Raw genomic sequence first — 144179 nt, forward strand, 5'->3', positions numbered from 1 at the left:
AGTCCACTGTAGTCAGTAAACCAGTTTTTACTTATTTTTTTTGTGGTTCTCTGCACTGGGGTTCTCTGTCTTGCCTTTAAACTGTATAATTGGTTAAGTTTATTTACATTTAGTGTGGTAAATTTGAACATATTTGCCTAGTAGGGATCCTCTCAGTGCACCACTTCTAATGGCATTTTCCTCTGTTCAGCAGTGACAAGAAGTGGTTTACTGAGTGTTTTTAGCCCATGACGGTGTTTGCATTCTGAATCAATATTGGTCCCATTACTTGTTGAACAATTCCAGAGTTACACTTTAACCACAAATCGTAACTGTTTTCTTTCCCACTTTGAATATCTGTAAGAGTAATGTGCAGGCATGCCCCATATTTTCAGTTCCTGCGACACTATCAGTTTGCTCCAACCCATTCAACATGTCAAGCAGATCCCTGTGCACTCGTGGCAATACGTGAGGCCTGGAAGGCAAACCACAGACACATAACTATAAAACATCCAGATTGCTTCCTGGACAGCAGCATGAACAGACAGTATTACATTGGCATGTCCTTGTAGTTAAAAAAAAAAAAAAAAATCAGTTTTTACATTTTCATTTAGGACATGATTGTTTATGCCAAAGTGACAGCAACATTGTCCGTGCTCTTTTCCACGTTGCAGTCTTTGTCTGATGGTGCAGCACCCGTTGAGTCTCTGAGATTGTTTGGTCCACCGCTAGCCTGCCCTAAACCTTTGTTTGGAGGAACAGCTGGAGACTCTGCCTCAGGTTCTTGCTGTGGCGCTGTGGCTAGGAACAGAACAAAAACATATTACGTGTTTGTAAATGCATCTTACATTTGCACTCGTGTGCAGTAGCACATGTGGAGATATGGTTTTCAGTCACATTCGTCCATCCATTTAATCAGAACAAACTGGGTCAGTATTGTGGATTCTCATGTTCTTTCACTACGTTACATGCATTCTTTGACACTCTTGGGTTTGCTAATGTAGCTACATCACAAGTGTGTGTGGATCAGAGAGCTGGATGGCTAACTCAAACATGCATGTATAGTTCTAATTCAACTCTCTTTGTTGTCATTTAGATGTAACGAGTCTTTTTTGTCACTTTTACTCAGCAGTGTTTTCTTAATCTACAATGACTGAAGGAGGAGAACAAACAGTTTTGATGATGTATTTATTGAAAACTGAAGACTACTGTACCCGAAGAGTACTGTGTACTTCAATGACCGTGTAACTGAAGTGTTTGTGAAGAAAGACAGGTGGAAGGACTCTATCTTCAAGTAATGAGAAGCTTTGGTTTAACTGATTAGTTTTGTTAGTTTGTTTCTTTATATGCTATTACGTAATTATTGCTTGCTTTAGATTGTTGCTGCTGGTGTGAATGATGTTTGTAGCCTATCTGTGTCCACGCGCATGTGACGTGTACATGTTCAGCAGCTTGGCTGGAATCTTTTTTGCTAGAGTTATTTGTGTTTATGGAATTTTTGCTTGGCTGGTGGTGAATAACTGTGGCTGTTGTGAGTTTTCTCTTGCTTCTTTGGTAATGACAGTGATTAGGTATATATGTAATGTCTATTTGTGATGCTGCATCATGTGATATGGCATTTCATTGTGGAAAGAAAGCTCTGAAGGCCTAGGTATATAATACATGGTCTACCGCTGTATTTCATGTTGAACGTTTCTGTGTAGGCTCTCAGTTGTCCAGGTGGTTTCCATAGTAGAGAAGCTTGAATCTTCGACTGGACTGGGTTGCTTGACGTGAGGACGTTTCGCTTCAAATCACAGAAGCTTCCTCAGCTAAAATTCTTACTCTGGTAGTCTGACTTCTGTCTTGACTCTTGTAGAGAAGAATAAACCAGAAGCCAACAAAAGCTGGAGTTTTTAACCTAACCAGACCCCTCCTACCGAGAGGCAGACTGCTATAGGCTAGTGACTAAACAATAGCTCTAATTAGCACCTATTTTGCTCTAGTTAGCACTCTCATAATGATGGGATGGAAGCCTCCCCTGATGGCTCCCTTGACGACTCTCCTGATGACGTGAATGACTCATTACCGTGAACAAAAGACTGAAACTGCTTTGACCTGAGTACCCCATTGTAAACAGGGGACAAAGCGTGTCTGAGACCCGCCCCCCCCGGTTAAGGCTGGGTTTCAAATGTTTTATAGGTGTCAAGGAAGCAATCATTGTAAAACAGCTGATTAGGCTTCCATCCCATCATTAGGAGAGTGCTAACTAGAGCAAAATAGGTGCTAATTAGAGCTATTGTTTAGTCACTAGCCTATAGCAGTCGGCCTCTCGGTAGGAGGGGTCTGGTTAGGTTAAAAAACTCCAGCTTTTGTTGGCTTCTGGTTTATTCTTCTCTACAAGAGTCAAGACAGACGTCAGACTACCACAGCAAGAATTTTAGCTGAGGAAGCTTGTGTGATTTGAAGCGAAACGTCCTCATGTCAAGCAACCCAGTCCAGTTGAAGATTCAAGCTTCTCTACTTCATGTTGAACATTGAACATATATAATGTAGGACAACAGCACTGATCATCTAGGGCTTAAAGAATGGAAACAACACTATCAGGATTTAAAAAGGACAATGAGGAAGACCAAGAAGATTCTGTTCAGACAAGTGCGTCTGCGACTCCAACACTTTATGGTAAAGGTGAGTGCCATAAAATACTTTTAGCCCTGCCTGGCCGATTGCAAATTGGTGTTCCCATGTTTGTTATAAGTTATGGTAATATTTACTCCTGGTTCTGCACCATACTACTACATTTATCGACAATACTGGACCATGACAAGACCCAAGTGCAACCACTTGGAGAAATGTATTTCAAAAATTGTATGTGCTTGTAAACAAAATAACATTATTTCAGTGAGAGAAAAATGGGATACAATTCAAGGACTCAGGTCAAGGACAAAATTTTGGTTGAGTGCATATGTATTGTGCTGCTATGGGCAGACACTATGAAATCATGCCACCTTTCTATTTGTTATATGACCTTTTCTGGTTTTTGTAAACTTGAAAGGTCGAAATGAAAATTGTGATAGTAGAGTGTCAGACATGTAAGGCACAGGTTTTGCACTCATGGTCTCATCTTGTATTAATTGATTTGTTACTGTTTTATGTCATTTGATAGGAAAATGAGCACACAGTACTTTAAAACTAGTAAATAAAGGCCCCCTGACACGTGCACAACTTTGATCTGCGCACTTGCATGCACTTTGTTGTGATGATCCCACCTGCTGTGTTCCCAACTGGACGCCGTACTTTGTCCCGCTGGATGCCATGCTTGGTGTGCTGGACACTGTGTATATAAAATCATTATTTTCATTAATTTTCTCTCCGAGTTGGCTGTTGAAAACGCCTCTAATCGCTTCCAGAATCACAAAGGACTACTCCAGCTGCTGCTTTTCTCTCTCTCCTGCGCACACACACTTAATGAGGTGGAAAACGCATTGGAACCATCTAAAAACGTAAGTATTTGTAGTGTTTATATTGTAATAGTTTGGTAAAACAGTTGCATGAGTAGCTGTAAAAGTACATTTATATGATAGATTTAACATCTTGTTATAATCGTTCAGACGAGCTGCCCTGTGATGTGGTGCGCTGAAGCAATCACACGCAGTCACACGCAGGGTTTTTGAGTTGTTTGTGCAATGTTCAATTGAAGTACACGTAATTAACGTGTGTGTGTCATTTCAAAATTTTCTTTGCGCACATGCACAAAGAAGTTTGAGATGAGTTTACTGTCCTGCACGGCAGAGTGCGTGCAAGTGTGCATATCAAAGTCGTGCAAGTGTCAGGGGGCCTTTAGGAGTACGATGGCTGTCGACGAGTGGGCGCTTTCCTGACGACATTAGGACCCATTAGAAAACAAATCAAGGGCTTGCTTGTCTGAATGAGTATGCAGTCACGTGGTGTTACCTGACTGAGTGCAGGACTTCATGTGTTCTGGCCAGTGAGCTTGCTGACAAGGGTAATCGCAGTAGCTGGTGTTCCAGCAGCAGTAAAAGATGGCCTCTTTCCTGCAGCTGGCACACCATTGTTTCTTCTTTGTCTCATCTACTGCTTGTTGCTTTTCCAGCTCCATCTGTTTCTTCACCTCCGTTACCAGCCGCTCCCTCTCTTGCTCGAGACTTTGCCTCATCTCTGCCATTGTCAGCTCTACGGTGACGTGCACAAACAGCCAACTCGTTACACTATTGAGGGATCAGAACTTGAAATGCACAGAATTTTGTAGTACCACACTGTAAAAATCTCACCAAGATTGTGCTTCATTTCTGACAGCTCCTGTTGATGTAACCACTGTAATTTCTCTATTTCAATTCTCAGCCGTCTTATCTGGAAGAACATAAGTTTGCACAGATCACTGAAAGTGTCAGGCTCAACAGCGCTGAGTCTGTGAATGACTGACAATACGCATAGTACCTCTGCTATTGTGTTCCCTGAAGTACTTTTAGAAAAGTCATTGTAGAGTTCAGTCATGGTGCCTTTGATTGCATCCATTATCTGCAAAAAAAAAAAAAAAAAAAGTTCACCATGAATATTTAGATGTTTTCATTCATTTTCATCTGCATTTCCAGGTCTGGATCACTGTGGCAGCAGACCAAGCAGCTCAACCACACTTCCCTACCCAAGTCCTCTAATTCTTCCTGGGGGACCCCAAGGTGCTCCCAAATTTGTTCAAATGGGATTTATTGCCAATCTGATTCAAATCTGATTTTACTGATTGACTGTCCACATTATATATATATATATATATATATATATATATATATATATATATATATATATATATATATATATATATATATATATATATATATATATATATATAGCACGTGACCAGGTCTGATTTCTGAGTCCGTACTGTAGTTCTCATTTGCGGTGTAATCCACATTGGTTGCTATATGAAAGTCACACACGATGTAAAAAGTGACATGACTGCTGTTCAAACTAACAACAGAGCTCTGACTCAGGGGATATCGATTACAATCCAAGATGGTGTGTTTATACATATATACATACATAATTTCAATCTTCAATTTATTTTCATTTACATAGCACCAAATCACAACAGAGTTGCCTCAAAGCGCTTCACACAGGTAAGGTCTAACCTTACACACACACACACACACACACACACACACACACACACACACACACACACACACACACACACACACACACACACACACACACACACACACACACACACACACACACACACACACACAGTACCAGTCAAACTTTTGGACACACTTTCCATTTCAGTTGAATGGGAAAGTGTGTCTCAATGTACATCTGGAAAACACAATGTATCTCTAATTATATTTGACAATGCAAGTTACAAATCCTTCAAGAAAAATAAATCTATTTTTTCTAAAACTGCAGTGTTCACCTACAATCAAGGTTCTAATATTTGGACAGTGAGGCAACAATTGTAATTGTGCCCTTGCACAGTGAAGCTGAAATGTATCAATCAAGACGTCCATATAGTGTATACATTCTGCATTAAGGTGTTTAAAAAAGATCACATAAACCATTTCAGAATTACAGTGAATTTTAAAGATAATGGCTCCATTTTCAGAGACCATAAGTAATTGTAAAAATTAAATATTAGTATTATTTTGAATAAAAATCACCACTTTTACAGCCAGGTTAATTTAGAGAAGTCAGGGGGTGGGTGGACTTTAACACAAGAATATAGACTCAAGTCTCCCATGTTCCTTGTGGCTAATTGTTGCTGAAAAGTCACTTCTTTTTAAGAAAATCGTTCTCTGTGCTACTCCACGATGTAGCTGAATAACTGGCAATACAACAAGCCAAATTTGGTGGCTTACCTCACTTTTCTCTTTCTTGCACAGTTGCATGGATTTGTAGAACTACCTACTCCGTACAGATTTACTACACAGTATTTCTTAATGATTGATATAAATGAAGTCCAACATATATTCAGTGCCTCAGAGATGTTCATGTATCCATCCCCTGACAGGCCTCAAGAAAACTGCATGAAAAACAATCATTATATTTAGTTTTCCTGTTATCGTACTTATGGCCTCTGAAAATGGATGCATTGTGAATATAAATGTCACAATTTCTACATGGATAATGCAATATTTTTGGCAAACTGCTGAATTAAAGCTAAAAGTATGCACTATAGGCGCGTATTGATTGTTTCATTTCAACTCCAATGTGGTGTACAGAGGCAAAAATCACAAAAATGTTGTCACCATTCAATTACATATTGACCCAACTAATAATTCCTGGGGTCAAATATAGCTCATGAAGCAATGTTAAAAGGTTTAAAAAGGTCCTCCCTCACCACATCCATAAACATACTCTTTGGAATTTCTTTTGTACACCTGCCTGATGGCTCCATGCTGAGCATCCATCTCTCCTGTGCACACACCCAGACCAACTCAAACTATTTATGATCTGCATGTTTGTTTTGGTATTGTTTACACTGGGCCATTTATCCAGGCTTAGGACCAGCGTTCAGAGGCCACTGGCTTGTGCTCCCTGGTGACTGACAAGTGCTTTGTACACAAGAATTTGGACAGTGACAGTTTTTGTATTTTTGTCTCTCTACATTACAACAACAAAATTATTTGATTCACCTAATAATCTTTATTATTATTATTTATTTTATTATATTTTTATTTGTTTGTATTATTATAGGGGACAATGGAGCGTGAGATTGGCCAGAGATTGGGTGCAGTAGGGGCGGTGTTGCATTCACTCTACTGTACTGTTGTGACGAAAAAGGAGCAGAGTCAAAAGACAAAGCTCTTGATCTACTGGTCAATCCTCATTCCTACTCTCACCTATGGTCATGAGGGTTGGGTCATGACCAAAAGAACTAGATTGCGGGTACAAGCGACCGAAATGGGCTTCCTCAGGAAGGTGGCTGGTGTCTCCCTTAGAAATAGGGTGAGAAGCTCGGTCATTTGTGGGAAGCTCGGAGTAGAGCCACTGCTCCTTCACGTTGAAAGGAGCCAGCTGAGGTGGTTTGGGCATTTGGTAAGGATACCTCCTGGGTGCCTCCCTAGGGAGGTGTTCCAGGCATATCCGTCTGGGTGGAGCCTCCAGGGAAGACTCACTACTAGGTGGAGAGATTATACCTTCACACTGGCCTGGGAATGCCTAGGGATCCCCAATCAGAGGTGATCAATGTGGCCCAGGAAAGAGACGTTTGGGGTCCCCTGCTGGAGCGGTTGCCCCCGCAACCCAATTCCGAATAAGCAGTTGAAGATGAGTGAGTGAGTGAGCAAGTGTATTATTGTAGTCATTATCATCTTATTTATTTATTTGGTGGCAGCTGTTCCGCTCCTGTGCAAAGATAAAGCATTTTCTTTTTTAAGATAAATTAAAGTCCTCCCAGCAGATCACACTCTTGGACAGCAGTACTCTGAATTGGAGATCCCTGACATTTATATTGTGTTATCAGTGCTGTAATTCAAAAAAAGTTCAAGACAACATGACACCTACAAAGCCCTGTAAAGTAACACCATCATAACAGACAGCTAGTAATTTTACTAACTTTGTTTGTGTACTTAGCGATGTCCGCGGCAACATCTGCTGAGGCAGTGGGGATGTACAGGTCTGATGTCGCAGCTGAAGCTGCCGCTGTGCCTGAGCTTGACGTTGGTGTCACGGTAACAGAGGCTGGATTACTGGATACCAAGGTGACAACTGACGTGGCCGTGCTGACGGGAGTATCTTTTGTTGAACAGCTGGAGTTAAATGCAACAAAAAAATATAGACATTCATGGTAAAATGTTTAGCATGTGTTCTCCACTGTGGAGTATGAATTATAGATTTATCAGGCAAAAATACACCATAAATATCAAACATTTTCGTACGCTCACACTTCTTCATCACAACACCTGATTGTTTTGAATGAAAACCTTTTAAATTATGTAAACTTTTATGATATGGTTTAGAACGTGGGTGTAGGAATGATTTCAAAAATTCAGGGGCAACTTTAACTTAGTCCATAAAAACAAGGCTGTTAACAATCACTATTAATTATTATTATTATTATTATTATTATTATAAACCCATTTGTATTGTCATCATTATTTATTGACTAATGCTACATTTACACATAACGACGACAAGTCACGAATGCCACAAAGTACACATTCTTGGCCGCTGATCACGATTGTGATGATTCGGGGCAGAGGCGTCAGGTGTCCTCAGGAACTGCTGCAACCTGTTACCACACGTTAGGATTAATGGCACATGTTGCGGGAGAATTATCAGGAACCATTACGCACGGTCAAGAATACTGTTCCGCGTGGTCACGCGCTATCGCGCGTAACAGCGCATCGTTAAGTTCTGTCACATTGTGAACGAGGTGAATTGTCTACACACACACCCATATTCATCCAACCGAATTCAGATCGCTCCAGTTTTTCAGAAGAACTTTGTGACTGCATGCATATTTGGGCTCTGTGCCATGGAGTGGCGCAGAGAGGAGGAGGAGGAGGACAACACCAGATGTGTGGCTTCATGCGGCTCTCGTCTGGCGCATTTCCCCAAACATCAGGCACATGCAGCAGGTGGAACACCTGCAGGAGCGCGCTGAAGAGCACTGAAATTTGACTTTTAGCCGACTTGGTGTCAGCAATCAAACAATGTTGTGCAGCGCAGGGTTTAATTGTGCGCGCGCTTCTTCCTCTGCCGAACTGGAGGAGGTGCAGAGATGTCTGGCTGCACGTGAGTCTCCTCTCGCTCCTCTGGTTCAGACTCGTTCTCCCGCTCATCGGTTACAGCAGGTGGAACACCTGCAGGAGCATCCTGAGGAGCTTCAGCAGGAACTGTGGAACGACATTTGAAGCCGAGTTTAATTGTGCGCACATGACAGAAAACTGTTTCGTCGTGGCGCTCAGTGAAATGTGACTCCGCCAAGACGCACTATTAAGAAACCTATTCAGATGCGTTAAGTCACATTAAGAATGTCAGGAATGTGTCACGAATGACAGAAAAATGACATTCGTAACACGTCTTGCTTATGTGTAAACGCACCTTAATAACTGCATATATTATCACTTAAAAATAATTAGCTTTTCTAAAATTACTGATTAATAATTTGTGTGCGTATGTGTGCACAAGTGCATGCTTCCAAAGATACAGTTGTAAAAGGTAGTGCTGTAGTACTCAAGACCTTTTGTGTGTGTGTGTGTGTGTGTGTGTGTGTGTGTGTGTGTGTGTGTGTGTGTGTGTGTGTGTGTGTGTGTGTGTGTGTGTGTGTGTGTGTGTGTGTGTGTGTTTTTAAGATCTCGATCATGTCTTGGAACTGACCACATTTTAAATCGGCCTTGTCTCGATCTCAGACAGCAGACTCTGCGTTTTACTTTAAGACTGGTCAACAGTCAACAGGTCAACAGTAGGAATATCACATAATTAACTGTTGTTAGAGGCAGAGAACAAATTGGGTGGATTGTGACAGAACTGACCAATTTAAATAACAGTCAAACTAAACTATGCTTTTTGATGTGCATTTCAAAATAAAATACAGATCCTGAAAAGTGAGTGAAGTGAACTGATAAGTGGAGCTTGTCTGAAGGGTCGTTGGAAGTCCTGCCATGCATTACATGCACATGATTCATGTGCATACTGAAAATATGTTGAGGAGGACAAGAAGTGTAGGAGGAAAAAATCCGTAGCATTACGCCCGTGGTTGAGACACTGTATACAATGTGCAAGTACACCATATTTTCTACCTTTAGCAGCTTGTCTTGTCTGATAGCGTGTGCTTTGTGAAGACTGCAGCGCTGATGTTGAGCCGCCGTTTGTAGCCGCCTGTGTCTGGCCGTGTCGGGGGGATGACGCCTGGATTTGTGTGGTTGCCACCGGTTGTTGGTTTTGTTGCTGGCGCTGCACCTTCTGCATATGCCACTTCTGAGAGGAGGTCTGAAACTTGGCAGTGGGACTCCACACTACAGCATGCTGCACAACTGGCACTGTCTCTCTGGGCAGCAGAGGGCGCTGTTTCTTTAAAGCAGGCGTGGAGGTAGTGGGTGATGTGGTGGTGGTGCTAGACACACCTGCAAGGCTTATGGTGGCAGGAGAGGGAGCCGTGAAGGAAACCATGGTAACGGGAATGGTTACGGGGGACTGGGTGGAAGCGGTGGTGGGGGTGCTCGAGGCTGTGCTGTTTTGAGAGGGGACAGTCGATGACATCAGGCCTTTACCTACAAGAAAAAGGATAGAAATCACCAAATATACAAATGCCAACAATAGAGGAAATAATCCAAATTCTTTTATCTGTGAAAAGCTGAATAAGTCTCACCATCAGGTTTAGCAGCAGAAGCATCTTTAGCAGTTTTGTCTTTCCTGGTTCGCTTCCTCTCCTTGCCTCCTTGCTCCTCACCGAGGTCAATAACCAGCTCTCTATCTGAGTCAGAGTCATCAACCGACACAGACGGCTTTACCTCGTTTTTCACCTGAGCCTTTTTTCTGGGAGCAGGTGATTCAGGTGGTGCATTGGTCTTCTCTGAGGCCTCCTCTGAATCTGTGCTCAGTCTCTCTTTAGTTGGAGAGTCTGACACCGTTGCAGGTGCATCACCTGCTGAGGACTCTGGTGCTCCAGGTGTTTTAGGTGTGTTGGCTTCGTCTTGACTGGGGGAAGGCTGGTCCTTGTCTTTGGTCTTGGTAAGCTCCTTCTGAGCTTCTTCACTGGGTGCTGCACCCTGGTTCCCCTTGGTCTTTTGCTCGTCATCACTGGCATACTCACTGTCACTGGAGACAGATTTTTCAGAGTCTTCAGAGTCACTATGTTCCACACCTTTGTACACATCTACAGAGATCTCATCAATACCTGCAAAGTAAATGCATCCGTTTAGAAAATTTGTGGAGTCAATAATCACTGCATGCATGTACTGAAAGAAAGTTACTTCTAGTTTATTTGTTTGATCCCGGGTAAGGGATCAAGATTTTAACTAGCGTGTTGCCCGTGGGGATCCACGGGTTCTAGATTGGGTAGTATTTGTAAAACAGGTAGCTGACATTTTTCAAGGTTGATAATAATTTTTATTTATTTATATAGCGCCAAATCACAACAAAGTCGCCTCAAAGCCTTTCACACAAGTAAGTGTCTAACCTTACCAACCCCTAGAGCAAGCACATAGGCGACAGTGGTAAGGAAAAACTCCCTCTGCTGATTTGAGGAAGAAACCTCAAGCAGACCAGACTCAAAGGGATGACCCTCTGCTTGAGCCATGCTAGCGACACAACTGACAATACAAATATACAGGAAATTTTGGGAGTCTATGCCGGTGCACAGGACGGGAGGCCTGCAGAAGAAGACACACACTCCCACTTCTGGATGGAGCCACACCTCAAACAGAGAGAAAAAAACAGAATCAGGTGGCAGAAAGACAACAAATACAGTATAGGTTGTCAGCATTAAGCAACAAGAAAATCAGAAGAAATGCTAAAGTGATTGCCGGCCACTAGCCCTAAGCTTCACTAAAAGACCCAGATTTTAGATAAAGTTGAGGCCGCGGCACACTCTGTTTACGAATAAAATGAATTTAAAAGGGTAAAAAGCATAGTAACATACTATGCCAGTATGCTAGCCATACGAAAGGGAAAATAAGTGCGTCTTAAGTATGGACTTGAAAGTCTGAATCTGACTGTTTTATTGATGCAGGGAGATCATTCCACAGAACAGGGGCATGATAAGAGAAAGCTCTGTGACCTGCAGATTTTTTATTCACCCTAGGGACACAAAGTAGTCCGGCACCCTGAGAACGCAGAGCCCGGGTCGGTACATAGGGTTTAATTGGGTCAACTAAGTAGGGAGGTGCCAGTCCATGAACAATTTTATAGGTTAGTAACAGAACCTTAAAATCTGATCTCACAGGGACAGGAAGCTAGTGAAGGGATGCCAAAATGGGTGTAATGTGGTCAAACTTTCTGCTTCCTGCCAAACGTCTGGCAGCAGCATTTTAAACCAACTGGAGACCCCTAATGCTGGACTACTGTTATGCAAAGTTTCTATAATGAGTTGGAATGGTGTGTGAGTCCAGAATGTTTTCAGCCCCTTAGACCTCAAGAGTTTTTAGAGGAAGAACTCAACCTTCAATTACATAATTTTTTAATTTACTGTCGGTGTATTTATGTATTAGTTAGGTTCTTGGTTTCATATGCATATTATTATCATCATTATCTTATTTTATTATTACTTCTATTTTGTAATTTGTTTTTAAATGGACCACAATGGAAATACAGTTGTGTTTTCACTTTCTTGTGTCATCCATGTATTTTTAACGTATTTACACTTATATTATGTACTTACATTGAACTAACTAAATAAAATCACGCACGAATACACGTACACAGACAACACGTGGATTTTCATATATAGATGATTTACCGCCCTCTGCTTGAATGGTGTGTGAGTACAGAATGTAATCGTCAATGTCCATTGGTCAGTGTTGTTGGCTAATATCCATAGTTTCTCCAAAAATATTAGTCCCATCAACATTCCGTTTTGGTGGTGTTCATCCTGGACCCAAATTACATAAGCATACCAAACAGCAAATGTCAGCTCTCCCCAGTTTGTCCATGATTGAAGTTAAGCCCCTTTCACACTGGGCTTTCATACAGTTGCATTGTGATGTGCATGGAGTACGCTGGAAAATTGTGCAGTTTTGGCGTAGTACCAGTGTAGACTGTGGTGTGATTGCGTTCTTAATCTTGCTTTCATTTGCTTGCTGCCACGTATGTAGCCCTCGCCACCATTGTTCTGCCTCTCACAGTCCATTCCTGCCTACTTTTTTTTTTTTTTTTACACTGTGGAAATGCACTCCGTTCTCAAAACTGTACATAAACGGCACTCACGTTGCACGCAGGGAGAGACAGAGACCTTGCGCGCAGAGGGGAGAAGTTGCTCCATGATGCTACAGACTGAAAATGCAGATGGATTTGATACATTGGAAAAAGTCAGAAGACATTGTTTCCAGGAGTTAATGGACTTTATTAACGTGCCACAGTCATGAGAGAACTTAAGAAGGTGAAAGTGCAAAGGATTTCCAGCCGGTAATTGCGTGCGTGTTCCGTGCATGAGGAGTGAATGGTGGACATGTGCTCTTGCTGGCCATCCATCCGTGGGGAGTTAACTTGGACGTGGAAATGTCCTCTCGCCAGTGATCGGTCCATGAGTAAGAGTTAATGGACTTTAACTTTCCACAATCTTGAGAGTACTGGAGGAGGTGAAAGAAAGCTGTGCGGTGCGGCAGTGATGGCAAGTGCAATCCGTCCATGAGAAGTGGACGTGGACATGTTCTCTCACTGGCAATCTGTCTGAGAGCAGGAGTTAATGGACTTTATTAAACTTGCCACAATCTTGAGAGAACTGGAGGGTTTGAAAGCAAAACGGAGCTGCATCTGGCGGTCATATGCACGTTTGGTCCATGAAATGTGAACAGTGGACATGTCCTCTTGCTGGCGATCTGTCCATGAGGAGTGGGCATGGACATGTCTTCTGAACGTGGAAGGTTGGCTCGCCTCTTCTTCTTCCGTGGTTTAGAAGCTTCACTGCCAGCAAAGTCCAGCGGGATGAATAAAATCTCTCAATCCAGGTATGTAATGATAAAAGGATTTTTTGCCCTGGCCTGTAGACTTGCGGAGCTTGGTGTACAGTAGCGCAGTGTTGTGTAGATTTACATACAGTTGCGAAGTGTTGTGTAGACTTGCTTAAAATCTACATACTTTCTGCATCCAGTGCTCTAAACTCGGCATAGAGCTGCTTAACTCGGCCTAGTCAATACACCGCAATACGCAACTCTGCGTTGGCCCTGGAGTGAAAGGGACTTTATACACACGTACACATGCATACACCTACACAGACACCACTTCATTTTTAATATATTGTGTCGAGATCTGTAGAAGAACGAAAACCAAACCATAGTTTTTTTTTTGTTTGTTTTTTGTCTTTTCTATATTCTGCCCCAAGCAGGTGCTTTTATTTTTACACAACCACATACAGACACAGTGGTAGAAGACATCAAACGCACTACACTTCCCACTCATGCTAACGGCCACATGACACTTAACTAAACTGACTAAACCAATTTAACTACAAAAACACTAACTTTAAATCAATAACACAAACAACACTGTTAAACTAACATAACCACAATAACATTTAAAACCCCAAAACTTCAAACTCCCATGGTGCACAGCAGCACAACCTCCATTATTCACTGCTGTTAGCTAATATCCCTAATTTCTTTGACACAAAATATATAAGGAAACCGAATGGCAAATGTCAGCTCTCCCCAGTTTTTTCGTGATTGAAGCCATGCATGCAAAAACGCACACAGAGGCCACTTAGCTATTACAATATACATGATCATGGTGTTTAGTCCTGTTTTTTCCCTTGAATCTGGGGGGGAGGTCCTTGTTGGTTCCTTTATTTTCAATAGTGGTTCTTATTTGAATCCTTCTCTTTATTTCTTCATGTTAGTTTGTAGGTTTTAGAATAGTTATTTCTGTGTCATTTTTGTTAATAATTCTGTTCCTCAGAATGTCTTCTTTTGGTTCTGTTCTGTTTGTTTTCTTCAGGATGAGGAATTTTGGTTTAGCTATGTTTCATGTCTGTGTTTTTGGTTTGATTTCCTGTGTCAAGATTGTGGTTTGGTTATTTCTTCATGTCACCTTTTAATTGAACAATTCTGTTTTTTTCTTTGTATTATTTTTATTTTTATTATTCTTTTTCTTTGTATTATTTGAATTAGATTTTCTGGTTTATTTCTTTGTGTTAATGATTCTCTTTATAATTTGCTAGTATTTACAGTTTTCTAATGATTAAAATGTCCTTATTTAGTTTTTGGACTATTTCAGTTCTCTTGTCTTATTTCTGGTTACTCCCTGTTTTAGTAACTTCATGTTTTTTTTTCTCATGTTAGTAGTTCTCTGAGGTTATAATTCTTCTTGTGCTTAAATTCTGGTTTTGCTCTCCTGCGTTAAGTTGTGGTTGATTTTCTGTGGTGTTAATATTTCAAGAATCATTCTCTAGTGTTTCACTTCCCTGTGTCTTTTACCTCCTTTGGTTGATAGTTCTTGTTTTATTCTCCCATGTTTATCAGTTTGCTTGTGTTTATAGTACCAAAGTGTTATGTGTTCTGCTGTCTTGTGTCCCTTTCTTGTGTAAGCTTTATTTTGACATTACCTTCCCTTGTATCTTTTCATTTGCTTTTTCCTGTTTGTCCTCCCACCTGTGTCTCCTTGTCATCACCTCCAAGTCTATTTAAGCCCTGCTTTTGCATCTTCACTGTGCTGGAACACCTGTTGTTATTTATCATGTGTCCAAGATGTTTATATTCTTCAAGTTCATTGTCCTGTTGCCAGATGACACTGTCTCCTTGTGTTTTTGAGCCTTGCCTGCTGGTAATTGCCTGGTGTGATTGACCTCTGTGTTTTGAGCAAGCGGCAACCTGAGCCTACTGGAATTTAGGTCAACACGGAAGTGTAGTACATTGACTGGCCACTTGAGGCTGGCTCCAAAACAGAGCACTTTCCCGTAGGACTCTGTGTTAAAATGCCCAACTTTAGAGCAGAAATAAACATATTTACAGCCTGGTACAAAAACAGTTTTGTTCTCTTTCAACAGTTTCTGCCTCCATGACAACTGTACAGGTTTTTTTTTTTTTCTCTAACATCTTCGTTTAAATTGTTTTAAGCCTTAAAGTTTTCCATAATTGGGGAATGGGTCCTTTTATGACAGCTGGCAGCTGCTGAGCAGAGTGTCTCCGTGTCTCGTCTTTAGCTCAGAGTTCGCTGTCTGCTTCGTTGGAGTATTTTATTACAAACACCTGGAATAATAGGGCTTGTTGTGGTGAAATGTCCTAACGGATCAGATGTCTCTGTTGCTGTATTCGCGCTGACTGAAACTCTCGTCGGATTTGATGGCGTTTGCTTACAGTGTTAGCACTTTTAGCAGCTGTCGGTAGCTTCATCCTTTAGATCCACTTAATGATTACTGAGAAAATACGCGGGTCATAACTCTTAATGTCCACAACAAAGTAAATCGTTAGGAGACCTACCATGCAGTCCCAAAAATATGATTTAATAAACACCCGAACAGAGGTTAAGTGGTTTGTATTGTACGAGAGTGACGTGTTCAGGCGTCTTTCGTCACACATAGAGCCACCCACGCGCCAGCCCTTTATCTATTAATGAGTTCATCGTTTAGCTTCTATTAACATATGCCACACAGAACATAGCACAGACACTGGCTTCATTTTGGCTGTTCCGGGTCTCTATAGAAAACCAATGGGTGATGTCACACAGGCTCTGTCCATTATCTAAACAGGCTATGGTTTTGAGTCTTTGCTTGTTCAGTGGTTAACCCAACTGCTTGTTCCCTTCGCCTGTTTTGTGTTTTGCTTGTGTGTGACCTTGGACTGTCCCTGACTGTGATTAAAGTCCATCCGCACAAACAAGAAACAGCATTTCATTCTGTGGGGTGAGACTATGGAACAGTATGAATGAGGAGTTAAAGCAGTGACCAAACATTCAACAGCTTAAAACAAAATATAAAGAATGTGTTTTCATGGGATACAGGGATGAAGTGTGCGTGTGAGAGTCAATAGGTGTTCACGGGAAACTTATTGATTATTTATTTCTATATTTGTTTTATGGATTTATTTATGTTCATAGTTAGTTGGGTCTGTCTCTTCTGTTGTGTTTTGTTTTGTTGGGTTCCTTATGTCTGTCTTTTTTCTAAAATTGTATTGCATCATTGACAAAGAGTCAGAGCTCTATTGAGCCGAGTATTCCTTTAACTTTAACTAGTAATGACTTCATGACTTTCTTTGCTAATAAAATTTTAACTATTAGAGAAAAAATTACTCATAACCATCCCAAAGACATATCGTTCTCTTTGGCTGCTTTCAGTGATGCTCTCTCCGATTGTTCTGTCTGAGTTATTTTCATTAGTTACCATCAACATGTCTATTAGACCCCATTCCTACCAGGCTGCTCAAGGAAGCCCAACCATTAATTAATGCTTCGATCTTAAATATGATCAATCTACCTTTATTAGTTGGCTATGTACCACAGGCTTTTAAGGTGGCAGTAATTAAACCATTACTTAAAAAGCCATCACTTGACCCAGCTATCTTAGCTAATTATAGGCCAATCTCCAACCTTCCTTTTCTCTCAAAAATTCTTGAAAGGATAGTTGTAAAACAGCTAACTGATCATCTGCAGAGGAATGGTCTATTTGAAGAGTTTCAGTCAGGGTTTAGAATTCATCATAGTACAGAAACAGCATTAGTGAAGGTTACAAATGATCTTCTTATGGCCTCAGACAGTGGACTCATCTCTGTGCTTGTTCTGTTAGACCTCAGTGCTGCTTTTGATACTGTTGACCATAAAATTTTATTACAGAGATTAGAGCATGCCATAGGTATTAAAGGCACTGCGCTGCGGTGGTTTGAATCATATTTATCTGATTACAATTTGTTCATGTAAATGGGGAATCTTCTTCACAGACTAAGGTTAATTATGGAGTTCCACAAGGTTCTGTGCTAGGACCAATTTTATTCACTTTATACATGCTTCCCTTAGGCAGTATTATTAGACAGCATTGCTTAAATTTTCATTGTTACGCAGATGATACCCAGCTTTATCTATCCATGAAGCCAGAAGACACACACCAATTAGCTAAACTGCAGGATTGTCTTACAAACATAAAGACATGGATGACCTCTAATTTCCTGCTTTTAAACTCAGATAAAACTGAAGTTATTGTACTTGGCCCCACAAATCTTAGAAACATGGTGTCTAACCAGATCCTTACTCTGGATGGCATTACCCTGACCTCTAGTAATACTGTGAGAAATCTTGGAGTCATTTTTGATCAGGATATGTCATTCAATGCGCATATTAAACAAATATGTAGGACTGCTTTTTTGCATTTGCGCAATATCTCTAAAATTAGAAAGGTCTTGTCTCAGAGTGATGCTGAAAAACTAATTCATGCATTTATTTCCTCTAGGCTGGACTATTGTAATTCATTATTATCAGGTTGTCCTAAAAGTTCCCTGAAAAGCCTTCAGTTAATTCAAAATGCTGCAGCTAGAGTACTGACAGGGACCAGAAGGAGAGAGCATATCTCACCCATATTGGCCTCTCTTCATTGCCTTCCTGTTAATTCTAGAATAGAATTTAAAATTCTTCTTCTTACTTATAAGGTTTTGAATAATCAGGTCCCATCTTATCTTAGGGACCTCATAGTACCATATCACCCCAATAGAGTGCTTCGCTCTCAGACTGCGGGCTTACTTGTAGTTCCTAGGGTTTGTAAGAGTAGAATGGGAGGCAGAGCCTTCAGCTTTCAGGCTCCTCTCCTCTGGAACCAGCTCCCAATTCGGATCAGGGAGACAGACACCCTCTCTACTTTTAAGATTAGGCTTAAAACTTTCCTTTTTGCTAAAGCTTATAGTTAGGGCTGGATCAGGTGACCCTGAACCATCCCTTAGTTATGCTGCTATAGACTTAGACTGCTGGGGGGTTCCCATGATGCACTGAGTGTTTCTTTCTCTTTTTGCTCTGTATGCACCACTCTGCATTTAATCATTAGTGATTGATCTCTGCTCTCTTCCACAGCATGCCTTTTTCCTGATTCTCTCCCCTCAGCCCCAACCAGTCCCAGCAGAAGACTGCCCCTCCCTGAGCCTGGTTCTGCTGGAGGTTTCTTCCTGTTAAAAGGGAGTTTTTCCTTCCCACTGTCGCCAAGTGCTTGCTCACAGGGGGTCGTTTTGACCGTTGGGGTTTTTCCGTAATTATTGTATGGCTTTGCTTTACAATATAAAGCGCCTTGGGGCAACTGTTTGTTGTGATTTGGTGCTATATAAATAAAATTGATTTGATTTGATTCGATTATTGTTACTATTAGTATTATTGTTGTTGCTATTATTATTATTATTATCATGATTGTCAATAGTAGTATTTTTAAGGAAACAGGGATTGACATGTAAATCATTATACAGAGAGAAGGGGTGGGATTAGATACGATTCGACTTCTTCTCACTCCTTTTTGAGCTAACTTTAATTTTACGTTGTCTGTTGTTTTAGTTTTTCTTTTGTTATGCTCAAAATAAATCTTCTTCAAATCAAATCAAAGTGCTTTTAACTGACCTTCCTCTCTGTTCTCTGCACTGGGGTCATATCTGTACTCAACCAACAATGGTAGAGAGCTGACATTCATAAATGAGTTTTTGTACATAGAATTTCTGTAATCATTTCATCCACTAATATTATGGATCTAGTCTCTGAATTCATGTCATCAATTTCATATCACCACCACTGCACATCTTCAGTGGCACGGCACAGATTAATAAATAAAGTGCAACACAATTGTGTTGCACTATGAGAGAGACAGTTGTGCTTTCTCAGACTGCTTATCCTGTTGCATACAGAGCTAGGATGCACAAAGCACAGCACAAGGTGCAGAGTAGAACCAGCGAAACATAAGATTTAAAAACATTTAGTGCAGGACTGCATGCATTACTGTGGCAGGCATATTAAGAAGGCAGTGGGACCATGAAAGGGGCTATTGATGATGTTTTTTTCCCCCCCTATGGGTTTATTTACCTTCACAGCAGAATATGATTAGGAAAGGTGCTAAAAACACAGCTATCACTAGACAGAAGGGTGATGGTCTAGTAGTTAAGTGTTGGGCTTCAGACCAGAGGATCCTCGGTTTACAACCCAGCCAGACTGGAAAATCACTAAGGGCCCTTGGGCAAGGTCCTTAATCCCCCAGTTGCTCCCAGTGTGTAGTGAGTACCTTGCATGGCAGCACCCTAACATCGGTGTGTGAGTGTGTCTGTGTGAATGGGTGAATTTGAGGTATAATTGTCAAGTACTTTGAGCTTCTGATGCAGATGGAAAAGCGCTATACAAATGCAGTCCATTTACCATTTGTCTAGTTTAGATCCAGCATTTTTTTTTTTTTTTTTCATTTTTTCTCCCCACTTTGAAACTGTAATACAGTGGGCAGCGGGGGTGCCAAGTGGTGAGTGGACTTACTTTCAAAACTGAAATTTCCCAGTTCAAGACCACTTGTACCCATTCTCCATGCAATGTGGAGTTGCGACAGGAAGGGCATGTGGCTAAAACCTGTGCCAAATCCACATTATGGATCTACTGTATTGACCTCCAGCAAAAAGAGAGAAGGTGAAAGAACCTTTTATGACACTGTAATACAGTCGTGTGAAAACATGTCTGTAATTACTTTGCTAAACACTTTATATATAACTAAATCTTTTCGTCTTGGTATTTTCCATCTGCACAGAGTTGTGATCTTGTGACCAAATCTGACCACAACCCATTTTACCATTATTTGGATAAATAAATAACATATTGTGCATAATTCACATTTGATTTGCACATTTTGTCTGTTCAGCTTGCATTCCTGCCACAAGTGAACCAACTCAGTCTTCTTGGAACCAGACAGAATACAATAATTTCAGGTCTACATGTATGGTCTGTACCACAGTTCCAATCTGTGTCTACATGTCCACAAACAAATGCAACAAGTGGCAAAATAAAGAGATGAAGGTCTAATTGAAATTTCCCAAATAGGATAGCTGTAAAACACCTTAAATCAAAATGTTAAACAGAAAACATCATGACTTAAATCAGTCATGTTACTTCAAAAGTAGTTAGGTCTGTGGGATAGAAGTTGGGACTACCAGTATATAGACCTGTGTTTGATTACCAGGCTACTTGGACAAACTACAGCATCTGTAAATGGGTACCAACTTTGGCTGGGGAAGTAACTCATGATGGACTGGCAACTCGTACAGGTAGTGGTCTGCTTTACACCAAAGTGTCTGGGGATAAGTACTGGCCCGATGGGCCTCAGCGACAATATAAAACTCACTTTTGTTTTTTTGTCCCTAAAAATGTTTCATTAACTCTTTTCATGAATGCTTATATGGTTTCATCAGAAGTATTGTTGTGTACTCACCTAGCTGGGCCTTACAGCTCTCAATGGTTTTGTCCAAGTTCAGCTGAAAACGACTCTTGATCCGTCTCTTGGGAGAAGTAAAGACCGGAGTGGTTCCCTGCTTCTGCTGAACAGTTTCACTAAGCTCCTTTAAGTCCATTTCTGCTTTACTCCGATCTGAAAAAATGTAGTGTCAAAGCAATTTTAACAGAAACATCAACATTGGAAAAATACATTATAAAAGAAAACAACTTTTAGCATATTGATGTTGAGCTGTACAATGGATGATGGAAAATGGATGGATTTTAGAATTTTTGAAGATTACTGTATGTAGCAATCATGAAGATTTCACCTAGATTGAGGTTTAGAATGCTTCCTGTTGGCGGCGTCTTCTCCTGCTTGGGCACGCAAGGGATTTGACAATGTGTTGACTTTGGGCTATCCAGGGAACCAGGTCCAGGATGGGTAGTTGAAGCTGGACAGAGATATCAGTGATCAGAGGACAGGAAGCTTCTCTAGACTAGACATATTTGTTGCCACAATAAAATGCATCTTTTGGAATACCTGCACAGTCCATGGACTCTTCACCTGTGCTATTTGAGGCTTTTGTCTGGGACTTGTCTCCTGTGTCTTGTTCCCCATCAGAACCTGTGTGAGCCGAGGAGGTACTCAGTGGAGAACGAGGTACATCACTGAGAGGGAGCTGCCGCTTTGCTGTGCTCCCCACCACCCCAGTCCCAGACAACATGCTCCTAGCCAAATTTATCTTGGGGGATGTTGACATATCAAAGTTTAGCTTGATCTTCTCCTGTTTGTCAGATTTTATGGGGGTAGATAAAGGGTTAGAGGGATCCAGCAGCATCTGGAAGTTGTTGTCTGGAGTGTAGGCTGTCCTGAAGGGAGCATAGTTGAACACGCCAAACTTCTTTCTCATGTTCTCCACATAGACCTCCATCTCTTGCATGGCATTGTTGAAGATGCTTTTGGTCTTCTTAACAGAGAATGGAATCTCTTTGGACATGAGGTAGCAATTGTTTAAAGGGACCCAAGCTCTGAAGATGAAGATTGACATCGTGATGTGCCCTGCGTTACAACGAAACCTGACATGTGCTTCAAAGTCAAGACAACCAAAGAACAAAGTGCCCATACCTGTCATGTTGACCAAAGAATCGAGCATCCACCTGTCCATCTTTGTCCCTCAGAGCTTTAGCAGGCCAGAATGGAAATCCCTTCAGTTTGGCCCACACTAAAGGGTGGGGGTTACTCTGTCAATAAAAGAGACAACACTGGATAATGAATGACTGACTAGCACTGATACATGTTGAGATGGGTAAAAAAACAAAACAACTTGAAACTGTCTTACACATGGCTCACAGAACCAGTTGTCTCTCTTTTGGCAAGCAGACAGATAACACTCAGGACAAACTTCAATCTCATTCATCTGTCACAACAAAAGAAGGAAATCACTTGAACTTTAGTTTTACCCCAATTTTAAAACCTTTCTGACGCAAACAATGTACTTACCTCATGTTCACAGATTTTCACGATCACTTTCGCTGTTGCTGTAAGTTTGTGATTTGCTGAAACAAGGACATAAGTTTGTGTTTATAGATATATATATAAACACACACACAAATTGGAAAAATCTTAGCAATCACGTTGTCAAATAAGATCATATAATTTCACCAAAATATAGACCGATAAATGCATAACAAGGGATGCAAATACTTCTGCATGTACACACCCTACACTCATTGTTTTAAAATTGAAATACATCACTTGATATGAATGCATATTCATGAAGCAGGTGTCCAACAGGTGCCAGTTTCACCGACTGAACGGTCCCCTCTTCGCATGCGTCATTTCAGACCACAGCAGCACGTCTGAGTCTGACTCTCTACACCCAAACCGATCAAAGGGAATAATGTGATTATTAACCATCGGATGACAAAGTAAAATCTCTTAAATCATTCTAACATCAGGAACTAAAGTCTAAACTCAACATCAAGCAGAAACGAGGCGCTAATCGGTGAGTCGTGCTACTGACGCTCCGAGATGACGTAAGTGCTCTGATCGCTTCCCTCGTCTTTTGAGGTGAAATAATGCTGAATTTATGTGGCAATGATTGTTGTACAAAAGCTTCAGATATCTACCGCTGAGACAGATGATGACTGGAGTGCAGTTTTAAGCAGAAATGAGGTGATAATCCGTGAACCGCGGCTGATGTTCAGAAATGACGCATGCGCAGTGAAGGCAGGGCAGACTGATTTTTAAGGGGACCATTCAGTCTGCAACACCGGTTTTCAGCAGGTGGCAACACAGCAGGAAATGTGTTCCTTTTCAAGGGGAATCCTGAACAACGTTAGGGTGACATACCACCATAGGTTTTGCCGCCATCCCCAGCCACACATTCTATCTATTCTCTGATTGCTTGTATTGTGATGTCTTCCTTTTCCTGCAGACTCTGGAACAATGCTCATCAATGCTCAACATTGGAGCCTATACAGGATGTACTAATGTTAATGGGACACAGTGCGCTGCATTTGATCTCAGACTGTGTTACTGTGATGATATCATCTTGCCATATTATTATTATTACTTGGATTTCATTCATATGGATGATTCTATTTTTTTAAATACAACACCCAAGCCACACAACATACTGTACCTCCATTGTAAATAATACAATTGTGCAAATCCATTTAGCATCTGCCAAGAACGCCTCTGTGCAGCCATACATTTTCTTTTTGATATTCTGTAGTGCAAAACAACAACAACAAAAAAATGGTGCCTGTGTGAGACAAAATATTTAACACTCCACAATCTATATAATGAAAGACACGTGTTTATGTGTTACCTTCTCAAGTGTGCAAAGATCCATTGGGTGAAAAATATATTCTGCATAATCTGGATGTTGTTCAAGTGACACTGGCTTCTGGAAGGGTTCAGTCTAAAAAAAAAAAAAAAAAGAAGAAGCGGACAGAAAGAACAGTGGAGGTAAACACACTCTGAGACCAAACTCAATGCACCACCTTCCCCTTTATCCCACGAGCACTACACTCATACTAAAAACTCTAAAAGCCGCTAAAAACAAACAAAAAAAGAAAACCAATGGAGGCAACAATCATGACGGGTTCTTGTTAGTAGTGTAATTGTTTACCCAATTAAAAGTCTTTCTCTGCGTGGAAGCTGCATGGGGGGAGCGAGATGACAAGCGGGGATGATCCTGAAAGAGAGCGAGAGGGGCAGCTGTATCCTCACCAGCAGCTAGCATGTTTACCTTCACGGTTTCCAGCCATGACAGGCCCATTACAGAACACTGACTGGGACCGTTAGTTCTGTTATTACATATTATTTATACATGCAAACCAATGCTACGACACGTAGCACATCAGACAGCAAATCTTAACATCTGGCACGGCTGATGGGTTTATGAGAATGAACAGGCAAAGACATATATGGCGTTTGGCTGTGTATAATCAGTGGTGGGCACAGCTAACCAAAAGTTAGCTTTGATAGCCATTAATCCGATAACTGAAAAGTTGTCTTTTATGACGCTAAACCGATAAAATGCTAAAAACCTATCTTTATTACAGTTAACTGATAACTTTTATTCAGATGTGGCCACATCAGATTACACTGTTGGCTTCTGATAAACTAGTTTCACTTTAAGCACCGCAGGGGCTTCTGGGTAAATTCAAGGATCACAAACACAAAAAGAACGCAAACACTGTCATCATCTTTCAAAAGCAGTAAAACATAGTATTAGAAGTCACAGTTTATCTCTGTATTAGATACACCGTCATTTATGATCTAAAAAGCTGCTGCTTTTTCACACGGTTTAAACCCTGTGGCTTAAACAACCGAAATACGTCCATTGATGCATTGATTGGCAGAGTAAAAGACACGTAGTAAATATAAATTCTTACCCGTTAGTTTCAGTGGGATTCATTAAATTCTGAAGAAAATATTCCACATAAAGCATCCTGATTATCCAAAACGGTGTGTAAACGGTGAAGAGAAATCCTTGCAGCTGCGCCATGAGATCTCCTCTTTCTCACCGAGTCTTGCCGATTAAATTATCCCGTGCCACAAAGAAATAAAATAAAATAATGTTAAAATTAGTCAGTTTTGTGTTGAGCGGGCGGTAACAGTGTAACGTCCAAACTGAACCTGAACTGCACTACCCACAATGCTCGCTGCGTCGACCAGCCAATCACGTCTTGCGCTTAATGATGATGCCATCAACAAGCGACAGCCAGTCTGCCATAAACCACTGATGTACACATGATAGGGATTAAAATGTTTGATTTTAGGGTTTACAAATGTTTTTGACTGTTAAACTTTGGTCACTTTACCAGCAAAAAAAAAAAAATGTTATGCTGCGTTTACATATAACAACGACAAGTCACGAATGCCATGAAGTATATATTCTTGGCCGCTGATCATGAATGTGATCATTTGAGGCAGAGGCGTCAGGTGTCCTCAGGAACTGCTGCAACCTGTTACCACACGTTATGATTAATGGCACGTGTTGCTGGCAAATTATCAGGAACCATTACGCATGGTCAAGAATAATGTTCCGCGCTGTTGCGCATAACAGCGTATCGTTAACTTCTGTCACGTTGTGAATGAGGCAAATTATCTCCACGCACACCCACATTCATCCATCAGCTGCTGAACAATTCAGATCGCTCCAGTTTGCTCCTCAAAATCCACAGCAGAAGAACTTTGTGACTGCATGCTTAGTTGGGCTCTGTGCCATGGAGTGGCGCAGAGAGGAGGAGGAGACAGAGAGAGCCAGATGTGTGGCTCCACGTGGCTCTCGTGTCGTGCGTTTTCCCAAAAATCAGGAACAGCGGCAGCAGGTGGAACACCTGCAGGAGCGTGCTGATGAGCACTGGAATGAATCTTTTAGCCGACTTATCATCACTGTAGTTCTTCAGCATGATGCAGAAATGAAACTGAATGCGGTGCAGCAGGGTTTAATTGTACACACATCAGAGAAGAATGCTGTCATGCTCTATTAAGGACTGCCACTAATCAAGATGGATCAACACGCTCAGTTGTGATCTCCACAACATGAGGTGAAATGAGGGTGGTGCGTGACATTCGTGGAAGACTTTTTGACAGCCAATAACATGCTCCACGAAAATCACTAACATCACACACCAATATGCACTATTAAGAAACCTATTTAGATGCGTTAAATTATGTTAAGAATGTAAGGAATGTGCCAAGAATCACGCAAATATGATATTGGTAATGCGTCCTGTGTAAACGCAGCAGTAGCTTACTGAAAGTTACCGGAACTAATTTTACCAGAAGATAATTGGTCCGATGATGGTTTTAAAACTTATCTGAAAAGCTAATCCGAAAACAAAAACATTAGCTTTGCTAATTATCGGTTTAGCTGAACAGTGCCCACCACTGTGTATAATTATACAAATTAAGAAAGCCCAGAAAAAGGGTTAAATTTTATTGTATAATTAAGGCATGCAGAAACTGAAATGAGATGAATAGAAACACCTGTGTGACAATGCTGGCATGCGCTAGCTAGTCACAGGGTGTCAACTCTTAAGATCGACAGAGAGACCAGAATACTTACACCTGGTTGTTTCATCTTCTGAAGGGCAAACTTTAGTAGGTAAGACAGCTGCTCTATAGTTAGCATCATCATGGCTTTGCTCTGAGTCTCTATGCACTCTGCAACCGTTATTTTCTGAAAGACACCAAGAGGAGGGGAGTTTATACCCCGTTTATACCCATTACCCAGAGCCGTTATGAATGCTCACCAATGTGTTGTCAAGCCATGTCCAAAATTTGTATATCTGAGTGTTTTTCAACAGCTATACACACACACACACTCCAAGGTGAGTACCTCACATTCCGGACAGAACCAGTCGCCCTCGGGCTCGGCTGGTAGTTTGAGGCACTTGGCGTGGTACACCCTGGGGCAGAGCTCACAGCAGAGCACCTGGCCCTCGCGGTGGCACAGCCAGCAGTAGAAGTCGTTCCTGCCGTCCTGCAGTACAACATCAACAGGGTCTGTGGTGAGTGCTGGCTGCTTCACATAGTAAAAGGGACCATGTCTTAGTTCTGACTGGAATGCAGGCAAAAGAAACACAAAGTTGGGGGAAGTTCAAAATCAGGTCAGAATATGAAAGAAGCTAAACAGAATCGCACAGCATCAATAAAGTCATGTACACATAGTAAGAGTATTACACACTGTAAACTGGTTGAGAGCAACACCATGTACTTTAGTCATTTGTCTACATTTACTCAGATTAAACTGCTTTTAAAAATCTGTAGTTATGGTGTCTTGCAACACATCAGAAAGGCAAACGATGTCAAAAACCAAAAGTTCAAACAGTAACCGTGACTATCATAAAGCCAACCCTTTCTCCACTGCACATAATCACACAGATTTATCAGATTAAAACAAAACATTGGTGAGGACAGGATGAATATGGAAATCTCAGAGTACGAGTGGAATAAATGATAATTATCACTGGATAAATCATTGTGGCGGCTAATAGAGAAACAGAACAGTAGAAAACACAACTTTTTGCTTCCAAAAAAAAAAAAATCCTTGCAAGCACAAAGAACACAATCAATGAAGCACATGCAATCATTTTGTGTGGTAACATGTTTGCTGCAAATTCACACAATATACACAAAAATGGGGAAAAGTTCCACAACACAGCGAGTACTAGCAACACAAAAAGAGGAATCTACCTGGAGGACTTTTAGTGATGGCTGGTTCAGTACATCAGTGTAACATATATCTCTGTCTGCCTGAGATCTGAGTAATTTCATTTTATGATTTTACTCTTAAGATCATTAAATTTCCATGGATCGTTATATTATTTGCAGTGCACTGAACAGTCGAGGTCAGGTGAGGTCCTCAGGGCTGAAACCTCTTTTTGTTGTTAACATTCATGTTGTGGAGTTTTGCAATGCATCAGTGTGTTTAGGGTTTATTGTTGAATGTGCAGTAGACACTTTATCAAAGTAAATTGTTACATGTGCTGTAGGCTGCATTTATGCTCTTTGTGTTTGCAAGCATTTTCTCAATTTGCAAGATTTTTTTGTGCAATTACCTGCAGTTGAATAGATGCAGGTGTTTTCTGCTTTTGGTTGTGTTTTAATTTGGAAGTGTTGTGGCCTTTGTCAGCCACAACACTCAATGAATGAATTTTTGACAAAATAATGGTGAGTATGACACCATTTAATGAAAAAGGAATGCACAGACAAAAGCGCAAAATCATTTTCACAAAGAGATCAAAATGACACAAAATTTATTCACTTCACTGTGAAAAGCTTCTAGTTTCACATTTACAAACCTTTACAATAAGCAATGTTATTTAATCAACAAAAACTAAAATGAAAAAATGTCCACGGTCAACCATTTTCCCAATAAAGACAAGAACTCAGTACAAATAAGACATTGAAGCCTTGCTGAAATTTTTGTCACTGAATTTAAAAAAAACAAACACACACACACAACAACAACAACAACAACTAGTAAGTTATTTGGGCATGTCACATTTTTCTCTTGGTCACCTCAGCATAGGTTTGGCACTGGATGTCTGCCTTGATGCTTCTCCACATTACATAGAGAATGTGGCACAAATGGCCTTGAACCGGGAATTTTTTTTTTGCAAGAAAGTGCACTGACCATTTGGCTACCACTCTGCTCACCTGGATGAAAGAAGACGCCACAGTTTCGGCTAGAAAAGTGGTCATGGCTAAACTCCAAAGTATATATCTCATATCAAGGTCAAAATTACACTCAACAAAAATATAAACCCAACACTTTTGGTTTTGCTCCCATTTTGTATGAGATGAACTCAAAGATCTAAAACTTTTTCCACATACACAATATCACCATTTCCCTCAAATATTGTTCACAAACCAGTCTAAATCTGTGATAGTGAGCACTTCTCCTTTGCTGAGATAATCCATCCCACCTCACAGGTGTGCCATATCAAGATGCTGATTAGACACCATGATTAGTGCACAGGTGTGCCTTAGACCAGTGATTCTCAACCGGGGTGCCGCGGCACCCTAGGGTGCCGTGATCGATCGTCAGGGGTGCCGTGGGCAATTATCAAATATCACCATTATCGGGTGTATGTGCTGTAATAGTGTGGCAGATGGTGTAATGCTCTTTTATTCCAGTAGATGGCAGCAAAGCGCGCAGTAGCGCTGAGCCATGTGCCGACAAGGAGGCGTGATCGCCATTTTAATTCCGGGCAAGTTAGTGATTTGTGTGCATAGAAGTTCATTTAGTCTCGTCAAGAAACAGGTGGAATATGCCGGAAAGCTGCGCATGTTGGCAAAGTCACAAACGCAGGAACAAGGGAGACAATATTTCCTTCCATAAGTAAGTGGTTTTGGTTATTGTTGTCACTTTGACCGTGATATTTGGATGATAAACAGCTGTATGTCTCCTGCCGTACCTGTGTCGCCCGATGACACGGATCATTAATTTCACTTATGTCTAGTTGATATTTTCCACTGCTAGACCAATGTCTAGTTAAAATTCTTGTCGTTAGTGACTAAAAATTGTTCGACAAGACTGGGGAGTTTTTTTTTGTTTTTTGCACCTTAAAATAATGAGATTAATGACCCGCGCTGTGCTGCCACACACACAGAGATGTGCACACACACACCGCTGACTTCATGAATGAAACTCGGTCAATAAAGGATAATTGTGTAAAAATATAATATATATAAATGTATTGTAATGGTTTTAGGAGCCGCGCTGCGTTGAACACAGCAGCAGCTCAGCCGAGCAGCGTAGCTTATCAGCGCAGATCCGTGTAACTTTCAACACTAATATTTGTGAATGTGTGTGTGTCAGAGTAAGTTTAATACTTTCCTGACATAATTTAATGTAATTTAATTTTACTGGCTCGATATCCAGGACAAAATGGCATTTTAACACGTATTTTGCGAGCATTTTTCTGAGCGTGTTCAGTCGCGAATCTCCATTGAAAATGCATTAACATCCGGGTACTTCGTCAATATTTTGCCCGGTTAGGAGACGTCATGTCGCTGTCCATGAAGGGACGTTTTCGTTTAGTGTGCAGCAATGGGACTGCGCTCTCTAGTTCTTATATACAGCTCCATGACTATAGTATACTATGTTACATCATATCTGTACCGCACATGTTGCTAACGTGCTAACGCACCATGTAGAGACAGTCGAGTTAGTGGTGCGTGACACGTGACACATGACAGTGGTGTGCCGCAGGATTTTGTAAATATAAAAAGGGTGCCGCGGCTCAAAAAAGGTTGAAAATCACTGCCTTAGACTGTCCACAATAAAAGGCCACTCTGAAAGGTGCAGTTTTGTTTTACTGGGGGGGATACCAGTCAGTATCTGGTGTGACCACCATTTGCCTGATGCAGTAAAACACATCTCCTTCGCATAGAGTTGATCAGGTTGTCAATTATGGCCTGTGGAATGTTGGTCCACTCCTCTTCAATGGCTGTGCGAAGTTGCTGGATATTGGCAGGAACTGGTACACGCTGTCATATACGCCGGTCCAGAGCATCCCAAACATGCTCAATGGGTGACATGTCCGGTGAGTATGCCGGCCATGCAAGAACTGGGACATTTTCAGCTTCCAAGAATTGTGTACAGATCCTTGCAACATGGGGCTGTGCATTATCCTGCTGCAACATGAGGCGATGTTCTTGGATGTATGGCACAACAATGGGCCTCAGGATCTCGTCACTGTATCTCTGTGCATTCAAAATGCCATCAATAAAATGCACCTGTGTTCTTTGTCCATAACAGATGCCTGCCCATACCATAACCCCACCGCCACCATGGGCCACTCGATCCACAACATTGACATCAGAAAACCGCTCACCCACACAACGCCACACACGCTGTCTGCCATCTGCCCTGGACAGTGTGAACCGGGATTCATCCGTGAAGAGAACACCTCTCCAATGTGCCAAACGCCAGCGAATGTGAGCATTTACCCACTCAAGTCGGTTACGACGACGAACTGGAGTCAGGTCGAGACCCAGATGAGGACGACGAGCATGCAGATGAGCTTCCCTGAGACGGGTTCTGACAGTTTGTGCAGAAATTCTTTGGTTATGCAAACTGATTGTTTCAGCAGCTGTCCGAGTGGCTGGCCTCAGACGATCTTGGAGGTGAACATGCTGGATGTGGAGGTCCTGGGCTGGTGTGGTTACACGTGGTCTGCGGTAGTGAGGCTGGTTGGATGTACTGCCAAATTCTCTGAAACGCCTTTGGAGACGGCTTATGGTAGAGAAATGAACATTCAATACACGAGCAACAGCTCTGGTTGACATTCCTACTGTCAGCATGCCAATTGCACTGTTGTGTGGGCCGCCAGAAGAGGAGGTACTGCTGGCCCACCACCAGAGGGCGCCCTGCCTGAAGTGCGGGCTTCACTAACTGTGTCTTAGTCTGAACTCGTTTTACAGCTGTTTTCCTGTGGAGTGCTTTATCTGGGAGATTGGCGTAATCAGCGACAGCTTCGCTTCACACCCCAGCCAGATAAGTGTTTGAGACAGGAGCTGCACGAGTGTGTGTGAGAGGTGGAGGTGGACTCTCCACCATTGTTGCTACTGGGTGTGCACACGCCCACATCTTATTGTTTCTGCTCCTCGCCAGCATTACCAGATCCGACATTCGGAGATGGTGGCCACCTGGGGACTCGGGACTTGGCGGCTCCAGTATTCTCCAGGTTCGGTGGCGGAGGAAATCGTGTGGTTCCGGTTCTTCTCAGGACAGACGTCTTCTATCCTCGAGCCTGCCCACACGTCACCTTTGTGGATTGACTGTTTGCAAAATTCTGTATTCCTTTGTATTGTGGTTGCGCTCATTCACAACAGTAAAGTGTTCATATTCGACTCTTTCATTGTCCGTTCATTTACGCCCCCTGTTGTGGGTCCGTGTCACTACACTCTCCCAACAGGATATCTCGGCCAATGTCATGGATCCCGAGGGGCGTCACCCATCTGTTGAACAGCCAATGGAAGAGCAGGGTGCACAGACGTCTGCAGGAGGCGTGATTGGTGAGTTGCAGCAAATCCTCACCGCCTTTACCGTTCGGTTGGATCTGATGACCGAGCAAAACGTCATCCTTAATCGCAGGATGGAGGCTCTCACCACACAGGTGGAAGCACGCGCTCAGGGCGCTGCTGCAGCTCCTCCTCCTGCCGACCCAGTGCAGAATAAAGACGTTCCACTGGTCGTTCAACGACCCCCCCCCCCCCACCATCCCCTGAAGCATACATAAGTCCCCCAGAGCCGTACGGAGGTTGTGTGGAGACGTGCGTGGACTTCCTTATGCATTGTTCGCTCGTCTTTGCACAACGACCCGTAATGTACGCGTCTGATGCCAGTAAGGTGGCTTATGTAATTAACTTGCTTCGTGGTGAGGCACGCGCTTTGGGAGCAAAAGTCACGGCTCCTTACCACTTATACTGGGTTTGTGAGGGAGTTCAGAACAGTTTTTGATCACCCTAACAGGGGAGAGACTGCTTCAACAGTGCTGCTGTCAATGAGACAGGGGCGCCGGAGCGCAGCCAAATATGCAGTCGACTTCCGCATCGCGGCTGCGAGGTCCGGCTGGAATAACGTTGAGCTCCGCGCCGCCTTCATAAACGGACTGTTGTCGGTCCTGAAGGAGCACCTGGTAGCGAAGGAAGAACCGCGGGATTTAGATGGGCTTATTGATCTCGTTATACGGTTAGACAATCAGTTGGAGGAACGCCGTCGGGAGCGAGACGAAGGACGTGGCCGGGCACGTGCCGCCCCCTTCCCTTCTGGGTCCGAAAAGGTTCCGCCCTCCCCACGCTCCACAGCCTCAGCGCTCCGTGTGGCAACAGCTCCCCCTGCTGACAAAGCTATGGACACGAGCAGGGCCACATTTAACAGACAGAGGAGGCTGGGCCGCGGGGAGTGCTTTGTCTGCGGCTCGAGTGAGCACCAGCAGAGAGACTGCCCCAAGCGGTTTAGACACCAACGCCCGCCCCTAGAAACTGGGCTTAGGGTGGGCCAAGACATTCACGTGGGACACACACATATTTCCACACGACTCCCAGTTACAATCCTGAGCGGGGATTTAACCCTTCAAGCCCCAGCACTGGTGGACACGGGGTCAGAAGGGAATCTGCTAGACAGCAGATGGGCTAGGGAGGTAGGGCTCCCTCTGGTGGCGCTCCCTTCGCCATTGCAGGTGCGGGCACTAGATGGCACCCTTCTCCCTTTAATCATGCACAAGACACAACCTGTAACTCTGGTGGTGTCTGGAAGTCATCGGGAGGAGATCAAGTTTTTTGTGACTCCTTCTACCTCCCGAGTGATTTTGGGCTTCACGTGGATGTTGAAACACAATCCCCGGATTGATTGGCCGTCTGGGGTGGTGGTTCAGTGGAGCGAAACCTGCCATCGGATGTGTTTAGGTTCCTCGGTTCCTCCCGGTTTACAGGCTAAAGAGGAGGTCAAAGTCCCTCCCAATCTGACGGCGGTGCCGGTTGAGTACCATGATCTTGCTGACGTCTTCAGCAAGGATCTGGCACTCACCCTTCCCCCACACCGTCCGTACGATTGTGCCATTGATTTGATTCCAGGCATGGAGTTCCCATCCAGCAGGCTGTACAACCTCTCACGACCTGAGCGCGAATCAATGGAGACCTACATCCGGGACTCATTAGCTGCCGGGCTGATCCAGAATTCCACCTCCCCAATGGGTGCAGGTTTCTTTTTTGTGGGCAAGAAAGATGGCGGACTCCGTCCATGCATTGATTACAGGGGGCTGAATGAGATTACGGTTCGCAATCGATACCCATTGCCCTTGTTAGATTCCATGTTCACCCCCCTGCATGGAGCAAAAATCTTTACAAAGTTGGATCTTAGGAATGCGTATCACCTGGTTCGGGTCTGGAAGGGAGACGAGTGGAAGACGGCATTTAACACCCCATTAGGTCATTTTGAGTACCTGGTCATGCCGTTCGGCCTCACTAACGCCCCCGCGACGTTCCAAGCTTTGGTTAATGACGTCTTGCGGGACTTCCTGCACCGATTCATCTTCGTATATCTGGATGATATACTCATCTTTTCTCCGGACCCTGAGACTCATGTCCAGCATGTACGTCAGGTCCTGCAGCGGTTGTTGGAGAACAGGCCGTTTGTGAAGGGCGAGAAGTGCGAGTTCCACCGCACGTCTTTGTCTTTCCTGGGGTTTATCATCTCCTCCAACTCCGTCGCCCCTGATCCGGCCAAGGTTGCGGCGGTGAGAGATTGGCCCCAACCAACAAGCCGTAGGAAGCTGCAACAGTTGTTCGGCTTTGCAAATTTCTACAGGAGGTTCATTAAGGGCTACAGTCAGGTAGTTAGCCCCCTGACAGCCCTGACCTCTCCAAAAGTCCCCTTCACCTGGTCGGATCGGTGCGAAGCTGCGTTCAAGGAGTTGAAACGACGGTTCTCGACTGCACCAGTTCTGGTGCAGCCCGACCCTAGCCGCCAGTTTGTGGTTGAAGTGGACGCCTCTGACTCAGGGATAGGAGCCGTGCTATCCCAGAGCGGAGAGCCCGATAAGGTTCTTCACCCGTGTGCCTACTTTTCTCGCAGGTTGGCCCCGGCTGAACGGAACTATGACGTCGTCAACCGAGAACTCCTTGCGGTGAAAGAGGCTCTTGAGGAGTGGAGACACCTGTTGGAGGGAGCGTCTGTGCCGTTCACGATTTTCACTGACCATCGGAACCTGGAGTATATCAGGACCGCCAAGCGGCTGAACCCCAGGCAAACCCGCTGGTCACTGACTTCCGGATCACCTATCGCCCCGGGACCAAGAACCAGAGATCGGATGCCTTGTCCCGGGTACACGAAGACGAAGTCAAAACTGAGCTGTCGGATCCACCGGAGCCCATCATTCCGGAGTCCACTATCGTGGCCACCCTCACCTGGGACGTGGAGAAGACCGTCCGGGAGGCCCTGGCACGGAGCCCGGATCCCGGAACTGGGTCGAAGAACCGACTTTACGACTCACCAGAGGCCAGAGCTGCAGTCTTGGATTTCTGTCATGGTTCCAAGCTCTCCTGTTATCCAGGGGTGCGAAGGACCGTGGCAGTTGTCCGGCAGCGCTTCTGGTGGGCGTCTATGGAGGCCGACGTCTGGGAGTATATCCAGGCCTGCACCACCTGTGCCAGGGGCAAGGCAGACCACAAAAGGTCCCAAGGACTTCTCCAGCCGCTTCCTGTGCCTCATCGCCCCTGGTCCCATATCGGCCTGGATTTCATCACAGGCCTCCCGCCGTCCCAGGGCAACACCACCATCCTCACGATAGTGGACCGATTCTCCAAGGCGGCCCACTTTGTGGCCCTCCCGAAGCTCCCAACGGCCCAGGAGACAGCAGACCTCCTGGTCCACCACGTCGTCCATCTGCATGGGATACCAACTGACGTAGTCTCGGATCGTGGTCCCCAGTTTTCCTCTCAAGTCTGGAGGAGTTTCTGCAGAGAACTGGGGGCCACCGTGAGCCTCTCGTCCGGGTACCACCCACAGACGAACGGACAGGCAGAACAGGCCAACCAAGAGTTGGAACAGACCCTCCGCTGTGTGACATCCGCGCACCCAACGGCCTGGAGTAACCATCTGGCCTGGATCGAGTATGCACATAACAGCCAGGTGTCTTATGCCCCTGCATACCAGCCCGGGCAGGAGGTGTGGTTATCAACGAAGGACATCCCCCTCCAAGTGGACTCCCCTAAGTTGAAGGACAGGTACATCGGACCATTTAAAATCCTCAAGATCCTCAGCCCTGCCGCAGTGAAGCTCCAACTCCCAGCTTCACTGCGGATCCACCCTGTTTTCCATGTGTCCAGACTGAAACCACACCACACCTCACCCCTCTGTGCTCCCGGTCCGGCGCCGCCTCCTGCCCGGATCATTGACGGGGAGCCGGCTTGGACAGTGCGCCGGCTCCTGGACGTCCGTCGAATGGGCCGGGGGTTCCAGTATTTGGTGGACTGGGAGGGCTATGGACCCGAAGAACGCTCCTGGGTAAAGAGGAGCTTCATCCTGGACCCGGCCCTCCTGGCCGATTTCTACCGCCGTCACCCGGATAAACCTGGTCGGGCGCCAGGAGGCGCCCGTTGAGGGGGGGTTCCTGTTGTGTGGGCCGCAAGAAGAGGAGGTACTGCTGGCCCACCACCAGAGGGCGCCCTGCCTGAAGTGCGGGCTTCAGGCACGAGAGGGCGCTGCCGCCACGGACACAGCCGGGGTGACAGCTGTCACTCATTATCTCATGACAGCTGTCACCCATCTACACTTCATCATACCACTCCATAAAAACCGGACGTCATCTCGACCTCGTTGCCGAGATATCATCGACCTGTGAAGGTAATATTCTCAGCCTTAAAACTAACTGTGTCTTAGTCTGAACTCGTTTTACAGCTGTTTTCCTGTGGAGTGCCTTATCTGGGAGATTGGCGTAATCAGCGACGGCTTCGCTTCACACCCCAGCCAGATAAGTGTTTGAGACAGGAGCTGCACGAGTGTGTGTGAGAGGTGGAGGTGGACTCTCCACCATTGTTGCTACTGGGTGTGCACACACCCACATCTTATTGTTTCTGCTCCTCGCCAGCAGTACCAGATCCGACATTCGGAGACGGTGGCCACCTGGGGACTCGGGACTTGGCGGCTCCAGTATTCTCCAGGTTCGGTGGCAGAGGAAATCGTGTGGTTCCGGTTCTTCTCAGGACAGACGTCTTCTATCCTCGAGCCTGCCCACACGTCACCTTTGTGGATTGACTGTTTGCAAAATTCTGTATTCCTCTGTATTGTGGTTGTGCTCATTCACAACAGTAAAGTGTTCATATTTGACTCTTTCATTGTCCGTTCATTTACGCCCCCTGTTGTGGGTCCGTGTCACTACACTCTCCCAACATGCACGCTCCCTCAAATCTTGCGACATCTATGGCATTGTGCTGTGTGATAAAACTGCACCTTTCAGAGTGGCCTTTTATTGTGGGCAGTCTAAGGCACACCTGTGCACTAATCATGGTGTCTAATCAGCATCTTGATATGGCACACCTGTGAGGTGGGATGGATTATCTCAACAAAGGAGAAGTGGTCACTATCACAGATTTAGACTGGTTTGTGAACAATATTTGAGGGAAATGGTGATATTGTGTATGTGGAAAAAGTTTTAGATCTTTCATCTCATACAAAATGGGAGCAAAACCAAAAGTCTTGCGTTTATATTTTTGAGTGTAAAATACAGCCACAAGTGGCTATTGACGGGGTCCAAGCCCTGTTGGAGCATTTTGACCCGCGGCAGTAATGGTTGTGGCAAATCTCCCCGTCACTCAGATGACCTGTCTGTGTAGTCGAGAAAAATTCATGAGTAGTAGATGCCTTGGGGAAGCTATGTGACAAGTTTAGTTGGCATCACACTTACAGTGTCTCAGCAAAATAGGTATTGATGAAGAATAGGGAAAAATCAAAATGGCCAAAAACCACAATTCTAAGATGTAGGGTTCGGTAGTTATTGCCAAAAGTCTACTGTGGTGGATTTAACGCCACCATCGGCTCGCATAACATATCAGATTTGTAAAATGTTATACTGATCATGTCCTCTAATTGTGACTTCAATGAGTAATTCCTTCGTTAGCTAAACCACATTTAGTGAATTAGGCCACACCCACTCTTGTTTGATCAAAAATCCATGTGCTAGGTCTTGTGTGGCTAGGTCCAGACATGGTATGTGCCAAATTTTATGAAGATTAAACAAAAATTGTGGGAGGAGTAGCAAAATAATAATAATAACAATTAAAAAAACACTTTTACACACTATTCAAAATGGCGGAAATCTTCCAGACAAAAGTGGGCGTGGCCAATGCTGTTAACTGAAGGATAATATGCAACATAATTTATCTGTCCAAAATGTTTTATTCTGTGTGTTACGGGTCAGGCGCAATGATCCAAAAGGTACATGTTGTTATTAGAGTACCAATATGTGGTTTGTACTAAGTGTACTTGTTCTATGAGTAGTGGGTGCCTTGGGGAAGATACGTATGTGAGAAATTTCATTGCTGTCACACTTACAGTGTCTGAGCAATAAAAGGTTTTTGAAAAGAGTAGGAACAAATCAAAATGGGCACCAAGCTACAACATGGGCATGGGGGGGAAGCACACATGGATAGCTGTGCCTGAGCACAAAGAACACCAGAAAAAAAGAATTGTGATTCTAAGATGTAGGGTTCAATAGTTATTGCCAAAGGTCTAGTGCTGTGGTTGTAGCGCCCACATCAGGTCTTTTAATGTATCAGTTTTTGAAGAAAGTCATACTGATCATGTGCCCCAAGTTTGACTTCAAAAGAGTAATTCCTTCATGAGATGAATTTCATTTAGTGAATTAGGCCACACCCACTCACATTTAGCAGCCAATAGCAGCAAAACTGAAAGAAAGATAAAAAAAAAAAATCCATGTGATAACTTGGAATGTGCCAACATTTTATGATGACTGAAGAAAAATTGTAGTAGTAGTGAAAAAACAGATTAGCAAAAAATAAAAAATGGTCGACAAGTTAACAAGGTGCAAAGGGGCATGGCCTATCCAAACAGATTTGCAAAACCATCAGATTTAGTCTTTGGGCTTGCTGATTGCTACCCATGTAGCAAATTTCAGCTCAGTTGCTGAATAAATGGCTGACAAATAGATATAAGATTTTAAAGATGGCTGCCACAGAGGCCATCTTTAAAATCAGATCAGAATGCCTCAAACAAACTGTGGAGTCTTCATGGGTAGGAACATGCACGCTGTTTCAGCTTCATGGTCCAGCGGTTTCGGAGAAGACTATGTTGAAATGGGAAAGTCAGTGTGATCACAGTCCAGGGGTCATATCAAGGTCAAAATTTAAAATTTTGCAAAACCTGATGGATATGTTTTTAAGATTGCTGATTGCTACCCATGTAGCAAATCTCAGCTTAATTCCTGCATAAAATGGCTGGCAAATGGCTATATATGAGATTTTCAAGATGCATATTTGAGATTGGATTGGAACGCCTCGAACAAACGTTGGTGTCTTCGTGGGTAAGAACAGGCATACCAAGTTTCAGAGAAGAAGAGGTTTACACACACTTATGACGACAACGCCACTGAGCTGAAACATGAAAAGTCCATCCAACAGTGACGTGACTGAAATTTTGACATTATCCTTTGTGAAAACTTTGGGGGTGAAAAAGGAACAAATAAATGCAGCTTGGGTTGAGTGTGTGGTAATTTTCCTGCTTTGCTTTGTTTGTTAGTGAACCAGTGACCACCTCAGAGTGGGTCGCTTATCCTGCACTAAGTGTCACAAGGTGACCAGAACCTATCCCAAATTACACTGGGCGACCGACAGAGCACACCCTGAGAAGTCATCAGTCCTTCACAAGGCTGAAATACACAGATGAGCATTCACGTTCAGAACCCATTAATTAGACAGTAAAAACCAGCACAGAAACAGAGAGCCCCACAGATTGTGGGATTCAAACACAAACCTTCTTGCAGTGGTGAACTAAGCCACTGTGTCAGCATTATGTTGATAATATTCTGACCATCAGGACCTGATACTCCTCTTTAGGGTTCCCACTAACTCTGAAAACAAGATGCTTATTTGAAACAGTGTCACTTTGTATACAGTTTCTCTGACACATTGTCAAATACTGGAAAAAAAAAAAACATTTCTCTTTTCCCCTCAATTCATCCATGTTATTACATGTTCTCAGCTTGTTATTAGGTCAGGATTGGGCATAAATACAGATCAGCCTTTGCCAATCAGTCACTCTGGCATATGAACCAAGTGTGAAAGGTCTTTTTTTTTTTTTTACAGTGGGATTGTGCACTGCGTAAGACTGTTACCTGATCCTTGCTGCTGCTCACAGCACCTGGTTTCTTCTTCTTTTTCACTGGACATGGGGATGTGTCAGCAGACGAGTGGCTGTTGGATGAGTGAGACGGACTTGGCATCTTTCTTTTTTGGGCCATTTTTTCTGTCGACCCCGAGTCTGTAACTGAAGACAAAAGACCAAGCTCATCATAAAACAATTTTAAATTGTTGTATGGATGTCTGCCTTCTGGACGACGTATAATTCTATCGTAACTGCTGTGAAAGAGCCACTACGACATTTAAACACAACAATGCTGTGAAAAGCAGCAATGAGCCAACAATGGCAGAGTGATTACTGAATGACATCTGGTGTGTGTGTGTGTGTACAGAAGAAGTGAAGTCACATGCCCAATCATGTTCCACAAATGAGGGGGAAAAAAAGTAAATTCTCACTATTTTTATACAAAAACTAGTTAATACTATTTAATATAAAATATATACAGTGAAGCAAATAAGTATTTGATCCACTGTTGATTTTGCAAATTTTCCCACCAACAGACAATGGAGAGGTTTGTGGGTTTTATCGTAGGTACACTTCAACTGTGAGAGACAGAATCTAAAAAAAAAGGAATAAATCAGAAAATCACATTGAATGAGTTTTAAATAATTAATTTGCATTTTATTGCATGAAATAAGTATTTGATCCCCTACCAACCAGCAAGAATTCTGGCTTTCACAGACCTGTTAATTTTTCTTTAAGAAGCCCTCTTATTCTGCAATCATTACCTGTATTAATTGTACCTGTTTGAACTTGTTACCTGTATAAAAGACACCTGTTCACACACTCAATCAATCACACTCCAAGACCAAAGAGCTGTCTAAGGACACCAGGAACAAAACTGTAGACCTGCACAAGGCTGGGATGGACTACAGAACAACAGGCAAGCAGCTTGGTAGAAGACAACAACTACTAGAGTAATTCTTAGAAAATGGAAGAAACACAAGATGACTGCCAATCTTCCTCAGTCTGGGGCTCTGTGCAAGATCCCACCTTGTGGAGTAAGGATGATTCTGAGAAAGCCCAGAACTACACAGGAGGACCTGGTCAATGGTCTGAAGAGAGCTGGGACCACAGTCACAAAGATGACATTAGTAACACACTATGCCATCATGATTTAAAATCCTGCAGGCAGCAAGGCCCCCCTGGTCAAGCCAGTACATGTCCAGGTCCATTTAAAGTTTGCCAGTGACCATCTGGATGATCCAGAGGAGGCATGGGAGAAGGTCATGTGGTCAGATGAGACAAAAATAGAGCTTTTCTGTATCAACTCCACACGCCGTGTTTGGAGGATGAGAACAACCCCAAGAACACCATCCAAACCATAGAACATGGGGGTGCTTTTCTGCAAAGGGAACAGGACGACTGCACTGTATTGAAGGGAGGATGGATGGGGTCATGTATGAGGTCTATTAGATAAGAAACCGACACTTTTATTTTTTTAACTATATGGATTTGAATGACGTGCGATTACATCAATCATGCTTGAACCCTCGTGCGCACGTGTGAGTTTTTTCACACGTGTCGGTGACGTCATTTCCCTGTGGGCAGGCCTTGAGTGAGATGTGGTTCAGCCCTCTCAGCTGAATTCCTTTGTTTCACACGCTGCTCGAGACGGCGCGCGTTGCTTTATCAAACTTTTTTCTGGACCTGTGAGGGATATCCGAGTGGACACTATTCGAGAAATTTAGCTGGTCTTCGGTGAAAAGTTTAATGGCTGATGAGAGATTATGGAGTGTTTCTGTCGCTGTAAGGACTTCCCACGGAGCGGGACGTCGCGCAGCGCTTCCAGGCACCGTCGTCGGCCTGTTTCGACCTGAAAACATCCTAATTTAAGGCTTAATTCACCCAGGACATCGTGAGAGAACAGAGAAGATTCAGAAGAGGCCGGCATGAGGACTTTATGTGGACATTGCACTGTTTAAGGACATTTTTTAATGAAAGACATGCACGCAAATTCGCCGAGTCGTTTCCGTGACGACTCGGCGAATCTGTGTGCGCTGCGACAGGAAAAACACCTCCGTGTTGAAAACCATTTGTAAAATTCAGGTGGCTTTTGATGGCTTTCAACAAGTGAGTAACTGAGAAATTGTTTAACAGCTTGGGCATGTTCCAACTTGCCCGTTAAGGTTTCCAACGGAGATGTTTTTCCTGTCGCGACCCCCCGCGGTCGGGTCCGGCCCGACATGCGACTCTGCCCGCACGTTCTTTCATTACAAAATGTCCGTTAACAATGGAATGTCCGAATAAGCTCCTCATGCCGACTTCTTCTGAAAGTTCTCTGTTCTCTGACGACTTACTGGGTCAACAGAGCCTGAAATGTGGAAGTTTTCAACTTGAAACGGTGAGACGCTGCCGCCTCGAAGCGTAGATCGCCGTCAGGTGCCGTGGGCCGTCCTTAAAGCGACACTACCAGACCAAAATCTCTCATCAGCCGTTAAAATTTTTACTGAAAACCAGCTGAATTTATCAAATATCAGTTGTGCCTTACAGTTTTGAAAAAATTTTGATCAAACAAAGCAGCAGTCTCTGAGCCATTCCTAAACAATGAAAAAAAAAAATCGACGAGATGGTGGGCCACTCCTCACTCAAAGACTGCCCACAGGCGAATGACGTAACCGACAGGCGTGAAAAAACTCTCGCATGCCCACCAGGGTTCAAGCATGTCTGATGTAATCACACGTGATTCAAATCCATATGGTTTTTGAAAAAATAATAAGGTCGGATACTTTTCTAATAGACCGCGTATTGTGAGATTTTGGCAAACAACCTCCTTCCTTCAGTAAGAGCATTGAAGATGGGTCATGGCTGGGTCTTCCAGCATGACAATGGAGGACAACAAAGGAGGGGCTCCGTAAAGGTGCATTGACACTTGCATGCATTTTGGTTCAGCACTCTCGCGCACTTCATCGTGACAATCCCACCTGCTGTGTTCCCAGCTGAATACCACATTTCGTGCACTTGACGCTGGGTATAAAATAATTATTTCATAGCAGATGAATCATTTTCTCTCAGAGTTGGCTGTTGCAAACACCTCTACTCGCTTCCGGAATCACAGAGGACCGTTCCTCTCCCGCTCTCCCTCTCTCTCTCCTGCGCTTAATGAGGTGGAGAAGTTATTTGGAACAGTCTAAAAGGTAATTATTTGTAATATTTATATTGTAATAGCTTGGTAAAACAGTTACATGTTCATTCTTATGAGTAGCTGTAAAAGTATGTTTATGACAGATTTAACATGTCATTATAATCGTTCAGATGAGCTGCGCTGTGATGCAGTGTGCTAACGCAATCACTCGCACTCACACGCAGTGTTTTTGAATTGTTTGCGCAATGTTCACATAATTAATGTGTAACAAAGATTTTGAACATTTCAATATTTTCTTTGCACACTTGCACGAAGCCACGCACAGTTTACAACGGTTTACAACGAGTTTACTCTCCTGCACAGCAGATTGTGTGCAAGTACGTGGATCAAATGCGTGTAAGTGTCAAGGCACCTTAAGAAGGATTTCAAGGTCCTGGAGTGGCCTAGCCAGTCTCCAGACCTGAACTCAATAGAAAATCTTTGGAGGGCACTGAAACTCAAAACCTGAAAGATCTGGAGATGATCTGTATGGAGGAGTGAACCAAAATCCCTGCTGCAGTGTGCAAACTTGGTCAAGAACAACAGGAAACGTCTGATCTCTGTAATTGCAAACAAAGGTTTCTGTACCAAATATTAAGGTCTGTTTTTCCTATTGTATCAAATACTTATTTGATGCAATAAAATGTAAATGAATCATTTAAAAATCATACAATGTGATTTTCTGATTTTATTTTTATTTATTTATTTATTGTCTCTCACAGTTGAAGTGTACCTATGATAAAATTACAGACCTCTCCATTCTTTGTAGGTGGGAAAACATGCAAAATCTACAGTGGATCAAATACTTATTTGCCTCACTGTATAAGCTCATATTGATTTAACTGCATAGCAAAACCTATTAAATAATAATGATAACAGCTTTCTCGGCACCCCTCCCAAAGTGTCTGATGATGAGCCCTTCTAAAAACGGCGCAAGCAGTCTGATGTCGGGTTGTGATTAATTACGTGAATAACAAATCAAGAAAATGGCCCAAACTGTCTGGGGCCCTGGGGAGGAAAAAAGAAAAGAAGAGGAGGAAAAATGGGACCACGACAGAGGTACAGCAAATTAATATGATGAATGTGGTCGACATAGGCGGTAAAGCCAAGCATATTTCGTTCGACCACCTCAAGCCAGCCCACCTGGATCTGGACAGACCCAGGGGGTTACCCATCCTCCTCCATGGGGGCGCCCTCCTACTTGGCCCAGGACCCCCCCCAGGAAAGTCCTAGGGTTTCCTTACCGGGGCCTTACGCCATAGTGCCTCCGGTGTGGAGGAGTCATTGCAGCCGGGTTATTTGCCCACCCCTTTGATAACATTATCGTTATTTTTGTTTATGGTGAATTCTGGGGACGTAATTCATGGGTTGGCATTTGTGGTTAGTGTGTTCTGTGTTGTGCATTTGATGATACGCTGATGTGTGTGCAGCGCATATGTGTGTGTCGTTCAAAGCTACAGAGATGCGGTCTCTCTGATGTTTTTGCGCCGGGACTGATGTGTTTTTGATGGACCGTGGTGGCGAGCTGGTTTTAAAGCCAGTGAGCTTTTGAACCTGTGAGACAAAATAAACGACACGCCATTGTGTTGTCGACGTGAGATACTGTCTCGTCTTTTTCCATCCATCACAATTTCCACAGAACTGGAATGGGTATCCATTGAGCCAATTTATTTTTAACTTAAATTCGCAAAGAAATGGAATCATTAGATGATGTTTTTAGGACTCGCTGCCTCTGCCGAGCATCAGTATTCTGCAGAACACACCCCTCACACCACCTTTTTTCTTTGCTTCCATCCGGCAGGTGTTATCGGGCCTTTAAAGCCCACACCACAAGGCTGAAAAACAGCTTCTTTCCTAGAGCTGTTACAGAACTGAACAGACACGCCCAAGCTCCAGTTGGAACAATTGCATTATTCTAATCAGAACAAGGGCGGACATGTGCAATATTTGTTTTTAACTACACTCAACAAAATATAAATGCAACACTTTTGGTTTTGCTCCCATTTTGTATGAGATGAACTCAAAGATCTAAAACTTTTTCCACATACACAATATCACCATTTCCCTCAAATATTGTTCACAAACCAGTCTAAATCTGTGATAGTGAGCACTTCTCCTTTGCCGAGATAATCCATCCCACCTCACAGGTATGCCATATCAAGATGCTGATTAGACACCATGATTAGTGCACAGGTGTGCCTTAGACTGTCCACAATAAAAGGCCACTCTGAAAGGTGCAGTTTTGTTTTATTGGGGGGGGATACCAGTCAGTATCTGGTGTGACCACCATTTGCCTCATGCAGTGCAACACATCTCCTTCGCATAGAGTTGATCAGGTTGTCAATTGTGGCCTGTGGAATGTTGGTCCACTCCTCTTCAATGGCTGTGTGAAGTTGCTGGATATTGGCAGGAACTGGTACACGCTGTCGTATACACCGGTCCAGAGCATCCCAAACATGCTCAGTGGGTGACATGTCCGGTGAGTATGCCGGCCATGAAAGAACTGGGACATTTTCAGCTTCCAAGAATTGTGTACAGATCCTTGCAACATGGGGCCGTGCATTATCCTGCTGCAACATGAGGTGATGTTCTTGGATGTATGGCACAACAATGGGCCTCAGGATCTCGTCACGGTATCTCTGTGCATTCAAAATGCCATCAATAAAATGCACCTGTGTTCTTCGTCCATAACAGACACCTGCCCATACCATAACCCCACCGCCACCATGGGCCACTCGATCCACAACATTGACATCAGAAAACCGCTCACCCACACGACGCCACACACGCTGTCTGCCATCTGCCCTGGACAGTGTGAACCAGGATTCATCCGTGAAGAGAACACCTCTCCAACGTGCCAAATGCCAGCGAATGTGAGCATTTGCCCACTCAAGTTGGTTACGACGACGAACTGGAGTCAGGTCGAGACCCAGATGAGGACGACGAGCATGCAGATGAGCTTCCCTGAGACGGTTTCTGACAGTTTGTGCAGAAATTCTTTGGTTATGCAAACCGATTGTTTCAGCAGCTGTCCGAGTGGCTGGTCTCAGACGATCTTGGAGGTGAACATGCTGGATGTGGAGGTCCTGGGCTGGTGTGGTTACACGTGGTCTGCGGTTGTGAGGCTGGTTGGATGTACTGCCAGATTCTCTGAAACGCCTTTGGAGACGGCTTATGGTAGAGAAATGAACATTCAATACACGAGCAACAGCTCTGGTTGACATTCCTGCTGTCAGCATGCCAATTGCACGCTCCCTCAAATCTTGCGACATCTGTGGCATTGTGCTGTGTGATAAAACTGCACCTTTCAGAGTGGCCTTTTATTGTGGGCAGTCTAAGGCACACCTGTGCACTAATCATGGTGTCTAATCAGCATCTTGATATAGCACACCTGTGAGGTGGGATGGATTATCTCAGCAAAGGAGAAGTGCTCACTATCACAGATTTAGACTGGTTTGTGAACAATATTTGAGGGAAATGGTGATATTGTGTATGTGGAAAAAGTTTTAGATCTTTGAGTTCATCTCATACAAAATGGGAGCAAAACCAAAAGTGTTGCGTTTATATTTTTGTTGAGTGTATTTATAATTTTTAGGTATATTTATTACTGTTTTTAAGCTATTTAAGGGGTTTTATTAAGTTGGGTATTTTTAATGTTAATTGATGTTTTAGAGGGATATGTGCAATATGGGACGTGCAGCATGGGATAAGTGTAATATGGGACAATGACAATGTGGGATCAGTGCAATACGAGTTATGTTTGTCTCCGAGCTTGCCCCCCCTCCCAAATCTCCTGATGTTTTTTTTTATATTTATTGAAGTATGTGTATGGGTGAGTGTGTGTGAGGGTGGTCATTGTTTTTAAGGATGCACAAGCAAATTTTATTGTGTTGATTGCTGTGCAATGACAATAAAGGTGATTCTATTCTGAATCATCTGCAATAATGCTAAATGAAGTTAATAACTATTCAATCAGAAAACGTATTGGCGGAAAAAGGAAAAGGAGAAAGGAAAATTTTGAACCAATTGGAGAGCCCTAATGCTGGACTGGGGTAAACCAGAAAATAGAACATTACAGTAATCCAATCTAGAAGAGAAAAATGCATGAATCAGGGTCTCAGCATCAGCCATAGACAGGATGGGACAAATCTTCACTATATTTCGCAAGTGGAAGAAAGCAATCCTCGTACCATCTCTAATGTGGAGGTCAAAGCATGACATGGGATCAAAAATCACCCCAAGGTTCCTCACTTTGTCAGTGTGATGTATGACACACAAACCTAGGCTAAACATTAGCTGATCAACCTGATGCAGGAGCCTCCTTGAACCAAAGACCATCATTTCAGTCATGAGTTTAAAAGTAAGAAATTGCTGGACATCCAGCTTTTCGCTGATGCACGGCAAACCTCTAAGAATTTTATGTGGATGAGATTACCAGCAGTTATCGGCATGTATAACTGAGTGTCATCAACATAACAGTGAAAGGTAATACCAACACACCACAATATGTGTACAAGGAGTGCCCATGAAGCTTGTCTTTTTTTTTTTTTTTTTTTAAGGCTTGACTAACACAGCAAGTAAAATACTGTGCATCTGGAAAGTATTCACAGTGCTTTACTTTTTCCACATTTTGTCATGTTACAGCCTTTTTTCCAAATGGGTGAAATTCATTTTTTTCCTCAAAATTCTACACACAATACCCCATCATGAGAATGTGAAAACAGGTTTTTGAGATTTTTGCACATTTATTATAAATACAAAACTAAGAAATCACATGTACATAAGTATTCATAGCTTTTCCAATGAAGGTGCTTCCCATTTGCACATCCTTGAGATGATTGTACATCTTAACTGGAGTCCACCTGGGGTAAATTCAGTTGACTGAACATGTTGTGGAAAGGCGCACACACCTGTCTACATATAAGGTCCCCCACAGTTGACAGTGCATATCAGAGCACAAACCAAACATGAAGTCAAAGTTATAGTCTGTAAACCTCTGAGACAGGATTGTCTTGAGGCAAAAATATGGGGAAGGGTACAGAAACATTTCTGCTGCTTTGAAGGTCCCAATGAGCACACTGCCCTTCATCATCCATAAATGGAAGAACTTCGTATCCACCAGGACTCTTCCTAGAGCTGGCTGCCCGTCTAAACTGAGCAATCGGGTGAGAAGGGTCTTGTCAGGGAGGTGATCAAGAACTCTGTCAGAGCCCCAGCATTCCTCTCTGGAGAGAGGAGAACCTTCCAGAAGGACAACCATTTCTGCAGCAATCCACCAATCCGGCCTGTATGGTAGAGTGGCCAGAATGAAGACACTCCTTGGTAAAAGGCACATGGCAGCCCACCTGGAGTTTGCCAAAAGACACCTGAGGGACTCTCAGACCATACGTAACAAAATTACCTGAAAATGGTTGTACACCGGCGCTCCCCATCCAACCTGATGGAGATTGAGAGGTGCTGCAAAGAGGAATGGAAAAAAAAAAAAAAACTGTCCAAAAATAGGTGCACCAAGCTTGTGGCATCATATTCAAGAAGACTTGAAGCAGCAATTGCTACCAAAGGTGCATCAACAAAGTACTGAGAAAAGGGTGTGAATACTTACATACAGGTGATTTCTTAGTTTTTATTTCTAATAAATTATCCAACATCTAAAAAAAAATTCCATCTCACCATTATGGGTTTTTGTGAGTAGAACTTTGAGGGGAAAAATAATTTACTCTACTTTGGAATAAGGCTGCAACATGAAATGTGGAAAAAGTGAGGCACTGTAAAAAGTTGGATGCACTGTAAGTATTCAATATGTCACCATTTTTCTCAGTAAATATATTTTTAAAGGTGCTATTGAAATTAAATTTTCAGCAGATGTGGGTAAACACCCAAGTAATCAATTCAGTGGGGAAAAAGTATTTAGTCAGCCCAGCCCTGATTGTGCAAGTTCTCTTACTTAGAAAGATGACAGAGGTCTGTAATTTTCATCATAGGTACACTTCAACTATGAAAGACAAAATGAGAAAAAAAAAATCCAGGAAATCACATTGTAGGATTTTTAAAGAATTTATTTGTACATTCTGGTGGAAAATAAGTATTTGGTCACCCACAAACAAGCAAGATTTCTGGCTGTCATAGACCTGTAACTTCTTCTTTAAGAAGCTCTTCTGTCCTCCACTCGTTACCTGTATTAACGGCACCTGTTTGAACTTGTTATCTGTATAAAAGACACCTATCTACAGCCTTAAACAGTCAGACTCTAAACTCAACCATGGCCAAGACCAAAGAGCTGTTGAAGGACACCAGGAAGAACATTGTAGAGCTGCACAAGGCTGGGAAGAGTGAATATACAATAGTCAAGCAGGTTGGTGTGAATAAATCAACTGTGGAAGCAATTGTAAGAAAATTGAAGACATACAAGACCATTGATAATCTCCCTCGATTTGGGGATCCATGCAAGATCTCATCCCATGGGGTCAAAATAATCATGAGAACGGTGACCAAAAATCCCAGAACTACATGGAGGGACCTGATGAATGACCTGCAGAGACCAAAGTAACAAAGACTACACACTACACAGAGAGGGACTCAAATCCTGCAGTGCCAGGCGTGTCCCACTGCTTAAGCCAGTACATGTCTAGGCCCATCCGAAGTTTGCCAGAGAGCATATGGATGATCCAGAAGAGGACTGGGAGAATATCATGTGGTCAGATGAAACCAAAATAGAATTTTTTGGTAAAAACTCAACTTGTTGTATTTGGAGGAAGAAGAATACATTCCAAGAACATCTACTGTGTAGCATGGGGGGTGGAAACATGCTTTGTGGCTGTTTTTCTACAAAGGGGACAGGACGACTGATCTGTGTTAAGGAAAGAATGAACGGAGCCATGTATTGTGAGATTTTAAGACAAAACCTCATTCCATCAGTGAAAGCATTGAAGATGCAACGTGGCTGGGCCTTCCAGCATGACAATGATCCCAAACACACCGCTCGGGCAACGAAGGAGTGGCTCTGTAAAAAGCATTTCAAGGTCCTGGAGTGGCCGAACCAGTCTCCAGATCTCAAGCCCATAGAAAATTTGTTGAGAGAGTTGAAAGTCCGTGTTACCCAGCAATAGTCCCAAAACATCACTGCTCTAGAGGAGATCTGCATGGAGGAATGGGCCAAAATACCAGCTACAGTGTGTGCAAACCTGGTGAAGACTTACAGGAAACGTTTGACTTCTGTAATTGCCAACAAAGATTATGATACAAAGTATTGAGCTGAACTTTTGTTATTGAACAAATACTTATTTTCCATCACAATTTACAAATAAATTCTTTAAAAATCCTACAATGTTATTTCCTGGATTTTTTTTTCTCATTTTGTCTCATAGTTGAATAGTACCTATGATGAAAATTACAGACCTCTCTTATCTTTGTAAGTAGGGGAACTTGCACAATCAGGGGCTGACTAAATACTTTTTACCCCACTGTAGATACAAAGAAATCGATCCATAGATGTCTATAAATTATGTTATGTGCAATAACACAGGAAAAATATTGAATGCATGAAGAAAGGGAAGTGCAAAAAGACATGGAAAGCCAAGACACCAGCTGACCTCAATCAGAAATTAGAAAGTAATCCTGCCTCTTGTCAGTGCAAATTAATATCAGCTGGTTCAGTCCCAAATGTTGACCTATAAAAAGGTGTCTCACAACAAACATCTCATGATGGGTAAAAGCAAAGAGCTCTCTCAAGACCTTTGCAACCTTATTGTTGCAAAGCATACTGGTGGCATTGCTTATAGAATGATTTCTAAATTTCTGAACATTCCAGTGAGCACTGTTGGTGCCATAATCCAGATGTAGAAAGAACATCATTTCACTATATACTGGTTATGACCAGATGCTCCTCTTTTCAGTCCTCTGGCAGAGGACTGAAAAAATTTTTAGAAGAGTTGTCCAAGAGCCAAGGACCTCTTCAGAAAGACCTGGAATTAGCAGGTACAATTGTTTCAAAGAAAACAATGAGTAATGCACTCAAATGCCATGGCCTGTATGCACCCTCACCACACAACACTCCACTGGTGAAGAAAAGCACGTTAAAGCTCTTTTAAAGTTTGCTGCACAACGTTTAAACAAACCTGTGAAATACTGGGATAATATAGTCTGCTCAGATGAGACCAAAACTGAGCTCTTTGGATGCCATAAAACACACCATAAATGGCACTGCACATCAACCCTCAAACACCACACCAACAGTGAAGTTTGTAGGTGGGAACATTATGGTGTCAGGCTTCAAGTCACACAGACAGTCTTCAAGATTTGAAGACTGTTTGTGTGGAAGAATGGGCCAAAAATCACACCCGAGCAACGCATGAGACTGGTTTCTTCATACAGGAGGCATCTTGAAACTTCATGACCAGCAAAGCCTTTTTTAAATTTCAGTAAGCGTGTTCAATACTTTTCTCTGTGTCATTCCATTTTATTACATATAACTTAATTTCTGTATTTATTTGTTTTGGTGTCTTTGCATCTATGAATTACTTTGGTTTTTGTGGACATCTGGTGAAAATTTCCTGTCAATAACACCTTTAGAAATATATTTACTGAGAAAAATGGTGACATGTTCAATATTTATTTTACCTGCTGTATGTTCTTACCTTTGGACCGTGTTGATATTTCCATTTCCTCCTGTGGAGTCTCAGCCTTCCCCTGTTCCTCGGTCACACTAATACACACACAAAAAACGTGTTTAAAATTATTGTTCTGAGTAATTTGTTCTTTAGTGTATGCAACAAAACTGCTAAGAAAATTGTATAAAATGTAAAATATTCTTGAAAGGGCAGCAAGTTGTTACACAGTTTTACCCAGACAAAAAGCTATAAATACCAAGACGTTTCCCAATTTGAAATCATGTGGTAGCTTGGCATCACCAAACACAATCACTTTATTCAGAAAGAAACAACCAGCATTACTTAGTTTGACTTGATGCTGTCAAAGCAACATATATATGTACAACCCCTGGCAAAAATTATGGAATCACCGGCCTCGGAGGATGTTCATTCAGTTGTTTAATTTTGTAGAAAAAAAGCAGATCACAGACATGACACAAAACTAAAGTCATTTCAAATGGCAACTTTCTGGCTTTAAGAAATCAGGAGAAATAATTGTGGCAGTCAGTAACGGTTACTTTTTTAGACCACGCAGAGGGGAAAAAATATGGAATCACTCAATTCTGAGGAAAAAATTATGGAATCATGAAAGACAAAAGAACGCTCCAACACATCACTAGTATTTTGTTGCACCACCTCTGGCTTTTATAACAGCTTGCAGTCTCTGAGGCATGGACTTAATGAGTGACAAACAGTACTCTTCATCAATCTGGCTCCAACTTTCTCTGATTGCTGTTGCCAGATCAGCTTTGCAGGTTGGAGCCTTTTCATGGACCATTTTCTTCAACTTCCACCAAAGATTTTCAATTGGATTAAGATCCGGACTATTTGCAGGCCATGACATTGATCCTATGTGTCTTTTTGCATGGAATATTTTCACAGTTTTTGCTCTATGGCAAGATGCATTATCATCTTGAAAAATGATATCATCCCCAAACATCCTTTCAATTGATGGGATAAGAAAAGTGTCCAAATATCAATGTAAACTTGTGCATTTATTGATGATGTAATGACAGCCATCTCCCCAGTGCCTTTACCTGACATGCAGCCCCATATCATCAATAACTGTGGAAATTTACATGTTCTCTTCAGGCAGTCATCTTTATAAATCTCATTGGAACGGCACCAAACAAAAGTTCCAGCATCATCACCTTGTCCAATGCAGATTCGATATTCATCACTGAATATGACTTTCATCCAGTCATCCACAGTCCATGATTGCTTTTCCTTAGCCCATTGTAACCTTGTTTTTTTCTGTTTAGGTGTTAATGATGGCTTTTGTTTAGCTTTTCTGTATGTAAATCCCATTTCCTTTGGGCGGTTTCTTACAGTTCGGTCACAGACGTTGACTCCAGTTTCCTCCCATTCGTTCCTCATTTGTTTTGTTGTGCATTTTCAATTTTTGAGACATATTGCTTTAAGTTTTCTGTCTTGACACTTTGATGTCTTCCTTGGTCTACCAGTATGTTTGCCTTTAACAACCTTCCCATGTTGTTTGTATTTGGTCCAGAGTTTAGACACAGCTGACTGTGAACCACCAACATCTTTTGCAACATTGCGTGATGATTTACCCTCTTTTAAGAGTTTGATAATCCTCTCCTTTGTTTCAATTGACATCTCTCGTGTTGGAGCCATGATTCATGTCAGTCCACTTGGTGCAACAGCTCTCCAAGGTGTGATCACTCCTTTTTAGATGCAGACTAACGAGCAGATCTGATTTGATGCAGGTGTTAGTTTTGGGGATGAAAATTTACAGGGTGATTCCATAATTTATTCCTCAGAATTGAGTGAGTCCATATTTTTTTCCATATTTTTTTGACTTTAGTTTTGTGTCATGTCTGTGATCTGCTTTTTTTCTACAAAATTAAACAAATGAATGAACATCCTCCGAGGTCGGTGATTCCATAATTTTTGCCAGGGGTTGTAGAAGGTCATAGCTTAAACATGAAACATCTCATGTCAGCACAGTGGACTTTCTTTCACCTTAACACTCTGTTTTGTTAACTGGGTTTCTGAATAACAACAGAATTCTCAATCTGAAGTATCGCAAATCTCTTCCACCTCAAATAAAAACTTCAGATTACCGGTATGTTTCATCTTGAAAACCATTATTTCTAGGAAAGCTCCATATCAAATACAAACTTTTTAACATGGTTATAGCAATGACAAAGACAGGAAATGAAGTTACTTCTATAAATTAGTGCTTTCTAAATTACACCTCGAAATTGTTCAATTTCTCTTTGACCATCAGTGTCAACAATCCCCTCTGAAACTACTGAAACAAACAGATCATGTACGGTGCATCCAGAAAGTATTCACAGCGCTTTGCTTTTCCACATTTTGTTATGTTACAGCCTTATTCTAAAATGGATGAAATTCATTTTTTTTTCCCCTCATAATTTGACGCACAATACTCCAAAATGACTGTGACGTTTTTTGTTTTTGTTTTAGATTTTTGCAAATTTATTAAAAATAAAAAACTAAGAAATCACATGTACATAAGTATTCACAGCCTTTGCCATGAAGTTCAAAAAGGTGCATCCTGTTTCCACTGATCATCCTTGAGAGTTTAATTGGAGTCCACCTGGTGTTATTCACTTGAATGGACATGAGTTGAAAAGGCACACACGTGTCGACATATAAAAGGCCCCACAGTTGACAGTGCATGTCAGAGCACAAACCAAGCATGAAGTCAAAGGAATTGTCTGCAGACCTCTGAGACAGGACTGTCTCAAGGCACAGAAGGGCACAGAAACATTTCTGCTGCTTTGAAGGTCCCAATGAGCACAGTGGCCTCCATCATCTGTAAAAGGAAGAAGTTCAGATCCACCAGGACTCTTCCTAGAGCTGGCTGCTCATCTGAACTGAGCAATCGGGGCAGAAGTGCCTTAGTCAAGAAGGTGACCAAGAACCCGATGGTCTCTCTGTCATGGAGGAGAACCTTCCAGAAGGACAACCATCTCTGCACCAATTCACCAATCAGGCCTGTATGGTAGAGTGCCCAGACGGAAGCCACTCCTTAGTGAAAGGCACATGGCAGCCCGCCAAGAGTTTGCCAAACCTGAAGGACTCTCAGACCACGACAAACAAAATTCTCTGGTCTGATGAGGCAAAAATTCAACTCTTTGGTATGAATGCCAGGCATCATGTTTGGAGAAAATCAGGCACCATCCCTACAGTGAAGCATGGTGGTGGCAGCATCATGCTGTGGGGATGTTTTTCAGCGGCAGGAACTGGGAGACTAGTCAGGATTGAGGGAAAGATGAATGCAGCAATGTACAGAGACATCCTGGATGAAAACCTGCTCCAGAGAACTCTTGACCTCAGACTGGGGCAACGGTTCATCTTTCAGCAGGACAATGACCCTAAGCACACAACCAAGATATCAAAGGAGTGGCTTCAAGACAACTCTGTGAATGTCCTTGAATGGCCCAGCCAGAGCCCAGACCTGAATACGACTGAACATGTCTGGAGAGATCTGAAAATGTCTGTGCACCGATGCTCCCCATCCAAACTGATGGAGCTTGAGAGGTGCTGCAAAGAGGAATGGGCAAAACTGCCCAAAGATAAGTGTGACAAGGTTGTGGCATCATATTCAAGACTTGAGGGAAAGTATTGAGCAAAGGCTGTGAATACTTATGTACGTGTGATTTCTTAGTTTTTTATTTTTAAGAAATTTGAGAAAAAAAAATCAAGAAAACATTTTTCATGTTGTCATGGATGTTCTGAGTAGAAATTTGAGGGGCAAAAATTAATTTACTCCATTTTGGAATAATGCTGTAACATAACAAAATGTGGAAAAACGGAAGGGCTGTGAATACTTACCGGATGCACCGTAATTTGTTTATAATATTAGGTTGTGAGCAGCCCTCAATTATTATGCATATTTGTACCACCACCCAGGGAACTATTTTTTGGTGTTTGTCAATTGAAACGGTTTGATTTGATTTACACTGTTCAGCTACAGAATCTGGGGCATCACGGTGACTTAGTGGCTTGCACTGTTGCCTCACAGCAAAAGGGTCAAGGGATTGATTCCCGCCTGTGGCCTTTCTGTGTGGAGTTTGCATGTTCTTCCTGTGTCTGTGTGGGTTCCCTCCGGGTGCTCCGGCTTCCTCCCACATCCAAAGACATGTAGGTTAGGTGGACTGGAAATTTTAAATTGTCCGTAGGCGTGCCTGCTGTGTGAGTGTGTTTGTTTGTCTATATGTGACTGACACCTCTGAATTTTCACTACAGACTTAATAAATATGTTCAGAAAAAAATACAAATTAACAAAAGATGGTGGCGTAACTGGTGCTTGAGGTGGCCTCTCCGAGCAACACAGCAACTTCCTCATTTTCCTCATCTACGTCTATGTCTGCCTCTGCATTTTCATGTGGAAGCATCCCCTGCTTGCAAAGGAAGTAACAAGAGAACTTGGCCTTCGGGAGAGCTCCCAGGTTATAAACCCAACCCGGTTTAAGTTTAGAGTTGGGTTAGTGTTTGGTTTAGCCCCAGGCCCATTTCACACATGGAGTAGAGTTTGCATTGGGCCGACGTCTTATGTATCCACAAGGGAAATACGTCTATGACAGCAAGATACTTTCGGGCACTGGCAAAAAGAACCAATGCTTTGACAAACACCGGTGGGCAGAGATCAGTGTACTAACCCTACTTCGATCAATGGACAGTCCCATCAGTTTTGGTAGCCAATGTTCAATCATTGGACAATAAATTGGACCATATCAGACTTATGCGAGCTTCACAATGGCACATGAGAGACTGCTGTGTCTTTGTATTTATTGAGACATGGCTTAACGGCAACGCTCAAGCACTGTGATCCAGCTGGAGGGGCTACAACTACAAAGAGTGGACAATATAGCCTCACAATCTGGAAAGATTCATGGAGGTGGCTTGGCTGTACATGAAAACAGAGCCTGGTGCCAAAACACACAGGTTCTTTCCCAACATTGTTCCCCACATGTAGAGTTCATGATTGTGAAATGCCAACCGTTCTGCTTGCCCTGGGTCTTGGTGGTTACTGTTTAGGTTCCACCAACCGCCAATGTGAAAGAGGCCATGAGTGAACTTTATAGTGCAATCAGTGAGCAGCAGACAGCCCATCATGATGCATTTTGTTTTAATCATCATGGAAAATTTCAAAAAGGGATTTCTCAAGTCTGTTCCACTAAGATTCTACTAGCTTGTGAACTTCCCAGTGAGAGAAAACAACACTCTGGACTTGATTTACACAAACATGTGGAACCCCTACAAGCTAACACCCCTCCCCCATATTGGCAGCTGTGAACACCTTAATGTTACGCTAATTCCAGCATGCAGACCCAGGATGACTCAAGAAAAACTGGTTCTCAAGGAAGTCAGACTGTTGTCATAAAGCCTGCCACACAGTGCAGAGGTGATGACATCTAGCGTCTTTGATATTTTCTGCCTTGTGTGATCAGTGGAACAGTGTGTGTGGGGGGGGGGGTCGCGCATCCTCTGAGTTGCACTGTCTGTGTAACTGACTAATCACGGCAGTTCCCCCCTTCAACATGGCGTCGCACAGTGAAATGAGGGAAAAGAAAACGTCTGAAGAGGAAGCTCTGTTATTGATTTTGTTGCTGCGGTGTCAGCATCATCAATGAAGGAGAGTAATAGATTGGAGTGTATGGACAAGAGACTGGATCTACAACCAGTTATCAGATAAATTTGTTTTGTTTTCTGCCTGGAAAGGGAAGTCTGGGGTCCCCTGCTGGAGCTGTTGCCCCCGCGGCTCGATCCCGGATAAGCGGTTGAAGATGAATGAGCGATGAATGTTTTTTGCCTTTTGTTTGTATCTATACTTTTAGTATGAATCCTACCTAAGACAAAAAAAAAAAAAAAAAAAATAGATCAAGCAAACTGTTATCAGCAACAAATCCAAAAGCCAAGGTCTGTCATGGTATGGGGTTGTGTCAGTGCCCTTGGGAAAGGCTTCTGTGAAAGCAGCATTAATGCATTAAAGTACAATTTTTAAAGCAACACTTCCTGCCTCAACATGTCCAGGGACAGCCATGCATTTTTCAACAATACAATGCAAAACTTCATTCTGCACACATTAAAAAAGCATGGCTGTGGAACAAATGGGTACGGATACTGGACGAGCCTTCCTGCAATCTTGACCTGCCCCAATACAGAAATGCAACAAGGGCCCCGTAGTTTTACAAGACGTGTTTGCAGGAAGAACGGGACAGGATAACACCTGAACTGTTTTATCACTCAGTCTCCTCAATGCCAAAACCTCTTAAATGTTGTGAGAAGCAGTGACAACATTACAGTGTGGTAAATGCCTTAACATCCCAACATTTTTTGGAATGTGTTGCAGGCCTTAAATGCAGGAATGGATGGTTATGAACAAATGAAATGAAGGAGTTGTAAATTAGTGTCAAACCTCTATGTGGTAGCCACATTCTTCATGATAGCAGGACTATGAATAAATGGCACAGAAACACAGTAGTAAAATCCTGCAAAAAAAATTAATTTAGGAATTGGGATACTGACTAATATAATGTCCCAATAATATACAGCAATGTACAGTCACAACACTTGTACTGTTGAGAAACACAAGCAAAAATGTGTTGCCCAACAGGTTTTTCTTCAGTTATCAGCCCTTGCTCTGCCTCGCCTGCAGTCATCCTGTTGTTGATCCTGTTTATTGTTGCCATTTTGTCTGATCCTCCAGTGCTCGTACATGCTTCGCAATTCTGCCGGCTTTAATTCTGACACTTTTGTATTTCAGTCCGGAGGAGAACACCATGTTGTGTGAGAAAAAAACAGAGCGATGAACACAAATGCTGCCTCTATTTCAGCAGTCTGACACACCAACCCCCACAGCCACACTTCCTCCATCACTAAAGACAGATGAAATGACAGCACTGCAGACAGACAGCAGTGCAGCAAAACGGCTTCACCGGCCTCCTCCTATAAGACGTCTGAAAAGTCTTTAACAGTCAGGAGCACAGCAACACAAGACAAAGAGGGAGATGGGTACAAGGAAGAAAACCCATGCTGACCAGCATCTGAGCACAGAATAAATACATCCTACTCTAACCTACTGACATCACCTCCACACCCACCTCCATCACAACAACACATGGAAGAAATCAACATCATACCTGTTTCTTTACTCACATTGATTCTTCAGCTATTCTCTAATCTTTTTTCAGTTATTGAGGTCGTTGGGGGATGAGGGAAATGATGGGTCCAGGTTTCCCAAAAGGCCTTCTCTCCCTGCTGCTGTCTCCTGCAATTGTCAATCTTTAACCTCGGCTGCAGACTGCCAATTGGCTCGAGCACTGCACGGAGACGCCTGATTGGGCGCTATGATCAGTGTGCCACACAGACTCCCTTCTCCCCACTCTCCTCCGCCACAGTACTGCAATGCAGAGATGGCTGCTCCTCGCTGGAGCTGAAACCTCCTCAAAACCCCTCGATCCTCCAAATAACCCATACGAACTACACTGGCCCTGTGTCTTTTAGCAAAGGTGTTAGATGCAGCTCTAGAACATTGACAGTGTGCAGATCAGATTGGCTCTGTGTGGTTCGGTGTATGGCGACCATTTTGAAGACACATAGTCTGTCTGACTGCCATGCACACGAAGACGAGGTACCAGTCAACCACATGCAGTGTATTATGGAAACAAACATGCAGCAAGGACTGGACAGTGCTTGAAAAATGGTACCAGATTGAAGATTCTACATGGAACGATATATGTATAGGTTGCCATAAGGGAATTAACAGCCAATTGTGGAAGGAATTCGATTGGAAAGCGAAAACTAGATATTTTTATACCCCTCTTATCACCTCTTCATTTGCAAAGAAACCTACTACAGCACTCTGTTGGAGGAACTGTGGAAATATAGGAGATACAACACATATTTTTTGGGAATGTCCGGTAATAAAGGAATATTGGGACAACATTAAAAAAGAGATAGACACTATTCTAGGAATAAATATTACCCCAGAACCTATGTTGTTCCTACTGGGAGTTATTCCTAGAGATCTATATAATACTAATCAGCGATACATATTGAGGATCCTCTTGCTGATAGCAAAGAAAATGATTACGGTAAATTGGAAAGAGGTAAAACCGCCAACTATAGAACAATGGAAACAGAAACTGAAAAATGTTTACATAATGGAGCGGCTGACTGCAACTCTCCAGCTATCTATGGACATCTTTGAACAAAAATGGACATGCATCTCGAGATACGTGGAGGTTTGACGAGAAATGTAACAAAATATTATCCCCCCCATTAGATTGTGAAAAGTTTACCCTAGTCACCATGTATAGACTCTATCCACCATACCCCTAAATCATATATGTATGGAGTGTACCCTCTTACTTTAAGGGAAATGAGATGTCAAGAAATGTTCTGTTCAATGTTTTAAATGGCTAAATAAAAAGTTCAAAAAAAAAAAGAAAAATGGTACCAGCCTGTAGAAGGCATAACGCCGTAGACTGTCTGCATCTTTTTCTTCTGTCATGGAGGTTGAATTTTCATTGCCCTTTGTCTGCCTGACGTCTCAAAAGGACATTAACAGATTTCAAGAGAATTTTTTAGAGGAAGGCCTCAAGTCAAGGAAGAACTCATTAGATTTAGATTCGAATTCAAAACCTTTGAGTTTTATGCTTTGTTCTTTGATCCTGATCCTGCTCTTTGTCTTTGATTCTGATTAATTTGATTACAAGATGGAATGAATCACATTGATTCTAAGATCAAAATCAATCATCATAAGGTCAGTAATCACAATCCATGTTCAGTCTTTATTTGTCATTCAGCTGCTTCCACTTGTTCAGGGTCACCACAGTAGATCAAGTACATCGGCATTTGGATTAGGCACAAGTTTGATGGATAAAACCTGCGTCTCCCAGCCAAGTCTAATCAGGACCTACTCTGTGTCACTTCTGCGATCTGGAAGGATCAGGTGTCCGCAAGGCAGAATGGCTGCACTCAGGATCCAAGTTCACTGTACCCAATGTACTGCACAGTTTCCATTTGTCCCTGAACTAATCAGCTCAGATCAGGTGTGTTCAGCTAATCAACAGTTGATAGGTTCAGAGACAAAAGGAGAATCCCAAGACTAGGACTGGGAAAGACGGGAATTTTACGAAAATATCAAAAATGAGGGATGAGGATCACAGACCAGGATTAAATATAAGTGCTTAGAATCAAAGGTCAACAATAATGATCAAAGAAAGTTAGAGATGAAATCAAAAGAATAACCATCTTATGAAACCATCTAATGAAAGAGATAAAAGCAATTGTTTGTTTTTTTCAAGAGGCAATCAGCACTGCTGGACTGTACGAGTGCCCTTCCAGTTATATTTGTCTTCTGTGCAAAATGTTGGAATTTTGCTACTGTGCAAGACTTCCAGAAGCTGTGGTTCAAGTGTGGTTGAAGTACTGTTCAAATTTCCAGACTTTTTATACATTAAAAAAAAAAAACAGAACTCTAAACTACTGAAGAGAAATGTAATTTGCAAAGTTGCTTGGCAACTGAAACATCAGATTTAGAGCCTTGTTTTGAAACTAGAAGTGCACAGCACACTTCCAAAAATGGCAGTCAAATTCAGGAGTGTGTCCACCACTGCTTGCTGTGCAGACCATCTGCATGGACCTTTGAGTAACACCAACAGTGAGCATCATTTTCTGTGTCTGACTGTTTCTTTAGATGTCATATTTTTTGTGCTGAAAGCATGAGGGCGGTGTGGTGGCCAAGTGATCTGTGCAATTGCTTCAAAAACAAAAGGTTCTCAGGTCAAGACCACCTGTGTCCATTCTCCATGTAATGTGGAGTTACATCAGGAAGGGCATGCGAAGTAAAACTTATCCCAAATAAAAGTGTTAATCCACAGAACAGACTTGCTGTGGCAACCTCAAGCAAAAAAAAAAAAAAAAGTAAGGTGATCTGTTTAAATCATCACTGTAAACAAAGTAAGACAACATTCTAGTTTAAGCAATGTTTGACAGTGGATGTGTCTAAACCAGAATATCACAGCCAAATACGATTTCAACACAGGTCCGAAAAGGTCAGCTGTATATATTTTAAAGATGGGAGCCAAACTAAATAGGCTGCAGTGCAGGATTGTGTGCAAATGCCAACATGACCAAGCACCATCCACAAAACAATGATGGCAATATTCGCTCATGGAAAATCTGTGCGGTGTGGGTGTCCTTTTACTACAGCCACAGTTTTACATGACATGGTTAAAACAGATTTTTCATGCAGAATCACCAAGCACAAATGAGGAACAAAATAATGACCTCGGAACATATCACATACTCAAGTACAAATACTGTTAAACGTGCTGCAGTGGTGAAAAATGTTAAGAATGACAAACATTTTGACTTAAGTCATGCAGAAAACTAACACCAATGTCACTGCATTTGAGCAGAATTCATTCAAACCTGGTAGGCTTTCTGTGCGTGAGATTCCTGTGGCTCCTTCCCTTCTTCTTTCCTCACGTTCAACTACCCAGAGTGCTCAGAGCCAGAGCACAGAAAGGGGGAAGCTCTCTAAAATGGCTGACACTCAGCGGCAGGCAGCAAACAACTCCACTCCTCCAGTCCTGCCATAAATAAGACGCTACGGCGCCTACTGCTGTGGATTTACAAGAGTAGGCCTGCTGAGGTTAAAAAACAAATGAAGTTTGGGTTGAGGTGTAGAAAAAAAGGCACACAGTGTACCTTTAACCGCACTGTGGTTCTTTGCTCTCATGCCAGTTTGAGGCCTAAATTAAACATGCCGCCCTGTCAGTTGACTGTCTGTTAACTCCACTCAAGACTCCCCTTTGTTGTGTTGCCTGTCTTTTTCTCATTCTGCTTTTCGTGGGCCAGAAAAGAATGCAGCTTTTCTCTCTCGATGTAACGTGAACACGCTGTGACCTAATTGACCTGTGGCCGCCGGCCGACATCTGTACTGCACCATGCATGGCTCTCCTTCTCAGATCCTCTTCTGTGGCATGACAAATACTCCTCTCCCTCTCCCCCAGTCTGGTAAACAAACCTGTATTGTTACTTAGGCATACCGTGAGAGCAGTACACGTGAAAGAAGGAAAATAATGCTTACCTCTGTGGATGCATGGCTTAAAAAACTCTGTGTGATATATCAGTGCTTATTAAAACATGGAGGACGGCCCTGTCAGCCCTCAGCCTGCACACACTGCTCCCCCAGCTGTCCACTCACCGCTCCCATGCAAGGCGCGCAGAGAGTGGTTGAGCTGGTTGGGGAGATGTAAAGCGCCTGCTGATTGGCTCATGCATTTCCTGACTGCTGGTCTTTTGTTTCGCACATGCAGGATGCAGCAGTACTTAGCAAGAGTAGCTAAGTCCAGACCCTAAATAATGAGCTGCTGCACGTCTGCAAGCGTGCATGCAGCAGTCGTGGTCTCTCAGAGTCACTATGAAGGAGGGCGTAATAATTTCTGTCAATAAAAGACAGCGGACGTTTGTGTAAGAGGCAGACCCGAGGCTGTTTTCCTAAAGAGAGATACAACTCGTGGATTACCTATCCTTAATTGAACAAAAATGCTTTATTAATGCCAGCAGATACTCAATCCAGTGTCGGAATTATAGTCACATGATACAGCCAACAATGCTCTTTGAACTGTTGCAATCAGGTGTGAACTCCAAAACAACTAGGCCAACACACTTTTAAAGAAACAGTAAGGTGCATGTCATAAAGGACTAATGTGCAGCAACAATGTGTGTCTCAAACAAGTCTGTGTGAAATGCATAGAAAAATGAATGAGTCCATCTCCTCCAGTTTATTAATTTGATAACTCAAAAGCAGTAAAAGCATTCATCTTGTACCTCAACAGATTAAAAAATTGTGTAATGAGATTTGATGCCATAATGATGCATTCATGATGACACTAAATGTGGAGACCCCGAGTTTTGAAAAGCATAAGCTGACTTGATTAAATAAAACAAATAAAACAAATAAAACAATATGATGGATGCTAACAGGAATATATTTTCACTTTGTTGTTGTCTTCACAAGGAATACATGCGTACAGTTGCTTGCCGTGGGTGATGGAAAATATCTCAAATGACTGTATTTTCACTTGTACTCTCGGCTCGGTGAAAATATCAATTATTACAGACATCTTTTCAAAAACCATGATCCTGGCAATTTCATTAATTAATGCAAACATATCACATCCAAAAGTAAATTATTTAATATGAATTAAATAGCATTTGTAACATTTCTGTCTTAAAAGGTAAATGGACTGCTGTGGTGGACATTCAACACATAATGGACATAATTCACCATACCAAGTGTATGCAGCAACACACCCAGATGTGCAAAGTACATACCTAAGTGTTGCCACTGGTGATTAGAACATGAGTCTTCAACTCCAGTCCTCGAGGACACCGGTCCTCAAGGACTGGAGGTGTACTGTCAGTGAGGTGCACTGACACATACATGACTTTGATTCACACACTTGCACGCATGTCGTCGTTCTTTGTTCCACTGCATGCCACTTGCTCTACACTGAATGCTGCGCATATAAAATAATTATTTTATAGCAGATTAATCATTTTCTCTGCAAGCTGTCTGTTGAAAATGGCTCTAATCGCTTCCTGAATCAGAGAACCGCTCCAGCAAAGCCGTTTGAGTGCACACTGAATGAGCTGGAGAAAGCATTTGCAGACATCTAAAAAGATAATTATTTGTCATGTTTATTGTCATGGCTTGGTGAAACAGTTGCATTTTCTTACCTTCTTGTCTGCAACTGTTAAATTATGTTTATGATAGATTTAAAATCTTGTTATAATTCTTCAGACGAGCTGCACTCTGATGCGATCCACTGACGCAACCACTCGCTCTGATCACTTATTCTTTACTCCACTTGATGAGCTGCACGTCGTGTTGGCGAGCAGATTGCGCCACGTAACACGATACGTGAAGGATTTTTTGAACATTTCAAAATTCTCTTTGCGCAGTTGCACGCACCGGTGCCCCTCTCACGTTCAGTCTGCACCCATTAAAGACAAGATTACTCCCCTACGCGACACAGGTTGTGCAAGTGCGTGAATCAAAGTCATGCACGAGTCAGTGCACCATAGTGTGTCCTCTGCAGGGGTTAACACACAGAGGTGTGCAAACTGATGTTTCCTGTGTTGGCCCCTTCCCGGGTGATTTGCAATGTTTATTCATGCTGTTCATACGACAAGCTGTCTCGACCCCCTCTGGTGTTTTTCCTGTCAGACCTCCTTTGAGGTTAACGGGCGGGGCCGAGCTGTTATAAAAGGTCTGTGAATTATGTGAAAAAGGGAGAAATAAAGTGGCATGTCGATGTGTTTTCAAAGTGGGAAATTGTTGTTCCTTCTTTCAGCCATCGCAATTTCCACCCTGCATTTATATAGTGCTTTTCCATCTGCATCAGAAGCTCAAAGCGCTTTACAATTAAACCCTGCATTCACCCATTCACACTCACATGCTGTCAGGGTGCTGCCATGCAAGGCGCTCACTATACACTGGGAACAACTAGGGGGTTTAGGACCTTGCCCAAGGGCCCTTAGTGATTTTATGGTCCGGCTGGTTTTTGAACTGAGGATCCTCTGGTGAGAAGCTCAATGCTTAACCACTAGACCATCACCTCCCACTGTTTTGACTGCATAACAGTCATAACAAGGTCCACAGTGATTACAGTTGTGACATCAATTCGGGTAGATCAGAGCATCAAATTGCTACCCGTGTTTCAGAGCTCAAAGAAATAAATACTACCATAGATTAAAAACTTGTCTGAGTTGGAGCTTGTAATTTCCAACCTCATAATATGTCATGGAAGCTGCATCGATCCAGCTGAAAAGCGACTTTCCTTTGCCTATGTGACATCTTATTGCTGTGTCTGCCCCCTGCTGGTTGGTTAGTGGATGGTGTACTGATGGAGGATTAGAAGCAGTTGTGCTTGTCAGTGACAAAGATAGACATATACTCAAGAGAGTGCCCCTTCAACTTTGAACTTCTTCTCTTTCATTTGTTCATGCTTTAATTTTTAAGTCTTTGGTTGGTTGATTAATTGGTAAAATATTTGTCCTTGAAGGTACATTTTTTTATTTGGATCAGTGTAACTCTGAAGTCCTAAAAATATGCTGCCAAGCGCATTCTGGTTTTTGTCATTTAATGGGGTTCAATCAGGGTGGTTTCAGAAGACCAGTTTTTCATTGTCCCACTCTCACTCTCACACACTCCTGTTGTGGTGAGGTGCACAATTACTGAATTATATTGTACTCAGCTAATTACATTTATTTTCTCTTTTCTGCCAATAAACTTAAGAAAAACACCATGTGCGATACATGCCACTGAATTTGAGTTAAGTTTACTTTCCACCAGCCATATTAGCTGTAGGTCACATTTTTTTCCGATACACTTCACCTTTACTTGTTTCTACTTGCATCGATCAAGGAACCGCTGGACTCTGTGGGTGTAGCTATCTGTCTATGTGCACGTGTATCAGTGCAGTCAATGTAAATGCAATGCTTTGACAAAGATTTCCTGTACACAAGGCCACATGACTAAGGCTTTGGACAAGTTCAACACTGGGTAAGCATATTCTCAGAGACCTTGTGCACATGATATCTTGACAAAGATTTTATATATCAAGGTAAAACTTGTATGCAAGATCTTTTTGTGAAAACCTCAGATGAGTGTTGGGGAAAGTGAGGAACACGGACCCACAACAGGGGGCGCAAATGAACGGACAATGAAGAAAGTCAAATAACAAAGCTTTACTGTTGTGAACACGCACAACAAACACAACAAATTACAATTTCGGTCACAAGTCGAATTCCAACGGTGTCGTGTGGGCAGGCTCGACGATAGGAGACGTCTGTCCAAGTCGAACCGGAACCACCCGATTTCCTCCGCCACCGAACCCCGGGAATACTGGAGCCGCCAAGTCCCGAACTCCCAGGTGGTCACTGCCTCCGCTCGTCGGATCCGGTACTGCTGGCGAGGAACAGAAACAGTCAGATGTGGGTGCAGCTGCACCCAACAACACGTGGGGTGGAAAACACCACCTCCATCTCTAATCAGACACAACACTGTAAGGTAGGAATAAGAGTACTTATCCAAATACGTCCTTCTCAGTCTTCAGTTGTTTTACACACAAGCAATGAGGTAGTAATCCGTATGGCTGGCTGAGTTCGTTACCTCCGTGGTAGAGCGATATCTCGGCAATGAGGTGGAGATGCTGTCCTGCTGATATACCTCCCTGGTGATTGATATCAGCTGTCTCAGGTGATGGGTGACAGCTGTCACCCTGGCTGCTCCTGTGAGGCGGCAGCGCCCTCCGATGTCTGGAGCCCGCACTCCAGGCAGGGCGCCCTCTGGTGGTGGTGGGCCAGCAGTACCTCCTCTTCAGCGGCCCACACAACAATGAGTTTGTTGTTGGGCACATTTGAATTCTAATTGAGCATTTTGCATCATCTTTTCCTGCTTTGGTGTTATATACTAAACAGTAGAATTCTTTAAGTGAACATACTACACAGTAAAACAAACCACTCTAACATCCTAGTACAGGAAACAAAATGTGTTATGTCAGACCCACAGACTCTGCTCCAGTAGATTATGGTTCAGATACTTTTCCTTCATGATAACCACCTTCAATGTTCCTGAAATGACTTCTACATCGTCATTGTCATATCACCATCAAAGCCATTTAAAGATATCAATCATGACTCACCTTTCTGCTGATTAAAGTCGCTGACTGGGATTCTTGTCTATTGTTGTGGGCAAGAAGCGAGTATCGTTCACCATTTCACACCGGACAGTTTTTATTCATTCTTCATTAACGTGCCTTTTTTGTGTGGCAGACAACAACAGCTCTCTGGCATGGACTGGACCATTAATATCTCCCGCTTTGCCTGTTCATAAACTGAAGTTGCGTTCCCTCATGTAAAGGAAAAATAATAATAATATACTCCGTGTGTTGTTGTGGGACTTGATTAATTAAACATCATTCCTCCAAATTCTGGCGCTGCTACCGGCTAACCGGCAAGCTGAAGTTACGGTCCCTCGTGGAACGGAAACACAATAATAATATCCTTCGTGCATCGTTTGTGTGGGACCTCACTGATTAAGTACTTTTCCTCCAAATGCTCTTGTTCTCTGATGCTGCCACCGTCTGTTACCGACTGCGCATCTTTCCTCACTCTTCTTCACGTGTGCCCCAGGCCCAACTCATGAGACGGTCCCTATCCACTCTACTCGTTCCTGCTGTTCTTCCAGCCCAGTTCTGAATGTCCAGATGTTCCCTGTTTGGCTGTCTGCTGGAGCATGTTTGAAGCCCAGTTGCCGTAGAAAATCACAAACACATACAAACTCTTATTACGAGAAAGAAACAGCAACATGATTGCGACAACACGCCGTTTGCTAATTCCTCACCAACAAAATTATCCTGGTACTGGTAGCTTATTTTACAAGTCAAAACTCTGCATTTCTGATGAAATTTGCTTAATCCCTGACCATGTGAAGGCATGTGTGAAACGCACACATTCACCAATGAGGAAATGGCGACGCTGTTGCCATGATAATCATGCCCTGGACAATCTCCTTGATTGAATGATTTGATTTAGTAAGTTCAATGTAAGTACATAAGATAATTGTAAATACATTAAAAAACACTTATTTCCATTGTGGTCCGTTATGATTTCTACTGAAGGAGATGAGGCAGAAACATTCAGCTTTGAGTCAGCTTGCAACAACTGGGCCAACATGAATAAAAGAAGAATTGATGTTACTACCTGAGCATTCTTTAATTAAATCTATATTAATGTACATGTAACTGTTTTAGTTTCAGTGAACATTGCCATGAGCTCATGATTTGGGTGTTATTGTGAGATTAAGTACCTGATTTTCCAATATTTTGGAAACATGGTATGGAAAAGCAGCACAGTGGATTAGTGATTAACACTGTAGCCTCACAGCAAGAAGGTCATGGGATCAATTCCCACCTGTGGCCTTTCTGTGTAGAGTTTGCACGTTCTCCTCGTGTTTGCGTGGGTTTCCTCTGGGTGCTCTGGTTTCCTGCCACATTTAAAGACATGCAGGTTAGGTGAATTGTAAACTTTATAATTGCCCAGGTCTCCCTTGCAAAAGAGATCTCGATCTCAATGGGACTAACCTGATTAAATTAATTAAGAAAAAAAGGTAAAAATATCCAAGTCTAATTAACTTAATTCTAGAGTATTTGGTATATTTAGAGTGTAGATTGCATTGTTCAATAAATATCATTCCATCATAAGAAGAACTTGGTGTTGGAGATTTTCTCATGGCTCTTAAGTTCTATATTTAGAGAAGACTAAAGGTGAAGTTGCAGGAAATGACCTCCATTTTTAGTTAAAACAGTCAACATGTTAGCGTGCCCTCTAGCATGTTGAAAAAGAAATATTAATAACAACAACAACAACAAAAAAAAACATCTGAAGGTGCACATGCCCAAATGTGCCCACGCTGGTTTTAGTTCAGAACAATTACATGGATAAACTATTTAACCACCAAGCAGCCCCCATCACACACTGTGCCAGCCTCCAGCCTATGGATTTGAACATTGATGGAATGAAAGTGTTTCCTATTAACAAAAACAAATTCATCATGTGATGCCATCTTTGTGTGCAGTTAATAACTCCAGTTACATTTGTTTATCTTGTTTATTTTGCACTACTATTGCTTATTTGCACATCCACATATTGCACTTTTGCAATACTTTGTTTTTGGCATGGACTCTGGATTGAATATTTGACATTGTATGGGTATTGTTTTTATTGTTTTTATTATTTTTATTATGTTTGATTTTAGACTTTTAATTGAGTCTTATTTTCACTGTTAATATTGTTATCTTTGTGTACCTTGTCTTTTGTGTGCTCCTGCTGCAACATTAATTTCCCTTTACGGGACAATAAAGAAATTCTGATTCTGATTCTGATTAGGGAAACCGTCTCTCACTGCAAAATGTGCCGTAGTGTTGGAATGTGACGTACCTGGATGACATTCGGATGATTGCGTTCCACACAGCTGGCATGGCTCAGTGCAAGGTTGACTGGCACACTCCTGAACGATTGGCCAGCTCCCACTAGAATGGCCCTGATGCCAGGATGCTCAGCATGGTCAGCACCTGTGTGGACACAGACAACCCCTGGGTCCTCACCGTACTGCACTCTAGGGCCGGCCACAGTTCTGTGTGCAACTCCACTGACCTTGGTAATCAAAATCAGTTTATGAGCCAATTATCATCATTTGCAAGTAAATTCTCGCGTTCCTTGAATACACGCTCATGTCAGATTGAACCATTTGCAAGGTCCTCTAACAATGCTAATGTAACCACTGTTAGTGCCATTTTATGCATCACTTTGCACGTACTTTTATATCCACCCATATAATTGCACACGTGGGTTTGTTAAATGTTCATCAGTGTGTCACTGATGTGCACATCACCCTGATGATGTCTTGTTTTCACACTATTAAAGGTTCTCTGCATCACCTCTATGTGTCGGAGCTAGCACAATAGCTGTAGAAATGTGCATATGCCAGCCAGGATTTTTACGTGAAGCACCATACATTTCCATGGTCATTTCGCTTTTGATACATCTGAACATGAGCGTGGTGTCGGGCGTACGCCACGTTTTTTGTGCATACACATGCTTTGTACATGAGGACAGGAATGGACTGGGAGGTTGCAGACCAAGAAAAACTCCACTTTGGCAGAAGAGACACTTTCAAGCCAGACTGATGTATGCTGGGGACTACCTGGAGAAAGTTTATACATACTGGAAGCGTGTCTTTTGGTGAGATGAGATGAAACTAGAGATGTTTGGCCATAGAGACATTGCTTATATTTGGAAAATGAAAGGAGAGGTACAGTGAGGAAAATAAGTATTTGAACATCCTGCGATTTTGCAAGTTCTCCCACTTAGAAATCATGGAGGGGTCTGAAATTTTCATCTTAGGTGCATGTCCACTGTGAGAGACATAATCAAAAAAAAAAAAAATCCGGAAATCACAATGTATGATTTTTTAATAATTTATTTGCATGTTACTGCTGCAAATAAGTATTTGAACACCTGTGAAAATCAATGTTAATATTTGGTACAGTAGCCTTTGTTTGCAATTACAGAGGTCAAACGTTTCCTGTAGTTTTTCACCAGGTTTGCACATACTGAAGCAGGGATTTTGGTCCACTCCTCCATACAGATCTTCTCTAGATCTTTCAGATTTGGAGTTTCAGCTCCCTCCAAAGATTTTCTATTGAGTTCAGGTCTGGAGACTGGCCAGGCCACTCCAGGACCTTGAAATGCTTCTTACGGAGCCCCTCCTTAGTTGTCCTGGCTGTGTGTTTGGAGTCATTGTCATGCTGGAAGACCCAGCCATGACCCATCTTCAATGCTCTTACTAAGGGAAGGAGGTTGTTTGCCAAAATCTCGCAATACATGACCCCATCCATCCTCCTTTCAATACGGTGCAGTCACCCTGTCCCCTTTGCAGAAGGGCACCCCCCAGAGTATGATGTCTCCACCCCCATGCTTCACAGTTGGGGTGGTTTTCTTGGGGTTGTTCTCATCCTCTAAACATGGTAAGTGGAGTTGATTCCAAAAAGCTCTATTCTGGTCTCATCTGACCACATGACCTTCTCCCATGCCTCCTCTGGATCATCCAGATGGTCACTGGTGAACTTCAAACGGGCCTGGACATGTGCTGGCTTGAGCAGGGGGACCTTGCTGCCCTGCAGGATTTTAAACCATGACAGCATCATGTGTTACTAATGTAATCTTTGTGACTGTGGTCCCAGCTCTCTTCAGGTCATTGACCAGGTCCTCCTGTGTAGGTCTGAGCTTTCTCAGACTCATCCTTACACCACAAAGTGAGATCTTGCATGGAATCCCATACAGAGGGAGATTGACAGTCATGTTGTGTTTCTTCCACTTTCTAATAAATAATCATAACAGTTGTCTTCTACCAAGCTGCTTGCCTGTTATCCTGTAGTCCATCCCAGCCTTGTGCAGGTCTACATTTTTGTCCCTGGTGTCCATAGACAGCTCTTTGGTCTTGGCTATGGTGGATAGGTTGGAGTGTGATTGACTAAGTGTGTGAACAGGTGTCTTTTATACAGGTAACAACAGGCTCGGACTGATAATCTGTGATTTTGGGCATTTGCCCGGTGGGCCGCTGCACATTTAGACGTGCGTGGGCCGGCCCTCCCATATTTATAGAGATTATGGAAATATACAGTGTTCTCGAACCGTGCGCTGCTGTCAACACGAGGAAAGTCCATGATCGGTGAAGCTACAGCATTTAATCGGCGCAGCTGCAGAGCCACTTCCTGAATTTGTGTCAAAATAAAAGTTCTGTAGTGTTTCATACACGGCGCAGTCTTATTCTAGGTTTCAGTTTTGTTTCCGTTTGATCACACAACGGAGACTTACATGGAGCACAATGATTGACATGACCAACAGCCAGTGACAATGGAGAAGCATACAGGGTGGCCAATCAGATTGTAGGAAGAGCAGGCGGCCGCTCCCGCCCCTGTGAATGGATTGAGTCCTCGGCGCCTGGACTTCTCTTCGCTCTTCTACTGATACAAGGTTGGAGTCGTTTCTTTTATCTTAATTAACTGTGCTTTACTTTAGTTAATCTTTAAATGCAACAGCTACGGACTTCAGCTCCTTAATTTGCTGCTGTGTGAATCCTAGCAGTGGTTACACATTACCCCCCTCTCTCTCTCTCTCTCTCTCACTCACTCACACACACATTTTGGAGACACAAAAACGTTTTTCCGCTTGTGTGCATTTGCTTCCGTTTTGTCAGACCCGGTGCCAGAAAAAAAAAATATTAAGGGGGCGATGAGTTTATCACAGGGGGCTGGGTCCCCCCAAAAAATAGTGCGTACCGGAGGAGACGTGTGCTCCTGGAAAGCTCGTGTATTTACGCTGCACCGTTGTAAGAGACTGACTAAGAGTGAAGAGTGATGACAGTATTTTTTAAAATTATTATTTGAACGTATAGATGCTCGGTCAAGTGATTTCCTGCATACCACAGAGCCGGTGTTCTGTCGAGATGAGGTGCGCCAACTTTCGACACTCTGAGCTGTGATGTACCTTGGCATTGTCCAATAGGAACGACGCGTCGGGCCAAAACACGGAAGACTCATGGCAGAAACCACTGATCTCTACAAAATGGATTGGACCAATCCGATTGGTGCAGAAACCACTGATCTGTACAAAACATTAACGTGTGACAGGACTGCTCATTTAGAGAGCAGTTTTCTGAAGAAAAATCATTGGAAATGTTTTTTTGTTGTTGTTACCTCAAAATTTCTGATTACTGTTAAAAAAGTTTAGAACACTTGTAATTAAAATAGGTAAATAAATCAATAATTGGTTCTTTAGAAACCTTTCATCTGTATTAAAACCACCTGTTATTTCAGATTAGATAATTTCTTGTTTAACATAAGGAACCTCAGACATTTATTTTTAGACAAATAAAATAACATGGAAACTTGTATATTTTTTGAAGTCTGGTAGATTATTTATATCTTATTTCAACCAGAAAAACAAACACTAAATAAATACAAGTGTTTATTATAAATGCAAAAGGAAATAATTTAAGAATGACTGCAGTGTGATTGTAAAGTAGGATTTCTGTGACATAAACCTCATGATGTTATATATATATATATATATATATATATATATATATATATATATATATATATATATATATATATATATATATATATAGTCATTTAAACTTGTAATTTCGTCAAAATATGTAATTGCCTTTAATGTTATCAGGACGCCCCCTCGTGGCGCCGGGTCCGCGTTTTGTACTATGATCAAAGTGAAATGACAGTGAAAGTGTGTGTTTAGGTGTGTGTTCATGGTGTTTAGGTATATAGTATTTGTTCATTGGGGGTTCAGTATGGACGGGTGGGTGGGTGTGTTTGGGGGTGGATTCGTCGGGCCAGTAGTGGGCTGGTCCAGAGGAAAAATGCCAGGGCCGAAATTTGTTCCCAGTCTGACCCTGGGTAACAAGTTCAAACAGGTGCAATTAATACAGGTAAAGAGTGCAGAATAAGAGGGCTTCTTAAAGAAAAATTAACAGGTCTGTGAGAGCCAGAATTCTTGGTGGTTGGTAGGTGTTCAAATACTTATTTGCAGCAGTAACATACAAATAAATTATTAAAAAATCATACATTGTGATTTCCGGATTTTTTTTTTTTTTTTTAGATTATGTCTCTCACAGTGGACATGCACCTACGATGACAATTTCACACCCCTCCATGATTTATAAGTGGGAGAACTTGCAAAACCACAGGGTGTTCAAATACTTATTTTCCTCACTGTATATAACCCACAGTGACGTGCGGACAGGGGAGGCGGGAAAGAATCATGGAAAGAAAAAAATGTAAAATGAAAAAACAAATTAAATGGTTACAGTGGATTAGCAAAGAGTCCTGGCCACTCAGACCATAGGTGTCAAACTGATTCCAGAAAGGGCCAAGTGGGTGCAGGTTTTCTTTGTAACCACCAACTCAACCAGGTGATTTCATTGATGAACTCATCCCATCTGCTCAAAGTGATTTTCTGGAATCAGTTTGACACCTATAGACAAATGCAAGGAAGTTAAAAAAAAATATCATCACTGGCAGAGGAGCTAAACAACTTCTTTGCTCGGTTTGGATCTTCCCAGCTGCACTCACCTGCTCCTGCCCTCCCCCGCCCCCACTTGGTCCTCGCACCACTCCACTCACTGCAAAAGAGCATGATGTCAGGCGAGTACTCCTCGCAGTGAACCCTAGGAAAGCTGCTGGCCCAGACGGAGTACCTGGCAAGGTGCTCAGAGCGTGTGCCAACCAGTTCGCCCCCACCTTCACCAGGATCTTCAACCTCTCCCTGGACGAAGCAGTCATCCCGTCCTGCCTGAAAACCTCCACCATAATCCCGGTGCCGAAGAAGTCTCCCATCACCAGCCTGAATGATTACCGCCCGGTGGCCCTCACTCAGGTAATCATGAAGTGCTTCGACAGACTGGTTCTTCAGCACATCAAGGACCACCTCCCCCCAGACCTCGACCCTCACCAGTTTGCATACAGGGCAAACAGATCCACAGAGGACGCTATCACCATAGCTCTCCACTCTGCTCTAAACCACCTGCAGCAGCCGCAGAGCTACGTCCGAATGCTCTTTGTGGATTATAGTTCTGCCTTAAACACAATAATCCCGGACAGACTCACCACAAAAATGGACACTCTCGGCTTCCACCCTCTCACATGTGCCTGGATTAAAGACTTTCTTTCCAACCGTCCCCAGACTGTGAGACTCGGCCCCCACCTCTCCTCCACCCACACACTGAGCATCGGCTCTCCACAGGGCTGCGTGCTGAGCCCCCTCCTCTACTGCCTCTACACCTACGACTGCAGACCGGCCCACAAGAACAACCTTATCGTCTAGTTTGCAGACGATACCACAGTGGTCGATCTCATCTCCGGAGGTGATGAGGTTGCCTACAGAGAGGAGATCCGGCAGCTGGCAGCCTGGTGCTCAGAGAACAACCTCGCTCTGAACACTAGGAAGACCAGAGAGATCATCATTGACTTCAGGAAACACTGCACCGACCCTGCCCCCCTTCTCATCAACGGCGAGCGTGTGGAAAGGGTCCACACCTTCAGGTGTCTCGGTGTTCTCATCTCAGACTGCATCTCCTGGTCCAACAACATCTCCTCTATCCTCAAGAAGGCTCAGCTGCGGCTACACTTCCTGAGAGTCCTCAGGAAGTACAACCTCAACACGACCTGCTGCTGGCCTTCTACCGCTCATCCATTGAGAGCCTGCTGACATACTGCATCACAGTATGGTTTGGCAGCTCCACCGCTGCTGACATGGAGAGAATGCAGAGGGTTGTTAAGCAGCACAGAAGATCATCAGCCGCCCTCTCCCCTCCCTGTTGGACATTTACACCTCCCGCTGCCTCAATAGAGCCAAAGCGATGTCCAAAGACTGCTTTCACCCTGGCTCTGCCCTGTTTGACCTGATGCCCTCAGGGAGGCACTACAGGCTCACAAGGACAAAAACAGACTGAAAAACAGTTTCTTCCCCAAAGTCATACTAACCACATTGAACTCTAGCATGCACTGATCCTCCTCGTGCAATCCTAACCATGTGCAATAACCCAGTCACCCATGGACAATATGCATTTCTGTGCAATATATTTATATCCTAGCCGCACCTTGCACTAGTGTCAATTGTATATATGTTTTTCCTTACATTGTTGAATTTTTCTTTATATCTTGTTTTTGATACATATTCTTGCACTATTTTTATCTCTTTTTTTTTTTTTTTGCACTATTTTTATTCTATTTTATTGCACTGCAACTGGATGGCCCTAATCTCATTGTACCAATTATAATGACAATAAAAGGCATTCTGATTCTGATTCTGATTCTAAGGAACCAATAAAAGACAGACAAGGACAGAGGCTCTCTATCTGAGAATTAATTCATCCTTGATAAAAGGGTGAATTAATGACTTGGTAAGATTAATTAATGACTGTAGGAAAGATAAAAGACCTGGCTACAAGAAGGAGCAAGATGCATCATATACGATGCAGGACGTGCGATTAAACTGAAACTCGGCGCAATCCAAAAATTCTCGCACAAGTGAAAAATCAGCTGAAAAAGTGCCAAAACTCACACAGTGTAAGCCCGGCTTAAGAAGTTGAGTGTTAGCAACATCCACAATTCAGTACCAATTAAAGATAGAAGGAAAAACCTTTGTATGTGAAGAAGACCAAAGCACCAGATTGGATGAACAGTTTCAAGAATTGCTCAACGAACTGGACCCAATGTTTGTATTGCCTTTTTTTTTTTTTTTTGGTCAATTTGGAACCATACCCACACTGTAATACTACTCGAAATGAGCACATATGACTGTAGTACTATGGTTAGTCTCATTAGATCCTTATCCTGGAATGTGAAGGCCATGAATGGCCCCAGTTTTCACCCATCTGAATCATCTTAAAAACGGTAGATGAAATGTATTCACAGAAGATTTGTGCATGGTGCAAACATGACATGCCTTGACATAATCAGTAATATGGTGTAGCATTCGTGACCACCAAACCTTTTCCTGGATGATCTGAATGTTTTTTTTTTATTACTGGTACACACAAACTGGCTGTCATGTCCCCATCGAATAACTTCCCCCTTTAGCGTGCCGGCACATGAAGGCTCCCTCTCGGACACTCTGGTGGGTTAGGAATTTCGCTTGTGGTGAACCTGACCTTCGTCTCTATGTCCCATGTAATTGCTGACACACAACATGACATGGGGAGAATGGTACTAAGTTGATGGTAAGAATGAGGGATCCCCTTGTCGGGACAATGCATCCAGTTTCCCATTTTTTAGAGCCTGGACGGTAAGAAAGAACAAAATTAAAATGATTGAAGAAAATGGCCAAGCGGGCCTGTCTGGTGTTAAGACGTTTTGCTGTGTGGAGGTATTCTAGGTTGCTGTGATTGGTCCAGACTACAAACGGCACTTGTGCCCCCTGGAGCCAATGGCACCACTCATCCAAGGCCACTTTCACCGCCAACAGTTCCCGGTCACCAGTGTCATAGTTGCGCTCAGACCCGAAAGGCTTCATCACACTCTGGCATCCAGTAGAACATCCAGAGGGATGAGTTGACATTATGCAGAGGTGCGGCAACAGGACATGAAGTTACAGATGAATTTCCGGTAGAAATGAGCAAATCCCCAAAATCTTTGTACTTTCTTACAATTCTTAGGTACCGCCCATTCACATTCCGCCACAACCTTCTCCAGGTCCATCAGGATATCTCCCTGTGTGATCACGAATCGCAAAAATGATACTGCAGGCTTATGGAAGTCACATTTTTCTGCTTTGACAAATAAGTGATTCTGTAATAAGTTCTCCAGCACTGTTCATTCGTGCTGCATGTGAATCTCTTTGTCTGGTGAGAAAATCAGAATATCATCTAAATAAAGAACACAAACATGTTAAAAAATTCTCGTACAATATTGTTAACCAGATTTTGGAACACTGCAGGTGCATTGGTTAGCCCAAATGGCATGACTAGGCATTCATTAGGCAGGTGAATCTCATCACTGACGATTTGATACACGCCTTGATACACTACCAACGATACGATACATATTGCAATATATGATGATACTGACGATACGATGCGATGCAATTCACCCCTGTTCCCGATTCAATGCAATTTGATATGTATTTTATGGCAATTCAGTTCCTCACAATGTGATATAATGCGATTTGGTGTGATACGATTATAGATGGGTATTGATAAGATTTGATCAATATTGCGATTTTTTATCGATTCCCATATAAATGCCTCTTGTGAATTTTCTGTGTACTAAAAGTAGGCTTTACAGGTTTTCTATGTCAACAACAACACTGAGTCTTAAAGTAAATAAATATGAAACTGTTCACTGGATCCTTGATCTTTGGACATAAAAAATCAATAGAATCTGAACATAAATAGAAATAAACAAAATCTGTAGTTTTTGTCAAAAGCATTTCCTTTCAGATATTGACACAAATGTAACTCCGTAGACTCTGAGCTACGCTCAGCTGGCTGCGCTGCACGTCAACATGTAATTCGTAAACAAAATGCAGGAGGTCTCATTTTGGGAAAAAACAGGGCTTGGTTGATTGTAGTTTATTGTTTGTATTATAATGTTTGGAAAGAGGTGTAATTTCATTTAAAACGGTGATTTGCTCTGAAGTTATTAATTCTGACGGAAATCTGCGCCCACAAAACAGAGGATATGATTAATGTTATTATTATTATTATTATTACTATTATTATTATTATTTCCTTTACCTGATGGACAACTTCAGTCTACGCATCGTTTGGTGCTCACTCCAGTGGACTTGCCGCTTCTGAAAACCATTGAAACAGAGAACCAGCGAACAGTGGGTCGAAGTGCTGCTTCGTTGCTTCAAGCTTCAAGCAGACGGCAGACCCGCAATCAACGTAGAGAAATGATTCTTTTCTTGATCAACACCCTCAAAACAATGGCTGCTCCGGTGTCCCAAACCATCAGTGGTGCATTCAATGTGCCTCAGAAAAAATCAATGCAAAAAGGGAGTGAGTGATGCAACACAATTCAACCCACCAATTGAATCGATGCACATTGAATGAATCAATGCACTCGTATTGTGCAAATTTGCATCTAGATACCAATTCGTATCGATTAATCTCCATGTGTCTACTAGGTACTCATAATGACCTGTAGGGGTGTGAAAGGCATTTTTCTATTCATCTCCTTGTTTAATGCAAACTAAATGATAGGCGTTGCGTAGATCCAATTTTGTGAAGACTTTGGCGTCCTCTAGCCGTTCAAATGTGGTGGCAGTGAGGGACAACGGGTACCGATTCTTCGCCGTTATGTCACTGAGGCCACTATAATCAATGCATGGACAGAGGGATTTGTCCTTCTTCTCTACAAAGAACCCCACCCAATTGGCGATGACAAGGGTCAAATCAAACCAGCTTCTAATCATTCCTGTATGTGTTCATTCATCGCAACGCCTTCTGGTGCTGACAGAGAGAATAATTTGCCCCTGAGAGAACTAGTTCCCGGCAGAAGCTCGATAGGACAGTCGTATGGGCAATGCAGCAGTAAAGATGTAGCTTTTGCTTTGCTGAAAACAACGGCTAAGTCATGGTAACACCACAGAACTCTGGAAACATCTGGTTTAGAATCTCTTATCATAACGACAGGTTTATGCAGACAACGACCTACACAAGTGCATCCCCGGGAACTAATATTCCCCTTAGACCAGTCAAAGTTCGGGCAGTGTTACTTCAGCCAGGGGTGCCCCAATATAGCTGAATGAGTAATATTATTGAACACATGGAAACTAATAATCTCAGAATGATTCTCTTCTTCTTCTTTGTCTTTCGGCTCTTCCCGTTAGGGGTCGCCACAGCAGATCAATCGTTTCCATCTCACCCTGTCCTCTGTATCTTCCTCTGTCACACCAACCACCTGCATGTCCTCCCTCAGCACACCCATAAACCTCCTCTTTGGCATCCCTTCTTCTCCTCCTCCCTGGTGGCTCCATCCTCAGCATCCTTCTCCCTATATACCCTGGGTCCCTCCTCTGCACATGTCCAAACCATCTCAGTCTTGCCTCTCTGACTTTGTCTCCAAACTGTCTCACCTGAGCTGTCCCTCTGATATGTTCATGCCTAATCTTATCCATTCTCGTCACTCCCAAAGAGAATCTCAACATGTTCAGCTCTGCAACCTCCAGCTCTGCCTCCTGTCTTTTTGTTAGTGCCACTGTCTCTAAACCATACAACATAGCTGGTCTCACTACTGTCTTGTAAACTTTCCCCTTCACTCTTGCTGATATTCTTCGGTCACAAGTCACTCCTGCCACCTTTCTCCACCCTGCCTGCACTCTCTTCTTCACCTTTTTACGACACTCTCCATTATTTTGAACAGTTGACCCCAAATATTTAAACTCATCTACTTTCACCACTTCTACTCCTTGTAACTGCACTATTCCACTGGGCTCCCTCTCATTCACACACATGTACTCCGTCTTGCTTCTACTTTAATTCCCCTGCTCTCCAGAGCATATCTCCACCTCTCCAGACTAGACTCAGCTTGCTCTCTACTCTCACTACAGATCACAATGTCATCTGCAAACATCATAGTCCATGGGGACTCTCTGATCTCATCCGTCAACTTGTCCATCACCACTGCAAACATGAATGGACACAGAGCTGATCCTTAGTGTTATCCCACCTCCACCTTGAATGAGTTTGTCATTCCTACTGTGCATCTCACCACTGTCACGCTATTCTTGTACATGTCCTGCACTACTCTAACATACTTCTCTGCCACTCCAGACTTCCTCATACAATAGCACAGCTGTTCTCTTGGCACCCGGTCATAAGCTTTTTCTAAGTCCACAAACACACAATGTTAACTCTTTCTGGCCTTCTCTGTACTTCTCCAACAGTATTCTCAGAGTAAACATTGCATCTGTAGTGCTCTTTCTCGGCATGAAACTATATTGCTGCTCACAAATCTTCACCTGTTTTCTAAGCCTAGCTTCTACTACTCTTTATCATAACTTCATGCTGTGGCTGATCAACTTTATGCCTCTGTAGTTACTGCAGCTCTGCACATCACCCTTGTTCTTGAAAATAGGAACCAGCACACTTTGTCTCCACTCCTCAGGCATCCTTTCACTTTCCAAGATTTTATTAAACAATCTGGTTAGAACCTCCACTGCCATCTCTCCTACACATTTCCATGCCTCCACTGGAATGTCATCTGGACCAACTGCCTTTCCACTCTTCATCCTCTTCATAGCAGCCCTCACTTCTTCCTTACTAATCTCTTGTACTTCCTGACTTACTCTCACCACATCATCCAGCCTTTACTCTCGCTCATTTTCTTCATTCACCAGCTCTTCAAAATATTCCCTCCATCTTCTCAGCACACATTCCTCACTTGTCAGCACATTACCATGTGCATCTTTTACCACCCTAACCTGCTGCACATCCTTTCCAGCTCTGTCCCTTTGTCTGACAAATCGGTACAAGTCCTTTTCTCCTTCCTTACTATTCAACTTCTTGTACAGCTCGCAATATGCCTTTTCCTTCACTTTTGCCACTTCTCTTTTTGCCTTACACTGCATCTCCTTGTACTCCTGTCTACTTTCTTCATCTCTCCGACTATCCCAAAACTTTTTCGCCAACCTCTTTCTCTTTATGCTTTCCTAGACCTATTCATTCCACCACCAAGTCTTCTTGTCTTCCTTCCACTGTCCAGATGTCACACCCAGTACTGTCCTAGCTGTCTCCCTCACCACATCTGCAGTACTTTTCCAGCTGTCCAAAATTGCTTCCCCTCCAACCCGTGCTGCTCTCACCTGCTCGCTAAATTTCACACAACAGTCTTCCTCCTTCAGCTTCCACCATCTGATCCTCTGTTGAGCTCTCACTCTCTTCTTCTTCTTTACCTCTAAAGTCACCCTGCAAACAACCATCCTATGCTGTCTAACGACACTCTCTCCTGCCACCACCTTGCAGTCTCTGATTTATTTTATTGCATCTCCTACAAAGAATGTAGTCCACCTGTGTGCACCTTCCTCCACTCTTATATGTTACCCTGTGCTCCTCCCTTTTCTTAAACTAGGTATTCACCACAGCCATTTCCATCCTTTTTGCAAAATCAACTACCATCTGTCCTTCCCCATTCCTATCCTTGATACCATATCTACCCATTACTTCCTCATCACCTCTTTTCCCTTCACCAACATGCCCATTGAAGTCCGCTCCTATCACCACTCTTTCATGCTTGGGCACACTCTCCACCACCTCATCTAACACGCTCCAGAAATCTTCTTTCTCCTTCATCTCACAACCTATCTGTGGGGAATATGCACTGATGATATTCATCATCACCCCTTCAATTTCCAACTTCACACTCATCACCCTGTCAGACACTCGCTTAACCTCCAACACACTTTTAACATACTGTTCCTTTAAAATGACCCCAACACCATTTCTCTTCCTGTCCTCACCACGGTCCTCACCACGGTACAACAACTTGAACCCAGCACCGATGCTCCTGCTTTTACTTCCCTTCCACTTGGTCTCTTGCACACACAATATGTCTACCTTTCTCCTCTCCATCATATCAGCCAGCTGTCTCCCTTTACCAGTCATACTACCAACTTTCAAAGTCCTCACTCTCATTTCCACCGTTCTAGTTTTCTTCTTCTCCCACTGTTTGTGGAAACGTTTTCCTCCTCTTCTTCGTCGTCTTCCCCCAGCAGCAACCCAATTTCCACCGGCACCAGCAACAGCACCGGTGGCGGATGTTGTTATCCCGGGCCTTGACCGATCCGGTATGGAAATTCGATTCTTAGTCTGCATAGTTGGGTTGGCTTGTTTTACGCCGGATGCCCTTCTTGACGCAAACCTCCTCATTTATCCGGGCTTGGGACCAGCACTCAGAATGTACTGGCTGCACACCCCATGTGGCTGAGTTCTCAGAATGATTCTCTGCTATAATTAAATGGACTGACTGAGTATGATGGGTGATGTGATCGGGTTCATGGCCATCCACTGCGTGCACCACCAGAGGCCGTGAGAGACTATACAATTTAAGGTGCAGAGACCTGGCGATAGAAGACAGCAGCAAATTAGCATCAGAACCAAAATCAGTGAACACCGGGAAAGACTCGGATGACTGTTCTGAGATTAATTTAGCTGAGATCACATTCTGAGTAGATGAGGAAGAAATGGAGTTTGACTCACTCGTAGTACAGGTTTGACCAGACAATTAGACATCACATAACCTGCCTGACCACAGTAAAAACACAGACCCTCGTCCCTTCGGCGCCAATGTTCCTCCGTGGACAGACGGGTACGAACCAACTGCATGGGTTTGTCGGTGGTGCTATGAGGTGAGCTGGAGCCATGGTGATTTGGGACGACCGCTCGTGCAGGCGGAGTAGCAGAACGCTGAGCTGAGATAATCAGTGCGGATAGCAAGGGCAATGAGCTTGCCCAGATCTTCGGGGAGGTCGATGGCGATGAGATGATTCTGGATGTGGTCAGCCAGTCCCTGGAAGAAGACATCTTGTAGGGCGGCAGGATTCCACTCACTCTTGGACGCCAAGATGCGGAAGTCGATTGCATAGTCGGTGACTCATCTATTTCCCTGCTTCAGCTTCATAAGGGAGCGTGCTTCTTCACGTCTTGGCGATGTTTGCTGGAATACTTGCTGTATATCCATCTTGAAGGCTTGAAGCAAGTCACATGAGGAAGACCACCTGCTCCACTCTGCAGTAGCCCACACCGCAGCACGGCAGGTAAGGTGAGTGTTCATGAATGCTATCATTGTCCTTTCGGATGGAAACATTGATGACATTAGTTCAAAGTGCGGTTCACACTGGGTGATAAACGGTTTGACATCTCCAGACTCGCCGGAGAAATGCTCTGGTCATAACAGCTGGTTGAAAAAAACTGGTTCAGCTGTGGATGCCAGTGAGGCTGCACTTGGTCCCGAAGTGGATTGCTGGTAGTCACAGGAGCCGAATCAGTAGAGTCCTGAATATTCAATTTAGCAAGGAGCTGCTCCATCTGTGAGTTCACAGAAGACATGAAAGAGTCTTGTCATTTAGCAAGGTCCCTAAATCCTGAGCTTAAAGCAGTAAGTCGGTCTTCTTGCTGGGATAACTGGCTGTACTAGCTGGCGGTATGCCATCATAGCCACCACCTGGAAAGCGTTAGAGTCTGCTGTGTCCATTGTTGGCCAGATCATTTTGTCAGGTTCTTTCATCCATTTTGGAATAAGACTGCATGTAACATAAGAAAATGTTGAAAAAGTGAAGTGCATGTGAATACTTTCCGGATTTATTGTAGTATAAAAGCATAAATAAATGTTTAAGCATAAAAGTATAAGTATATTAAAGTATAAATACATGTATTAAAGCAGAAATAGATGCTTAAATGTATAAATACATGAATTAAAGTATAAATAAACGATTAAAGTAAATTCATTTATACATTTATTTCAACTTAATTCACATTTGGTCCACCATAATTTTAAAGCTGTGCCACATGACCAGCACCCTTTTTTGTTTTTTGTTTGTTTTTGGTTTTTTTACAACAGTTGAGTGAATGTGGCTGCTGAAACAAATAGACCCCACAAGTACACTCAACAAAAATATAAACGCAACACTTTTGGTTTTGCTCCCATTTTGTATGAGATTAACTCAAAGATCTAAAACTTTTTCCACATACACAATATCACCATTTCCCTCAAATATTGTTCACAAACCAGTCTAAATCTGTGATAGTGAGCACTTCTCCTTTGCTGAGATAATCCATCCCACCTCACAGGTGTGCCATATCAAGATGCTGATTAGACACCATGATTAGTGCACAGGTGTGCCTTAGACTGTCCACAATAAAAGGCCACTCTGAAAGGTGCAGTTTTGTTTTATTGGGGCGGGGGGGGGGATACCAGTCAGTATCTGGTGTGACCACCATTTGCCTCATGCAGTGCAACACATCTCCTTCGCATAGAGTTGATCAGGTTGTCAATTGTGGCCTGTGGAATGTTGGTCCACTCCTCTTCAATGGCTGTGCGAAGTTGCTGGATATTGGCAGGAACTGGTACACGCTGTTGTATACGCCGGTCCAGAGCATCCCAAACATGCTCAATGGGTGATATGTCCGGTGAGTATGCCGGCCATGCAAGAACTGGGACATTTTCAGCTTCCAAGAATTGTGTACAGATCCTTGCAACATGGGGCCGTGCATTATCCTGCTGCAACATGAGGTGATGTTCTTGGATGTATGGCACAACAATGGGCCTCAGGATCTCGTCACGGTATCTCTGTGCTCAAATCTTGTGACATCTGTGGCATTGTGCTGTGTGATAAAACTGCACCTTTCAGAGTGGCCTTTTATTGTGGGCAGTCTAAGGCACACCTGTGCACTAATCATGGTGTCTAATCAGCATCTTGATATGGCACACCTGTGAGGTGGGATGGATTACCTCAGCAAAGGAGAAGTGCTCACTATCACAGATTTAGACTGGTTTGTGAACAATATTTGAGGGAAATGGTGATATTGTGTATGTGGAAAAAGTTTTAGATCTTTGAGTTCATCTCATACAAAATGGGAACAAAACCAAAAGTGTTGCGTTTATATTTTTGTTGAGTGTATGTAATCTTGAAGGAGAGTCTGAAAATTAGTATGTGACTTTAAAAAATGAAGTTTTAAAAATGTCTCTTTCAGAGACTGCAGTTAACATTCTATTTGTTATTGATTTAGTTAATCCACCCACAATTCACGACAGCAGTGCTGAAACTGAGCTTGTGCCACACACAGTGAAATAGCAGACAAGCCATTTTCTCAACACATTCATTTTTTTCAGTTTTCAAAATGTTCAATAAATACCATTTTGTACATACAATTCGCACATACCTGTAAGTAGCTGATTGAATTTCATTTTGTGTTAAGGTAATTAACCCTCATAAAATCCTCATATGCATAATGCTGTTTACATCATGTTACTACCCATTGCCACTTATTGCACTTACTCTTTGTAAATGACTGAGAAAATGTTCACCAGCCAAATGTGCAAAATTTTAGAATGCCCACCCAATTTAGAACTTCTTATATGGGATCTTAGTACATCAGTCCCAAAGTGCATTACTAAAAACACATTTTAACTGAACAAAATTATAGATTTGCCTGAAGTGGAAACATTTTAATTGCACATATATATCAAACCAAGTGTAAAGATTAAATTCGTACAAGCCCTGGCAAAAATTATGGAATCACTGGCCTCGGAGGATGTTCATTCAGTTGTTTAATTTTGTAGAAAAAAAGCAGATCACAGACATGACACAAAACTAAAGTCATTTCAAATGGCAACTTGCACTCGACCGAGACGGACGCACTTTTCTCTTCTCCCTCCCTCCTTATCTTTCCTGCTTTTGTGGCGTGTTGTCTGTGAGGCTGCAGCTTTGCTCTTCTGGAAACGACAAAAATGGATCTGTTAAAGTGGTCTCTGAACGCAATTGACACTATTTTTTCTACAAGACCTTCGGGAGCGGAGGACCCGACCTGTCCTGCTGGGACGCATGTGATGGGTTACGTGATGGACTCGTGGAGGAGATGGCAGGTCATGTGCCTTTACATGCTTTCTGTGGAGGACATTGAAGATGTGTACATATTCGGCTTGGTGGTGACCGGCTTTCTGATGTGTGGAGCGGGCACTCTGCTGGTTTACCGGAAAATCAAGAAAGTGGAAGCAGCTTTGATTGGTCATTCCAAGCTGCCCTATATGATTGATTCGATTGGGAAGGCAGTGGCTGCGCAGTCGGCAGGGGTTAACCGCGCGTTGGATGACATCTCTAGGAAGATTGCAGCCCTGGAAACCCGCTATGACCGTCTGTGAAGACCACATTCTACATTTCAGATGCATTGAGAGCCACTCTGTTCTCAGAACTGTGGAATCTTTCAGGCGTCTGTTAATCTGGCTATTCATTTGGCTTCCCCAAATACAGCTGCACTTCAAGGTCGCTGTGATAAGAAACCTCCTCAGAAGAACAACACTTAAGCCTCGCTCCCTGGTCTTCCCCCCTCCCCTCAGCTTCTCCAGCTCTGACGTGAACTGTGGACTGTCCAGGACTTTCTCAGCCTGCGCAGGGCTGTTCCCTTCCCCCCCCAGACTGTCAGACAAGGCCGTCGACGGCGCTGAACTGGCTGCCTTCCGGAGTGTTCTGATAAACTGGTCCTTTCAAATCTCGGTTGTCGTCCTGTGTCCTTGTTTTGTCTCTGTGATTATTGTTTTTTGTGCTGATGGGATTTTTTTTTCCTCATTGCCGCTGTGTAATGCAGCGGCTATGAGGGTTTTTTTTCTTCTCCTTTTCCCTCGTGTTTTGCTTTCATATATATGTTTTATGTACCGGGCCGGCCTATGTGTTGTGCGTTATGTGTGTTGTTTGTTATGGGTCGGTGTTGGTTTGCTCAGCCCTGCTGTTGACCAAGGCAGGGATGTACATCTGGAGCTGGTCCCCGGGCGCCTAATGGCGACCTCTGCTCCTACTGGCAAATAGGATGGGTTAAATGCAGTAGCCACATTTCATTGTGCAGGAAAGTTCTTCTGTTCTGTGCATATGACAATAAAATTTCCTTGATTCCTTGAACTTTCTGGCTTTAAGAAACACTATAAGAAATCAAGAAAAAAAGATTGTGACAGTCAGTAACGGTTACTTTTTTAGACCAAGCAGAGGAAAAAAATATGGAATCACTCAATTCTGAGGAATAAATTATGGAATCACCCTGTAAATTTTCATCCCCCAAACTAACACCTGCATCAAATCAGATCTGCTCGTTGACATTGACCCTATGCCATGACATTGACCCTATGTGTCTTTTTGCAAGGAATGTTTTCACAGTTTTTACTCTATGGCAAGATGCATTATCATCTTGAATAATGATTTAATCATCCCCAAACATCCTTTCAATTGTCCAAAATATCAACGTAAACTTGCGCATTTACTGATGATGTAATGACAGCCATCTCCCCAGTGCCTTTACATGACATGCAGCCCCATATCATCAATGACTGTGGAAATTTACATGTTCTCTTCAGGCAGTCATCTTTATAAATCTCATTGGAAAGGCACCAAACAAAAGTTCCAGCATCATCACCTTGCCCAATGCAGATTCGAGATTCATCACTGAATATGACTTTCATCCAGTCATCCACAGTCCACGATTGCTTTTCCTTAGCCCATTGTAACCTTGTTTTTTTCTGTTTAGGTGTTAATGATGGCTTTTGTTTAGCTTTTCTGTATGTAAATCCCATTTCCTTTAGGCGGTTTCTTACAGTTCGGTCACAGACGTTGACTCCAGTTTCCTCCCATTAGTTCCTCATTTGGTTTGTTGTGCATTTTTCGATTTTTGAGACTTATTGCTTTAAGTTTTCTGTCTTGACGCTTTGATGTCTTCCTTGGTCTACCAGTATGTTTGCCTTTAACAACCTTCCCATGTTGTTTGTATTTGGTCCAGAGTTTAGACACAGCTGACTGTGAACAACCAACATCTTTTGCAACATTGTGTGATGATTTACCCTCTTTTAAGAGTTTGATAATCCTCTCCTTTGTTTCAATTGACGTCTCTCGTGTTGGAGCCATGATTCATGTCAGTCCACTTGGTGCAACAGCTCTCCAAGGTGTGATCACTCCTTTTTAGATGCAGACTAACGAGCAGATCTGATATGATGCAGGTGTTAGTTTTGGGGATGAAAATTTACAGGGTGATTCCATAATTTTTTCCTCAGAATTGAGTGATTCCATATTTTTTTTCCTCTGCTTGGTCTAAAAAAGTAACCGTTACTGACTGCCACAATCTTTTTTTTTTTTATTTCTTATAGTGTTTCTTAAAGCCAGAAAGTTGCCATTTGAAATGACTTTAGTTTTGTGTCATGTCTGTGATCTGCTTTTTTTCTACAAAATTAAACAACTGAATGAACATCCTCCGAGGCCGGTGATTCGATAATTTTTGCCAGGGGTTGTATTTGCATGTAATTTTGATTGATTGTTAACAATGACATTAACTGTGAACCAGTGATCACAATGGCCACAAATGTGTTAGACATTTTCCAAAATATGTAAAATTACTCATGATGTGCAGTTGTTTTTAATAGACATAGTCTTCATTAGTGCTCCATTGCCCTAGTCATTTAATGGAATGAAAGAAATTTAGTCAACTCTGAACTGCAGCGCTTCATCACTTCTTCTGTCTGCATTGTTTGCATGATTAACCACAGGAGAAAGACAGCGGTGACCTCTTGTGGGGAACTGACACACCACATCTGAGTCTACAGAAACAACCTTGACAACCCCTTTACACCCTGTGTTTTACTTTGGACTCGCATTACAAACCATGTAAATAGGAAGTGGAATTGGAAACACACAAAATGCACGTCAATTTGGGGCCTTTAGACTCCAAATAACTAGTTGTGAATGTGCCTGTATGCATTATGTGATGGAGAGTGTACCCCAGTATTCACACAGTTTACAGTTTTTCTTGACTCCAGTACCCCATGAAACCCCAAACAGGATATGATATATATATATATATATATATATATATATATATATATATATATATATATATATATATATATATATATATATATATATCACCTGTAGAAACGGCCCCAAACATAGGGCATAGTATGTTTATGACATGATGGTTAAATAGCGTAACTGACAGTATTCGGTCAGATAAAAGTGTGTGCTCTGGTGAGTCGGCAGAGTGAGTGCGTGGATGAAACATGAGTCCATGTGTATACGAGGTCTATTAGAAAAGTATCCGACCTTATTATTTTTTTCAAAAACCATATGGATTTGAATCACGTGTGATTGCGTCAGACAAGCTTGAACCCTCGTGCGCATGCGTGAGTTTTTCCACGCCTGTCGGTTGCGTCATTGGCCTGTGAGCAGGCTTTGAGTGAGGAGTGGTCCACCCCCTCGGCAGATTTTCATTGTCAGGAAATGGCGGAATGATTTGGGCTTTTTTTCCATCAGAATTTTTTCAAAATCTGTTAAAGACTGGCAGCTGGAAACCATTCAAAAAATTTATCTGGCTTTCGGTGAAAATTTTACGGGCTTCACAGAGAATAAGGACTGTTACTACAGCTTTAAGGACGGCTTTAAGGAAGTTCGGCGCGCCGCGCTCCGTGCCACCATCGAGAGCCACAAACCACCGGATCATTTCTAAATGGATGGCTCTGTGGAGACGGGACCGTCGTGTGCACTTTCTCTGGTTATCACAAGAGCTGAACATCAACCATTTTCCGGCAGATTTCACTTTTAACAAGAGATTTTATTATGGGTAGCCGAGCGGAGGCTTTGCGCGTCACGACCAATTTGCTGATGGAGCGAGACAAAGGAACACCTCCGTTTTGATCTCACAGGATGGCTTTGAGATGGCGTTCAGACAGCTGTCGGTGGTTTTTCCATCGAGTGATTATCCGAGAAATTGTGGATGTGCCTGGACATGCCAGAACATGTCCCGTGAGGCTTCATCACGGCGTTGCTGTGCGCCATGCGGCACCGCTGCGACGCGCAAAGCCTCCGCTCCTCTTTCCATGACAAAAACTCCTGTAACGGTGGAATGTGCCGTTCATTTCCAAACTGGACGCTGTGTTTTATCCGGGACGTCGTCTGACTAGCACAGGAATTGTGAGAAGATGTGGACATCAGCACTTTTTGGGCACATTGAGACAGACGTGCGGAGGAATTCCGCGTATCGTGGCAGTGCCGCATGGCGCAAAGCAACGCCGTGATGAAGCCTCACAGGACATGTTCTGGCATGTCCAGGCACATCCACAATTTCTCGGATAATCACTCGATGGAAAAACCACCGACAGCTGTCTGAACGCCATTTCAAAGCCGTCCTGTGAGACCAAAACGGAGGTGTTCCTTTGTCTTGCTCCATCAGCAAATCGGTCGTGATGTGCGAAGCCTCCGCTCGGTTTTCCATGACAAAATCTCTTGTTAAAAGTGAAATCTGCCGGAAAATGGTTGATGTCCAGCTCTTGTGATAACCAGAGAAAGTGCACACGACGGTCCCGTCTCCACAGAGCCATCCGTTTAGAAATGATCCAGTGGTTTGTGGCTCTTGATGGCGGCACAGAGCGCGGCGCGCTGAGCGTCCTTAAAGCCGTCCTTAAAGCTGTCCTTAAAGCTGTAGTAACGGTCCTTATTCTCTGTGAAGCCCGTAAAATTTTCACCGAAAGCCAGATAAATTTTTCGAATGGTTTCCAGCTGCCAGTCTCTAACAGTTTCTGAAAAAATTCTGATGGAAAAAAAGCCCAAATCATTCCGCCATTTCCTGACAATGAAAATTCGCCGAGGGGGATGGACCACTCCTCACTCAAAGCCTGCTCACAGGCGAATGACGCAACCGACAGGCGTGGAAAAACTCACGCATGCGCACGAGGGTTCAAGCTTGTCTTGATTCAAATCCATATGGTTTTTGAAAAAAAAAATAAGGTCGTATACTTTTCTAATAGACCTCGTATATTGTTGATATACTGTATTTATGTTGCTGCAGCCATAGATTATTTCTCCTTTTTTTAGCACTCGCCATGTGATCACTGTTTAAGATAGTTGTAGCATTTAGCTCATCTGCCTCTAGTCGAATGTGTGTCACGTCACATGTCATGTTACTTTTTTTTCCTTCCTCTTTTTTTCCCCGTCTGCATATATAGTAATGGTAAATGCCACACTGGCAGAACAATTTATGAACATTAATACCGATATATGTGTTGTGTGGGCCGCCGAAGAGGAGGTACTGCTGGCCCACCACCAGAGGGCGCCCTGCCTTTTGGCAGGTTTCAGGTACCAGAGGGCGCAGTGGCCTGTTTGGATCACCAGGTGCACCTTGTCAGCTGTCATCCATCAGTCATCACCTCATCTATAAAAGCCTAGGAGAGACACCACTACTCTGCCGAGTTATCTGCTTACCTTTCAGGTAAGCCTACTCAGCCGTTTTGTGCCGTACGCACATTCATTGTTACTGAAGTCTTTGCAGTTGTGACTTATACTTTCAGCTTGTACCCGAGTTTGTGGAAGTTGGAGGAGTTGGCGTCTCCACTCCTAACTTCTTACTTACTAAGTATAACCATTGACACTGCACGTTCTCCAGTTTTCCTCTGAACTCTGGGAGTATCTGGATTTATTCCTCCAGGAGGATTTCTGTGAGTTACTGACTGTTTGCTGGGTGTACACACACCCACCTTAACCTGTGTTTGTTCCTGCCAGCAGTACCGGGTCTGACAGCTGGAGCGGTGGCCACCTGGGGATTCAGGACTTGGTGGCTCTGGTGTGTTGCAGGTCTCTGTTGGCGGTGGAACTTCTCTGCATAGGCGTCTCCTACCCTCGGGCCTGCCCACGCATCACCGTTTTTGGATAGACAGACTAAAAGCATATTTGAGTGATTGTGCACATTTGCAAAATAAATTGTATTTATTTGGAATCTCTATTGACCGTTCATTTACGCCCCCTGGCGTGGGTCCATGCATTCACTTTTCCCAACAGGATAACTCGGCCACGTCATGGACTCCGAGGGGCGTATACCACCGAGTGAACAACCAATGGAGATGCAAAGTGTGCAGGCTCCAGCAGGAGGTGTGTTGGGTGAGTTGCAGCATATTCTCACCAACCTCACTGCTCGGTTGGATTTATTAACCGAACAGGATATACACCTCAACCGTAGGATGGAGGCTCTCACCGCTCAGGTGGAGAAGCGTGCACAAGGCGCGGCTGCAGCCACTCCTCCTGCGAACCTGTCGCAAAACAGGGAAAATCCAGTGGTTGTTCAACGGATCCCCCCCCCTTCCCCTGAAGCATACATTAGCCCCCCAGAACCGTACGGGGGTTGTGTCGAGACGTGCGCGGACTTCCTGATGCAATGCTCGATTGTCTTTGCACAACGCCCCGTGATGTACGCGTCAGACCACAGCCGGGTGGCTTAAGTCATGAATTTGCTTCGAGGCGAGGCACGCGCCTGGGCTACGGCGCTCTGGGAGCAGGACTCATGGCTCCTCTCGACATATACTGGGTTCGTCCGGGAACAGAGGCGCCAACAGAGGCGAATCCACTTCAAATATGCTGCTGTCGTTAAGACAGGGGCGCCGAAGCGCAGCCGAATATGCAGTCGACTTTCGCATTGCGGCAGCGAGAGCTGGTTGGAATTTGGTAGCGCTCTGCGCCGCCTTTGTGAATGAGCTGTCTCCGGCCCTAAAGGAGCATCTGGTGGCGAAGGATCAGCCGCGGGATTTAGATGGGCTGATGGATCTGGTTATCCAGTTAGACAATCGGTTAGAGGAACATAAACGGGAGCGAGACGAAGGACGTGGCCAGGCGCGCGTCGTCCCTCCCCCTTCCAGGTCCGAAGCAGCGCCGTCCTCACCCCGCTCCAAAGCCAGGGCTTTCCGCGTAGCACCAGCTCCCCCTGCTGACGAAGCTATGGACACGAGCAGGGCTAAAGTAAAATCAAATAACAGACAGAGGAGGCTGGCCCATGGAGAGTGTTTTTACTGCGGCTCGAGTGAGCAGAAAAACTGCCCCAAAATGGTTAAACGCCAACGCTCGCCCTTAGAGACTGGGTTAAGGGTGAGCCATAACACACACGCGGGCATTCCACGGAAATGCGCACGACTCCCAGTCACAATCCTCTGTGGGGATTTAACCCTTATCACCCCAGCACTGATCGACACGGGGTCAGAAGGGAACCTACTAGACAGTAGGTGGGCTAAGGAGGTAGGGCTCCCTCTGGTGGCTGTTCCTTCACCATTGAAGGTGTGGGCACTAGATGGCACTCTTCTTCCAGAAATCACACACCAGACACAGCCTTTAACCTTGGTTGTCTCTGGCAATCACAGGGAGGAGATTGTGTTTTATGTAACACCTTCTACTTCCAGAATTATTTGGGGTTTTCCATGGATGGTAAAGCACAATACCCGGATTGATTGGCCGTCTGGGGTTGTGGCTCAGTGGAGCGAAACCTGCCACCGGGAGTGTTTAAGATCCTCGGTGCCACCCGGTGATGCTGTTAAAGAGGAGGTCCGAGTCCCCCCCAATCTCACGACGGTGCCGGCTGAATATTATGATCTTGCTGACGTTTTCAGCAAAGATCTGGCACTCACGCTGCCCCCGCACCGACCGTATGATTGTGCCATTGATTTGGTTCCTGGCGCTGAGTACCCGTGCAGCAGGCTGTACAATCTCTCATGTCCTGAGCGCGAATCAATGGCCGTCTGGGGTTGTGGCTCAATCAATGGAGATCTACATCCGGGACTCTTTAGCGGCCGGGCTAATCCGAAATTCTTCATCCCCGTTAGGTGCAGGTTTCTTTTTTGTGGGCAAGAAGGACGGCGGACTCCGTCCATGCATTGATTATAGAGGGCTGAACGAGATTACGGTTCGCAACCGATACCCGTTACCTCTATTGGATTCAGTGTTCACGCCCCTGCATGGAGCCAAACTATTCACAAAACTGGATCTCAGAAATGCTTATCACCTGGTTCGGATCCGGAAGAGAGACGAATGGAAGACGGCATTTAACACCCCCTTAGGTCACTTTGAGTACCTGGTCACGCCATTCGGCCTCACCAACGCCCCCGCGACGTTCCAACCTTTGGTTAATGATGTCCTGCGGGATTTCCTGCACCGATTCGTCTTCGTATATCCAGACGATATCCTCATCTTCTCCCCGGACTCTGAGACCCATGTTAAGCATGTCCGTCAGGTCCTGCAGCGGTTGTTGGAGAACCGGCTGTTTGTGAAGGGCGAGAAGTGCGAGTTCCACCGCACTTCTTTGTCCTTCCTGGGGTTCATTATCTCCTCCAACTCCGTCTCTCCCGATCCGGCCAAGGTAGCAGCGGTGAGAGATTGGCCCCACCCGGTAAATCGTAGGAAGCTGCAACAGTTCCTAGGGTTCGCCAATTTATACAGGAGGTTCATTAAGGGCTATAGTCAGGTTGCTGGTCCCCTTACAGCCCTGACCTCCACAAAAGTCCCCTTCACCTGGTCGGATTGGTGCGAAGCCGTGATTAGGGAGTTGAAACACCGGTTTTCGACTGCAACAGTTCTGGTGCAGCCCGAACAAACCACCAGTTTATTGTTGAAGTGGATGCCTCTGACTCAGGGATAGGAGCCATGCTGTCCCAGAGCAGGGAGTCTGATAATATTCTCCACTCTTGTGCCTACTTCTCCCGCAGGTTAACCCCCGCTGAGCGGAACTATGACGTTGGCATTCGGGAACTGCTGGCGGTGAAAGAGGCCCTCGAGGAGTGGAGACATCTGTTGGAAGGAGCTGTGGTCCCATTTGTGGTTCTCACTGACCATCCGAACCTGGAATACATCCAGACCGCTAAGTGTCTGAACCCCAGGCAAGCCCGCTGGTCACTAGATCACTTAGCCGCATGTTCTCCTTGAATTGCTGGCTGTCTGAGTGGTGTCCAAAAAATGAGGTGGGCTTCATTGATAATTGGCAAAGCTTCTGGGGAAAACCTGGTCTTGTTAGGAGAGACGGCATCCATCCCACTTTAGATGGAGCAGCTCTCATTTCTAGAAATCTGGCCAATTTTCTTGGATCCTCCAAACTGTGACTGTCTAGCGTTGGGACCAGGAGGCAGAGCTGTGGTCTTATACACCTCTCTGCAGCTGCTCTCCCCCTGCCATCCCCTCATTACCCCATCCCCGTAGAGACGGTGCCTGCTTCCAGACCACCAATAACCAGCAAAAATCTATTTAAGCAAAAAAATTCAAAAAGAAAAAATAATATAGCACCTTCAACTGCACCACAGACTAAAACAGTTAAATGTGGTCTATTAAACATTAGGTCTCTCTCTTCTAAGTCCCTGTTGGTAAATGATATAATAATTGATCAACGTATTGATTTATTCTGCCTAACAGAAACCTGGTTACAGCAGGATGAATATGTTAGTTTAAATGAGTCAACACCCCCGAGTCACACTAACTGTCAGAATGCTCGTAGTACGGGCCGGGGCGGAGGATTAGCAGCAATCTTCCATTCCAGCTTATTAATTAATCAAAAACCTAGACAGAGCTTTAATTCATTTGAAAGCTTGTCTCTTAGTCTTTTCCATCCAAATTGGAAGCCCCAAAAACCAGTTTTATTTGTTATTATCTATCGTCCACCTGGTCGTTACTGTGAGTTTCTCTGTGAATTTTCAGACCTTCTGTCTGACTTAGTGCTTAGCTCAGATAAGATACTTATAGTGGGCGATTTTAACATCCACACAGATGCTGAGAATGACAGCCTCAACACTGCATTTAATCTATTATTAGACTCTATTGGCTTTGCTCAAAAAGTAAATGAGTCCACCCACCACTTTAATCATATCTTAGATCTTGTTTTGACTTATGGTATGGAAATAGAAGACTTAACAGTATTCCCTGAAAACTCCCTTCTGTCTGATCATTTTTTAATAACATTTACATTTACCCTGATGGACTACCCTGCAGTGGGGAATAAGTTTCATTACACTAGAAGTCTTTCAGAAAGCGCTGTAACTAGGTTTAAGGATATGATTCCTTCTTTATGTTCTCTATTGTCATATACCAACACAGAGCAGAGTAGCTACCTAAACTCTGTAAGGGAGTTAGAGTATCTCGTCAATAGTTTTACATCCTCATTGAAGACAACTTTGGATGCTGTAGCTCCTCTGAAAAAGAGAGCTTTAAATCAGAAGTGTCTGACTCCGTGGTATAACTCACAAACTTGTAGCTTAAAGCAGATAACCCGTAAGTTGGAGAGGAAATGGCGTCTCACTAATTTAGAAGATCTTCACTTAGCCTGGAAAAAGAGTTTGTTGCTCTATAAAAAAGCCCTCCGTAAAGCTAGGACATCTTTCTACTCATCACTAATTGAAGAAAATAAGAACAACCCCAGGTTTCTTTTCAGCACTGTAGCCAGGCTGACAAAGAGTCAGAGCTCTATTGAGCTGAGTATTCCATTAACTTTAACTAGTAATGACTTCATGACTTTCTTTGCTAACAAAATTTTGACTATTAGAGAAAAAATTATTCATAACCATCCCAAAGATGTATCGTTATCTTTGGCTGCTTTCAGTGATGCCGGTATTTGGTTAGACTCTTTCTCTCCGATTGTTCTGTCTGAGTTATTTTCATTAGTTACTTCATCCAAACCATCAACATGTTTATTAGACCCCATTCCTGCCAGGCTGCTCAAGGAAGTCCTACCATTATTTAATGCTTCAATCTTAAATATGATCAACTTATCTTTGTTAGTTGGCTATGTACCACAGGCTTTTAAGGTAGCAGTAATTAAACCATTACTTAAAAAGCCATCACTTGACCCAGCTATTTTAGCTAATTATAGGCCAATCTCCAACCTTCCTTTTCTCTCAAAGATTCTTGAGAGGGTAGTTGTAAAACAGCTAACTGATCACCTGCAGAGGAATGGTCTATTTGAAGAGGTTCAGTCAGGTTTTAGAATTCATCATAGTACAGAAACAGCATTAGTGAAGGTTACAAATGATCTTCTTATGGCTTCGGACAGTGGACTTATCTCTGTGCTTGTTCTGTTGGACCTCAGTGCTGCTTTTGATACTGTTGACCATAAAATTTTATTACAGAGATTAGAGCATGTCATAGGTATTAAAGGCACTGCGCTGCGGTGGTTTGAATCATATTTGTCTAATAGATTACAGTTTGTTCATGTAAATGGGGAATCTTCTTCACAGACTAAAGTTAATTATGGAGTTCCACAAGGTTCTGTGCTAGGACCAATTTTATTCACTTTATACATGCTTCCCTTAGGCAGTATTATTAGACGGTATTGCTTAAATTTTCATTGTTACGCAGATGATACCCAGCTTTATCTATCCATGAAGCCAGAGGACACACACCAATTAGCTAAACTGCAGGATTGTCTTACAGACATAAAGACATGGATGACCTCTAATTTCCTGCTTTTGAACTCAGATAAAACTGAAGTTATTGTACTTGGCCCCACAAATCTTAGAAGCATGGTGTCTAACCAGATCTTTACTCTGGATGGCATTTCCCTGACCTCTAGTAATACTGTGAGAAATCTTGGAGTCATTTTTGATCAGGATATGTCATTCAAAGCGCATATTAAACAAATATGTAGGACTGCCTTTTTGCATTTACGCAATATCTCTAAAATCAGAAAGGTCTTGTCTCAGAGTGATGCTGAAAAACTGATTCATGCATTTATTTCCTCTAGGCTGGACTATTGTAATTCTTTATTATCAGGTTGTCCTAAAAGTTCCCTAAAAAGCCTTCAGTTGATTCAAAATGCTGCAGCTAGAGTACTGACGGGGACTGGCAGGAGAGAGCATATCTCACCCGTGTTGGCCTCTCTTCATTGGCTTCCTGTTAATTCTAGAATAGAATTTAAAATTCTTCTTCTTACTTATAAGGTTTTGAATAATCAGGTCCCATCTTATCTTAGGGACCTCGTAGTACCATATCACCCTAATAGAGCGCTTCGCTCTCAGACTGCAGGCTTACTTGTAGTTCCTAGGGTTTGTAAGAGTAGAATGGGAGGCAGAGCCTTCAGCTTTCAGGCTCCTCTCCTGTGGAACCAGCTCCCAATTCAGATCAGGGAGACAGATACCCTCTCTACTTTTAAGATTAGGCTTAAAACTTTCCTTTTCGCTAAGGCTTATAGTTAGGGCTGGATCGGGTGACCCTGGACTATCCCTTGGTTATGCTGCTTTAGACGTAGACTGTGGGGGGGTTCCCATGATGCACTGTTTCGTTCTCTTTTTGCTCTGTATGCATCACTCCGCATTTAATCATTAGTGATCGATCTCTGCCCCCCTCCACAGCATGTCTTTTTCCTGGTTCTTTCCCTCAGCCCCAACCAGTCTCAGCAGAAGACTGCCCCTCCCTGAGCCTGGTTCTGCTGGAGGTTTCTTCCTGTTAAGAGGGAGTTTTTCCTTCCCACTGTTGCCAAGTGCTTGCTCACAGGGGGTCGTTTTGACCGTTGGGGTTTTTCATAATTATTGTATGGCCTTGCCTTACAATATAAAGCGCCTTGGGGCAACTGTTTGTTGTGATTTGGCGCTATATAAAAAAAAAGTTGATTGATTGATTGATTGATATCGCCCCGGGACCAAAAACCTTAGGTCTGACGCACTGTCCTGGGTGCATGAAGAAGACATTGGAATGAAGCTGTTGGATCCACCTGATACCATCCTGCCGGAATCCACTGTCGTCGCCGCCCTCACGTGGGACGTGGAGGAAGTGGTCAGGGAGGCCCTGACGCGACACCCAGATCCCGGAGGTGGACCACCAAATAGGCTGTACGTCCCACCAGACGCTCGGACTGTCGTATTGGACTTCTGTCACGGTTCCAAGCTCTCCTGCCATCCAGGGGTGCGAAGAACCGTGGCAGTGGTCCGGCAGCGGTTCTGGTGGGCGTCGGTCGAAGCCGACACCCGGGACTATGTCCGGGCCTGTACCACCTGTGCCAGGGGCAAGGCAGTTCATCAGCCAGAAAAGGGACTCCTCCAGCCGTTACCTGTGCCTCGTCGCCCCTGGTCACACATCGGCCTGGACTTCATCACGGGCCTCCCTGTGTCCCAGGGAATGACTACCATCTTGATGATAGTGGACCGGTTTTCCAAGGCAGCCCACTTCGTGGCCCTCCTGAAGCTCCCGACGGCCCAGGAGACTGCAGACCTCCTGGTCTACCACATCGTGCGTATGCATGGTATCCCCACTGACATCGTTTCGGACCGTGGTCCTCAGTTCTCCTCGCAAGTCTGGAGGAGTTTCTGTATGGACCTGGGGGCCACGGCAAGCCTGTCGTCCGGGTACCACCCAAACCAACGTCCAAGCAGAGTGGGCAAACCAGGATTTGGAGCAGGCCTTGCGGTGTGTCACCTCCGCGCACCCGACGGCCTGGAGTCAACATCTGGCCTGGATCGAGTATGCCCCCAATAGCCAAGTCACATCGTCTACCGGCCTCTCCCCCTTTGAGGTATGTTTGGGGTACCAGCCCTCATTGTTTCCTGCTGTAGAGGGAGAGGTCGAGGTGCCCTCAGTCCAGGCCCACCTCAGGAGATGCTGTCGGGTATGGAAGACAGCCCGCTCTGCTCTCTTGAGAGCCCAGATGCAGGTCAAGGACCATGCAGACTGCTGACGAGCCCTGGCCCCTGCTTACCAGCCCGGGCAGGAGGTTTGGCTATCCACCAAGAACATTCCTCTGCATATGGACTCACCAAAACTGACAGACCGGTTCATCGGACACTTCACAATCCTGAAAGTCATCAGTCCCGCCGCAGTGAAGCTCCAGCTCCCTGCTTCACTGCGGATACATCCGGTATTTCATGTGTCTAAGATCAAGCCATACCACACTTCGGACCTCTGCACCCCCGGACCGGTGCCGCCTCCTGCCCGCATCATCGACGGCGAGCCAACATGGACCGTACGTTTTGTGCCGTACGCACATTCATTGTTACTGAAGTCTTTGCAGTTGTGACTTATACTTGCAGCTTGTAGCCGAGTTTGTGGAAGTTGGAGGAGTTGGCGTCTCCACTTCTAACTTCTTACTTCTTACTACAGACTAAAAGCATATTTGAGTGATTGTGCACATTTGCAAAATAAATTGTATTTATTTGGAATCTCTATTGACCGTTCATTTACGCCCCCTGGCGTGGGTCCGTGCATTCACTTTTCCCAACAATATGCAATTTATTCTTGCAAGACAGAAGGTATGTAGTGCGTGAGTGAATGTGGTGTGTGTGTGTGTGAGACCCCGATCTGCCCTTCCCTATCAGCCTACAACATCCTACTCAAAGCCAACCAACAACTTGTATCAGGAAGGGCCGACCACCAAAACAACACAAAGACAGACAAAAACAAAAGACGAGTGGTGAAGACAATAACTGTGAGACACTGAGGAGACGGGGCCCCAACCATACAACATACCAGGACAAACAACCACACATGAACAAACAGTGACAGCAACAGTCTGTTGTCTAATTAGTGAGCATCCATACCCTAATCTAGGACACCAGCGTCTTGATCCCCTTGAGAGCACTCAAAACTGAATTGTGCTGTCGGCCACAAACACACAACCATCCACACGCAAAGACCCAGATCACAGCTAAATATGTGATCACTACTGTGACTGGTGTGTTGGGCCAAGACAAGAGTACAGATCCTTACCAGATGACATGGACCACTCCGGCACGTCAGAAGCCATCCAGCCGGCCGCCCCATGGGAATGGGAACAGGACGCAGGGCCCCGGGAGAAACCAGGAGTAAAAGGGCAGCGGAAGAGCACAGGGGAAAGGAAGGGCAGCCCCCAGAGCCACCAGGCAGGATGACAGACCAACAGGGGAGCGGCCTGACAGCGCCGGAATGCACCCCACGACACCACCCCTCCTCACAGAGGCACAGGGAGCAGCCCCATACTCAAGGGAAGCACACAGGGCGCCGGCATGAACCCACCAATAGGGGGAGCCCAGAACCACACCACCAGGGCCACGGCCCCCGAAGGCAGGAGCGTGCGGCGTCAAGGACGGGGGGCAAAGGAGCCACCACAACCGAATCCAAAGCACAGGTAGGGACCACCAAGCCATACAAGGGCGGGGTCTGGCCCCCAGACAAGAGGCGAGGCCCAACCCCAGGGCCAGGAAGCGCACAACAGCCAGGCCCCCCAGCGTACCCAGCAGGGCTCCCCAAACTCCCTCACCCCCCAACCCACTCCCCACTCCGGATCCCACCCCAAACACCAAAGCCCATGACCAGGAGACCGCCTAAGCGAGAGTGGGGCACCCACCATCCAGCAGAAACCACGGCCCCAATCCTCCAGCAGCCACCAACCCCCCAGTGCCAACACCCCTGCCCCACTGCCACCACCAACTCCCACAACGGGCCGTGGGACCCCGGGCACCACAGGCCCCACAGGCCCAGAGCAGGGCCACGGAACCACAGCAAAACCGGCGAGGCAGACCCCCTACCCCAGAGCCCCAGACATCCACAGCCATGTGTCATGTTACTGTTATCACTCTGGCTCATTGGGGTCGTGTTTATAAGGAGTGTTATATAACTGTTGTTACATGATTGTATTCATGTGTGTGTTAATATGCTAATAAGTCAGGTGAAGTGTTTTTCAGGGCTGTGTTTGTGGGGATTACAGGCAAATGGAGATGCAGTAATTTCAGTACTTCCTTTATTCTGTTTATTGGCGATTAAGAGATTCATCCTTTATTCACTGGTGTATTTTGTTTTATTTGCTGTAGAAAACCACAACCTCATTGTCTGCAAAAGAGAGAAATAAACCACCTGAACTATCCATCACTCCCCTCTTTATTTCGATCTGCTGGCAGTTTGGCTGTAAAGCCCCTTTCACACCGGGCCCACTTCGAGTTGCGTCGTAGCGTCATGACAACGCCACATGGAAGCAACCCAGTGCCAAGATGATGTAGCTCAATGCCACAACAGCAGGAGGGACACAAAGGACAAAGTGAATCGGACGCCAAAAATTAAACATGTTTAGTTTTTTCTGCGTCAAGCACAGGAAGCAGAAATGAAGTGACTGGAAGCCACACCCTCACAGTACAACGTTACCCAGTGCGTCCTGTGCTCCACACAGAAAAAAATTAAACATGTTTAATTTTTGGGGTTCGATTCGCTTCGTCGTTTGCATCCCTCGCCCTCCCTTGTGGCGTTGAGCTACATTGTCTTGGCACTGGGTTGTTCCACATGGCGTTGTCATGACGCCGCATGATGCAACTTCGGACACGGCGCCATGAGGGGGTGTTTGGGGGCGACGCCCCCTCACGTCATCAACCTCACCCCTTCAGATGTGAGAGTTATCAAAAATAAAAATAAAAAAGAAAGAGGAAGAAATACTGGAAAATATAGTGCCTCGCAGTTTCGCAGATTTTTTTAGTCCAATTTTGCATGCTTTTTTTTTTAACAGTGCATTGTGCTCTGCGTCCTCATCAAGCAGGCCGGTGTTCTGTCGAGATGACGGGGGCACCTGTTGCGGCACCACGAAAGGAGAATACGCGCAGTGTTCTGCGTGTCTGTTTATAAGAATCTTCTCGCCCAGAAGAAAACAGAGCACCAACAACTACCCATAACTGTGTTCTTCACTCGGAAGAAGACACCTGCAGCGAGGTTTGACTCAGTAGAAAAAGGCGCGACAGTGGCGCGGCGCTAGGACGAAGAGGCACGATCAGAGGAACTGTGAAATACTGGTCAGTCACTATTAATAATTTCTTATGTGTCCAACCTCGTAGGTTGATCGTTAAAGTTAAATTCATTAGTTCTAAAAGCCATCATAATTATTTGCAGGAAAATGTTCTATTTTTATTTCTCAAACAAATGTTTGGGCCTGAAAACAGGTTGGTCTTATTTTTCTACTAAGGTTTGAACTTTGAGAGTGTTTACACACGAAAGAAAAGTGAGAAAATGTTAATGCCTGTTTGAGAAAAGTGTATAAAGTGTGTAGTGAGCGGTTTTACAGTCTTAAAACATCTATAATAATTGTAAAAAATAACGCTGTCTACTTCGCGGATTTCACCTATTGCAGGCTATTTTTAGAACGTAACTCCCGTGATAAACGAGGGACCACTGTATATTTACATGAAAGGTTTATCTTTGACCCGTTTTATCTTTGACCCAATTGCACTGTGTTTGCGGTTGTGATGGAGGGCTGTATGTGGGGTTAATCTACTGTCTCGTGTCGTTTCTCAGATCAGTTATTGGTTTGGTTTTGTGGTATGCAGGAGATTACTTGACCGAGGGTCTATACGTTCAAATTATAATTAAAAAAATACTGTCATCACTCTACTCTTACTCAGTCAGTCTCTTACAACGCTGTAGCCTAAATACACAAGATTTCTAGGAGTGCACCCAATTCATTACGCACGCTCAGGCACGTCCCCTCCGGTGCGCACTTTTTTTGGGGGGGGGGGGGGGGGGGTAGGGTCCCCCCCCGTGATAAACTCATCGCCCCCTTAATATTTTTTTTCTGGCGCCGGGCCTGTGCAACTTGAAGTGTGCCCATTGTGAAAGGGGCTTGAGGATCAGATTATGGGTCTAATTTTTTAAGACCCCATATAATGACTGCTGAATAGCATGGGCTTTCCAAACGTTTGTGCATTGGAATGAATAATGATTTGCGAGCAATTTACTAGCAACAATTGCACAAAAGACAAAGGGATGTAATGTGGACAACACTATACAAAACAGGATTTTGCATATATTAATAACAGTAAGTGCAAAATGAAATTCAACCAACCGCTTGCCACAATTCGGAAAATAAGACAAGCGCACGTTTGAAATGAAAGTCATTTATTGAAATTTACCAAAAATGGCTGTGCATGAGAATGGTTTATCATGGGAGGTGTTCAGCATTTGACACAAGTCCAAATTCAGCACCACCCTCATTTAACTGTTGGCTTGAGGCAGTGATCTTCAAATGTGTGTTCCCATGATGGCATGTTCACTATATCCTCTTTACTTTCATAATCGGAAGGGATGTGATATGGAATGGGAATCACTTGTGTATGCTGTTATACAGTAGTGTTCAGAATAATAGTAGTGCTATGTGACTAAAAAGATTAATCCAGGTTTTGAGTATATTTCTTATTGTTACATGGGAAACAAGGTACCAGTAGATTCAGTAGATTCTCACAAATCCAACAAGACCAAGCATTCATGATATGCACACTCTTAAGGCTATGAAATTGGGCTATTAGTAAAAAAAAAGTAGAAAAGGGGGTGTTCACAATAATAGTAGTGTGGCATTCAGTCAGTGAGTCCATCAATTTTGTGGAACAAACAGGTGTGAATCAGGTGCCCCCTATTTAAGGATGAAGCCAGCACCTGTTGAACATGCTTTTCTCTTTGAACGCCTGAGGAATATGGGACGTTCAAGACATTGTTCATAAGAACAGCATAGTTTGATTAAAAAGTTTTTTGGAGAGGGGAAAACTTGTATGCAGGTGCAACAAATTATAGGCTGTTCATCTACAATGATCTCCAATGCTACAAAAAAACAGAGACGCGTTGAAGAAAGCGGAAAACAACCATCAAAATGGATAGAATAACCAGAATGGCAAAGGCTCACCCATTGATCAGCTCCAGCATGATCAAAGACAGTCTAGAGTTACCTGTAAGTGCTGTGACAGTTAGAAGATGTCTGTGTGAAGCTAAGTCCCCGCAAAGTCCCTCTGTTAAATAGAAGACGTGCAGAAGAGGTTACAATTTGCCCTTGAAATGGGTGTTTCAACAAGACAATGACCCCAAGCACACTAGTAAACGAGCAAAATCTTGGTTCCAAACCAACAAAATTAATGCCTCGCAGATGTGAAGAAATCATGAAAAACTGTTGTTATACAACTAAATACTAGTTTAGTGATTCACAAGAGTGCTAAAAAAGCAGTTTGAACATAATAGTTTTGAGTTTGTAGCGTCAACAGCAGATGCTGCTATTATTGTGAACACCCCCTTTTCTACTTTTTGTACTAATATCCCAATTTCATAGCCTTAAGAGTGTGCATATCATGAATGCTTGGTCTTGTTGGATTTGTGAGAATCTACTGAATCTACTGGTACCTTGTTTCCCATGTAACAATAAGAAATATACTCAAAACCTGGATTAATGTTTTTAGTCACATAGCACTACTATTATTCTGAACACTACTGTATATGTAGGTGGCTGTAGCTGCTGTCCAAGGAGCTGTCTGTTGTTTTGACATCTGGTCTGCTCCCTTTTGCAGCAACGCACAGGAGCTGAGCAGACAGGACAGAAGCACCGATGAATGAACCTGTCCTTTGCTGTATTATGGGCTCAGTGACTACAGCAATAACAGCTAATAATAAAACCTATTCAGTTTTTATATCTGTGTTGTCTGCTCTGGCGTCTGTGATTGTGCTCATGCGATTACACAAAGTTTTTTTTATTTTTTTCATTTTTCCCATTGGTGTTTACTTTTGTTTTAAGTCATTAATTTTTTGCTGCGCGTACAAGCAGAGTGCCCATGCCTATACTCTTGTCAGTGCAAGGCCTTCATGAATATTGTGCTACATTGACACCAGCAACAACCAACACACCCATGGTTTAGTATATGTCAAGATAAAATTTTCATTTATTGGCATTTCAAAGATGTAGTACATGAAACAAATCTTAATTTCAGTACTCAAGTACTTACTTGCTACTTAAGTCCCTTTCACACCAGGCCTGCGTAAAGTTGCATTGTCCTGCATATCTATGATGCAGGAATGACTGCGTATGTTGTGCGCGGGGAGAAGCTTTGGCCCCCCCTCTTCTGTGGTTTTGGCCCACCTCTTCTTCTATGGTTTTGAAGCTTCACTGCCAGTGAAGTTCAGCAGAGTCCAGCGGGATGAATACAATCTAGCAATGCAGGTATATACTGATAAAAAACCTAAAAGGATTTTTTGCTGGGCTGGCATAGAGTAGCATACAGTTGCAGAGGCTTGGTGTACAGTAGCACAGTGTTGCCACGTAGGGCTGCATAAGCATAAGCGCGCACTCATGAGACTGAAGCAGGGCAGCCACCGGGTCACCGATTATGCTATCGATTTCCATATTCTTGCTGCAAAAAGTGAATGGAACCCGGCGGCCCTCATCGCCGTCTTTTTTCCGGGCTTGTCAGCTGAGATCCAGGATCAGCTGGTGGCGGTCGACTTGCCGGATGAGCTCGACGAATTAATTGCGCTGGCTGTCTGCACTGACCGTTGCCTTCAAGACCGTCCTCGCCAAGGGAGCTGCTATCCAGTTCACTGGATCGACACACCACCAAGCCGTCCCTCCGCCTCCACTCCTGATCGGGCCGACCTCCCACCATTCAGCTCAGAGGAGCCCATGCAGTTGGGACGCATGCGCCTGTCAACCACAGAACGACAGTGCCGGCGAGAGGACGGCCTCTGTTTTTACAGTGGACAGTCTGGACATGTCATATCCCATTGTCAAGCCAGGGGCGCCACCATGCTGCCAAAAACAGAATTGCGGGTGAGTCTTAGTTCCATTTCTGTGTCAAGTCAAAATATAATCCTGGCCAAATTAATGTCTGATCATGCCTCAGTTACTGTCTCGGCTTTTGTTGATTCAGGATCAGACGCCAATCTAATTTTGTTCTCTCTTGCCAGGTCCCTTCACCTAAAGATGTATAGAATCACATGGCCTTTGGTGGTACGTGCAGTGGATGGTCATATTTTTGGACAAATTACTCACCGCACTCAGCAAGTTAAAATGTTAATCTCACACAGACATGAAGAATCAATCAGTTTTCACGTTATGGAAAATATGACTCACCCGCTCATACTGGGGCACCCCTGGTTGCAACGTCATGGTCCCAACTTTGATTGGGCAAAATGTGAAATCATATCTTGGAGTCTGTCATGTACAAATATATGTCTTCTTGCTCCCGTATGCACGCCGCAAGAGGTCAATCCTGACCTTGCAGGAGTCCCAGAATGTTATCATGACCTGGCAGCCGTTTTTAGTAAGGTCAGAGCAAAATCATTACCACCACATCGTGAGTATGATTGTGCGATCGAGCTACTGCCGGGAGCAACTCTGCCTCGGGGAAAACTTTTTTCCCTTTCAGCCCCAGAATGTCGCACTATGAATGAGTACATTCAGGAATCTTTAGCAGCTGGATTAATCCGTTCTTCGTCATCGCCTGCAGGGGCGGGTTTCTTTTTCATTGAAAAGAAGGATAAAACATTCCGTCCCTGCATCGACTACCGTGGCTTTAACGATATTACCATAAAGAATCGGTATCCACTACAGCTAATCTCCTCTGCATTCGAGTTATTGGAGGGTGCCACAGTCTTTTCCAAGCTCGACTTGCAAAATGCATATCATCTAGTTAGAATAAAACAAGGAGACGAATGGAAAACAGCCTTCAATACTCCCTCCGGACATTATGAATATCTTGTAATGCTGTTTGGACTCACGAACGCACCCGCCGTCTTCCAAAACCTGGTCAGTGATGTACTACGTGAATTTCTGAACAAATTTGTCTTTGTGTACTTGAACGATATTCTTATTTTCTCCCCAGATCAGGTAACCCACACCCGTCATGTCCGTCAGGTCCTTCAAACACTGCTGCAAAATGGGCTTTTTGTGAAAGCTGAAAAGTGTGAATTTCACAGATCCACTGTTTCCTTTTTAGGTTTCGTAATTTCGGCCGGAGAAATTAAGATGGATCCTGCACAAATAGCAGCGGTGCGCGAGTGGGCAGTCCCCGCGTCTCGCAAGGAGGTGCAGCAATTTTTAGGTTTTGCCAACAAATCCATTCGGGTTTTAGTACCATTGCAGCTCCTTTACATGCAGCCACCTCGTCCCTCCGCCCGTTCTCCTGGATGCCGGAGTGTGACGAGGCGTTCAGAGTCCTAAAGGATCGTTTTACCATGGCCCCCATGCTACACCTCCCTGACCCCGCACGGCAGTTCGTGGTCGACGTCGATGCCTCCAATGTAGGCATGGGTGCAGTCCTGTCCCAGCGGAGTCCATCCGACATCAGGCTGCATCCATGCGCCTTTCTGTCAAAGAAGCTGTCCCCAGCAGAGCGAAACTATGGCATCGGTGACAGCGAACTGTTAGCGGTAAAAGTGGCCTTGGAGGAGTGGCGGCACTGGCTAGAGGGGGCACAGCTTCCATTCATTGTTTACACTGACCACAAAAACCTACAGTATTTGCGCTCTGCCAAATGACTGAACCCCCGACAGGCCCGTTGGGCAATCTTTTTCAGTAGGTTTCAATTCACTTTGTCCTATCGCCCGGGCTCTAAAAATGGGAAACCCGACGCGCTATCCCGACAGGGGGATCCGGCTGAAGCGACTACAGAGCCAGAATCAATTCTACCCTCATCATGTTTTGTGGCTGCTCTAACCTGGGACATCGAGTCCAAAATAAAGTCGGCAGTAGGAGATGCGCCTGTTCCTGCGGGATGTCCACGGGTAAAATTATACGTTCCCCCCGCACTCAGGGGGGAAATCATCCGGTGGTGTCATGAAAGCCGGATGCTCTGTCACCCAGGGGTCAGGAAAACTGCATTCGTAGTAAAACAAAGGTTTTGGTGGCCAGGGTTAATTATAGATGTCACTGAGTATGTGTCCGCTTGTCAGCAATGTGCCATACACAAGTCTTCCAATCGCCCGCCAGCAGGCACATTAATGGCATTACCAGTCCCGACTCGACCATGGACGCATATAGCGATGGATTGTGTAACCGGGTTTCCTCCCTCTAAGGGTTGTACTGCTGTCCTGACGGTGGTGGATCGCCTCTCTAAGATGGTCCACTTCATTCCTTTGAGAAAGCTACCGTCTGCTAAGGAAACTGCCGAGATAATGTTGAAACAGATTTTTAGGTTGCACGGGTTACCACAAGACATTGTGTCTGACCTCCTCAATTCGTGTCCCATTTTTGGAGGGAGTTTTGCCGGCTCCTTGGGGTTTCGTCCAGCCTGACCTTGGGCTACCATCCACAGGCCAATGGGCAGGCGGAACGATTAAACCAAGAATTGGAAAAGGGGCTTCGGTTACTCGCATCACGGCACCCCGCATCCTGGTCTGACCAACTCCCCTGGATTGAGCTTGCCCATAACTGTTTGCCCTCAGTGTCCACCGGTTACTCCCCTTTTCGTGTGGTATTTGGTCACCAGCCCGCCTTGTTCTCCTCTGTTGATCGTGACTCCTCTGTTCCGTCAGCACTAAGTCTTATCCTTTGGTGCTGTAGGCCCTGGGACCGGGTGCGGGTGGTTCTGTTACGTTCCACGGAGTCCTATAAGGCCTCCGTGGATCGGAGACGTCCCCTACCCCTTCTTACATCCCGGGCCAGAAAGTATGGCTCTCGACGCGTCACCTTACCCTTAGGGGTGTGCCCTAAGGGTAATGATGTCTATGGCACTTTTGCTGTGTTTTTTGGACTGCCTCTCCGTGTACCGACCTGTGCTCTTCACCTCACTAAAGTTTTGCTCAAACCCTAACTGCCTACCTGAGTCTCGCATTTGTCTCCAGACAAAACCCCCTGTCAAAGAGCAGTAAATCCCAGGAAAGCTGCTGGCCCTGACGGTATCCCGGGGGCGGTTGGCCCTGATGGTTTCCCGGGGCGGTTATTAAAGCATGTACAGACCAATTGGCAGGGATCCTCACCGAACTCTTCAACCTCTTCCCTGACACATGCCACTGACCCCACAAGGCCTCCACCATTGTCGACCTCCCGGTACATCAGAGACTGCCTCCCTGCCTTCTTCGATCCCCACCAGTTTGCTTACAGGGCAAATCAGTCTATGGAGGTCCGGTGTGGAGAGGAGCGCTATGAAGAACTAACAAAGAAGAACTAATGAAGAAGAACTATGTGAGGATGCTGTTCCTGGACTACATCTCAGCATTTAACACCATCATACCAGACATTCTCATCACCAAACTGCTAAAATTACAGATCCCCCTCCCCACCTCTAACTGGATTAAAAACTTCCTGAGGAGCCAGCCACAGTCTGTGACATTTGGCCCACAACTCCTCCACAATCACAATCAGCATTGGTTCTCAAGGCTGCATTCTGAGCCCTCTACTGTACGACCTGTCCACATGCGACTGCTGTCCAACCCACCCAACCAACTGCATTATAAAATATGCAGATTCCACAGTGGTTGGACTCATCTGCGATGGGGACCAGACAGTGTACAGGGCTGAGGTGGAGGAACTGTTGCTCTCATGCTCAGAGAACCTGACCCTGAACATTCATAAGACAAAAGAACTCATGGACTTCAAGAAGAACAGACATGACCATCCCTCTCCTCATGAATGGAGAACAGGTGGAAACTGTCATCACCTCCAGGTTTTTGGGCACCCATATCTCCACAGACCACTCATAGACCTCCAGCATCTGGGATCTGGTTAAGAAGGCTCAGCAGCGACTACACTTTCTGCGTGTCCTCAGGAAGAACAACCTGGACACGTAGCTGCTGCTCGCCTTCTATCACTCCTCGGTGGACAGTGTACTGACATACCGTCTGGGTGTGTGGTGCGCAGGCTCCACAGCCAAGGACAGAAAGGAATTGCAGAGGGTCATAAACACTGCCCTAAATATCATCGGCTGCCCTCTGCCCAGCCTGGAAAACATCGCCACATCCTACTGCCTTAGGAAAACCTAGGCCATCATAGCAGACCCCACACACCCTGCCTACCCTTTGTTTGATCTGTTGCCCTATGTGAAATGCCACAGGTCAACAAACTCCCGCACCAGCAGGCTGGCAAACAGCTTCTTCTCCTGGGCCATATGTACCGTAAACACCAATTGACACACACACACACACACACACACACACACACACACACACACACACACACACACACACACACACACACACACACCCACAGACCTATGGTCGCACCATTTGAGATGGCCGCATCATTTGAGTCGAAAGTTAGAGTGTTAGAGCTGACAGTTGGGAAATCCGCCATGTTCTGAGTGTAACTGGTTCGTCGCAGCCCACGGCTACTTCAGAAACCGCAAACAGGCCCGTGGCTACATCGGAGGCCACCCGCTGCTACATCAGAGACCACCAACAGGCCCACAGCTACGTCAGAGACCACCACCAGGCCCAAGGCTACGTTGGAGGGCACCAACAGTCCATGGCTACGTTGAAGACCGTCAACAGGCCCACAACTATGTTGGAGAATGCCAACAGGCCGTGGTTACAGCGGCAGCAACCTCCAGGACCAGGGCCTGGCTACCACCGGGCCCCGGACTACAGCATCGGCTGCCAGTTTGTCATCCTAGCGGGACAGCTGGGACAACACATGCTAAGCTAATAGCGAGCCTTCAGTAAGCTAGCTTTCTGTGTTTGGGACTGTAGTCCTGTAATTTGCTTTTAATCAAGATCTACTGCGTCCTGAAAGCAACATGACTTTAAAAGTCCTTCAAAAAGACAAGGAGGAATTAAAAGAGTCAATAAATATGATGTCTGTGGAAATGGCATCTTTGACTAAGCAAAACTACATCATCACAGAACTGTTGGAAGAAATCAAACAGCTAAAACGACAGAATTCTGAACAAGAACAGAAAATTTTATATCTGGAAAATCGGGTGTCTGACTTGGAGCAGTATTTGCGGATGAACAATGTCAAGGAATTTTTCACAGGCTGTGACGGGAGTTAGTGCTGAGGACAGTGGACACCAGGAAACTATGGAGGAACAGATGACTGCATTTCTTCATAGTAAACATACTGACATTAATAAAGAAAATATCGAAGCATGTCACACTCTGCCGACTTTGGCTCAGAAGGATAAGCCTTCCAAATTCAATTGTATCCCCAAAAATGTGTTCCTTGGACAACAGCAAAACAACCAATACAATTCTGGATTCAATGTTGTGTGGGCCGCTGAAGAGGAGGTACTGCCCACCACCAGAGGGCGCCCTGCCTGTGCGGGCTTCAGGCACGAGGGGGCGCAACCGCCTCGTAGGAGCAACCGGGAGTGACAGCTGTCACTCATCATCTACACCAGCCGTCACTCATCACCACCATCTCCATAAAAGCCGGGCAGCAACTCCTCCTGCTGACCTTGTTGCCGAATCCAGATATTCCAGTGGTCGTTCAACGAACCCCCATCGTCCCCTGAAGCATACATGAGCCCCCGGAACCATACTGAGGTTGTGTAGAGACGTGCGCAGACTTCTTAATGCAGTGTTCGCTCATCTTTGCACAATGTCCCGTCATGTACGCGTCGGACTCCAGCCGGGTAGCTTATGTTATTAATTTGCTTCGAGGAGAGGCACGCTCCTGGGCTACGGCGCTCTGGGAGCAGAACTTCTATCAGCATATACTGAGTTTGTGAGGGAGTTCAGACTAGTGTTCGATCACCCAAATAGAGGCGAAACTGCTTTGAGTGTGCTGCTGTCTATGAGACAGGGGCATCGGAGTGCGGCCGAGTATGCAGTCGCCTTTCGCATCGCGGCAGCAAGGGCCGGCTGGAATACTGTTGCACTCCGCGCCGCCTTTGTAAATGGACTGTCTCTGGTCCTTAAGGAGCACCTGGTGGCTAAGGACAAGCCGCGGGATTTAGACAGGCTTATCGACCTGGTAGTACGGTTAGACAACCGATTAGCAGAGCGTCGACGGGAGCGAGACGAAGGGCGTGGTCAGGCACAAGCCGTGCTTCTTCCTTCCGGGTCCAAAAGGGAGCCGTCTTCCCCATGCTCCACAGCCAGAGGGCTCCGTGTGGCAACAGCTCAACCTGCTGACGTTGTTAGGGAAACGAGCAGGACCAAAATAAGATCAGATGACAGATTGAGGAAGCTGGCTCGTGGGGAGTGTTTTCTCTGCAGCTCAAAGGAGCACACACAGAAAAACTGCCCCAAACGGTCAAAACAACACTTGCCCTTAGAGACTGGGCTCAGGGTGGGTCACAACATGCACGAAGGGAGTGCACGTAAATCAGCACGAATCCCAGTCACGATCCTGTGTGGGGATTTAACCCTTCACACCCCAGCACTTGTGGACACGGGGTCGGAAGGGAATGTGTTGGATAGCAGATGGGCAAAGGAAGTAGGGCTCCCTCTAGTGGCCCTTCCTTCATCATTGAAGGTACGGGCATTGGATGGCACTCTTCTCCCTTTAATCACACACAAGACACAGCCAGTAACTCTGGTTGCATCTGGGAATCATCGGGAGGAGATTGAGTTCTATGTAACTCCTTCTACCTCCCGCGTTATTTTGGGCTTCCCATGGATGGAAAAACACAATCCCCAGAATAATTGGCCATCTGGGGTTGTGACTCAGTGGAGCGAAACCTGCCACCGGAAGTGTTTAGGATCCTTGGTTCCCCCCGGTTTGACTGTTAACGAGGAGGTTAAAGTCCCCTCCAATCTGACGGCGGTGCCTGAGGAGTACCACGATCTTGCTGACGTCTTCAGCAGAGATCTGGCACTCACTCTTCCCCCACACCGTCTGTATGATTGTGCCATTGATTTGATCCCAGGCGTCCTGAGCGTGAATCAATGGAGACCTACATCCGGGACTCGTTAGCTGCCGAGCTGATCCGGAACTCCACCTCCCCGATGGGCACTGGTTTCTTTTTTGTGGGCAAGAAAGACAGCGGACTCCGTCCATGCATTGATTACAGAGGGCTGAACAAGATTACGGTTCGCAACCGATACCCGTTGCCCCTGTTGGATTCAGTGTTCACACCCCTGCATGGAGCCAAAATCTTTACCAAACTTGATCTCAGAAATGCGTACCACCTGCTTCAGATCCGGAAGGGAGATGAATGGAAGACGGCATTTAACACCCCGTTAGGTCACTTTGAGTACCTGGTTATGCCGTTCGGCCTCACTAACGCCCCCGCGACGTTCCAAGCTTTGGTTAATGATGTCTTGCGGGTCTTCCTGCATCGGTTCGTCTTTGTATACCTGGACGATATTCTCATCTTCTCCCCGGATCCTGAGACTCATGTCAGGCATGTACGTCAGGTCCTGCAGCGGTTATTGGAGAACCGGCTGTTTGTGAAGGGCGAGAAGTGCGAGTTCCACCGCACTTCTTTGTTCTTCCTGGGGTTTATAATCTCCTCCAACTCCGTCGCCCCTGATCTGGCCAAGGTTGCGGCAGTGAGAGATTGGCCCCAACCGACAAGCCGTAGGAAGCTGCAACAGTTCGTCAGCTTTGCAAATTTCTACAGGAGGTTCATTAAGGGCTACAGTCAGGTTGTTAGTCCCCTGACAGCCCTGACCTCCCCAAAAGTCCCCTTCACCTGGTCGGATCGGTGCGAAGCCGCGTTTAGGGAGTTGAAACGCGGGTTCTCGACTGCACCAATTCTGGTGCAGCCCGATCCTAGTCGCCAGTTCGTCATTGAAGTGGATGCCTCTGACTCAGGGATAGGAGCCGTGCTGTCCCAGAGTCCACCCTTGTGCCTATTTTTCCCGCAGGTTGACCCCGGCAGAACGGAACTATGACGTCGGCAATCGGGAACTCCTAGCGGTGAAAGAGGCTCTTGAGGAGTGGAGACACCTGTTGGAGGGAGCTGCGGTACCTTTCACGGTTTTCACGGACCATCGGAACCTGGAGTACATCCGGACCGCCAAGCGTCTGAACCCCAGGCAAGCCCGCTGGTCACTGTTCTTCGGGCGTTTTGACTTCCGGATCACATACCGCCCCCGGACCAAGAACCAAAGATCTGACGCCTTGTCCCGGGTACACGAAGAGGAAGTCAAGACCGAGCTGTCAGATCCACCGGAACCTATCATCTCCGAGTCCAATATCGTGGCCACCCTCACCTGGGACATGGAGAAGACCGTCCAGGAGGCCCTGGCACGGAACCCGGACCCGGGGACCGGCCCTAAGAACAGACTCTACATCCCACCAGAAGCCAGAGCTGCAGTCCTGGACTTCTGTCACGGTTCCAAGCTCTCCTGTCACCCAGGGGTGCAAAGAACCGTGGCAGTGGTCCGGCAGCGCTTCTGGTGGAGGCCGACGTCCGGGAGTATGTCCAGGCCTGTACCACCTGTGCCAGGGGCAAGGCTGACCACCAGAAGACCTAAGGACTCCTCCAGCCGCTTCCGGTGCCTCATCTCCCCTGGTCACACATTGGCCTGGACTTCGTCACGGGTCTCCCGCCGTCCCAGGGCATGATGACCATCCTCACGCTAGTGGACCGATTCTCCAAGGCGGCCACTTCATGGCTCTCCCGAAGCTCCCAACGGCCCAGGAGACAGCAGACCTCCTGGTCCACCATGTTGTACGTCTGCATGGGATACCAACTGACATTGTCTCGGATCATGGTCCTCAGTTCTCCTCTCAAGTCTGAAGGAGTTTCTGCAGGGAACTGGGGGCCACTGTGAGCCTCTCATCTGGGTATCATCCACAGACAAATGGACAGGCAGAGCGGGTGAACCAGGAACTTGAACAGGCCCTCCGCTGCGTGACCTCCACGCATCCGGCGGCCTGGAGTGACCATCTGGCCTGGATCGAGTACGCTCATAACAGCCAAGTGTCCTCTGCCACCGGCCTCTCCCCATTTGAGGTGTGTTTGGGGTACCAGCCCCCATTGTTCCCAGTGGTGGAGGGAGAGGTCGGTGCCCCCTCGGTCCAGGCCCACCTTCGCCGATGCCGTCGGGTGTGGCGTACCGCCCGCTCTGCCCTGTTGAAGGCCCGGACGAGGGCCAAAGCCCATGCAGACCGCCGGCATTCCCCGGCCCCTGCATCCCAGCAGGAGGTGTGGCTTTCCACCAAGGACATACTACTCCAGGTCGAGTCACAGAAACTGAAGGACCGCTTCATCGGACCGTTTCCAATCCTCAAAGTCCTCAGTCCTGCCGCAGTGAAGCTGAAGCTGCCGGCTTCACTGCAGATCCATTCTGTCTTCCACGTCTCACATATCAAGCCTCACCACACCTCATCCCTCTGCACCCCCGGACCAGCGCCGCCTCCTGCCCGGATCATCGACGGGGAGCCTGCCTGGACTGTTTGCAGGCTACTGGACGTCCGTCATAAGGGCCGGGGGTTCCAGTATTTGGTGGACTGGGAGGGGTATGGACCCGAAGAACGCTCCTGGGTGAAGAGGAGCTTCATCCTGGATCCGGCCCTCCTGGCCGACTTCTACAACCAGCACCCCGACAAGCCAGGTCGGGCGCCAGGAGGCGCCCGTTGAGGGGGGGGTCCTGTTGTGTGGGCCGCTGAAGAAGAGGTACTGCTGGCCCACCACCAGAGGGCGCCCTGCCTGAAGTGCAGGCTTCAGGCATGAGGGGGCGCAACCGCCTCGTAGGAGCAACCGGGAGTGACAGCTGTCACTCATCATCTACACCAGCTGTCACTCATCACCACCATCTCCATAAAAGCCGGGCAGCAACTCCACCTCGCTGCCGAGATATCGTCTTACCTCAGGTAAAACTCTCAGCCGTTTTTGGTGCTGAACGCACGTTTTGTTCTCCTGAATATTTTTGCAGGTGTACCTGTTTGACTACTCGCAGCTGGGAGCGGGGTTTGTGGATTTTGGAGGAGTCGACGCTCTTCACTCCTCACACCAAACCTGATAAGTAGTTCATTCAGGCTCTGCACGTATATTGTTCCTGTTTCGGAGGTGGAGGTGTTTTTCCCACCCATTAACAGAGAGACTGCTGCTGATTGTTCTACTGGGTGTGTGCACACACACCCACCATTAACTGTTTCTGCCTCCTGCCAGCAGTACCAGGTCTGACAGCTGGAGACGGTGGCCACGTGGGGACTCAGGACTTGGCAGCTCCGGTGTGCTTCAGATCCGTTGGCAGTGGAAATCATGTGGGGCCCGGCTCTTCTCTGGACAGACGTCTTCTATCCTCGAGCCTGCCCACACGTCACCTTTGTATATTGACTGAAGTCAAAACCTGTGATTGTCTTATTTCATTGTGCACATTCACAACATTAAATTGTTATCTTTTTGGCTCATCCATTGTCCGTTCTTTTACGCCCCCTGTTGTGGGTCCGTGTCACTACACTTTCCCAACAGTCAATGTTTATTAATGACACAGATGAAACTGATGAAAACTGACATAGCTCATTAATTAAAAGATTTTAAAAAATCAACTGATAGTTTAAATTTGATATGTTTTTGATTAAAAAATATAATTGTTAAACCTCTAACTTATATTTGTAATTTGTCATTAATGACGGGAAATTTCCTTCAAAAATGAAAATAGCTAAAGTGTTACCATGGTTCAATGCTAGTGATAAACATGTCTTTTCGAGCTATAGGCCAATCTTGCCGTTACCACAATTTTCTAAAATTCTGGAAAAGGTATTTGCAAGGAGGTTGAATGATTTCATAGCTAAACATCATATACTTAGTGAGCAGCAGTATGGATTTAGAAAAAAAAATTGTACAGCTTCATTGGCTTTAATTGACTTTGTTGAACAAATTAGAAATGCAATTGAGAATAAAAAAAATACACTGTTGGGTTTTTTATTTACAGAAAGCATTTGAGACCATTGATCATGTCTTATTATTGAACAAATTGCAGAAGTAGAACTCATATGCACTTTACTGCACTCATATGACAATCAGAGGATCGTCGTATGAGTGGATAGCGAGTTATTTATACAAGAGGTATCAGTATGTTAATTTATGTGGGCTAAATTCTGAAAATGTTGACGATTACATGTGGGGTACCCCAGGGTTCAGTCCTTGGTCCATTGTTGCTTCTTTTATATATTGATGATATATGTTTGTGTTCTAAGTCCCTGACTTGTATTTTGTTTGCTGATGATACATTGTATTTTGTAGTGGGCATCATTTGGGACAGCTTTCAGACACGATGGAGAAGGAATTAAACAAATTTAAACAATGATTTGATTCAAACAAATTATCGCTCCATTTTGGTCAAACTAAGCGTATTATATTTGGAAATAAGCCCAGGAATTTAAGCAGAAATGATTATTACATGATACTGAAACTGAACTTGTAACTGAAACAAAATTTCTTAGGGTTTTATTGATAACAAATTAAGCTGGAAAACACATATCAATTATTTTAAATCTAAAATGTCTAATGCCATTGCAATTCTGCAAAGCAAAACATTTCCTCTTGCAACATTCATTCGGAGTCGGAGTCCCATTCTCAGCTTTGCATCTCAGGGTTGCTGCGTGGCCCTCACCCACTTGCCTCAATTTGGATAACGGAGTTCTTCAAACCTAGTGCAGATAAACAATGTCAAATGTGTATGTACTGTTTTTAATTGTGATGTGTGCCATTATTACGGTAAACAATAATTGTGGACTAATTGCTGTCTGAGGTAACTGGAGTGTAAACATAATTTCTCCACTGTGAGATCAATAAAGTATCTATCTATCTATCTATCTATCTATCTATCTATCTATCTATCTATCTATCTATCTATCTATCTATCTATCTATCTATCTATCTATCTATCTATCTATCTATCTATCTATCTATCTATCTATCTATCTATCTATCTATCTATCTATCTATCTATCTATCTATCTATCTATTCATTAACTATTTTATATTATTCATTACTTGTACCATATATGACCTATTGCATTGAGGTTTGGAGAAACACATACAAAACTAATACAAAACCAATATTTTTACTGCAAAAGAAAGCCATAAGAATTATTGGTGACAAACCCTACCATGCACCAACAAAGCCATTATTTGTCAGTTTCCATTTTTTAAAATTCTGGGTTGATTACACCACAGTTCAAATCATGTATAAAATCAAATCAAATCAATTTGATTTATATAGCGCCAAATCACAACAAACAGTTGCCCCAAGGCGCTTTATAATGTAAGGCAAAAGCCACACAATAATTACAGAAAAACCCCAACGGTCAAACGACCCCCTGTGAGCAAGCACTTGGTGACAGTGGGAAGGAAAATCTCCCTTTTAACAGGAAGAAACCTCCAGCAGAACCAGGCTCAGGGAGGGGCAGTCTTCTGCTGGGACTGGTTGGGGCTGAGGGGAGAGAATCAGGAAAAAGACATGCTGTGGAGGGGAGCAGAGTATCAAAATCAAAAACAAACTTTTTCCTCAACATGTCCAGGATCTGTTTAAAATGAGGGAGTCCAGTTACAATTTGAGAGGAACATTAGTATTTGAGAAGTCAAAGATTCGAACTACTGTAAAAAGTCACTGGATTTCTGTTAAAAGTGTCAATATTTGGAATAATTGTCCTGATAACATCAAATTATCTGGTACCTCAGTTGGCTTTAAAAGGCTCTATAAGAACAATATAATTACTTCTTATAATCTGATTAACTAGGTTTTATAGATTTTTGTTACTGTTTTTGGGAATTGTGCACTGTTTGCCTGGTTGTGTTTTTTTTTAATTGATTAATTTATACGAGGTCTATTAGAAAAGTATCCGACCTTATTATTTTTTTCAAAAACCATATGGATTTGAATCACGTGTGATTACATCAGACATGCTTGAACCCTCGTGGGCATGCGAGAGTTTTTCACGCCTGTCGGTTACGTCATTCGCCTGTGGGCAGTCTTTGAGTGAGGAGTAGCCCACCCTCTCGTCGATTTTTTCATTGTTTAGGAATGGCTCAGAGACTGCTTCTTTGATCAAAATTTTTTCAAAACTGTAAGGCACAACTGAGTGGACACCATTCGATAAATTCAGCTGGTTTTCGGTAAAACTTTTAACGGCTGATGAGAGATTTTGGTCTGGTAGTGTCGCCGTAAGGACGGCCCACGGTGCCTGACGGCGATCTGCGCTTCGAGGCGGCAGCGTCTCGCCGTTTCAAGTTGAAAACTTCCACATTTCAGGCTCTGTTGACCCAGTAAGTCGTCATAGAACAGAGAACTTTCAGAAGAAGTCGGCATGAGGAGTTTATTCGTACATTCCATTGTTAACGGACATTTTGTAATGAAAGAACGTGCGGGCAGAGTTGCATGTCGGGCCGGACCCGACCGCGGGGGGTTGCGACAGGAAAAACACCTCCGTTGGAAACCTTAACGGGCAAGTTGGAACATGCCCAAGCTGTTAAACAATTTCCCAGTTACTCACTTTTTGAAAGCCATCAAAAGCCACCTGAATTTTACAAATGGTTTTCAACACGGAGGTGTTTTTCCTGTCGTGGCACACACAGAATTTGCGGGCACGTCTTTCATTAAAAAATGTCCTTAAACAGTGGAATGTCCGCATAAAGTCATCATGCCGGCCTCTTCTGAATCTTCTCTGTTCTCTCACGACGTCCTGGGTGAATTAAGCCTTAAATTAGGATGTTTTCAGGTCGAAACAGGCCAACGACGGCGCCTGGAAGTGCTGCGCGACGTCCCGCTCCGTGGGAAGTCCTTACACCGACAGAAACACCCCATAATCTCTCATCAGCCATTAAACTTTTCACCGAAAACCAGCTTAATTTCTCAAATAGTGTCCACTCGGATATTCCTCACAGGTCCAGAAAAAATTTTGATAAAGCAACGCGCGCCGTCTCGAGCAGCGTGTGAAACAAAGGAATTCAGCCGAGAGGGCTGGACCACATCTCACTCAAGGCCTGCCCACAGGGAAATGACGTCACCGACATGCGTGAAAAAACTCACGCATGCGCACGAGGGTTCAAGCATGATTGGTGTAATCGCACATCATTCAAATCCATATAGTTAAAAAAAAAATAAAAGTGTCGGTTTCTTATCTAATAGACCTCGTATTGTCTGTGCTGGCATTTGCTGTTGGAAGTATGCATATATGTGTATGTATAAGGGGTGGGCGTTTATAAGCTTTGCTTCTGCCCACACCCTTTCGGTCACACATGTTCACTGTTAAATTGTCTTATTTATGAGTTTTTTTGTTATTGTTGAGTCTGTGTGCCAAATAAATTCATTCATTCATTCATACAGTAGCTCTGCGGGAGCACCCCCAATTTCGTTCCTGTACAGTGACAATAAAGACTGTTCTATTATATTGTATTGTGGCAGTTTTTTGGGCTTGAAACCAGCTGCACCTGAAAACACAGTACACTGCCCCACAACTGTTGGCTTACACTGAGGAAAATAAGTATTTGAACACCCTGCGATTTTGTAAGTTCTCCCACTTAGAAATCATGGAGGGGTCTGAAATTTTCATCTTAGGTGCATGTCCACTGTGAGAGACATAATCTAAAAAAAATATCCGGAAATCACAATTTATGATTTTTTTAAATAATTTATTTGTATGTTACTGCTGCAAATAAGTATTTGAACACCTGTGAAAATCAATTAATATTTGGTACAGTAGCCTTTGTTTGCATTTACAGAGGTCAAACGTTTCCTGTAGTTTTTCACCAGGTTTGCACACACTGCAGCAGGGATTTTGGTCCACTCCTCCATACAGATCTTCTCTAGATCTTTCAGGTTTGGAGTTTCAGCTCCCTCCAAAGATTTTCTATTGAGTTCAGGTCTGGAGACTGGCCAGGCCACTCCAGGACCTTGAAATGCATCTTACGGAGCCCCTCCTTAGTTGTCCTGACTGTGTGTTTGGGGTCATTGTCATGCTGGAAGACCCAGCCATGACCCATCTTCAGTGCTCTTACTGAGGGAAGGAGGTTGTTTGCCAAATCTCGCAATACATGACCCCATCCATGCTCCCTTCAATACAGTGCAGTCGTCCTGTCCCCTTTGCAGAAGAGCACCCCCAGAGTATGATGTTTCCACTCCCATGCTTCACGGTTGGGATGGTTTTCTTGGGGTTGTTCTCATCCTCTAAACATGGTAAGTGGAGTTGATTCCAAAAAGCTCTATTCTGGTCTCATCTGACCACATGACCTTCTCCCATGCCTCCTCTGGATCATCCAGATGGTCACTGGTGATCTTCAAATGGGCCTGGACATGTGCTGGCTTGAGCAGGGGGACCTTGCTGCCCTGCAGGATTTTAAACCATGACAGCATCATGTGTTACTAATGTAATCTTTGTGACTGTGGTCCCAGCTCTCTTCAGGTCATTGGCCAGGTCCTCCTGTGTAGTTCTGAGCTTTCTCAGAATCATCCTTACCCCACAAAGTGACATTTTGCATGGAATCCCAGACCGAGGGAGATTGACAGTCATCTTGTGTTTCTTCCACTTTCTAATAAATAATCATAACAGTTGTTGCCTTCTACCAAGCTGCTTGCCTGTTGTCCTTTAGTCCATCCCAGCCTTGTGCAGGTCTACAGTTTTGTCCCTGGTGTCCTTCGACAGCTCTTTGGTCTTGGCTATAGTGGACAGGTTGCCTTGAATTTCCTTCTACAAGAGTGCAGTGGGCTCCAGACCCGGGGTCTAAAGCTGCACCCTTAACATTACTGACTTTGTATCCGAGGGCTCTCTTCAAGATGGTGATCTTTCCTCTCCTCAGATACTGCCTTTGATCTCCTGCCCCACTTCTCAAGTTTGAGTAAGCGAAGCAGCGAGTGATCTTTTTCTTCTCCCCAATGGATCAATTTACAGTCATGCAGTTTCACTGGATTCTTTTAGCCCTTTGATGGTGTTGTTGCTGGGGTCCAGGATCAGAACTATCTGGTGGATGACACCGCTGATCTGGTGGATGACCCAGCTGAGTGCTGCTACAGAAGAGATGTCTCCCCACAGCACTGGGAGACGTTGCACCATTTTCTTCATACGCCCTGGTGCCTAGGCGTTTTGTGGAGGTTTTAGCTGGGGTTTGTTTCTTTTGAAACATCCTCATACTAAGATCTCTCCTGGCAAACCCCTTCACAGTGGGACCGAGGACACTCGAGGCTCGTGTCCAGTAGGAACTCATTGATTGAGTGTGTGAACAGGTGTCTTTTATACAGGTAACAAGTTCAAACAGGTGCAATTAATACAGGTAAAGAGTGCATAATAAGAGGGCTTCTTAAAGAACAATTAACAGGTCTGTGTGAGCCAAAATTCTTGCTGGTTGGTAGGTGTTCAAATACTTATTTGCAGCAGTAACATACAAATAAATTATTACAAAATCATACATTATGATTTACGGATTTTTTTTTTTTTTTTTTTTAGATTATGTCTCTCACAGTGGAAATGCACCTAAGATGAAAATTTTAGACCCCTCCATGATTTCTACGTAAGTGGGAGAACTTGCAAAATCGCAGGGTGTTCAAATACTTATTTTCCACACTGTATTCACGTGATGCAGGCAAGTGATCTGCAGGCATTTGACATCATATCTGCAACATTAAATAATTAACACCTTTTACTGGACTTTTGTATGACTGGGAACAACGACACAGCTATACAAATATCAAAACAATTCTTAAACAAAAAAACTTTTCAGCGATTGGAAAAAGTCACACAAGGCTACTGTCAGGTTAGAAATCTTTTTTCTGCTCTGTACTTTTGCCAAACTCTGACTCAGCCACTCTGAATTATACCAAAGGAAAAGCTCATGGTCAATTTTATATTGTAAAATATTCTATAAGACGTGTGGATTGGAGGTGCAGTTGACAGTGATGGAGCCAGATAATAATAATAATGGTAATAAACAGGAGCGTAGCACCAAATTCTGGGCCCTAGGTACTAGCCATATTGAAGACCCCCCCCCCCCCCCCATGTTCTTTTTTATTAACGCACCAAATTTCTAATGCGTAATCAAACCAGGTCTAAATCATGTATACCTTAGATCACACCTGGGAGTCAGAACCCTTTTTAAAGTTGGGGGAGCTATATTGAGTTGGGGGGTCTGGGGAACAGGAATGCACCAAATTGCACCATTTTCTAGAAAAAATGGTGCAATTTGGTGCATTTTCTAGAAAAATGGTGCAATTTGGTGCATTCCCATGCCCCAGACCCCCCAACTCAATATAGCTAGTTTTCAAGCTCACCTCTCTTTTCAAAGAATTTGGTTAGCAGCTGCTTTTCCTCATTTAGTTTTCTTTCCCTGTCCTTTTTTTCTCTTCTTTTTGAAATCCGGACTTTTTACTTACATGTGAGTTTTGCCATTATTTCTTTACGTGAGTTATTATTAAAAGGCCTTTATCACGCAATATCAACGTTTGAGCTTGTAACAAAGTTATGTTATATTCTCACCAAAAACATACCTGGGGCCTGTACTACGAAGCGGGGTTAACTTACTCAGATGTAACCCAGGGTCAACCTCTTAAACCGGGGTTGACAAAACCTGGTTTCCTCAAGTGGTGTTAATCGGTACTACGACGCTGAATAAGATATTGATTTGTTGAACCTGTGTTAACATAAATAAAAGGGGCAGGTTGCAGTGCACGTCACCATTTTTCAGTGATGGCGCGATCACCTTACTTTACTGAAGAATGCATGATTATTATGCAGAGCTACGAGGAATTTAAATTAATGTTAAGGGGAAATCGAACACATCGTCTGCCAATAAAGCAAGACAGGCTTGTTGGCAATGTATTGCTGATCGGGTAAATGCGTAAGTACAATTCAGTTGTTCTCCAAATCTGTTACAGATGATTAACCTGTGGAATGTCTAATATGTGTAAAAAAAAATGACCTTCTGTCATTAATTACGCCCAGATGCAACACGATTCAGAAGTGGGCATAGGCCTACTAATAAATGTTAGGTTAATTTAATGTTTCCTAAATAGGCTACCTTGACTGTATGATTGCTATTCCTAATCCTGTCAATATTTCAGATGCAATAGCAGTGCCAAACGCACCTGGCAGCAGGTGAAGATGAAATATAAAAACATCCTTCGGAACGGTAGGTTTATAGTCATAGCTTGATAAGCCCCACTTCGCCTAATTAATGGACATGCATTAGACCTATTTTGATATTAGTAATTACCCGCGATTGCATAAAACCCTTATTTGATTTGCATTGCGAATAAATGGCCAGGGAAAACAACAAATGCATCCAACAGTTTAGATAGAGCAAGTACTACCTTGCGAATCATACGACATACAGTATTCTTGCTCAGATGTTCAGCATCTCCAATGGAATACATAAATTGTCCACTGGCAAAATAGGCACAAGGCACATTATCTGCTTGATCATCGGGGCATTGCTACACTGTAAAAAATGACTTGTTTTTACAGGAAAACGCTGGCAGCTGTGGTTACCAGGGAATTCCTGTAAAACATACAGCAGCACAGTAGATAACATTACAGACATAATATGTATATGGATTTACAGTGAATGAACCACAGCTGACTCACATTAAAGGAACTGTTAAATCTACAAACAAGAGTGCTCTTTTTTTGCACATTTAACTGCTGTATTTTTTACAGGAATTCCCTGGTAACCACAGCTGCCAGTGTTTTCCTGTAAAAACAACAGTGTACAATGGGTGATGTTACAGACTTCTGGCCCGATCAGCTGACAAAGATAGCAAATTCCCTCGGCTGAGAATCTATATCTTTCATAGAGAATATCATCCGCTTATGTCAGCGGATTCTGGCGGTCTTTAAAAACCCTCGCCCTGCGAAGAGAGCCCCTCACAATTTGTGCCCCAATATCAAACTGATCATCCAGGTAGGCTGGCATTGTCTTCGTAGTGATTGAAGGTGGATGGACAGTACTTATAAAGGGAGTGGTTAAGCGAAAACCTCAAGCTATCCTAGAACATAACCTGCTCGGAGCAGGTTTGGCACACAGCATAAATTGCCATGGCAGCATACCTCGATCAAAACCTATCCACCTTTCGTAGTATGGGTTAACCGGGAAGTTACTCCACACGTCATCAACTTACTCCCAAAGTTACCCTGATAAGCCAGTAACCCCGCTTCGTAGTACAGGCCCCTGGAGTAGTGTTTTGTTTTATTTTGCACATATACATCACCGACACACCACAAAGAGATTTCTATCAGGTTTCACCCGATTATGAGCATTTTTAGATGCCCACAGCAACTATCTCAACCACTGACAACATATTACAGCAAGAGTCCACAAAAGTATTTTAAAGGCCTGACTAAAGTGTAATATGTGATCTTTAAAAACATATTTTCATGAAAAAAGACACAAATATGCAGTTAACTGCATTTTATTTTTTCTTGTGTAAAAACACAGCTTAGATGCGGTTTGACCGAAACAAACTGTCATTAAACTTAAATAAAACAGGGGTGAAGTGGAGGTTTAAGAGTCACTAGGTGTTCACAGGAAACATTTATTTATGTCTATATTTATTTATTTATGTTCATTGTTAGTTGGATTTATCTTTTCTGTTGTGTTTAATCGGGTTCTTTTGTTTCTTTCTCTAAAATTGTACTGTAGCATTACTGTTTATTATTACTATTATTGTTGTTGCTATTATTACTAATATATAAATAAAAAATTAATTTAAAAAATATTACAATCTGTAATATATTTTACTCTTTTCAACAACAAACGCTGAGCCATTAATTATTATACAGAAAACAAATGTGCTGACAGCTGCAACAGAGTAATGCTAACTTTAATATTGAAAACGCCATAGACATGCTAACGTGTTAGCATCGGTCCCATTTTTAAGTTATAAAATACATCTATCAACTGTTTCAGAAGACCATAACAGGTCAGATTAACATAAAAAAGGTAATATTACTCACAGACATATGCTTTTCGGGGTTTTAGTGGGGAAAAATTAAGATAAAGAAAATAAAACAATGAATTAACAAAGCAGGACATCGAAGCACTGCTTCAATCTGCGAATCACTGCTTCAATTGGTTCAAGGTTCCAAGCAAAGCCACACTGCAGAAACGGTTGATTTATATGGAAGAAACAAAACATTTGCAGTAAAACAAAATTATTTAACAACTAATCGATGATTAAATTAGTTGACAACTATTTTAATAATTGATTAAATTGATTAGTTGTTTCAGCTCTAGAAATAGTAAAAAAAAAAAAGTGTCATGAAAATGTGACTCATTTCATGACCAAAGTGCAAAAAAAAAAAAAAAAAAAAGAAAGACTGGGCTGGGCACAGACATATACACAAAAAAGCCCAAATTAAATGCACTCACAGAAGAAAAACGTGGAATAAGACATATTTCCAGCTGAAACATAGGTAGCCACACTCAGCTGCTGCCTGAAGCACAGCACGTATGTGATAATATATATATATAAAAAAAAATAGAGAAAAGAAAAACACACCTTTCACTTCACTCCAAGTCTTGAGGTATGAAATGCAACGAGTTACAGCATTATATTTGTTATCGGTGTCAGACATTGCATCTGCCATGATATGACATGACACCTGACACTTCATGCTATTTCCAGACGGTCATGTGCATTAATTACTGCAGTTGCTTCAATAACTCACTGGAAAAAACGACAGAGCACTCCAGTGAGAAACACAGCTCAGATTCCCAACAATATGTGACCGTAGTAACTTTGTGGCCAGGACGGCAGTGGGATCGAACCCCGGACTGCTCCAATGAAAGACCAGAACTCTACCAGGTAGTGGGAATGTGTTTTCAATCCAGACTTCATCTTGCTACAAATACGCAATACAATCCAGTATTTTACTGTTGAGAATCAGTAAGTAGACATTTGTCCGTTGTTACATGAACAATAAATGACAGTCAGCTGGGTTATATCATATTCACACGCGAGAGCCCAAGAACAAGAATCTGCTCGAGGAGGAATGGCAACACTCCATAAGGACTTATTTGAGAGTAATTATTTAATTTTGTGATAACAAAGAGCATAAAAAATAATTTTTAATATTATCAGGTTTTCTACCGGTTAAGCCCCATCACACATAGCAAGAATGTACAGGAACCAGCCCGACATGGTAAATATTGCCATAATGAAAAAATTACATTGTCTAATTTTTATATAATTAATTTGCATTTTATTGCATGAAATAAGTATTTGACCTACCAACCAGCAAGAATTCTGGCTCACACAGATCTGTTAATTTTTCTTTAAGAAGCCCTCCTATTCTGCACTCTTTACCTGTATGTTTGAACTTGTTACCTGTATAAAAGACACCTGTTCACACACTCAATCAATCACACTCCAACCTGTCCACCATGGCCAAGACCAAAGAGCTGTCTAAGGACATCAAGGACAAAACTGTAGACCTGCACAAGGCTGGGATGGACTACAGGACAACAGGCAAGTAGCTCGGTGAGAAGACAACAACTGTTATGATTATTTATTAAAAAGTGGAAGAAACACAAGATGACTGTCAATCTTCCTCAGTCTGGGGCTCCATGCAGGATCTCACCTCATGGTGTAAGGATGATTCTGAGAAAGTCCAGAACAACACAGGAGGACCTGGTCAATGACCTGAAGAGAGCTGGGACCACAGTCACAAAGATTACATTAGTAGCACACTACGTCGTCATGGTTTAAAATCCTGCAGGGCAGCAAGGTCCCCCTGCTCACACCAGCACATGTCCAGGCCCATTTGAAGTTCACCAGTGACCATCTGGATGATCCAGAGGAGGCATGGGAGAAGGTCATGTGGTCAGATGAGATCAAAATAGAGCTTTTTGGCATCAACTCCACTCACAGTGTTTGGAGGATGAGAACAACCCCAAGAACACTGTCCCAACCATGAAGCATGGGGGTGGAAACATCATTTTTGTGGGTGCTTTTCTGCAAAGGGGACAGGATGACTGCACCATATTGAAGGGAGGATGGATGGGGTCATGTATTGTGAGATTTTGGCAAACAACCTACCTCAGTAAGAGCAGTGAAGATGGGTCATGGCTGGGTCTTCCAGCATCACAATGACCCAAAACACACAGCCAGGGAAACTAAGGAGTGGCTCCGAAAGACGCATTTCAAGGTCCTGGAGTGGCTGAGCCAGTCCCCAGACCTGAACTAAATAGAAAATCTTTGGAGGGAGCTGAAACTCCAAACCTGAAAGATCTGGAGATGATCTGTATGGAGGAGTGAAGAAAAATCCCTGCTGCAGTGTGCAAACTTGGTCAAGAACTACAGGAAACGTCTGAGCTTTGTAACTGCAAACAAAGGTTTCTGTACCAAATATTAAGGTCTGTTTTTCTAGTGAATCAAGTACTTATTTCATGCAATAAAATGCAAATTCATTATTTAAAAATCATACAATGTGATTTTCTGATTTTTTTTTAATTTTTTATTATTTCTTATTTTTTTAGATTCTGTCTCTTACAGTTGAAGTGTACCTATGATAAAACTTAAAGACCTCTCCATTCTTTGTAGGTGGGAAAACTTGCAAAATTGACAGTGGATCAAATACTTATTTGCCCACTGTACGTTTGCATGTGCAGGTCACACCGGCAGGCTTTGCCATGCCAGATCCATCTTGAGGGTCCCTCATAAGTGCTCAAATTGTTTTAGATCCTGTTTTGCCGGCATCATATGTCAATTGCGGTGAGATGGTGCTCAGTTGCACATGGACCACTGTCGGATAGGTGTCCCATCTCAACGGCGCCCGGAGGGGTTTGAACATGTGCATCACACTTGGGGCCGTTGGTCGATTTTGACCGACTGTGTGAACTCTTGCAGATGCCTATCAGAACGTTTTCAAACTGCAACTGGATACTTTTCGGAGGTGGGCTGAATCGTTATTCTGATGCCGTTCGGCCTCATTCTGGCTATGTGTGACAGGGGTATTACCAATACGAAATCCTGAAATGATTTGTTTGGGAATGACAATGTCCCTTTAATAAAGATAGTATGTTGCGGTTAGCAGTTCAAGCCATATGCCACAGAACAATAAACATACCCAACTTGATATGTAATTCAGGAAAAGCCTTTGAACGTGTTGGTGCTGCCTGATTTGTAGCTCGGCCATTTAGCTAAACAGCTGATTTCTTCATGGATGTGTTTTACCGTGATACTCTCACAGAGACAGAAGTTATTATCATCTTTTGTGCTTGTAGAAGTTTAATCCTCTGGAGTCGAATGACGCGCCCTAATGTAAAAAGTCACATGACGTAACATTCAATTCGCTGCACTCTGAGGCTCCCTTTAAATGTGTGTTGAACACGGAGACTTCAACCTTTATAGCACTTTTGAAATTTTGTTAATAGGCCAAGTATAACTTGACTTATGAGTATTTTTTATGTCATGCATTTTCATGAATATTATTGTCATTTTTCGCTGCGCATTTGTGTACACACATGCAGCAAAAAGGATCATTTCCTTCTCTACTGCAGCAACAACAGAAGTCACTAACCCCACATGTTTGATCACAGCCCACCCGCACCATGTGGGTCTGATTGTGTGTGCATTTTCTCTTTGTTACTGGTGGGAAGTGTATGTGGTTAGTGTTTTGTTGTTGTTTGGGGTTTTTGTAAAAATGAGGCTTTTATGAATGTGGAGCAAGCGCTTCAGGTATTTTTTGAACTGGAGGAAGACGGAGCATGCAGCGCATTGTCAGAGTCTAAAACAGACAGTGAGGATTCTAGTCATGAAAGAGATGATCAATCTTCTGTTCTTGAGGAGCAACCAAAGCAGGTAGATGCACAACATGTGCACGTAGATCTGAAGAGAGGGTTGCAGCTTGCGCTTCTGTTTCCAGATCCAGATCTGTGCTCAGACGCGCAGCAGAGTCATGCCCCAGCGCTGACTGCTGGAAAACAGAGGAGGATGCAGACATTGGTCCAGCAGTAAGCAGATTTCAGCCTCGGAGAACACCAGGAGTCCAAGTTGATACCCTTTCCACCCAAAGTCCAAAAGACCTTTTTTCTTTTGTTTTTTGCAACTGACACAATTAGAACAATTTGCACCAACACCAATAAAATTGCTGCAAAAAACAAGGCATTAGGGAAAAATACAACTGGACAGACATTGAAATGGAAGATTGTATAAAATTTTTGGACTTCTGATATAGATGTCATTCGTGTCACTGCCAAGTCTTTTTGGAGCTGGCAGTGGATGAAAGGGTGGTGGTGACGAAGGCAAAAATTGGAATGACAATATTTGAAGGACAAGCCAACAAAATGGGGCATGGAACATTTTGTGTTGACTGTTTCAAGTAATGGCTACACACTCAAGTTCACCATTTACACTGGCAAGACTGTGACCACAAGTGAGCACGGGCTGTTGTACAATGTGGTCATGAACCTGATCCAACCATCCTCGCTTGGTACTGGGTACCACATTTACATGGACAGCTTTTACATGAGTCCCAAACTGTTCATGGACCTGGCTAACATGACATTTGGGGCATGTGGCACATACAGGGATAACAGATGAGGATGCCCCAGAGGGAGGGCAAATGCTCTAACAAAAAAAATCTGAAAGAGGATCTATAAAATGGATAAGAGAGGGGCCTCTGGTGTTTATAAAGTGGATGGACACACGGGAGGTGTCTGTGTGCGCCACCATCCATCATGTGTTTTTGGGTGACACAGAAGGGTGAAGGATGTGAAGGATGGATGCTGGACGGTGAAAGACATTCCCTGTCCTACCCCAGTGTTGGCTTATAATAAAAACATGGGTGGAGTCGACCTATCTGACCAGCTCATCCAGTACTACTCCACCCATCGGAAAACTGCACACTGGTACAGGACAGTGTTGCTGCACTTCCTTGACACTGCAACCACAAATGCATTCATCTTGCACCATGAGATCAGCAGTGTCAAGCGAGTGCAGCCCATGACACACAAGGACTTTATGGTGGACCTGGTGTGTCAACTGTGTGGAACAGACAAAACACGTGTCCCACAGAACAGGAGCCAGAACCACGTTCCTGTGCCAATCCTCGCCAAAAGGCCACAAAAGGCAAATTGAGGTTGCCAACGGTGCCTTCACATGGGCAACAAGAGGAGTGACACACCGTGGAAGTGTCAGGCCTGCGATGTGCCCCTCTGTGTTGTGTTGGACAAGAATTGTTTTTGAGTGGCACAAATAGTTTAGCATGTCCTGCACTACATTGTACATATGTTTTTGAAATTTACCATTTATATTTACATTCTAAATCTTATTTTGACATCTGATTGTTTTCTAAATAGTTTAGCATGGGCATTTTCTGCACTATATTTGTACGTTTTTGAAATTCTAAATCTTACTGAGAAATCTGATTGTTTTGTAAATAATTGTACAAAAAAATGGCTGAAGCATTTCCTGCATTTATGTAAATACTTGTATTTAACTTTTTTTTTTTTTTTTTTTTTTTTTTTTTGCTGCATTTGTACATATGTTTTTGAAATTTACAATTTGCATTTACATTTGAAGTTATGAAAATGGTTCATTAAACAGGTCTGTGGTATTCACATTAAAAAAAACTAACTTTTTCTACTTGGATTTTATGTTTTTTGTGTGATTTTAGGTTCACTGTGTTAATACAGTAGGTCAGAATTAATGAGAAACTGTAAAGTCACACAGGTAAGGTTGTGCTGAAAAAAAAATGACACCAAACAAGGCAAAGTAAACACTTTTTAAAGGTAAATTGTAAAGATAAAACCAAAAGTAGTCAAAAATGGCCAGTTATACCCTGGACTTCAGAGGGTTATAGTGTAATTCAGGAAAGGCAAATTAAAGACAGAAATTTATTGTCACCAACATTTCATGGCAGAATGTGTGGTAACACTGCACTCTCTTTTGGATGTGGAGAAGTCCTCCGTGAGGAGATGTGGAGATGTCCTTCGTGACGACACTGGATATGGACATGTCCTTTACCTGGCGATTGGTCTGTGACCAGGAGTTGATGGACTTTATTGAACACAATTGTGAGAGAACTCATGAGGAGGTGAGAGCGCCGAGGAGCTGCAGCCAGGCTATGTGACTTATAGCTTGCCAACAATGCAGCACAGCAGGAATCATAAATAGGCATCGTGTCACGTTATATTGTGTGGGTGTGGCATCCAGTCACATTAAGTACTGTTATGTTGCCTCAACTTGCGTGAAAACTACTTCCTTTCTGCATCCAGTGCTCTACACTTAAAATCCGCAAAAAAAATTAAACATGTTTAATTAAATTAAAAAATTTAAACATGTTTAAACAACAAAAAATATCACTCAGCACAACTTAAAACAAAATATCCTGAGGTAGAGGGTTGACAAACCACAATACAAGGGTGCGCTACTCCGTGTTGTGTGACACAGCGCAGCGCTGCTCTTACTTGACAGAGAGTAGACTTTGATGAATCTGCGTGCGCAGCAGTCAGTGCGTGCGGGAGAGAAAAAAAGCTTGAGCATCGATCTTTTTACACAAGGATCGTTCAATATCAACACCAGCGTTGGTATCGATATTATCAATATTAGGATCGATGCGCCCATCTCTAACCGTAACATATTAATGTTACTGCAGTAATAAAAGACAAGCAACATACATATTCACGCACGTACAGGGAATGTGCTGCTGAATGTAGCATTTAAATATGAAATTCAAATTCAGTGAGATCCTAGTTTGTTCACATGTTTTTTACTATGTTTCATTGTTACGCAGATGATACCCAGCTTTATCTATCAATGAAGCCAGAGGACACACACCAATTAGCTAAACTGCAGGATTGTCTTACAGACATAAAGACGTGGATGACCTCTAATTTTCTGCTTTTAAACTCAGATAAAACTGAAGTTATTGTACTTGGCCCAAGTACAAACCACAATACAAGGGTGCGCTACTCCGTGTTGTGTGACACAGCACAGCGCTGCTCTTACTTGACAGAGAGTAGACTTTGATGAATCTGTGTGTGCAGCAGTCAGTGCGTGCGGGAGAGAAAAAAAAGCTTGAGTATCGATCTTTTTACACAAGGATCGTTCAGTATCAACACCAGCGTTAAATTTAAAAATTTAAACGTTTCATTTTTTGCATCCGTTTCGGGTCGCCCTTTGCATCCCTCAGCGTATTGTGGCGTTAGACTGCAAAACCCGGCATCGTCATGACACTGCATGATGCCGCATGATGCCGAATGACGCCGCATGACACAACTCTTTGTTGGCCCGGTGTGAAAGGGGCTTTAGTGGCCACAGGGACCCTGCAATTATCTACAAGGCTTCATAAATTTCATGCAGACAAAAGGCCTACTTTTCATGTGGGAGCCTGAATAAGCTTAGATACATGCCACTGTGCCAACATTCCTGTTTAAATGAATATAGAAAAGGATAACGGCAAATTAGATGACAACATGGCCCAAAATAAAAGGTTCACTGGTCTTGTTCTGAATTTATCACAGCCAAAAATTTCAGATCTGAATATGAAGTAGAATTGAAGTGGTTTGGGAACCACAGAATCTCATCTCTGCTGTTTGCGGACAATGTGGTTCTGTTGGCTTCGTCAAATCAGGACCTTCAGCGTGCACTGGGGCGGTTTGCAGCCGAGTGTGAAGCGTCCGGGATGAAAATCAGCACCTCCAAATCCAAGGCCATGGTTCTCAACCGGAATAAGGTGCCTTGCCTCAAGTGGAGGAGTTTAAGTATCTTGGGGTCTTGTTCAGGAGCGAGTGACGGATGGAGCGTGAGATTGACAGACGGATCAGTGCAGCGTCTGCAGTGATGCAGTCGGACCGTCGTGGTGAAGAGAGAGCTGAACAGGGGGGCAAAACTCTCGATCAATCCCGATCAATCTACGTTCCTACCCTCACCTATGGTCATGAGATTTGGCTCATTTTCCTCCGCAGGATGGCTGGGTGCTCCCTTAGAGATAGGGTGAGGAGCTTGGTCACTCTGGAGATGCTCGGAGTCAAGCTGCTGCTCCTCCACGTCAAAAAGAGCCAGCTCCGGATGCCCCCTGGACGCCTCACTGGAGAGGTGTTCCGGGCACGCCCCATTGGGAGGAGGCCACAGGGAAGACCCAGCTGGAGGGCCTACGTCTCTCGGCTGGCTTGGGAACGCCTCAGGGTTCCCCCGGAGGAGCTGGGGGAGGTGTGTGTGGATCAGCAGGTCTCAGCTGCTTTGCTTGAGCTGCTGCCCCCGCGACCAGACTCCGGATAAAGCAGAAGAAAATGGATGGATGGATGGAATATGAAGTAGTTTTTAAAATGAATGTTATTGCAATACTGGACTTCATGATATCTTTGAACTGCTCTTTTTATTACATCAGATCTGTTCCCATTGGTTGTTGGACTTTGCCGGGGTTCCCTGTTGTCAACGGTCCTGTTTGTAATGTTCACAGAGAGGATTTCAAGATGCATTCCAGGACTGGAAGGTGTCCAGTTTGGTGAGGTCACAATTACATCTCTGCTTTTTGCAAATGATGTGGTTGTGTTGGTTTCATCAGGCAGTGACCTCCGATGTGCACTGAGTAGGTATGAGGATGAGTGTGACGTGAGAGGGATGAGGATCAGCACCTCCAAATCTGAGACCATGGTCCTCTTCTGTCAGAAAACAGTGGATTGTCCCTTCTTGGTCAGGGGAGTGTTATAGCACCAAGTGAAGGAATCTCTGGGTCTTGTTCATGAGTGGGATAAGGTGGACTGTGAGATCAAGATGGACTGCATCTGATGTTTTCTGGATACTGTGCTGGACTGTCGTGAAGAGCTGAGCCAATTTACAATTCACAATTTACTAGTCAATTTACACTCCTATCCTGACCTATGGTCATGAACTTTAGGTAATGACAGAAAGAACCTTGCAAATACAAAAGAGATTTCTCTGTTGGGTATCTGGGATTATACTCCAGGACAGACAGGGTGAGAAGCTGAAAGATCCAGGAGAGACTTAGAGTAGAACTGCTGTTTCTTCACATCGAAAGGAGACAGCTGAGACAGTTCGGGCATCCAGTGAGGATGCCCCTGGTCATCTTATAGCAATGTCTGCCAGAAACGTCCAACTGGGAGTACGAGCCAGGGAAGACTCAGACACACTGGAGGGATTGTATTTAAATCATTTGGTGCATAGGTTTTAATTGTATATTGCGTTTTCTGACATCAACACAGGGTGAAAATTGTACAGTTAATACATAGATGGTTGAAAGTGCATGATCAACTTTTACCTTGAGATAGTTTTGATAACAACCAACAACCTCCTGGCAGATATTTGACCTTTCTTCTTTCTTCTTGTCAGAATTGGCATCTTCATCTAATTTATTGGTTTCCTGGCACAAACCAGACTTTTAAGCATAGTCTGGATATTTTAATAGAAAAGAATAGAGCCTTTATTGTTGTGTGGGCCGCCCGAAAAGGAGGTACTGCTGGCCCAACACCAGAGGGTGCCCTGCCTGTCGTCGGGTTTCAGGCACCAGAGGGCGCAGTCGCCTCGCAGGAGCACCAGGAGCACCTGAGCTGACAGCTGTCAGTCATCATCCATTATCACATCACATCACAAAGCCTGGGAGAGACACCATAACTCTGCCAAGTTATCTATCAGCTTACCCGTCAGGTAAACTACTCAACCGTTCTGTGCCGTACGCACACCTTTTTGCAGTCGTAACATTTTGGTACGCTTGCAGCTTGTAGCCGAGTTTGTGGAAGTTGGAGGAGTTGGCGTCTCCACTCCTCACTTCAGACTTTAAGTGATACATAAGGCACTGCACGTACTCTGTGTTCCTGTGTTTGGAGGTGGAGGTTTTTCCCCCAGAAAGGAACTGTATTTTTGCTGACTGTTTGCTGGGTGTACACACACCCACCTTTAACCTGTGTCTGTTCCTGTCAGCAGTACCGGATCTGACAGCTGGAAGCAGTGGCCACCTGGGGACTCAGGACTTGGCGGCTCCTGTATGTTGCAGGTCTCCGTTGGCGGTGGAACCTCGTGGGTCCCGGCTCTTCTCTGGATAGGCGTCTCCTACCCTCGGGCCTGCCCACGCGTCGTCTTTTGTGTAGATTGATTGACAGACTAAAAGCATATTTTGGTGGTTGTGCACATTTGCAGAATAAATTATTTATTCGGACTTCCTATTGGCCATTCATTTACACCCCCTGTAGTGGGTCTGTGTACTTCACTTTCCAAACAGGATAACTCGGCCACGTCATGGACTCCGAGGGGCGTTTACCACCGTTTGAACCACCAATGGAAATGCAAGGTGCGCAGGCTCCACCAGGAGGTGAGTTGGGTGAGCTGCAGCACATTCTCACCAACTTTATGGCTCGGTTGGATCTGTTAACCGAGCAGGATATTCACCTCACCCGCAGGATGGAGGCTGTCACCGCTCAGGTAGAGGCACGCGCATCAGGCGCGGCAGCAGCCACCCCTCCTGCGGACCTGTTGCTTAATACTGATGATCCAGTGGTGGTTCAAGGGTCTCCCCCCTTATCGCGAAGCTTACATTAGCCCCCCAGAACCGTACGGGGGTTGTGTCGAAACGTGCATGGACTTTCTGATGCAGTGCGCGCTCGTTTTTCACAACGCCCCGTGATGTACGCGTCAGACCACAGCCGGGTGGCTTTTGTGATTAATTTGCTTTGGGGCAAGGCACGCGCCTGGGCTATGGCGCTCTGGGAGCAGAATTCACGGCTCCTGTCGACGTACACTGAGTTTATCAGGGAGTTTCGACAGGTGTTTGATCATCCTTACAGAGGCGAATCCGCTTCTAATGTGCTACTGTCAATCCGACAGGGGCGCCGGAGCGCCGCTGAGTATTCAGTCAACTTCCGCGTTGCGGCAGCGAGAGCCGGCTGGAATGCGGCAGCGCTCCGCGCCGCCTTTATAAGGGGGCTGTCTCCGGCCCTAAAGGAGCACCTGGTGGCGAAGGTTCAGCCGCGGGATTTAGATTGGCTTATTGACCTAGTTATATGGTTAGACAACCGATTAGAAGAACATCAATGGGAGCGAGACAAGGGGCGTGGCCAGGCACACGCCGCCCCTCTCCCTTGCGGGTCTGAAGCAGCGCCATCCTCCCCCCCGCTCCAAAGCCAGAGCGCTCCGAGTGACAACAGCTCCCCCTGCTGACGATGTTAGGGACACGAGCAGGGCTAAAATGAGATTGAATGACAGACAAAGGAGGCTGGCACGTGGAGAGTTTTTTTTACTGCGGCTCAAGTGAGCACATGCAGAAAAACTGCCCCAAGCGGTCAAAACGACAACGCTCGCCCTTAGAGACTGGGCTAAGGGTGAGCCATAATACTCACGTATGGAAACCACATAAATCCACACGACTCCCAGTCACAATGCTCTGTGGGGATTTAACCCTTCATGCCCCAGCACTAATCGACACGGGGTCAGAGGGGAATCTACTGGATAGTAGATGGGTGAAGGAGGTAGGGCTCCCTCTAGTGGCCCTTCCTTCACCTTTGAAGGTACAGGCACTAGATGGCACCCTTCTTCCAATAATAACACACCAGACACAGCCCTTAACACTGGTTGTATCTGGAAATCACAGGGAGGAGATTGTGTTTTTTGTAACACCATCTACCTCCAGAATTATTTTGGGTTATCCATGGATGATTAAGCACAATCCCCGGATCGATTGGCCGACTGGGGTTGTGGCTCAATGGAGCGAAACCTGCCACCGGGAGTGTTTAAGATCCTCTGTCCCACCCGGTGAGAATGCTAAAGAGGAGGTCCGAGTCCCCCCAATCTTAAGGCGGTACTGGCTGAGTACAATGATCTTGCTGACGTTTTCAGCAAAGATCTGGTATTCACGCTTCCCCCGCACCGACCGTATGATTGTGTCACTGATTTGGTTCCGGGCGCTGAGTATCGGTCCAGTAGGCTGTACAATCTCTCACGTCCTGAGTGCGAATCAGTGGAGACCTACATCCGGGACTCTTTAGCTGCCGGGTTAATCCAGAACTCTTCCTCCCCGTTGGGTGCAGGTTTCTTTTTTGTGGGCAAGAAGGACGGCAGACTCCGTCCATGCATTGATTATAGAGGGCTGAACGAGATCACGGTTCGCAACCGATACCCGTTACCTCTATTAGATTCAGTGTTCACGCCCCTGCATGGAGCCAAAATATTCACTAAACTGGATCTTAGGAATGCTTATCACCTGGTTAGGATCCGGAAGGGAGATGAATGGAAGACAGCATTTAACACCCCGTTAGGTCACTTTGAGTACCTGGTTATGCCGTTCGGCCTCACTAACGCCCCCACGACGTTCCAAGCGTTGGTAAATGACGTCTTGCAGGACTTCCTGCATCGGTTCATCTTCGTATACCTGGACGATATCTTCATCTTCTCCCCGGATCCTGAGACCCATGTTAAGCATGTACGTCAGGTCCTGCAGCAGTTGTTGGAGAACCGGTTGTTTGTGAAGGGCGAGAAGTGCGAGTTCCACCATACTTCTTTGTCCTTCCTGGGGTTCATCATCTCCTCCAACTCAGTCGCACCCGATCCGGCCAAGGTAGCGGCGGTGAGAGATTGGCCCCAACCGGTAAGCCGTAGGAAGCTGCAACAGTTCCTTGGCTTCACAAATTTCTACAGGAGGTTCATTAAGGGCTATAGTCAGGTTGTTGGTCCCCTTACAGCCCTGACCTCCCCAAAAGTCCCCTTCACCTGGTCGGATCGGTGCGAGACCGCGTTTAGGGAGTTGAAACGCCGGTTTTCGACTGAGCCAGTTCTGGTGCAGCCCGATCCTAACCGCCAGTTTGTTGTTGAAGTGGATGCCTCTGACTCAGGCACAGGAGCCGTGCTGTCCCAGAGCAGGAAGTCCGACAAGGTTCTCCACCCGTGTGCCAATTTCTCCCGCAGGTTGACCCTGGCAGAGCGGAACTATGACGTCGCCAATCGGGAGCTCCTGGCGGTGAAAGAGGCCCTGGAGGAGTGGAGACATCTGTTGGAGGGAACTGCAGTTCCATTCACGGTCTTCACTGACCATCGGAACCTGGAGTACATCCGGACCGCTAAGCGTCTGAACCCCAGGCAAGCCCGTTGGTCACTGTTTTTCGGACGTTTTGACTTCCAGATCACCTACCGCCCCGGGACTAAAAACCAGAGGTCTGACGCGCTGTCCCGGGTGCATGAAGAGGAGGTCAAAACAGAGCTGTCGGATACACCAGACACCATCTTACCGGAGTCCGCTATCGTCGCCACCCTCACATGGGACGTGGAGAACATCATCAGGGAGGCCCTGATGCGTCACCCGGACCCCGGCAGTGGACCAGCTAAGCGATTGTACGTCCCACCAGACGCAAGAGCTGCAGTCTTGGACTTCTATCACGGTTCCAAGCTCTCCTGCCATCCAGGGGTGCGAAGAACCGTGGCAGTGGTCCGGCAGCAATTCTGGTGGGCGTCGATGGAGACTGGAGGCCTGTACCACCTGCGCCAGGGGCAAGGCTGTGCACCAGGCCAAAAAAGGACTCCTCCAGCCGTTGCCAGTGCCTCAACATCCCTGGTCACACATAGGCCTGGACTTCGTCACGGGCCTCCCTGCGTCCCAGGGAATGACTACCATCCTGGCGATAGTGGACCGGTTCTCCAAGGCGGCCCACTTCGTGGCCCTCCCGAAGCTCCCGACGGCCCAGGAGACTGCAGACCTCCTGGTCCACCACGTCGTGCGTCTGCATGGTATCCCGACGGACATAGTATTGGATCGTGGTCCCCAGTTCTCCTCACAAGTCTGGAAGAGTTTCTGTAGGGAACTGGGGGCCACCGCAAGCCTGTCGTCCGGGTACCACCCACAGACTAATGGACAAGCAGAGTGGGCTAATCAAGATCTGAAACAGGCCTTACGTTGTGTGACCTCCGTGCACCCGACGGTCTGGAGTCAACATCTGGCCTGGATCGAGTATGCCCACAATAACCAAATATCATCGGCGACCGGCCTCTCCCCGTTCGAGGTGTGTTTGGGGTACCAGCCCCCATTATTTCCAGCAGTTGAGGGAGAGGTCAAGGTTCCCTTGGTCCAGGCCCATCTCAGAAGGTGCTGTCGGGTGTGGTGGACAGCCCGCTCCGTCCTTCTGAAAGCCCGGATGAGGGCGAAGAGCCATGCAGACCGTTGACGTGCCCCGGCTCCCGCTTACCAGCCCGGGCAGGAGGTTTGGCTATCAACTAAGAACATACCTCTGAACATGGACTCACCCAAACTAACGGACAGATACATTGGACCCTTTCCCATCACCAAAGTCATCAGTCCAGCCGCAGTGAAGCTTAAACTCCCAGCTTCACTGCGGATCCACCCCGTGTTCCACGTGTCCAAAGTCAAGCCGTGTCACACCTCGGACCTCCGCACCCCCAGACCAGCGCTGCCTCCTGCCCGCATCATCGACGGGGAGCCTGCATGGACGGTGTGTCTGTCCTGTCAGATTTCCTGTCAGATTTCTACCAGCGACATCCTGACAAGCCTGGTCGGGTGCCGGGAGGCGCCCATTGAGGGGGGGGTCCTGTTGTGTGGGCCGTCCGAAGAGGAGGTACTGTTGGCCCAACACCAGAGGGCGCCCTGCCTGTCGTCGGGTTTCAGGCACCAGAGGGCGCAGTCGCCTCGCAGGAGCACCAGGAGCACCTGAGCTGACAGCTGTCAGTCATCATCCATTATCACATCACATCCATAAAAGCCTGGGAGAGACACCATAACTCTGCCGAGTTATCAGCTTACCCGTCAGGTAAATTACTCAGCTGTTCTGTGCTGGGGACTCAGGACTTGGCGGCTCCGGTGTGTTGTAGGTCTCCATTGGCGGTGGAACCTCGTGGGTCCCGGCTCTTCTCTGGATAGGCATCTCCTACCCTCGGGCCTGCCCACGCGTCATCTTTTGTGTAGATTGATTGACAGACTAAAAGCATATTTTGGTGGTTGTGCACATTTGCAGAATAAATTATTTATTCGGACTTCCTATTGGTCGTTCATTTACGCCCCCTGTCACGAGTCTGTGTACTTCACTTTCCCAACATTTATTGTCAGAAATTTGTCCTCTGCATTTAACCTATACTAATAACAGTGAGATTACAATCCAACCACTAGGGGCAGTGGGCAGCCACAGTCTGGGACCCAGAGACCAACTCCAGATGTAGACACAACAACAACAACAATAATAATAATAATAATAATAATAATTGGCTGCTTTGAACCATCTTGTATAACAAACAACTATCTAGTTTAAAAATAATAAATAAATAAATAAATATTTGCTATGCTAGCACACTAAGTGGTCATCAACTTATTCTACTCCACTAATTGACCCTGCGCCATGCAGTCAATATCCCTTTGGATTTTTGAGGCCATGACCGAGTATGTCTGGGCTGGTTGCAAAAATGTTGGCAAATGAAAGCCTGTAGTACCACAAACTTTATTTGTCATGTGTCTAAGTTTAAATTTTGATCGTTAGCTAGAACTGCTATCTCAAAATGTCAACATTCATCAAGTATATGGTATTTTCAACAACAACAAAAAAAACAATGCAGAAAGCAAGTAATTGACTTTTCTCCACCCACTCCACCCTGCCTGCACTGTCTTCTTAACCTCTCTACCACATTCTCCATTACTCTGGACAATTGACCCCAAGTATTTAAACTCATCTACTTTCACCACCTCAACTCCTTGTAACCTCACTTTTTCACTGGGCTCCCTCTCATTCACACACATGTACTCAGTCTTGTTCCTACTAACTTTCATTCTCCTTCTCTCCAGAGCATATCTCCACCTCTCCAGACTAGACTCAACTTGCTCTCTACTCTCACTACAGATCACAATATCATCTGCAAACATCATAGTCCATGGAGACTCCTGTCTGATTTCATTTGTCAACCTATCCATCACCACTGCAAACAAGAAAGGACTCAGAGCTGATCCTTGGTGTAATCCCATCTCCACCTTGAATGAATCTGTCATTTCTACTGCACATCTCATCACTGTCACACTATTCTTGTACATGTCCTGCACTACCCTTACATACTTCTCTTTCACTCCAGACGTCCTCATACAATACGATAGCTCTTCTCTTGGCACCCTGTCATAAGCTTTCTCTAAATCCAGAAAGACACAATGTAACTCCTTTAGGTTCAGGTTGCTGCCGAGAGAAAGAGATCTACAGCGCCTATCTACACCCTGGGCCAGAAGGTCCGGCTTTCCATGCGAAACCTGCCCATACATTGTCTGGCCAGGAAACTCGCTCCCAGGTTTGTTGGACCATTCCCTATATCCATAGTCATTATTCCTGTCTCTGTTCGTCTATGTCGTGCAAGGTCCATGAGAATCCACCCTACTTTCCATGTCAGCCATGTTAAACCTGTACGTTCCAGTCCTTTGTCAGATCGTTGTGCCTTGTACCATTGCTTCCAGCTCTGTTTTTTGTGTTTTCCTGGCCTTGCCTACTTCCTAGTGTTTTTTGACCTACTGCCTGTTTTTCGACCATGCCTTCTGGCCTGATGTTCTGATTTGTTTTCTGATTTTTGACTGCCTTTCTGTGTACTGGACCCACCATACGTCTCAAGTAAACTGTCTTAAAATTCAGAGCTGTGAGTTTGAGTCTTGCATTTGTGTCCAGACATCTCTGACTACCAAGCCTGATAATGTTCTTCATAATTGAAGAGTTACACACACACACACACCCCTCCACGCACACACAAGAAAAAAAAAGACTAAGTAAAAAAAAAAAAACTCACAAAAAGTTGAAACTACAAACTTTCTGGCTTTTACCATCACATCATCATTACTGTCCTGGATTAACCTGTTGCTGTTTAAGCTTATATTCCTTTAACATTTGCATTTGATATCTTTTTTTAAACTGGTTGATGTTTTTACTTTCTTTTAAGTGATATGTTAAGCTATTCCATAAATTTACCCCTGATATTGAAACACGCTTTTAAAGTTGTTCTGATCATACTGCATTTTTCGGTTGAGTTTCCCTCTTAAATCATTTGCCTGTCTCTTTCTGAAAACAAATCCTTGATACTATTTGGAATTAATTTTGTTCTTGCTCTGAATATTATTTGTGCTGTTTTAAACTGGATCAAATTACCCTTTACCAGCTGGTATGGAGTCCTGTGATCCTCTAGATGGCGCTCTAGTTAGACTTTCTCTGTTCTGTACAGCTCCTTGTAAAGTCGATGCAGCTGGAAAATAAATGAGGGTTTGCAGAACTTAGATGTTTTTTTTGTTTTTTTTTCAGGTATAATTTTGCTGTTAAAAGTATTCAGTGCACCTCTGACATTGTTAAATTTTCTTTTTCTGTAAAGCATTGTATAAAATGCATCTGAGCCTGGAACTGATACATGACACCATTTTGTTGTAACATACAGCAAAATGTTTTTTTCCCTCTA

General features: G+C 44.2%; 1 protein-coding gene across 1 annotated transcript; it reads right to left on the reverse strand.

Annotated features, from left to right (window-relative positions):
* Positions 1-217: 217 nt before the first annotated feature.
* Positions 218-62900, reverse strand: zmynd8 (zinc finger, MYND-type containing 8). Its single transcript, XM_034167240.1, is given in 23 exon segments — positions 218-780; positions 3913-4152; positions 4251-4329; positions 4417-4497; positions 7532-7701; positions 7704-7724; positions 9720-10190; positions 10289-10816; positions 20987-21142; positions 21318-21440; positions 21530-22017; positions 22115-22230; positions 22329-22406; positions 22490-22545; positions 23634-23663; positions 23666-23720; positions 23823-23915; positions 24126-24191; positions 26574-26687; positions 26847-27068; positions 39871-40022; positions 51654-51721; positions 62761-62900. Coding segments are annotated over 23 exon segments (3597 nt in total). The 5' UTR covers positions 62775-62900; the 3' UTR covers positions 218-604.
* Between the last annotated feature and the right edge of the window lie 81279 nt (positions 62901-144179).

The sequence above is a fragment of the Thalassophryne amazonica genome, chromosome 3 (genome assembly GCF_902500255.1).
Source record: "Thalassophryne amazonica chromosome 3, fThaAma1.1, whole genome shotgun sequence".
In the NCBI taxonomy this organism is placed as follows: domain Eukaryota; kingdom Metazoa; phylum Chordata; class Actinopteri; order Batrachoidiformes; family Batrachoididae; genus Thalassophryne; species Thalassophryne amazonica.